General features: G+C 42.8%; 1 protein-coding gene across 3 annotated transcripts; it reads right to left on the bottom strand.

Moving 5' to 3' along the window:
* Nucleotides 1–19,163: 19,163 nt before the first annotated feature.
* Nucleotides 19,164–127,598, bottom strand: CHRNB3 (cholinergic receptor nicotinic beta 3 subunit). 3 transcript variants are annotated; one of them, XM_077476109.1, is made up of 7 exons: nt 127,368–127,598; nt 105,745–105,825; nt 72,287–72,438; nt 45,316–45,360; nt 42,189–42,298; nt 24,625–25,507; nt 19,164–19,474 (listed from the first exon to the last, which is right to left on the bottom strand). In XM_077476109.1, exons 1-7 carry the CDS (start codon nt 127,429–127,431, stop codon nt 19,331–19,333), a joined length of 1,479 nt encoding a protein of 492 aa, XP_077332235.1. In that variant the 5' UTR covers nt 127,432–127,598; the 3' UTR covers nt 19,164–19,330. The 3 variants fall into 3 exon arrangements, with proteins under 3 accessions (XP_077332235.1, XP_077332236.1, XP_077332237.1); XM_077476110.1 differs by lacking the exon at nt 105,745–105,825; XM_077476111.1 differs by lacking the exons at nt 72,287–72,438; nt 105,745–105,825.
* Between the last annotated feature and the right edge of the window lie 5,863 nt (nt 127,599–133,461).

Below are 133,461 nucleotides of genomic sequence, written 5' to 3'. Positions count from 1 at the left end.
GAAGTGTCAGGTGCGGAAGATTCTGCCAAAGGCCATAGCTCTTGAGGAGGTGTATGGTTGGTGGGATAGACCAGGGTGCTTTTTTATTGATATATTTTTTTTTTTTTTTTTCTGGATAGCAACAGAGTGACTAGGCTTTTGCATGTTATTATTTGAAGCACACTCAATTTTAAATGGCATCTAAAATGAAAACGTTATTAAAATGTACCTGTTCAAATACTAAATATCTAGATGATATTCAGTTTCTGTGGAACGTTGAATCCATTAGAATGTATATGTTACAGTAGCCCCAGGGCCTGATTAAGTTCCTGTTCCGTGGACAATTGTCCTACGGTAAAATGCATATATTTATGTAGAAATCCCAAATGGTCCTATGTGGTTCTTTTTCATCTATATAGCTGCAGCTTATAGTGTTTTTGAATAAAACAAATCACATTTTTTGCATTTATACATGCATTAAGCAGATTTATTGCAATGAATGGGAAATGCACATATATTTTAAACACCATCAAAAAGCCATGTTTTTCACCCTTCGTGAATCAAGAAATAACAAACGTGTAAAACTTCCAAAAAGGCACATGAACATATTTAGTAATGTGTTGAAACTTATATTGCAAACTCATGTGATGGGACCTTACTGCAGGGTGAATTTTTTTTTTAATAAACCAGATCTTCTCTTTCACTTCCCTTTCACACTTTAGTAAGTCTGGTCTTTGGGTTTAGAAGCACCTGCACAAAACCTCAACCTTTACAGTGGTTTACAGTTTATTCAGTCCTGCACTGCAAAAAAGTTTCGATCTGACTACTGTTAGCAACATAGTAATAAATATATAAAGCTCAGCATGAACTACTGAACACACAGGTAGGTTATAATTGACAGGGTTTGCCGCTTTTACAACTTAATAATGTACTTGAAACATTGCTTTACCTTCCATTGTGCATATAGAGACAAAAACTAGAAAAGGAAAATCGCTAATTTATATACGTATATTTGTAAAATTTTTAGTTTGGAGTTTTCTTGCAGTAGCAAAATAGACTCAACAGGACAAAATGAAAGGTTTAAATCTATTTTGTCATCTGGAAAACCATTCTGGTGCATGATTTTTATATATCTTTTAATCACTAAAGCTGCATCGGTGTAGTTTTTATCTGTTATTCCTGTTAACAATCGTTACTTACCTCAGTATCGTAATGTGATCATTGATATTGCATACAATGTATAATTTTAACTGTCATAAATTCAGTCCAGCTGTGATTTTTTTTTTTTTTTTTTCTCTCTTCTTGCTGCACAAGCATTATGGTAGCTTAACATAACATAGATACACCCATCTTTCCTTCATGTTTGCATGTAAATATTAAGAAAAGATGGGTCTTTAACATTAGAACCATTGACCTTCATGAACTGAAATGATGAGGTACTTTTATTTTTTTGTACATACCTACCTGGTACCTAGTCTGACTTCTTCTTATTCCACCATCTCTTGCAAAGGTAAAAAGTTATCGGTAGCAGAAGAGGTATTATTTGAATCCATAGAAGGCTAATCTATTGGAAATTGTGTATAGTGCTAGCTCAAGGTATAGAAGCAGGGTGATGTTGAGGCCTTGCATTAGAATTCAAAGCATTGCAAACCATCTATTTTAAGAAAATGCAATAAAATGACCCTCCTCTCAAGATACTAGACTCCTATATGTATATACTGTTAAAGGATTACTACACGTTATATGTATTGGATTATTTGACTTTTGGTTAGCAGTGTGTACATGTATACATTTTTGTAAAAAAAAATTTGTGTGTGGTCACCCACCACTTTTTTTTTTTTTTGGTTTTAACAAACTCAGAATTGATGCTTAAACATTGCTGAACTGCTTCATGCATTATAATATATATTAGTCCGGATCTGCACTGAATTTTCTTAATCAGTATCTGCAACCTAATATTGCCCATTGAGATAGCTGGACAACCCTGGTATAGGGTAAAACAGACTGCAGCCAAACTTAAATTTTTTTTAAAAAAAATTTCATTAAGAAAATAGACCATAAGCGATCCTTTTTTACTTCTGTCTGAATGTTTTTGGGGGGGGGGGCGAACTTCCAGGGGACCTTGCTGAGGTGAGGTCTCCCAGAAATGGGGACGAGTACCTCCCGCAGTGCCCACGCGCCGCGAGCTCCGTGACCATGCTCGTGGGTCCCGCAGACTCTATCGCCACGGGGATACCCACGATCGTGTCACGGAGCTCAAGAACAGGGAGATTCCGATGTAAACAGCATCTTCCCGTTCTGTCAGCACACTGATCATCTACACCCTGTCATCAGAAGCAGCGATCAGTGTGATGTCACACACAGCCATGCCCCCAGACAGTTATAAACATGCCCCTAGGATACACTTAACCCTTCCCCGCCCCCTAGTGGTTGACCCCTTCACTGCCGGTGAAATTTTTTACAGTAATCAATGCAATTTTATAGCATTGATCGCTGTATTAATGCCAATGGTCCCAAAAATGTGTCAAAATTGTCCGATGTGTCCGCAATAATGTCGCAGTCACGATAAAAATCGATCACCGCCATTACTAGTAAAAAAAAAAAATAGAAAATTAATAAAAATGCCATAAACTATCCCCTATTTTCTAGATGCTATAACGTTTGCGCAAACCAATCAAACGCTTATTGCGATTTTTTTTTTTTTTTTTTTTTTTTTTTTTTTTTACAAAAATATGTAGAAGAATACGTATCGGCCTAAACTGAGGGGAAAAAATATTTTTTTTATATATTTTTGGGAGATATTTTATTTTAGCAGAAAGTAAAAAATAATGTTTTTTTTTTTTTTTTTTTTTTCAAAATTATCGCTTTTTATATATTTTTTTTTTTTTTATAGCGCAAAAAATGAAACCCGCAGAGGTGATCAAATACCACCAAAAGAAAGCTCTATTTGTAGGGGAAAAAAAGCATGTCAAATTTTGTTTGGGAGCCACGTCGCATGACCACGCAATTGTCAGTTAAAGCAACGCAGTGCAGAATCACAAAAAACACTCTGGTCAGGAAGGGGGTAAATCCTTCCGGGGCTGAAGTGGTTAAAAAATATATAGTTCATAGGTTTTTCAATTCAAATCGCTAGCTGAAGGCTAAAGAAACATGTAATGGGAGAAATATGAAAGCTGTAATTTCTGGACTTTCGTATTTATAGTGCTGGTTAGTTACCTTACTGTCATACTCGCCCTTTTGCTTCAGTACTTTGAGCTGCTTATCTGATTTATTATGTATACTAGTTTTGTATCAGTGGCTCAAATTGAAGCAAGATGGTCAGCATAACCTCCAGGAATCTATTTTTTTATTTTTAATAGTTCAGCAATGACTGCCCTCATATCTTCTGTCCATTTTTTCACCCAATTCTGCTGTCAGAAGTGTAACAAAACTATGGGTGTATGGCCAAAGAGGGGAATTTCATTAAATAAATATAATGTACGACCTAAGAGTATTATTATTTTTGTAATATCTACGTAAAACCTTTTCTGCTTCCTCTGACATATTATTTTTATATGCATGCTGACTTGCAGATACTCCTTATAGTGACTGCCTGTATATCATAGAATTAGGCAGCATACCTGCCTAAAATATATCTAAAACCAAAACTTTATTTTTATTTTGGATAGATGGGATTTTTCCCTCTCATCTGTGTCTTGTTAGGGAGATTTTCCTGCGCTTTCTGTCCATAAAGGCTGGATTCACACCTATGCATTTTTAGTGCTTTTTGCAGATTTGCACTACAGTTCATTTAACATGATTTCCTATGGAACATGTTCTGTAGTGCAAATCTGCAAAAAGCATTAAACATGCATAGGTGTGAATCAAGCCTAAGTCGGCAAAAATCCCCACTAAGGCTGGATTCACAACTATGCAGTTTTAGTGCTTTTTGCATTTTGCAGAGTCCATTTAACATGGTTTCCTATGGAACATGTTCTTTAGGACAAACCTGCAAAATGGCAAAAGCACAAAAAATGCAGGCTGGATTCACACCTATGTTTTTTTTTTTTTTTTTGTTTTTTTTTTTCCTTCTTGCAGATTTGCACTACAGAATGTATTCCATAGGAAACCACATTAAATGGACTGTAGTGCAAATCTGAAAAATTCAAAAAAGCACAAAAACTGCATAGGTGTGAATCCAGCCTTAGACAGTTGTTATGGGAACCTGTTTCACCATTGGAAGATCTCCCCTCTGTTCATGCTCCTGTGGCAACTCAAAATGTATTTACCTTGTCACCCTGGTTAAATTGGTGATCAGGAAAATTTCCTAATGAGGACAGACAGCAGTACAAACCTGATAACGACTTTAACCCCTCACCAATCTATCCAAATTTTGCCTTCAGTTTTACTTTTTAACAAGTGCTGATGAAACCAAAATCACAAAGAGACTTGGATTTGCAATAAATCTGAGTAAAACCATAAGCTTGCATTAAAAGAAAGAACAGGTAAGAGGCATTACTGTGCAGCACTTCTATGACGTAATTATTGTTATATGCATGTTAAAAGTCCGAAGTTCTGGCACTAAAAGCATGTTTTTCATATTTGTCAACCGTGTTTCTGGCAATGCTGAAACCCTAGCTGTTAGCAAATATACATTTTTTATTTGCGCTCACAGACACCTGCAACAGAGATGGCAAATTACATGTAGATATTTAGACAAAAGCATAAAAGATTATTCAGCCTTGCATGGACTGCAGAAGAGAAGCAGCAGCAACACTGGCATGACACACATTTTGCTGCTCCTTCTCTCCTGAAGTATTTATTCCAATACTGTATCTGTTTGGTGAGCTGCAATAAACTGTCTAATTGGTCTTCCCTAGTGGTGCTGTCACTCCTCTAAAAGTCTAGATTTTGAGTGGAGCCTTGGCTGTGGCATAAAAGGGGTAACAAATACAATCTCTTCTTAACTTTGCAATCCTCCATGTTAATTGCAACAATGCAATCATCCATTTCTTGTAGGGTGGTTTAAGTAGTTACTCATAATGGAGCTTTTTACAGATGTGCAAATGTTTAATAACTGTCTAAAATATGTATTGTTTCGTGATAACATGGACTTTTTGTGGAATACATTTTCACAGCATACTTGTATCCAAAGTTCTTCAGCCTTTCATGCTGAAATGCATATTCTTCAAAACATTCTCAGGGCTATGCTAAATGACTTGGCATTCGTGAAATGTAGCTGTAGTTGATTTGTTTAACACAAAGCAATAGAGCCAAGGATTAGAAGCACACCAGTGATTTACAGGTTGACATGACAAAGGAGCACATTAAATAATGTAGTTTTATGTAATTTTGATTTATCGAGGTCAGGATATATTGGTAATCATTAGTCACATTTAACTAAATATGCTTTGTAATGTTCAAGGCATTTCATCACTATTGTGTTCTCTGGTTTAAATGAGTGCTGGAAACATATTGGATGCAACTCAGCCACCAGAATCTAATCACCATGGTGTTCTGAAATGTGTCAAGGCAGATGTTGATTGTCAAAGAACAGGACTGGAGGTATGAAAGTAATTTTTGTTTTTAATGTATTCTAATCAACACTGTGCCATTTAGAGATGGTTGTTACAGTCTGACATAGATGTGTTTCATACCTCTTGTGAACCAGTTGATCTCCCTATCCAACATGTACACCTTGCTGCCCTCAAAAAAACAAACAAAAAAAAAAAAAACATTCTCTTTAAAGTGTAGAAAGTTTCAGAATTTGCCCTCCTATTTTGGGCCATGTGTTTGAAGAGTAGTTTATTTTCTCCTCAGTACAACGGTCCTTGTGTTCCTCAACCACACTGAGCTGCACAACGTAAGTTATGCTCCTTGTGGCTGGGTGGTGGGTCTTTTGGATTTACATGTTTGTCTATGTGAGCTTCCAACACACAGAGATCTAATAATGCAAAGAAAGAAATGCCGTGCTCCTAACAAAAATTAAATCCTAACCTACAAAGTGGCAACTAATATGAAATACACATATATAATCAAAAGAGGAAAATTAATAGTTGCGCTAACACTGAACCCACCAGTGAACAACCGCTACATAAAAATTATATATATACATACATACATAATTGTGAGAAAAAATTGATGACACAAAAATGATAAAGAGATTAAAAACATATAATGACAAAACGTGAAATGTCCAAATCACAAAAGGATCACCAAAAAGTGAAAGTAACATCCAAAAGATCTCTCATTAGAGATATGAATGCTTATGGAAACTAATATAGGTGATAAACGTGCAGCCTTCCTTCACCAATAAGTGCTGAACACTAAAGATTTCACTCTTACCAGAAGGCAAGCAACAAAAGCTTGCGGCTAAACGCCCAGCCAGGGCCTTTATCCAGAGGGGTCCGGGGTAAGCAAGTAGTGTCAGACACAGGAATACACTGCAGCCAGTAAACCAGTAATGGGATATTCCAAAGACTCACGCATATACATCAGGTGTCACCCAGAAACAAAGAAAAGGGAGTTTCCCATAGTGTAAAACTGGTAAGTATGTTATTATAAAAAAAAAATTTAAAGTTGCACTTACAAAATTTTGGAGTAAAACAGCATAACATAGAAGGCCGGCTGGCATGCGAATGCCTGTTCGCTCAGAGTCTCAACACGATGACGTCAGTGCATCCTGTCCATCCGACGCAGGTTTCGTCATAAAATTGACGTCGTCTGGGGTACAGAGATCTAATGTTTGTTAAAAATACTTTTTTCGTTTTTCTGCCACTCCAGTCTTTACTATCTGCCCAATGTGACAGTAATAGAATAACCCCTAGTTTGTGTGTTGGGAGTCAAAAAGCACATACTGGTTTGTGTAAGTTTCCTATAGATTTCAATGTTTAAGTCACCACCACCCCCTTGACATATAAGTGAAAACAAGGGCAATGCTGGCCATAGACAGTTTGAATCCTGGCTGGTTAAGCAGGAACTAGCTGAGATTCGAACAGTGTATGGGCAGGCTGAATGTACCAATTTGATCAATCAGCTTGGGTAAAACCAGCCTATTGGATTTTACTTGTGATTATCGCTATCAGCTGCTATAGCTGCTAGCAATAATCAAAGTCTCCTGGTGGGGACAGCTCCCTCCCAGGAGAATACAATGTCTCCGCAGGAGGAATTCCCCAGTCAGCAAAGCCTGTGTTGACGGGGGGGGGGGGGGGGGGGTGTAAATTTTCTTTCCTGCATCCTGTGGTTGCAGGAAAGACATTTGCACATCTATTCCCTGCATAACTTTTCTTCCATGTGGGCTTGATTTTGCATGTCCACTGAACTTAAAAGCTTCAAATGCTTTGATCTTGTGCTACTCATTGTCCCCATACTCAAATCAATGACTAGGAGTGGTTCCCTTGACCGTGTTCAAGACTGTCCTCTATAGCTCCTTCATGTACAGGTTGGCTTCAATGGGAGACACTAGGGATCCCTTTGCGCAGCCATGTTTCTGTCTGTAAAAGTTATCCTCTGTACTTGAAATAGGTGTTTAGACAAGGGTATAACAAAACAGATACAGTCCTGCTTAAGTCCCATTTGGGTTTTACTTGACCTGGCCATGTAGGTATAAATGTCAGGGTATGTTCCCAACCACTCATTTGAACTGATGCCATTTGGATTCATTAAATCTAACCAATGTTTAAAAAATAAAAATAGTAATCTAACTGGATGTGACTAATCACTACTAAGTTTTTAAATCTGTCATTCTTGTTCTTAATAGTAGTATGTTAGAGCTTAAACATGTTTTTATTTGTATTTTTTTTTTTTTTTTTTTTTTACTACTATTTGTTTGATAAATGTTCTCTTTTGTGTAGTTGTTTTTTGCTGAAAATTTGCGCAACTTGATAATGTTGTGATGGAAGATTAGGTGATGTAAATTCCCTACGATTGTTTGTGAAGATAGTAGTAAGATTATTGACCCAAGTGAGGATAGGATTTTGTTGAAACTGTATATTTTGGAAGTTGGCCATAGCAACCCTGTGGATTTCCTGTACTCTGATTACCGCAAAGTTTTCCTGTAATGTGCACTGAGATATTGTTCTCTACAAAGAAAACCTTTGGGGAAAAATAAAGATTTTAATTATCTCCTGCTGTTGTGCTTTATTTCATTCATAATGGTTGACTGTAACCTTTTGAGATCTCACCCATTATCTTGCAGTTACCAGTAACATACTTTACTGTGGTAAATTTCAAAGTTGAATTTTTTGCTTCGCACAACAGTCATTGGAAGTGAACCAAGACTAAAAAACTGAGGTGAAACTGCATTGTATGTTTTTGGAATTGCATGCCTGCCAATAATATTAATGGATGGAGATGAGAGCAAAGCAATACCGATTTTAATGTGATTTTAAATTACTGTAAATATTGTATTACAAAATCACATGACAAAATAAATACGAAAAAAAAAAACATGCATCTATCCTATGGTTTTCGTACATGTGACTTAATAGTAGCGGAAAATAGAGTAGAAAAAAAAATAAGCAAGGGATGCCATAGAACTCAAACGGCATCTCTATATTTGAAAATATAGGGGTTTATTTACTAAAGGAAAATCCACTTTGCACTACAAGTGCAGTTTGACATGCACTTGGAAGTGCAGTCGCTGTAGATCGAATAACAGCATTTTTGCTTGGATGATAAAATCAGCAGAGCTTCCCCCCCTCAGATTTACAGTGAGTGCACTTGTAGTGCAAAGTGGATTTGCCTTTTAGTAAATCAAATCCACTGTATATTAGTGACAATCATAAAATGTGCTTAGATTAAAGAGAAACTGATTTCTGGAAGCTGAGCTCAAAAAAGGCAGAGCAAGGACTAGTCACCAGTTTTGTCTGTGATCTCCCAGCGGCTGGTCTTTTCTCATTCCTGACTTGTCATGCCTTGTTCTGCACTGTGTCTCTGTGTGAACTGAAGACGGCCATCTTGGTGGTCTTTTGCTTTCTTTTGCCAGAGCCTCCAACAAGAACCGCAAGCAGAACATTAGTGACATCTCCAGATTTAAATCTAAATGGTGAAACTAGCAGTCTGAAGAACAGCGCTTTAGATTCATGAGATGGATACAGCTCAGAGGTTGTAAGCTCAGTAGTGCCTATTCAAACTCGCATGCCAGGGAGTGTGTGGATATTTTTCAGGAGGAATTCCCAAAAAATAAAAAAGCTTCTTTCTCATTCATTAGTATAACTAAAAGCATAATTCCCCCCCCCCCCCCTTAGTTTTATATAGAGTAAAGAGCAATTGGATCACCTGTGAGTTTTTTTTATTGCGGTCTGTGTCCCCATTCAAAAGAGTCACCATCTGGTCTGTATTTGTTTTTTTTTTATTTTCAGCGAAAGTGAAAGTAGAACATCTTACCTTTTTTTTTTTTTTTTTTTTTTTTTTTTTTTTTTTTTTTTTTTTTTTTTTTTTTTTTTTACAAGATTAGGAATAAAGGGAAAATCTTCCAGTGGGGAAACTAGTTCTGATGATCCTGTTTGACGACCAGGAACACTCTCACTTACTGTATTGGCTATGGAACAAGTGAAGTGAAGGGAAATCTCCCCATTGGGACACAAATGGCAAAAAACCTGACAGAGCTTATAACCTTCCCCTATTATATTCTATCCAAAATAATAATGAAAATGTTTTCCCCTTAGGCTGGATTCACACCTATGCATTTTTTTTAGTGCTTTTTGCATTTTGCAGATTTGCACTACAGAACATGTTCCAGAGGAAACAATGTTAAATGGACAGTACTGCATAATGCAAAAAGCATTAAAACAGCATAGTTGTGAATCCAGCATTAGTCCTACTTTAAGAAACCGTTATTTAGATACAGTTGGGTTATACTGCCATTACTCAGGAGTAATTGGGCACTGGAAAAACAAAATTTTGCCATCTCACTCCCATCATGCTTCATTATTTATTATTATTTTATTTTTTTTAACTAGTGTTCTAGAAGGAGAAAATTTACTTTTTCAGATTACTGTAGCCTCAGCAATAGCTTTTAGACCATGCATGGATCCCACTGGACCGTAAATTGCGAGTCCTGCCTGTAATGTAACTTTTTTTTACTGTGGTGCTTTCCAGCCCTGAGTGAACTTTGTCAGTGGCAGAGTGCTCTTCAGGTCCAGAGCAATTGCACATTCTCTGGTTTGACCCAGTCTTTGAAGATTAATTTATTAGTAGGCTAGCGGGCACACTGTGTTTGTTGGTACCATTTGAGCTCAATTATTGGATTCCTTTCATTGGTTCCATGAAAAGGGTTAACAGGCTGGACAATCAAGTGCTGCATCACTAACTTGAAGGTTATGCATGCATATTCCATGCTTTACTTCTGCCTTTTCAATGTGAAGTAGTGGTTTCCTGCCACTGACTCTGCAAGAAACACAGGATTCTAACTTGGTTGGTCCTTGCTGGTACCTACAGTGGCCTGGTCACCTTGACCTATTGAACTTCTGCTCCCAGCAGCTGGTTGTGTACCCAGAGCTTATGATCCATAAACATTTTCATGGTGGCTGTAGTAACCCTCCTCAGGAGCCTGACACCGATAGTCTGCATTGTTGTACCTTGCTTAAGTCAATACACTTTTTCTGAGTTCTTTTTAGCCCCCTCCTCTGCCTTATCCAAGTAGAAGTTCTCTGCAGTTATGCTTGAGTTAATGGGCCAAGTTGTGACTGTTACTGCAGACCTGAAATTACTTCTTCCTGTGGCAGCCTCCATGTCTTCTGTTGCTCTGTCGGACAAAGAATCTCACAAATCTTTGGATGAATTTATTCCCGAGGAGCCACAGCCTTCTATAGCTCCCATTCTTAAATATACCATATTGGTTCTTGTTGATGTGGTGCACATCACCTTACAATTAGAACCTGCTCTGCATGGTGACTGGAGAACTCCCTTATAAACTATTCACTCCACCTAAACACTTACTCACTTTGAAGGAGGTGCTTATTGGTTTGTAATCAAGAGGCTGGTTATGTGATGTGGAAGGACCTTAAATTTGTTTGCTTGATCCCTGAACCTTCTGAAGACCATTCTGTAACTGACTCATTGCTTACAATGGTTAGGAAACCTTTGAGAGATGGAGAACTACCTGAACAACATGAAAGAATTCAAAGTTCACTTGGGTGTAAAACCTCTAACTATATAGTAAGGAAAAATATAATAAAAGAAATGTCATAGTAAAAATTATAATTATTTTTTGCATTTTTTAACAGCCCTGGTGGGGGTTTGGTGAAATATCAGGGGTCTTAACAGACTGCTGATGTCTAATTTTTGAGACTGAGAAAGGAGATTGAGGACTGTGTCCTCAATCTCTTTCTGCAGCCTTAGCTGCGTAGAATGAGTGAACAGGAAAAGCCCTGCGCAGTCTCCCTGTTTATCTCAGTTTACTATGTTCAGTTATGAATGATCACAGAGAGTGATGTGTACTGATCACTCGCTGTGCAGGAAGACACTGATATCTCCTCTTCCGAGGATCCTAATATAGAGGGTGTAGTCTCACAAGAAAGTGTGTTGGTACACTCCCTTACTAAATTGGTTCGCTCAACTTTTTTTCTGCCTGTAGCACAGTCTATTGATGAGTCCACCTCCTGGTTTGGGATCACTAAAGCCTCCCCCATCTGGGGATGCCTTTCCTATCCATTCATGGCTAAAAAAGCTGATGTATTCTGAATGGGAACACCCGGATAAGCAGATTTTTTTTTTTCCCCTCCAAAAAAGTTTTCTATACTTTATCCTATGGAAGAGGAATTCTATAAGAAATGGGGGGTTCCCTAATCTGCCCAAATCAATGGATGCTGCGATCTCCTCGGTAAATAAAAATCTTGCTTGTCCGGTAGACAATGCACAAATGTTAAAGGATCCAACAGATAAAAAGTTGGAATTTCTTTGGCAAGTTCAGAACATTTCTCTGGCAAGTGTCTGTCCATAAAGGTCCAGTTTGTAGAGATACTTAAGATTACTCCTGATCAGCAGGCCCAGCAATGGGCTGGCGTATCAGAAGCACTATGTTTTACAGTGAATGCTATGAAGGATTCTATCATTCAAGCTTCACGGCTTATGCCAGGACTGGTACATACACGCAGAGTCCTATGGTTGAAAAGTTGGTCAGCCGAAGCGCTGTGTAAGAAGTTCTTGGCCAGTCTCCCATTTCATGGTGAACGGTTATTTGCAGATGTTTTAGACAAATATATCCAAAGGATTTCTAATGTGAAAAGTTATTTTACCAGTAAAAAATAAGTTTAAGAACTTCTCCTTTTAAATGTGCATCTTTTCCAGTGCCAGGAGCATCTGCTTCTAGGCAATCTTAAAAGCCTCCAACGTCGAGCTCAAGAGGAAGACATCATGGGTAGTCCCAGTGCCAAAAGAGGACTTGGGTCAGAAAGCCTGCAAAACAAAATACTAAAGCCTCCTTATGAAGGAGCGCCCCTGCTCGCTCGGGTGGGGAGAAGGCTTCTGCAATTTTCAAAGATCTGGCATGAACAATGTCAAGACAGATGGATGACTTCCTCGGTTTTTTCTAGGTTACAAACTAGAGTTCCGAGAATTCCCGTCTCCTCGTTTTCTAAGATCAAACGTTCCCAGATATCCAGGGAAAAGGGAAGTCTCTCTTTCTAGCTCTGGATCAACTCTTATCCCAGAAGGTGATATCGGAGGTTCCCACAGGGGAGCAGGGTTCAAGGTTTTATTCAAACATTTTCACGGGTCCAAAACCGAATAGGGAGGTAAGACCCATTCTAGATCTCAAAGATCTGAACCGGCACTTAAATATCCGGTCCTTTCGCATGGAGTCAATACGATCAGTTGTCTCCATTTTGCAAGGAGGGGAATTTTTGGCATCGATCGATATCAAGGATGCATATCTCCAAGTGCCGATATTTCCCGCTCATCAGACATTTCTATGTTTTGAGGTAGAAAATCGTCATTTTCAGTTTGTAGGCCCTGCCATTCGGTCTAGCCACTGCACCACGTGTGTTCACAAAGATCCAGGCACCTCCTTTAGCCAGGTTAAGGTCCCAGGGTATAACTATCCTAGCCTATCTAGACGATCTGCTTATAGTAGATCAATCGGTCACCTGGTCTAAACCAAAGTTTATTCTCAGCTGTAAACTACCTGGAATATCTAGGCTGGATTCTCAACCTAGAAAAATCCTCCTTAAAACCATCAAGGAGATTACAGTACTTGGGGCTGATCATAGATACTGTTCAAAAGAAGGTATTCTTACCCCAGGCAAGAGTCGGTGCCATAAATGAACTGATTCAACTTGTCAAAACAAAGAGAAATCCTTCCATTCGGCTGTGCATGAAATTGTTAGGCCACCATCTTTCCTATTTTCGAGGCCGTCCCTTATACGCAGTTTCATTCAAAACTGCTACAAAACACCATTCTGTCAGCCTGGAACAAAAAGGTCCAGGCTTTGGACTTTCCAATGCACTTGCCCCCGAGGTGCGTCAGAGCCTCAATTGGTTTATATCCAGCAACCTCCAAAAGGGGAAATCCTTTCTATCAGTATCCTGGAAAGTGGTAAACACAGATGCTAGCCTTCAAGGCTGGGGGCAGTCCTGGAAGAAGCATCTGTCCAGGGGAAGTGGTCCAAGTCAGAAAGGACCTTGTCCATCAACATTCTAGAAATTCAGGCAGTACGTCTGGCCCTAGAGGCCTGGATGCTCAGACTTTGGAATTGTCCTGTCAGGATTCAATCCGACAATGCCATGCCTGTGGCCTACATCAATCACCAAGGGGGCACGAGAAGTCGTGCAACCTAAAAAGGTGAATAATGTTCTAGCTTGGGCAGAAAGCAACATTCCTTGCCTATCAGCGTTTTTCATTCCAGGGACAGAAAATTGGAAGGCGGACTACTTGAGGCGCCAACAATTGTTTCCGGGAGAATGGTCCCTTCACTCTGACATTTTTATGTCTATGTTAAAAATGGGGTGTTCCGGACATGGATCTGTTTGTGTCCAGATTCAGCAACAAAGACAACAACTTTGTGTCAAGGACAAGGGATCCACTAGCGTGCGGAACAGACGCCTTGGTCTTTCCATGGGATCAGTTTTCACTGATCTATGCCTTTCCTCCGGTTCTGCTGCTTCCGCGCCTTCTCTGCAGGGTCAAGCAGGATCGGAAAGAGGCGATTCTGGTGGCCCCAGCTTGGCCCAGAAGATCTTGGTTTGCCGAGATCATAAAGATGGCGGTAGGGGATCCATGGACCCTGCCGCTGTGGCCAGACCTTCTTGCTCAAGGTCCGGTATTTCATCCTATCTTACAAATGCTAAATTTAACAGTTTGGCTATTGAAACCCACATTCTAAAGGACTGTGGGTTATCTCCTTCAGTAGTGTCTACTTTGGTTAAGGCTAGGAAGCCAGCCTCCAAAGTCCTTTACTAGAGAGTTAAAAGGCATATGTCTCCTGGTGTGGATCCAGGGGTTGGCACCTCAGGAAGTATGTCATAGGTAGGATCCTTGAATTCCTGCAAATGGGATTGGAAATGAGGCTGGCTTTGAGTAATATCAAGGGCCAGATCTCGGCCTTATCAGTATTCTTTCAACTGCCTCTTGCTTCTCACTCTATGGTACGTAGTTTTATTCAGGGGTAACGCAAATTAATCCCCCCATCAGGGCACCCCTGAATCCTTGGGATTTGAATTTAGTCTTGTCGGCTTTACAGAAACGGCCTTTTGAGCCTATATGGAAAATTTCCTTGGTTCTTTTGACGAGAAAAAAAATCTTTTTGGTTGCCATATCCTCTGCCAGAAGGGTATCGGAACTGTCTTGTAAAGAGCCATATTTGATCATGGATAAGGTGGTATTGCGGTCTCATCCTGAATTCCTACCAAAGGTAGTGACAGGTTTTCATTTAAACCAGGATATTTTTCTGCCTTCTCTTCCCCAGATCGAGGCTCTGGGCAAAAAGAAGTCACTACACTCCCTTGATGTAGTGAGAGCAGTCAAGGTCTATTGAAAGGAGACTGCTCAGATTCGCAAAACAGATGTTCTGTTTGAACTGCCAGTAGGTCCTAAAAGAGGACAGGCAGCATCAAAATCTACTATTTCCAAATGGATTTGTCAATTGATTGTTCAAGCTTATGGTCTAAATAAGAAAATTGCTCCTTTTCATGTTAAAGCGCACTCCACCAGGGCTGTAAGTGCCTCTTGGGTGGTGCATCACCAGGCCTCTATGGCTCAGATCTGCAAGGCCGAAACTTGGTCTCTAGTCCAGGGGTTTAAGGAAGATGTGGGCCTCCCAGGACTTATCCTACAGACAATTTAAAAGGAGGGTGGGGGCAGAGGAAGGCATTGTTTGACCAATTTAGGTGCAAGTGCCTGTTCCATATGACATACAAACTCTCTCAGAGCTGTGGTAAAAGCGTCCATGGTCACATATTAACCTAGGTTCCTTGAGGCCTCTATTAGATACCTGGATGAAGGAAGGATGCTGGCTTGGCAAATGTGGACTAAGGCTGGATTCCCACCTATGCAGTTTTAGTGCTTTTTGCAGATTTGCACTAGAGTCCATTTAACATGGTTTCCTATGGAACACGATCTGTAGTGACCCCACACAAAGAGCACAGCAATACGTGTTGAGTCCCCAGAGGCTCCACAAAGGAGGGACTTCCAATACCTATAACAGAATCTGCATTATACCCCAGGGCACACAGTACAATATTACAGTAACTGCAGCCACAGAGGAGGAGGCAAAGGCCCCATCATACTCATCATATCCCTGGATAACAACCATGTGTGTTGTAGGAGTATGGGGAATATCTGTGTCCGCACCATGCAGCAAAGGGGGAGAGCCACAGTGCAGATGTAGCATTATCAGCCAACACCTACCCCTGAGCAGATAGCCGATGAACCTCCTCCTGCCACTGCATAAGTAGACAGACAGCCAGCCTATGTATTAGGCAGGGAGAGCTGTAATGTGAAGGTGGGAAGCAGACAAGGAAGTATGCATCCATCGGTGTGACCAGGCCCCTGCAGCCCTCTCTGTCTTTTTTTATTAAATTAGCCTTTTTTTTTCTCTTCAAACTTTCTCTCATGTGCAGGGGGGAATCAATAATGGAGTGTTTTTCATAAACTTGACTATCTGATGTAAACATGGGTTCTCTGAAAAATTTTGTAAATCAGTCTGAGTAATGCTTATTCAATCCTACTAGCAACAAACCGAGAATAAGAAATAATAGAAAATATCTCTATTAAAAGGCAACATATTTATTTTAAAATTTATACGTTTGGCGTCATAATGTGTAACTCCTGATGTGCCTAAGAGGTGCACCAGAAGCATGGAATTGGGAGGTGTCTAGCCTTTTCAACATGACATACCGTACATAGGATTGGGCATCCCACATTTTTTGCATACTGAACCAATATCTCACATCTAAAATTCTGCATAATACATTTTTTAAATCATGTATTTCGTTTTGGGCAGCTTGAAAGAGGTCCTTTCCTTAACAAGTACATATGAAAATGAAACACAGACCAGTAGATGCATGTGTACAGAGATGCACCACTGCAATCCAATCATAGGGCTGAGAATACACCTTTGGTGCTGCTTTATTCATATTTATTAAAAATATTTTGTTAGATTGTGCATGCATTTCATCAGTGCAAACACCACTAAAAGAGTTTTATTAAAGACTGTTTCCTGTGCAACTAGGGAGGAGTTCTGGACAGATTAGGGGACAAAGCAGAAGCACATTAATCTCATAAGAGGGACAGTTAGCTGCTTAGGTTTGTTGTGACCAGGAAGTACTGGGGATCCAGTTTTCACAAATCATCTGTGAGAATAGCACATAATAGATAGGCTCCACCAACAGTGACAGGAAGTACATTACCAAAAAATACCTAAAAAAAGGTCCTTCTGGGTAACTGATCAGTTATTCTCTTTTGTCCAGCCTGGGTTAACACATCTCTTGAAACCTGGTGGAAAGAGGCTCAGCCCAGGCTCTTGTCTGCAGTCCTCTACCCATATCCCTTGCTCCTCCTTGCAAGGAGGTCTCTTGGCCATATTTTGCACGAAAAGGTCTGGGACTACTTTCCTTTTGAGTACTGTGACTTACCCCCTTTGGTGGGCTGCTGAGTGTCATCCCTTTTGTTGGCAGTGCAGGGCACTCTTCCGGACAGATGACTCCTTCTTCTGGGGCTGGTACTGTGCTGGAGGTGTAAAGGGATGTCCTTGCTTAGGGACACTCTGGGATAAGTTCACTTGACCAGCAGTGTCACAAGCAAATCAAGATGGAATAACATTGCTTCCTAGTCACAGCAGCTCCTGGTTCCTAGGCTGTGAAGGTCACAGGTGGAAGATGTCTGATGGATGGTGTCTCTTACCCCCAAAGCTTCCTGGCAAAGGCAGTACGGATGCTGGAAGAAGTTTTGGGGCTTTTCCATGCTGCTTCCCTACTAAGATTTAATGTACAACAAAATGCAACCTTCATATTTTAATGAACCTTGATTAAAACACCTGAAAGTTACACAATCATAAATATATTAAATTAAATTATTATTACCCTAGCATGGAACTTCAATTGGGGTCTGTAATCCCTCCCCCACTGTTCCTCCTAAGCTGGATAATGTCAGTGATGGCGGGGGAGTTCTGGAGAGCTTGCACATCATTTCCTTCCACTGTGCTATCATCTGCATCTCCCTCAAGGATCTACAGTCCCCAGGATTCCCTATGCCTCCTATTGTGCTATATGAGTCTATTTTACATGTCACATGTCCATCTATGAATCAGAGGCTGGGGGCATAAATGGCCTGATCATCAGGGGGAGTGAGCAGAGCCTTGATGTACTTTCTACAGTATTTTGATTGACATGCCAGAGCTTTCCATGGAATGTAAGAGGCATGGCTGGCTCTATTTTACACTTGGCAGTGACTGCTGCTTTTGAGTCTTTTTGGAAGTTAGGTTTCATTTAAAGCCTGGTTGTGTACTTTGCTTCTTTCAGGCCTAGGCTTATATAAAGGCCTTTACACCCCTGTTAACCCTAAGGCAGGGGTAGGGAACTTCGGCTCTCCAGCTGTTTTTAAACAACAAATCCCATCATGCCTCTGACTCTAGGAGTCATGCCTGTGATTGTTAGGGTCTTGCAATGTCTCATTGGACTTGTAGTTTCAAAACAGCTGGAGAGCCAAGGTTCCCTACCCCTGCCCTAAGGGATAAATATGTGGTGATGCTAAGATAATCTTGTCAATTTTTTATTGATTATTAAATAATGTTAAATCTGCATGGACTTCCTTTATGGTGTAAATAGGAGCTGTTATATATTCAATCTCAATTGGCTAACCTAATACCCTCCGTTACCATTTAACATTGACCTTCTATAAGGCATGTGTTGTGTACATGTTTTCAGATGCCTAAGCCTTTACTATAGTTTCATCATTGTACTTCCTTTGAAAAATAAGATTATATAGATTTGACTGTAAAGGGTAAGTTCACCTTTATACACTTTTTTCTAAATGCCAGCTCCCCTATTCACTGATATAGCATTCCTGTACTTTTTTTGCAAAAATATCAAAGCTTTCCATTAAGTCTACAGTCACTTACTTTTCTTGTCCTAGTCCATGTTTCCAAAAGTTTCCATTAGTAATGTCTTTCTTCCTTACAGACTGTAGGTCATGGCACAGGAGGTGTGTGCTAATGAGGTCAGCTGGTCAACTCCTTCCTGTGTCATGACCTACAGTCTGTAAGGAAGAAAGACATTACTAATGGAAACTTTTGGAAACATGGATTAGGACAAAAAAAGTAAGTGACTGTAGAGTTAATGGAAAGCTTTGATATTTTTGCAAAAAAAGTACATGAATGCTATATTGGTGCATATGTTATATTTATTTAGGACTAGCCCTTTTGGAGGAGAGTCTTTTTCTGCTGTATTTGTTTAGCTTTAGATAATGTCCTTCAGTTTTTGATTATTACTGGCCAGTTCGACAGAAGGACTTCATTTTAAAAGGTTTTTGGAGAGGCATTTTCTGTTCCTGTAGGAGGAGGTGCCTATCGCTCATGTGCTGTCCTGGAAACTGAATTATCGATAACTGTAACTCTAGATTTTATTTATATACATTTTTGTATACAAGTTTTTTTTTTTACATTTTTATCAAGGATGGAACTGTACATTGTTTATTTCAAGATTTTGAGTCCACCTTAAGTTTCAGAAATGTCTTTCATTTGTGGTGGCAAAATGTTCCATAACCAAAGTGCTACATTGAAACATTTATTTAATAACTGGTCTACAATAAATTTTATAGGACTGACTGAAACATAATATATACTCAAATGTATATGCTTACAAAGTGATGTTGTTATTGGTAAACTGACTGAGAAATTATGAATAATAATTCTCTTCAATATTGTGTGATGGGTAATTAGACATAGACATTGGTACTATTTAACCACATCCTTAGTGCAGGGGTGAAGATAAGAACTGAGCCGGAGATGGAGACCGAAAGAAAGAGCCAGAGGAAGATACGATCAAGAACCTGAGCTACGAATTTCCAGTCTTGCACAACCTAGAGATAAAGAATTCAATGTTAAGTAGTTGTAGTTTTCCATGTTTTTTTTTTTATATTTACGTTTTTTTTTGCGGATTGTTATGTTTAACATTTTTCACCCATTTCTACTAACAGATTGTCCTATATTTCTTAGATATCTACATATAAGGAGATCAAATCACTAAGCTAGCGTGTTAGCAGATTAAATGGCAATGGTATGTTACAGCTTTTAGAGGACATCTATCAAAAACAAATAACTTTCTCTTTTGTTCATTGATGGACACAGCACCTTTAATCTTGACCTTAGGGTTATAATGGCACTTTCAGGAGAGGACTAGGCAGAACATGTAAAAACAGCAAAACTGCACAGTACCACTCAGGGGGCGGTCCTACTGGCTATAACCCCTCACTTTGCTTCCAGGAGCTAATTTTTTCTGCCTAGTATAAGAGAAGGACCTGGCTCCCTGTGGGGACCATTGATCCTGGGAATTTTTCATTTTTTCTGCTTTTTGATTCCCGTGATCTACAATCAACAGCCAGGCTGAGTGACAGGCTGGATAATATAGATCCTAGCAATCGAGCGTGTGAAGACTTTAGCTATGCACTGGTTCAACCACAACATGCCCAGTCGGATCCAGGAGCGGCCGGCGAGCTATATGCTCCGGGGCACACATATGACCGGGCTACTGCTGTCCGTGTCACAGTGTGCCACCCTGTACTGCTTGGGTGATGTGTCTGTCCATGGAATGCATCCAGCAGTCCCTGCAGAAGGGATAAGTATGGTTCCACCTGTCTCGGCAGGATGGAGCAGCTGGGCATTCCCTGGGAGGTCGATTAGGGGGTCTCTCCCTCTCCCTTTCTTCTCTCCCTGTTCCTTTCCCTCCTCCCCATGCTAATGGGCCGCTGTGTGACTGGGCATAGGGGGTGCAGTGCACGTACCTGGCCATGGGTCCTCTGGGGGGGCTCTGGGTCCTGGCAGGGGGTTGCGCTGGGCGGTTGGTGGTCCGCTTGTTTTTTCCCTGGTTTTAGGCAGTTTTTTGGGGTATCTGTGTGTTGCCATGTGGGGACTGGCCGCCGCACAAACCGCGGCCATTTTTTTGTAGCCACATCCAGGTTCTTAACCGCGGCTATTTTCTAGTAGCCTCAGTTTTGTTTTACTCTAGCGCTGGGTGGCTGGTTTAGTCTGGAACTGCGCGAAACTGACACAAAACACCTCGTGGCTGGCAAAGGGGAGAGTGGACGGTGGTAGCACAGTACCTGGGTCAGGGAGGTGAGTCCTGTGGGGGGCCCCCCAGTCTGTGGCAGCTAGGAGGGTGGGCATTTTGTGTGGCTTGCCTTAGGTCCCTAGTGGTGACAGGCACGAGTGGGTCAGCATGGCGTCAGAAACTGGCGCTTCTTCCCCAGACATCCCTGTTATTGCAACTGGTTCCTCTTGGGAAAGCTCTGTGGCAGGCGGCCCCTGTTCGGACATTTCAGAGGATGCGGACCAGGACCATTTGGACAGTGATAATGACTCTGTGTCCAGGTCAGTGCAGGAGAAAAGCGCTAGTAGGAGCACTTATCACGGCGGTGCGGGATACCCTAAAGATAGAGGATACAGCAGGGGCATCTGCAGAGGTGTCAGCCCCTTTTGGGTCCCACAAGCCAGCCCACACTGCTAAGGTGTTTCCCTACCGAACTTATTTTGATAAGTTCATTTACAAAGAATGGGGAAGCCCACAGCGGGCCTTTTTCGCTCCCGAAGTGTATGGCAGTGCGTTACCTCTTTAGGAGAGTTTCCTGAAAAAATGGACATCTCCTCCAGGTTGTTCACCCCCCGGTATAGTATCCAGGTTAAATAAGGTAACCACAATTCCGGTGGAAGGGACCTCTACTTTCAAGGCCCCTGCCGACAGAAGGGCCAAGGTGGTGTTAGCCACGACGTTAGTGTCAAATGCGCTTACTGAATGGGCCGTTGTTGCACCGTGAGTTGGAGAAGCAACGGTTTCCCCGGTCTGCGTGGAACTGGCAGACCAGTTGGTGCAGGGTCTGAAGTATGTCTGTGATGCGGCCTTAGATATGACCCCATTGCTTTCTAGAGCCTCAGTATCAGCTCTGGTTCTACGTCGCCTGATTTGGCTAAAATGCTGGTCTGTGGACCAGGCATCTAAGAAAGCATTGGTGGATTTGTCCTTCCAGGGGGAGAGGCTATTTGGAGCCTTGCTGGATGACATTATTAAGAATGTTACTAGGGGAAAGAGTACTTTGCTCCCACAGTCCAGGAAGGGTAAGGAGCCAGGCGGTAGGCAGGGGCCCTCTTTTTCCGCTCAGAAGCGGATTTTTCGTCCGCCCGGGTTGGCAGGTAAGTGTTCCCAGCCCAACAAGGTGCCCGCTGAGGGACAAAAGCATCCCTGGTTCCGCAAGCCAAACAAGCCTGCGAGCAAATCTGTTGCTGCATGAAGGTTTGCCCCCGCCCCACTCTCGCCCGACTGGGGCCTACTGATCCAGGGGTGGTCCTGTGCTGTCTTGCCGGCGGGGAGAAGCCGAGGAAAGCTGAAAGATCCAGGGGAGGAATTTTCCAGTGGAGGACTGAGCGCAAGGCTGGTGTCTCTGGAGGAGCCTGGAAACTCAGTTTGAGGACGCATCCCGGATCAATATCCTTACAGTATCGCAGGGTCGGCTGAAAGAATCTGGTACTGTATGGTAGTTCTTCCTAAAAACTCTCAAGAATCTCTAAGTTTCAATAACAAGTCTGTGGCAGAGACTTTGTTAGGCATATCATCGGCTGCTAGGTCAAGTGAGAGGGGCCTATCCGGTGACTGCTGGATCCAGTCTGTGGAGCTGTTTGTCTTCTGGATCTGACACCTCTAACCCCCAATTACTAGATGCCTGAACTCCCCCTTATCCTCTAACCCTCTATTGAAGGACTGTGTCTTGTGTTTTTCATTGGTGTTACCCCTAAATAAATCTTCAAAAAGGACCACGTGTCTGATATATCTTCATTTGGGCTACTTTCCACGGGACCCCCCTTGGATGAAGCGGTAACGGTAAGCCCGAATAAAACCAGCAGCTCCTTCGGGGGTTAGTGCTACACATGCTTTACTATATATAAGTTAATTTCTTCTTTTGTTGTTTTGTGCCTTGTTACCAGTGATGTAACTAATGGAGTTAAAGTAAACGGCGTTACTTAACGCCATTACTTTAGAGGGTAACGAGTAATCTAACTGATTACTCTTCCCCTCATGGTAACGCCATTCCCATTACTTGGGCGGCATTAGCGCAATTACATCTACCGCCACTAGGGGTGAACCCGCCGCGATCTGCAGAGTGGATAGGAAGGCCGCGGCTTTAGCCTAGCTCTGGAGCGGTGGCCATCTTGGTGCGCCCTCCGGCCGTTTACAGTGTGATTGCTCCGTCAAATGATGGAGCGATCACTTGTAAACAAACCGGTGTCATGATGAGGCCGGTTCCTCTCTCCCCTCTGTGTACAGATCTGTACAGTGGAGGGGAGAGATCGGATGGCAGCAGCGCTGTGGACTGGATCTGTAGTGCCCACAGCACTGCTCTGTGACAATTGCAGTCACAGCCATCCCTCCATACTCTGCAATTCCCTGCAATACTCTGCCATACCCTGCCAATACTCTGCCATACCCTGCCAATACTCTGCAATACCCTGCCAATACTCTGCCATACCCTACCAATACTCTGCCATACCCTGCAATACTCTGCAGTACCCTGCCAATACTCTGCAATACCCTGTAAAACTCTGCAATACCCTGCCAATACTCTGCTATACTCTGCAATACCCTGCCAATACTCTGCTATACTCTGCAATACCCTGCAATACTCTGCAATATCCTGCCAATACTCTGCAATACTTTGCAATACTCTGCCAATAATCTGCAATACCCTGTCATACCCTGCCAATACTCTGCAATACTCTGCAATACCCTGACAATACTCTGCAATACCCTGATAATAATCTGCAATACCCTGCCAATACTCTGCAATACCCTGACAATACTCTGCAATACCCAGCCAATACTCTGCCATTCCCAGCCAATACCCTGCCATTCCCAGCCAATACCATGCCATACCATGCCAATACCCTGCCAATACTCTGCAATACCCTGCCAATACCCTGCCATACCCTGACAACACTCTGCCATATCCTGACAATACTCTGCCATACCCTGACAATACCCTGCCATACTCTGCCATACTCGGTAATACCCAGCCATACTCTGCAATACTCGGTAATACCCAGCCATACTCTGCGATACCCAGCCTTGCTCAGCCGTACCCAGCCATATTTGGCCAATATTACAGTGGGGGAGATGACGTGGATATTACAGTGAGGGAGATGTATATTACAGTGGGGGAGATTGTGGATATTACAGTGGGGACTACATGGTGGTGGAATTTTCACAGGTTTGCAAATTCAATTATTATTTGCTAATCCGAAAAATTATTCGATCCGTGACTCTGATCCGAGGAACGATCCGATCCGTGAGTTTGGGGGGGACAGATGTATGTGTGTGGGGGGGATGACAGACGTGTAGTGGGGTACAGAGGGGGAACAGATATGTGCAGGGCAGTACAGAGGGGAAATAGACGTGCAGGGGGGGACACGCCCCTTGCTTACAGTAATACTAGACCCGCCCCTTAGAATATAAAAAAAAAGCCACAGTTACTTTGCTGAGTAACTAATTACTTTTCCAATGTAGTAACTGAGTTACTAACGCAATTACTTTTTGGGAGAAGTAATTTGTAACTTAACTAATTACTTTTTTGAAGTAAGATGACCAACACTGCTTGTTACACTTGGTATACTTAGGGGACAAATAAAGCCCCAATTTATGCCTTTACTGAAATTGTATCTGTAATTGTATCTTTGTTACCTAGTATCCTGTACAATTAATATGATCCTATAATTGTACTTACTTTAAACTTTAAGTAAATAAATAAAAAATATTAGTAAATTTAAAAAATGGAAAGTAACTGGGCATGTGCAGTGCAGGGTGAGACCTGCAAAGGAGGCCAACCGAATGTGATCAAGCAGGAAATATTTTCTGACTAAAGTTCCACTTCAAGCTGTTACCTGTTGCTCAGCTATACCACTAAAATCAGCAACACCACCATGTGATTGTATGAATAGCTTAAAGAAAACAAAGTATAATCATACTTACTTGTCTAATAAAATGTTCTTTTTTGACATGTGTCGAAATATATTTTATAGAGTCTGATGCCTTTTCCAGAAAAGCAATTAGAACCCTTTCTCCGTCACTAGCTTGAATATGTTTTCTTTTTCCTGATGGCTTTGATTTTGTTGGCTGCCCAGTATTTTCTGAGTCTAGGAAGGAAAATCGATCAACATGTCCTTTCATACACAACAACTTTGGGAGCTTCTGTAAGAAGAGGCCTTTCACCCAGGGAGCCATTGGATGATATGTTGCTGAGGAACGGTGGTGGACATTAATGACAAATACAGTCACTATTATTGACAACGTAACAAATATCATAATGAATAAAAGATATTCTCCGATCAAGGGAATTACCTTTGAAGAGGATGGTATGATTTCTTCGATGACAAGAAGGAACACTGTAAGAGAAACTAGTACAGAAGTTGACAATGATAATTTCTCTCCTTCATCAGACGGCAGATAGAAAACAAGAACGGTTAAGAAGGATAGTCCCAGACAAGGGACTATAAGGAAAAGAGTGTAAAACAAGGGAAGTCGCCTCAAAACAAAAGAATATGTGATGAATGGATATGAATATATCCCATCTTTCCTCATTCCTTTCAGACCTGTTGCATTTAAAATGTCCCATTCTCCATTATCAAAGAAGTCCTTTCTATCTACATTTGCATCAAGAAGAATGAGATCAACCATATTGCCATCATAAGTCCATGATCCAAATTTCATTGAACAGTTTTGGCGATCAAAGGGAAAATATGTGACATCCATAGTGCAGGAGCTTTTATAACTGGCTGGTGGAGTCCACGTCACTGTTCCATCATATTTTATTATTGCTTTTGTCATCAAAGAGCCTTCAAAACGTCCATCTGCACTGTAACATAACAAAGATTCCAAATATATCAACTGTTTCTAAACAACTCATATTTAGAGTCATTTTAGCGATAGTTCGGTTGATTTACTAAAAATAAAGAGCGCAAAATCTGGTGCATATAAACCAATCAGCTTCCATTTTTTTTTGTCAAAGCTTAATTGAACAAGCTGAAATTAGAAGCTGATTGGCTACCATGCACAGCTGCACCAAATTTTATACTCTTCGGTTTTAGTAAATCAAACCCAGTAATCCAACAGACTCCAGTTGTTTGCCATACTTTGGGCACCTTCATCAAGTGACATGTTTTGTTCATTTTCTATGAATAGATTTTAACACAGAGTCTGCAGGGAACTGGAACATGAGACAGCGCTGCAACTATTAACAAAAATTACTATTTCCTGAATTCAGGAAACTGGAAAAGGGGTAATTTTGCTGCTCTATGTTTGATATCCACCTAAAAAATTTTAATAACTAAGAATCACTTTTTCAAGTGGCATGCATTTATATCTGACTGCATATGTTGGGTGATATTCCCACATAGTTTACATACGTTGTAAGGCTTAAAATGATTGTTAAAGGTGTTTTCAAAAAAATAACAAACATGTCATATTACCTGCCCCGTGCAATGATTTTGCACAGAGCAGCCCCGATCCTCCTGGCTCCTCCCCCCTTCTGAGTGCCTCCATAGCAAGCCACTTCTGCCTATTCAACCACTGTATTCATTCACAAAGTTTTAACATAAGAATAAGAAGCACTACCACTGTAGGAGCTACTGGTGAATAGGGATTCCCCACCCTGCACAGCCAGGCACACCGAATTTCCACAGCACTTTTGAGTCAAGATACAGTCTAGCAGCTTTGTTTTATTAGGGGAATTCAACTTGGATGGGGTTAGGGGTATTATGGGTAGCAGGGTCGGCCCAAGACGTTGTGCTGCCGGGGACCAAGAATGAAATTCTTCCCCACTCCTGCAAAAAAATAAATAAATCATACCCACCAAAAGGCCCCCCACATCCATTAATTTTATATCATGATAACTAAAGGGGACTGGTCATGGCGGTCTACATGTATAGGAGTATAAAGAGGACCTGTCATGGCTCTATAAATGTATGTAGGAGTATACAGAGGACCTGTTATGGCTCTATACATGTATATAGGAGTATAAAGTACGGTGACCAGACGTCCCCGGTTTCCGAGGACAGTCCCCGGAGTGTGGTCCCCAGTCCACGACCGTCCCTGGATTGCAGGCAGGGGCCGCCAGGTCCAACTTTGGGCTGTGGTCACTGATTTTCTCCCCCTGCAGTGCCGAACCAGCCCAATCCCCCCAACCGGTGCACAGCTGATTGCACACAGACACACTGCTGTGCCGGCCGCTCTGCTGAATGGAAGGAAGGAGCAGGGAGGGGGTGGGGAACAGACTGACACTCATGGAGGTGCGTTCAGAGGCCACACTACACTTGACCATTGACTGCAGCCTGCAGAGAGACTACATGTGATGGACAGACAGAACCACACTGTTAAGGTACAGAGAGAAGGGGGGTGTCACAGTATACACAGAGGGGGATTACAGTATACAGAGAGGGGGAATACAGTATATGGGGGGTGTTTCAGTATACAGAGAGGGGGTTACAGTATGCAGAGAGAAAGAGGGGGGGGTACGATATATACAGAGCTGGTACAGTATATTCAGAGAGGGGGTACAGTATATACAGTGAGAGGGAGATATGGTATATACAGAGAGAGGGGGGTATGGTATATATATATAGAGAGAGAGGGAGTACAGAATATACAGATAGAGAGGGGGTACAGTATATACAGAAAGAGAGAGAGGGGGTACATTATATACAGGGAGAGGGAGATACAGTATATACAGAGTGGGGTACAGTATATACAGAGAGAGAGGGGGTACAGTATATACAGAGGGGGTACAGTATATACAGAGAGAGGGAGAGGGGGGTATAGTATATACAGAAAGAGAGGAGGGTTACAGTATATACAGAGAAAGGGGGTACAGTATATACAGAGGGAGGGATTTCAGTATATACAGAGAGGGGGTACAGTATATACAGAAAGGGGGTACAGTATATACAGAGAGAGAGGAAGGTACAGTATATAAAGAGAGAAGGGGGTTACAGTATATACAGAGAGAGAGAGAGAGAGAGGGGGTATAGTATATATATATATATATATATATATAGAGAGAGAGAGAGAGAGGGTACAGTATATACAGAGAGATAGGGAGATCCAGTATATAGAGAGAGGAGGGTACAGTATATACAGGGAGAGAGAGGGGGATAGAGTTTAAACAGAGAGAGGGGAAGATACAGTATACAGAGAGTGAGGGGGTACAGTTTATACAGAGAGAGAGAGAGAGGGGGGAGTTTCAGTATACACAGAGAGAGAGGGGAGATACAGTATACAGCGAGATGGAGATACAGTATATAGAGAAATATATTATTGTATAATTATATATAATATCAATAAATGCATTGAAAAGCATTTATAATTCTAAGAAGTATTTTTTTTCTATCTCATGGACACAGTGTAAGAAATAACGTATATGTCATACAATCATTCCATAAATACATACATACAATATTTTTAAAAATATGTCCCCAGATTTCATTTTAAAAATCTGGTCACCTTAGTATAAAGAGGACCTGTCATGGCTCTATACATGTATATAGGAGTATATAGAGGACCTGTCATGGCTCTATACATGTATATAGGAGTATAAAAAGGACCTGTTATGGCTCTATACATGTATAAAGGTGTATAAAGGGGGTCTGTTAGGGCTCTATACATGTGTATAGGAGTATAAACAGGACCTGTCATGGCACTATACATATATACAGTGCCTTGCGAAAGTATTCGGCCCCCTTGAACTTTTCAACCTTTTGCCACATTTCAGGCTTAAAATTTCAGATATAAAATTTTTATTTTTTGTGAAGAATCACCAACAAGTGGGACACAATTGTGAAGTGGAATGAAATCTATTGGATTTTTGAAACTTTTTTAACTAATAAAAAAATGAAAAGTGGGGCGTACAAAATTATTCGGCCCCCTTGCGTTAATACTTTGTAGAGCCACCTTTTGCTGCAATTACAACTGCAAGTCGCTTGGGGTATGTCTCTATCAGTTTTGCACATCGAGAGACTGAAATTCTTGCCCATTCTTCCGTGCAAAACAGCTCGAGCTCAGTGAGGTTGGATGGAGAGCGTTTGTGAACAGCAGTTTTCAGCTCTTTCCACAGATTCTCGATTGGATTCAGGTCTGGACTTTGACTTGGCCATTCTAACACCTGGATACGTTTATTTGTGAACCATTCCTTTGTAGATTTTGCTGTATGTTTGGGATCATTGTCTTGTTGGAAGATAAATCTCCGTCCCAGTTTGGCCGCGTACACACGCGCGGACTGTTCGCCCAACTTTGTCCGTCCAACAGTTTCGGCAAACAGTCCGCTCAAACTTAGCATGGACGGACATGGCCACACACGACGGACGAACAGTTTGCTGAAACCGTGCGCGATGACGTGAACGGCACGTACGACGGGACGAAAAATACGACGTCCTATACACTGCATTATAGCTTTCGGCGTGAAAATCCTTTCTGAGCATGCGCGCAACTTTGTTTGACGAACAAGCCTACACACGAGCGGACTGTTCGCTGAAACAAGGTTTCAGCGGACAGTTTTACGGAATTTCCGAAAAACCTTGTCCGTCAAACTGTCCGCTGAAACTGTCCGCTGAAAGCCCACACACGAGCGGACTGTCCGCCCAAACACTGTTCAGCGGACAAAGTTGGGCGAACAGTCCGCACGTGTGTACGCGGCCTTTCAGGTCTTTTGCAGACTCCAACAGGTTTTCATCCAGAATGGTCCTGTATTTGGCTGCATCCATCTTGCCCTCAATTTTAACCATCTTCCCTGTCCCTGCTGAAGAAAAGCAGGCCCAAACCATGATGCTGCCACCACCATGTTTGACAGTGGAGATGGTGTGTTAAGGGTGATGAGCTGTGTTGCTTTTACGCCAAACATATCGTTTTGTATTGTGGGCAAAAAGTTTGATTTTGGTTTCATCTGACCAGAGCACCTTCTTCCACATGTTTGGTGTGTCTCCCAGGTGGCTTGTGGCAAACTTTAGACGAGACTTTTTATGGATATCTTTGAGAAATGGCTTTCTTCTTGCCACTCTTCCATAAAGGCCAGATTTGTGCAGTATACGACTGATTGTTGTCCTATGGACAGACTCTCCCACCTCAGCTGTAGTTCTCTGCAGTTCATCCAGAGTGATCATGGGCCTCTTGGCTGCATCTCTGATCAGTCTTCTCCTTGTCTGAGCTGAAAGTTTAGAGGGACGGCCAGGACTTGGTAGATTTGCAGTGGTCTGATACTCCTTCCATTTCAAAATGATCGCTTGCACAGTGCTCTTTGGGATGTTTAAAGCTTGGGAAATCTTTTTGTATCCAAATCCGGCTTTAAACTTCTCCACAACAGTATTACGGACCTGCCTGGTGTGTTCCTTGGTCTTCATGATGCTCTCTGCGCTTTCAACAGAACCCTGAGACTATCACAGAGCAGGTGCATTTATACAGAGACTTGATTACACACAGGTGGATTCTATTTATCACCATCAGTCATTTAGGACAACATTGGATCATTCAGAGATCCTCGCTGAACTTCTGGAGTGAGTGAGTTTGCTGCACTGAAAGTAAAGGGGCCGAATAAATTTGCACGCACCACTTTTCAGTTTTTTATTTGCTAAAAAAGTTTAAATTATCCAATAGATTTCGTTCCACTTCACAATTGTGTCCCACTTGTTGGTGATTCTTCACAAAAAATTAAAATTTTATATCTTTATGTTTGAAGCCTGAAATGTGGCAAAAGGTTGAAAAGTTCAAGGGGGACGAATACTTTCGCAAGGCACTGTATAGGAGTATATAGAGGATCTGTCATGGCTCTATACATGTATATAGGAGTATATAGAGGACCTGTCATGGCTTTATACATGTATATAGGAGTATAAAAAGGACCTGTTATGGCTCTATACATGTATATAGGAGTATAAAGAGGACCTGTCATGGCTCTATACATGTATATAGTAGTATAAAGAGGACCTGTTATGGCTCTATACATGTATAAAGGTGTATAAAGGGGACCTGTTAGGGCTCTATACATGTATATAGGAGTATAAACAGGACCTGTCGTGGCTGTTTACATGTATAGGAGTATAAAGAGGACCTGTCATGGCACTATACATATATATAGGAGTATAAAGAGGACCTGTCATGACTTTATAGATGTATAAAAGGAGTATAAAGAGGACCAGTCATGGCACTATACATGTATATAGGAGTATAAAAAGGACCTGTCATTGCTCTATACATGTATATAGGAGTATAAAGAGGACCTGTCATGGCTCTATACATGTATATAGGAGTATAAAGAGGACCTGTCATGGCTCTATACATGTATAAAAGGAGTACAGAGGACCTGTCATGGCTCTATACATGTACAGGAGTATAAAGAGGACCTGTCATGGCTCTATACATGTAAAGTAATATAAAGGGGACCTGTCATGGCTCTACACATGTTTATAGGAGTATAAAGAGGACCTGTCCTGCTTGTTTACATGTATAGGAGAATAAAGAGGACCGGTCATGGCTTTATACATGTATGTAGGAGTATAAAGAGGACATGTCATGGCACTATACATGTGTATAGGAGTATAAAGAGGACCTGTCATGGCTCTATACATGTATGTAGAAGTAAAAAGAGGACCTGTCATGGCTCTATACATGTATGTAGGAGTATAAAGAGGCCATGTCATGGCACTATACATGTAAGTAGGAGTATAAATAGTACCTGTCTTGGCTCTATACATGTATAAAGAAGTAAAAAGAGGACCTATCATGGCTTTTTACATGTATATAGGGATAGAAAGAGAACCTGCCATGGCTCTATACATGTAGGGGAATATAAATAGGACCTGTCATGGCTCTACACATGTTTATAGAAGTATAAAGAGGACCTGTCATGGCTCTATACATGTAGGGGAATATAAATAGGACCTGTCCTTCTCTACACATGTTTATAGAAGTATAAAGAGGACCTGTCATGGCTCTATACATGTGACTAGTAGCAAAAAGTAAAAAAATATATACATTTTTTCAAAATTGTCACTCTTTTTTTGTTTATAGCGCAAAAAATAAAAACCACAGAGGTGATCAAATACCACCAAAATAAAGCTCTATTTGTGGGGAAAATAGGACATAAATTTTATTTGTGTACAGCATTGCATGACCGCGTAATTGTTAGTTAAAGTGACACAATGTCGTATTGCAATAAATGGCCTGGGGCAAATCCTTCCGATCTGTAAGTGGTTAATCAGGGCTTGGCAAGGCAAGTCCCTCTCAGGCTCTTATGTCTCATACAACTTGTGATGTGTGTTTGTTCTTACAGTTTTGATTTGGACTCCACCACCAGATGTGGATTGTCACCTGCCACACGTTGCGGATTGTCACTTGCCACACGTTGCCGATTGTCACTTGCCTCATCTCCTGCCACACATTGTGGATTATCACTTGCCACGTCACCTGCCACACATTGCGGATTATCACTTGCCACGTCACCTGCCACACGTTGCAGATTGTCACTTGCCACGTCACCTGCCACACATTGTGGATTTTCACTCGCCACGTCACCTACCACATGTTGCGGATTGTCACTTGCCACAACGTCACCTTCCACACATTGCCAATTGTCCCTTGCCCTGTCACCTGCCACATGTTGCGGATTGTCACTTGACATGACATCACCTGCCACACATTGTGTATTGTCACTTGCCACAACATCACCTGCCACACATTGCGGATTGTCACTTGCTCTGTCCCAGAGTGAAGGCAGGCAGCAGAGAGATGTTGTAATGTCTCTGCTGCCCGTGGCTGCACACTGGGGGTGGAACTGCAGTGATGGAAGGCAGGCGGTGAGAGATGATGTCATCTCTCTGCTCCCCTGCCCACTGGCTTGCTGACTGGCCAGCAAGCCCGCTCACCTGCCGACTGGCTCGCCCACTCACTCACCCGCTGACTGCTCCCCCCCTGGCAGCAAGTTTTTTGGCTGTCCGTTCCTGTCACCACGAACAGCAGCAGCACCAGGCTCCCTCACAGGCAGCGGAGCGGAACAGGCTGGCTGGTGGGCGTCAGTTTTCCACCCCCCCTGAAAGTGCCACTTGGTAATGATGGTCCCACCAGGTCCCATCATAGGGCCGACCCTGATGAGATGCCCACTTGACTTTAGCAAACTCTTCATGGACAACATTCCTATGTACAGTCTATTTACACACTTCTCAGCTTCCTCCAGCACATCACTTGCGTGTAGAACAAAATCTCAGACCCAGCTGGCACACTGTTAGATGATCTGACAAAAATGCCTCAGTCAGATAAAGTAAAGACCCATTACAGGCCGGGACTGCAGGCCCCTTTAGGTTGTGTAGCAGAGTCAGTGTTCCGCTTCCATCCCTGTGGCTACTAATCTCACCACCACCTCTTCAGGCACTGTCAGCCCACCTGGCTGCAGCTGCCCCTTTCCTAGCCCTCCTGGCTAGTTATCCCACAGTTCTTTCAGACTGCACACTCACCAGCCCTCTTGGCTGACTTCTCCTGGAGATCTCCTGGTCATGCTGACTCTCTCCCGCTGTCCTCAAACCTGCTCCCGTGCATCCAGGACAGGAATTCCTGCATGTGTTGTAAAGAATTCCTCTAGCACCCAAGCCCCAGGCCCAATGTCACACCCCCCAAAGCTAAATCAAGCACTACACATAGCCTCCATGTAAACAGCCTTATATAGTGTGGGGTGTGGACTTAGTCCCCCTGAGCCATGATTGGCCAAAGGTACCCTGCGTTTGGCCAATTATGGCTCTCTTAGCAGAGGGTGCTGTGATTGGCCAAAGCATGCAGGTCGGGTGCATGCTTTGGCCAATCATGATACAGCAATGCACTGAGATCTCGCACTGCATTGTGGGGCATTCCATGGTGCTCAAATTTGCCGCAAATGCCCCATAATGTTCGCTCTTTGGTGAATGGCGAACACCCAATGTTCGAGTCAAACTTATGTTAGACCCGAACATCAAGCTCATCCCTACCCCTCTACAGTTAGAACACACACTAGGGAACACAGTTAACCCACTGATTGTCCCTAGTGTTAACTCCTTTCTGCCAGTGACATTTACACAGTAATCAGGGCATTTTTATAACACTGATCGCTGTATATTTGTCAATGGTCCCAAAAATGTGTCAAAAGTGTCTGATCTGTCCGGCATAACGTCACAGTCCCAATAAAAATTGCTGATCACCACCATTACTAGTAAAGAAATAATAATAATAATAATAAAAATTTCATAAATCTTTCCTCTATATTGTAAATGCTATAACGTTTGCGCAAACCAATCAATATATGCTTATTGCAATTTTTATTACCAAAAATATGTAGAAGAATACACATCGGCCTAATCTGAGGAAAAAAATAGCTTTTTTTTAAAAAAATTGGGGGTATTTATTATAGCAAAAAGTACAAAATATTGTGTTTTTTTTAAAATTGTCGTTCTTTTTTTGTTTATTATGCAAAAAATAAAAATCCCAGTGATGATCACATACCTCCAAAAGAAAGCTCTATTTGGGGGAAAAAAGGACGTCAATTTTGTTTGGCTAGAGCGTCGCACGACCACGCAATTGTCAGTTAAAGCGATGCAGAGCCGTAGCGCAAAAAAATGGCCTGGTCATTGCGCAGCCAAATCTTCTGGGGCTGAAGTGGTTAACACAGACAAGTGAAAAGCATTTTTTGTCTATGTTGCTGTTGGAGAGTTACCTTTACTTCCTGTATGTTAAAACATTGTCTTATAACCACTGTTCACCTTGGACCACTTGTTCCTTTGTAATAGCTATCAGAAAAGGGTGTTTCACCAATATACACATCAAAATAAAGTGTAAAGCTGTCCTTGCTCCACACAGGAGGGGAGGAAACCAAAGTTCGTATGTAACTCATTTGAGCAAACTTGTACTGAGACAATTTAGGGTTTGAATCACTGCATTTACATAATTACAGGAATCTTTTAATTGTAATCTTGTCAACCAAACTCATGTGGCCGCTGATACACAAACAGTTTCTTCTTGCTTTATAGAAGTTTCCTTTTCTAACCTTAAAGCAGTATTAAAGTGTAACTAAACCCACAGCAGTAAAATTAGTCCGTGTATGCAATAAAGCATGCTTGTTATACTCACTGTGGAACCAAAGGGGTTAATCCTCTGCATTTTGTAAAAAGGCTGTTTGACCCTGTCTTCTCTGATCCACCCCTTCTTTTACTGTCCCCAATCCATCCACTGATAGTACAGAGCCTTGGAGGCACTCTGCACATGCTCAGTTTGATGTGTATTGCTAGAGAGTTTTTTTATTTTTTGGGAGGGTGCGTATGATTAGCACAGGGCCAATCAGCACTATCCAGACAGAGGATCAGGGGTCATGCAGTCTCATAGGACAGTCAGAGGTTAATGAAAACTACAAGCTTTACAAGCTTTAACCAGTGTACCTGATAGGAGACTGAGTTTATGAGGCCGGCCTCTCTTATATCTCCTGCCATGGACCCACTGAGGATGAGACAGAGGAAGCTGAAGCACAGGAGGGACACGAGTGTCTGATGTTGATGATTCCGGGCTGGCAGCTTATCAGGGCTCTAGAGACTGGAGCATGCAATGGTGTGCAGAGCTGAAGTAAAGTCTCAGGAATAGCCAAGGTCGTCAGCAGTATGGATGAGCCCAATGTTCGAGTCGAACGTAAGTTCGACTCGAACATCTGGTATTCGACTGTCTGCCGAACAGCGAACATTATGCGGTGTTCACAGCAAATTCGAAAGCCACGGAACACTGTTACAGTCTATGGGACACTAACATGAAAAACCAAAAGTGCTCATTCTAAAGGCTTATATGCAATTTATTGCCATAAAAGTATTTGGGGACCCGGGTCCTGCCCCAGGGGACATGTATCAATGCAAAAATATTTTTTTAAATGGTTGTTTTTTCGGGAGCAGTGATTTTAATAATACCGTATATACTCGAGTATAAGCCGAGATTTTCAGCCTCTTTTTTGAGGCTGAAAGTGCCCCCCTCGGCTTATACTCGAGTCATCGCTGTCTGCCCGCTCGATCAGCGTGTCGAGCAGACAGACAGCGGCCATTCTATGATTCAAAAGCCGCGCCTCCGGCTCCGCCTTCGCCTGTGATAGGCGGAACACTGAATTTCCCAGCAGCCTGTGTTCCGCCTATCACGGGCATCGTCTCATCCTCGTACTACGGACGAGGATGATACGACGTCTGTGATAGGCGGAACACAGGCTGCTGGGAAATTCAGTGTTCCGCCTATCACAGGCGAAGGAGGAGGCGCGGCTTTTGAATTTTACAATGGCCGCCGACGAAGAGGGCACGGGACGGAGGCAAGGCAAGGCAAGGCAAGGCACGGCACGGCACGGCACGGCACGGGACGGGACGGGACGGGACGGGACGAAGGCAAGGCACGACACGGGACGGAGGCTCGGGACAAAGGCTCGGGACACAGGTAGGCTGGACACACACACACACACACACACACACACACACACACACACACACACACACACACACACGGATGGAGACACACACACACGGATGGATGGATGGATGGAGACACACACACACACAGGGATGGATGGATACACACACACACAGGGATGGATGGATGGATGGAGACACACACACACAGGGATGGATGGATGGATGGATGGAGACACACACACACAGGGATGGATGGATGGATGGATGGAGACACACACACACAGGGATGGATGGATGGATGGACACACACACACACAGGGATGGATGGACGGACACACAGGGATGGACGGACACACAGGGATGGACGGACACACAGGGATGGACAGACACACACACAGGGAAGGACAGGCATGTCTCACCCTCGGCTTATACACGAGTCAATAAGTTTGCCAGTTTTTTTGGGGGTAAATTGGGGGCCTCGGCTTATATTCGGGTCGGCCTATACTCGAGTATATACGGTACTTAAAGTAAAACAATAAAAATTAAATATTCCTTTAAAAATCATGCCTGGAGGGTGTCTATAGTATGCCTGTAAAGTGGCGCAGTTTTCCTGTGTTTAGGACAGTACCACAGCAAAATTAAATTTCTAAAGGAAAAAGTCAAAACTGATTGTGGCTGTAATGAATTGTTCGGTCACGGCAATATATAGAAAACTCATTGAAATTTTTTTTCAAAATCCCTCCCACTCCCAGTCCATTACCAGGCCCTTTTGTCTGGTATGGATATTAAAGGGAACCCTGTGCCAAATTTAAAAAAAATGGCGTAGGGGTTCCCCCCAAAATCCATACCAGACCCTTCAGGTCCATCCATACCAGACCCTTATCCGAGCACACAACCTGGCAGGAACACGCCAGGTCAGCAACAAGGAGAGCACAAAGGATACGATCAGGATACAGGACACAGCTAATGTTCGGTCAGCAAAGAATAGCCCATCTGGTGCCAAGAGGAAGCTTGCCCACGCGCGTGGGCATGCACAGCCATGTCCATGGACTCCCGCACGCATGCGTGTGTCTGTTAGCTGTTCTTTGGCACATCTATGTGCCAGATGTCTCACAGAGATTCCCTGACAACTGCTATATACTGCTGATGAGAAAAGATATTTAGCTCTTTATATTTGCTAAAATAATTGTATTTCCATGTTCTGTGTGATGTGGGAGACCAGATATAGTGATATAGTGATATAGTGAAGGCAGGGTCCTGGGTTTAGTAACACTTTAAACCCCAAAGCAAACATTTATTATATTGCAGCTTACCAATTCTTAGATGTGGTGGCAGTATTCATTTTCTTTTCAGGCTTTTTCCTTATTTTCACCTGGGGATCTGGCCATTTAGTCTGTTGTTTTTCAAAAGAACAAGTTCTCTTGCAGATGTAGCAGTTACAGGGATGAGACAAACCATTTGCTTACAATGATCAGCTTTTATTTATTCACAAAAATAAAGAAACTATAGCTGTAACTGCCTTTGTTAGTGTATCTAAATTTTCCAGTACACTCCCCCCCCCCCCCCAGACTGGCAATGCTGTCTCCTGTGCCCCCTGTTCTCATTCATCCAGAGTGGGGGCATTCTAATTCAGGAGGCATGCTACTGGCCAGATCCGCAGGTGAAAACAGAGGGAGAAAAGGCCTATAAAAACGAAAATAATGCAGCCTCCACATCTAACAATTGGTAGGCTACAATATATTACATTTTTGGTTTTGGGTTTAATATCACTTTAAGACCCCTTTCACACTGGGGAGCTTTACAGGTGCTACAGCGCTAAAAATAGCGCCTGCATAGTGCCTGTAAAGAGCCACTCCTGTCTCTCCAGTGTGAAAGCCCGAGGGCTTTTACACTGGAGAGGTGCGCATGCAGGACGTTAAAAAAACTCCTGCAAGCAGCATCTTTGGAGCGGTGAAGGTGTATACACCGCTCCTTCACCGCTCCTGCCCATTGAAATCAATGGGGCGGCACGGCTATACCGCCGGCATAGCACTGCTGCAGCATCGCTTTGCAGTTGTTTTAACCCTTTCTTGGCCTCTAGCCTGGGGGAACAAAAGCCCCCCGCTAGCGGCTGAATAACGCTGTGAAATTGATGGTAAAAATAGCGCATTTTACCACCGACGCCCCCACCGCCACATTGTGAAAGGGGCCTAAATTAAAATATGAGTATGAATTAATCCAGGTTCTCTATGAACAGTGCCTTAGATATTAGGCCAGGATATCACACACTAATTAGAGTAATTGTTTTTGTATATCACTTGTAGGGATGAGCTTCGTGTCCGAGTCGAACGTACGTTCGACTCGAACATTGGCTGTTCGGCCGTTCGGCGAATTCCGAACGTTTGGGCCGTTTGCGTCAAAATTCGAGTGACGCGCGCGCGGACCACAATGCACTGCGGTGGCGCAGTGCATTGCTGACCCATGATTGGCCAAGCATGCACTGTGACCCCGCATGCTTGGCCAATCGCAGCGCCGGCAGCGAGGAGAGCCATGATTGGCCACAGGCATCCTGCCTGTGGCCAATCATAGCTCAGGCTGTGTAGTGCACGCCCCACACTATATAAGGCCGCCTTTGAGGCGGCCTCGTGTAGTGTGTTAGTTAGCATCTGAAGCAGTGGGTGTTCTGTGTACCTTCAACACAGTTACACACCAATCGTTTTTGGCTGATTTCCTATCTTGCTGCTGTGTAGTGGTTGTTGTCTGTGCCCTGACTGCAGTATACACCACTATATTCACCTCACCTATATAGCTAGTGATCTAGCTTTAACCACTTAACAACTGCCCATTGCCGATTAACGGCTTCAGGGCGGTTGTTTAACTCTGAGAGGCCGTTAATTAACGGCCTCCCAGAATTCTGCTCTCGCGCGCCCCCTGGGGCGCGCACTCGAGAGCATCCGTGACCGCCGGGTCCACAGGACCCGGCGCATCACGGATCACGGTAAACGGCCGCTCATAGCGGCCGTTTACCACGTGATCGCTCCGTCAAATGACGGAGTGATCACTTGTAAACAAACCGGCGTCATGTTATGACGCCGGTTCCTCCCTCCCCTCTCTGTACCGATCGGTACAGCGGAGGGGAAAGAGATCGGTGTCAGCAGCGATGTGGGCTGCATCTGCAGTGCCCACATCGCTGCTCACCGAATTTAACCCCTCAATTCCCAGCCAATACTCTGCAATACCAGTGCATACTCTGCAGTACCCTGCCATTACTCTGCAGTACCCCGCCATTACTCTGCAGTACCCCGCCATTACTCTGCAGTGCAGTACCCTGCCATTACTCTGCAGTACCCTGCCATTACTCTGCAGTACCCCCCATTACTCTGCAGTACCCTGCCATTACTCTGCAGTACCCCCCATTACTCTGCAGTAACCCCCATTACTCTGCAGTACCCCCAATACTCTGCAGTACCCGCCATTACTCTGCAGTACCCGCCATTACTCTGCAGTACCCCCAATACTCTGCAGTACCCTGCCATTACTCTGTAGTACCCCCCAATACTCTGCAGTACCCTGCTATTACTCTGTAGTACCCCGCCAATACCCCGCCAATACTCTGTAATACCCTGCCATAAATTGCCATACCCAGCCATACTCGGAGATACCCAGCCATACTCGGTGATACCCTGAAATACCCAGCCATAGACGCCCCCCACCCCTCACCGCCCTCCGGTGCTTCTACCAACTCGCCAGTACGATCAAAGCCAGAATCTTTTTTTTATTTTTTATTTCAGGCTTCCCAGCCTAGAGGTGAGATGTGGGGTCATATTGACCGCCCAGATTTCACTGTACAGAGGACCTGTCACCCCATATTCCTATTACAAGGGATGTTTACATTTCTTGTAATAGGAATAAAAGTGATCAAAAATATATTTTTGGGGAAAAAAATGTCAAACTAAAATAAATAAAGTAAAATGAACAATAAAAAAATAAAATAAAAATTAAAGCGCCCATGTCCCCATGTGCTCGCATGTGCCACACATGTGAGGTATCGCCGAGAATGTTAGAGCGAGAGCAATAATTCTAGTCCTAGACCTCCTCTGCAACTCAAAACATGTAACCAGTAAAAAAAAATTTAAAGCGTCGCCTATGGGGATTTTTTAAGTAGCGACGTTTGGCGCCATTCCACGGGCATGTGCAATTTTGAAGAGTGACATGTTTGATATCTATTTACTCAGCATACCTTCATCTTTCACTTTATGCAAACATTGGGCTAACTTTACTGTTTTTTTTTGTTTGTTTTTTAAGCACAAAACAGTTTTTTCCCCCAAAAAAACGTGTTTGAAAAATTGCTGTGCAAATACCGTGTGAGATAAAAATTTGCAACGACCACCATTGTATTCTCCAGGGTCTTTGCTAAAAAAAAAAATATATATAATGTTTTGGGGTTCTCTGTAATTTTCTAGCAAATAAATGATGATTTTTACATGTAGGAGAGAAATGTCAGAATTGGCCTGGGTGCTCCAGAACGCCTGATGGCGCTCCCTGCATGTTGGGCCTCTGTATGTGGCCACGCTGTGTAAAAGTCTCACACAAGTGGTATCGCCGTACTCGGGAGTAATAGCAGAATGTGTTTTGGGGTGTAATTTGTGGTGTGTGTGTGTGAAATAACCTGATAATATGACAATTTTGTGGAAAAAAAGGAAATAGGCCGTCAGTACTTCAGGTGTGATCAATTTTCAGATATTGGCACCATAGCTTGTGGACTCTATAACTTTCACAAAGACCAAATAATATCCACCAATTTGTACTTATTTTTACCAAAGATATGTAGTAGTATGAATTTTGGCCAAAATTTATGAAGAAAAAATGACTAATCTGCTAAATTTTATAACAGAAACGAAGAAAAATTTATTTTTTCGCAGAATTTTCGGTCTTTTTTCTTTTATAGCACAAAAAATAAAAAACTGAGAGGTGATTAAATACCACCAAAAGAAAGCTCTATTTGTGTAAAAAAAGGACAAACATTTCCTATAGGTCCAGTGTTGCATGACTGAGTAATTGTCATTCAAAATGTGAGGGCACCGAAAGCTGAAAATTGGTCTGGTTATTAAGGGTGTTTAAGTGCCCAGTGGTCAAGTGGTTAATAATAGAGCTTGAAGTCAGTAGTGTTAGGAGATAGTGCGTGCTGTCTGCGTGCTCTGTACCCAGTACATACCGCTATAATATAGGGCAGGCCCCTACTTTCAAACATCCAACTTACAAACATCTCCTACTTGCAAACGCAAGGAGACAGCAGCAAGTGAGATGAAAAAAGATGGACGACAAAACAAATTATACAGGGGTGATAACCCTTCCCTATGTTTTCCAAAAAGCTTAAAAATCGTTTTTTTGACTGGAGCTACACTTTAAAAATGTACCGGTTGAAAATGACAAACAGATTCAACTTAACACAACAAACCTACACAGTCCCTGTCTTGTTTGCACCGCCTGTATACTGCTGTTCTGAGTATATAGGGCCTGGGGGCCACACGCATTTCCTTTTTTTAATATGGGTACGGGGTTCCCCTTAATATGCGTACAAGACCCAAATAGGCTGGTAATGGGCAGGGAGGGCTACCCATGCCATGTTTCTCAATGATTTTCAACCATATTGCAGGAACCAGATATAACATTAAAACCGCAAGCAGTTTTAAATGGTGTTATTTCCGTTTAATGTCATTTTGTGCAGGGACTGTTCTAAACACGGGAAACACGTGGCACTTCACAGGCATACTACAGACACCCCCCAGGCACCATATTTAAAGGAATATTTCACCTTTTTTTTCACTTTAATCGTCATTAAAATCAGTGCTCCCGCCAAAACGGCAGTTTTTAAAACTTTTTTTTGCAGTGACCCATGTCCCCTGAGGCAGGAGGCAGGTCCCCAAACCCTTTTTAGGACACTATCTTGCATATTAGCCGTTAAAATTAGCACTTTCCATTTCGAACGTTCGAGTCCCATAGACTTCAATGGGGTTCTAACGTTCGTACCGAACGCGGGGGTCGTTCGTAAGTTCTGGTGCGAACCGAACCGGGGGGTGTTCGGCTCATCCCTAATTACTTGGTAAGAGAACAAAACATTCTTACTTTTCAAACAAGACAATGTCAGGAAGCCACAATGACTCAGAAGGCACTCTAATATAGGTAATTCCACCATAATCCTTAGGATTCCATTTTAACTTTAGGTCCACCCATTCCTAAGGAAGAAAATCACAGAAATGCAATAAATATTAATGGATTTACAGTGTGTGTGTGTGTGTGTGTGTGTGTAGAAAAAAAAGAATGCACTGCTTAAAAACAGAATTATATTGTAAAACGCTGTGTAAACTGTTGGCTGAAGGGAATGTAGATTGTCTAGAGGTGGTTTCTTTTTAACCCCTTGATGTCTGTTAAAGTGTGATGTCCAATCCCCACACAGGCCTAGAAGATTAGCCCATTGAGACAATGACACAAAACAGCAAAGTCTCTCCAAGCAAATCTAATCTTTATTCTTTGGTGTGAATATTTAAAGGGGGCTTTCAGAAAGTACCGCCCTTTGAACGTTTCATACAGATTATCCAATCATATACAAGTACAGCCTACAACAAAAGTGAAACTAGTGATTCCTCAAAATCATGTGCTTTCCAAGAAACAAAACAACTGAAAGAAGATAACAGTAACATGAGAAACCAAACTAGATTAGCAAAACTAGAGCATATATATTTGTGAAGTGGATGTTAGAGAGACACAAAATGGAAACCGAATTTCTTAAAGAATGAAAGCGGTTAAGCCAAATATCCCTTCATTGGCGCTATATAAATCCGGTATAATAATAAAAATAATATGCATGATATTGGATTAGCAAGTTGTGGGACTTTAAAAGACAGCTAGAGGTGCAACCATCTTCCAACCATTGAAAGTGATCCTGTTTACCATGTCTGGGTCACCCAAGCATGCATATTTAGGCCCGGTTCACACCGCTGCGGGGGGAGATCCGGATGTGATTCGCACAGCAAATCACATCCGATCTCCGTAGCGATGCGAGTTCAGCCATACAGATAGTATGGCTAAATTCGCAGCGCTCCCGCAGCAAACTCGCACGGGACCCTTTTTTGGGTCCGCAACAGAATCGGATTGCATGGGGGTTCACACCATGCGATCCGATTCCTGTGCGAGTCGGCAGATCGCACTGCGATATGCTGACGGATCTGGGGGTGTCATTAACATAACATTGACACTCCCAGCCGTCCGCATAGGGCAGTGTGAACTGCCGGCGGGAGGTGTGCGATGCGGGTAAACGCCGCGGATTCGCGGCGTTCCCGCATCGCTATAGTGTGAACCCGGCCTTATGCATATGCACCAGGGGGAATAAGTGCAGCTAGAAATGTTGTGAGTTCAATGGACTTTTTTTTTCTTGATTTGTAAAATTAGCCAATATTGCTTGATATGTTCTGCGGTAATTAGCTTATACATTATGTCAGGTCAGAGTTTTCATTTCCAATCATTTTTATTGCAAAATGTATATGGTATATAAAACCATAAACATTGTCAAATAAATGTCAAAGAGCCGAAAACGTCCTTCTATACCATTATACACCATAATGTAGTGACCGAGGAACAGGAAAATCGAGAATAACTTGGCCTAATGTTCAGGCTCTGCCTAATAGAGCAACCACATATTTAAAGCTGTGACCCTAGAAATATCAGCAACTGGTTACTAAGATGAGATAAAAAAATATAAATGAAATAATTGTGAAGTAACATTTCAATAAACTATAGTGCAATCATAGCAATGTAGGTCTATATTTTAAAGAACATCTCTGAAATACAAACTGTACTGCTGTACTGAGAATCCTCTTGACTTAGAGGCGCAGAAGGCATTATGATATCCATGTAGAGGTGTGTGGGGTTCCACCCTTACATCTGGGAATTAAGTGGCTGAGAGGGTGGGCTTTGGCTGTGGAAGAAACACTGTCTTCCAATTGATTCCATTCATTGGAATATCTTGAAGCTTGTGGGCCCCGATGCAAAAGTTGACCTGGCTCCCCCCCCCCCACTACCACCTGCCGCTTCCATTATATGCCAAGATGTTCCTGCTGCTGGTTGCCTGTGCACACAAGGTGGGGCCAGACAGGCCACACCATAAGCTGCCAAGCGAAAGTGGTAGGCTTGTATGTAAAAGAGGAAATGGGGCCTGGCTTGGCATGGAAAAGGGTGGGCGGGCCGTGGGCGGGCCGTGGGCGGGCCGTGGGCGGGCCGCCCCCCCTGATTTCAAAATTCACATACCAGCCCACCTCTTTCACCCAGCAGCTCAGAGTGTGGCCTGCCTGGCCTCACTTTGTGTGCATGACATGTTGTACTGGGATGGGCAGGGGAGGGAGGATGAAGGGCCTGCATGTCAGCCTGTGTAGGTGAAATTCGGAAACTCAAAAGGCTGGACCTGGACCCTGGCATGGGCATCTGTGTTTACTAAATTACCTATGCAGGGTGATATGGAAAGTGTTTTCTCCAGTGACACAGTGTAAGGGCTGGTTCACTATAGTTACAGGCGCTTTGAAGTTACTCATGTTCAACGCTTACTGTAGAAGATACTTTCCTTTTCTCTCAGTATCTGATTTTGCTCCCCCACTACCAGCTGTGAATTGACAGCTTGTCCCCGTCTAATCTGTAGCGTAAATGTAGAGCAGGTGTACAGGAAGAGGGGAGACATCAGAGTGCTGAAGCCTGAATTGAATGACATTACTGCTTCTCTTTGAGGATGGATTGTTCCAAAGTGCTTGCAGATGCAGAAGTCAGTAAGAGTTTCTTTAAAGCAGATTTGCGGCTCATAGAAAATATGTAAATATGTAAATCTGTAAATGTCCACAGCCTGACCACAGTTCTGCTTTAAAGTTATTGAAAGTTGTACTGTATTCCACAGTTGTCTGCAGTTGAGAGTGTAAAGGGTACTATAACAATAAGCCTGAACATATTTAATGATTGTGGGCATGGGTCTTCTTTAGATATTAGAATCATTATTTTGGATGCTTTGCCCAGTGTGTAATTGTACTATATGTACTTATATAGCTTACTGTTTTCCCAAAATAACACACAGCTAAGAATGTAAATAATAAGTATTTACATATTATAATATCAATCTTCTAGATCCACTTAGCTGTAGTGGAACAGTAGTATATGCAAGTAGTATATACAATATGTATGTGCTTTAAAGGTCAAGAGGCATAAATTATATTACCTGTCTCAGCCAAACATTCGTTGTCATCAGCTGTTTCTTTTCATCCTGTCAAGAATATAAAAGGAAATGAGATATATATTTTTGGAGAGAGAAAATAATAGGAGAATACAGAAGTACAGTGCCTTGTAAAAGTATTCATACCCCTTGAAATTTTCCACATTTTCTAATGTTACAACCAAAAACGTTGATGTATTTTATTGGGATTTTATGTGATAGACCAACACAAAGTGGCACATAATTGTGAAGTGGAAGAAAAATGATAAATGGTTTACCAAATTTTTTCCAAATAAATATCTGAAAAATGTGGCACGCATTTGTATTCAGCCCCCGAGTCAATACTTCGTAGAACCACCTTTCGCTGCAATTGTATCTGCAAGTTTTTTTTGGAGATGTCTCTACCAGCTTTGCACATCTAGAGGGGTGACATTTTTACCCGTTCTTCTTTACAAAATAGCTCAAGCTCTGTCAGATTGGATGGAGAGCGTCTGTGAACAGCAATTTTCAAATCTTGCCACATATTCTCAATTAGATTTAGGTCTGGACTTTGACTGGGCCATTCTAACACATGAATATGCTTTGATCTAAAACATTCCATTGTAGCTCTGGCTGTATGTTTAGGGCCGTTAACCTGCTGGAAGGTGAACCTGTGCCGCAGTCTCAAGTCTTTTACAGACTCCAACAAGTTTTCTTCTAAGATTGCCCTGAATTTGGCTCCATCCATCTTCCCATCAACTCTGACCAACTTCCCTGTCCCTGCTGAAGAAAAGCATCCCCATAACATGATGCTGCCACTGCCATGTTTCACAGTGGGGAAGGTATGTTCATGGTGATGTGTAATGTTAGTTTTCTGCCACACATAACCTTCTGCTTTTAGGCCCAAAAGTTAAATTTTGGTCTCATCTGACCAGAACACCTTCTTCCACATGTTTGCTGTGTCCCCCACATGGCTTCTTGCAAACTGTAAACGGGACTTCTTATGGCTTTCTTTTAACAATCTTTCTTCTTGCCACTCTTCCATAAAGGCCAGATGGTGGAGTGAACAACTATTTGTTGTCCTGAGGACAGATTCCCCCACCTGAGTTGTGGATCTCTTCAGCTCCTCCAGAGCTATCATGGGCCTCTTTACTTCTTCTCTTATTAAATATCTCCTTGCCTGGCCTGTCAGTTTAGGTGGACGGCTATGTATTGGTAGGTATTCAGTTATGCCATCCTCCTTCCATTTTCAGATGATGGATTGAACAGTGCTCCATGAGATGTTCAAAGCTTGGGATATTTTTTTATAACCTAACCTTGCCTTAAACTTCTTCACAACTTTATCCCTGACCTGTCTGGTGTGTTCAATGGCCTTCATGATGCTGTTTGTTCACTAAGGTTCTCTAACAAATCTCTGATGGCTTCACAGAACAGCTGTATATATACTGAGATTAAATTACACACAGGTGGACTCTATTTACAAATTGGGTGACTTTTGAAGGCAATCGGTTCACCTAATTTTAGTTAGGGGTATTAGAGTAAAGAGGGTTGAATACAAATGTACACCACACTTTTCGGATATTCATTTGTAAAAAATTTTGAAAACCATTTATCATTTTCCTTCCACTTCACAATTACGTGCCACTTGGTGTTGGTCTATCACATAAAATCCCAATAAAATACATTCACATTTTTGGTTGTAATATGACAAAATGTGGAAAATCTCAAGGGGTATGAATACTTTTTCAAGACACTGTATGTGCAGAACTGACATTTTCATTGTGTCAGTTATTTTAAATAATTTCCCATCAGATTTTATATGTCAAAACTTTGATCTTAAATAGACCAGGGTCTGTAGGAAGGACTCTTCTTGTGGGTTATAGGGAGTTCTTCCTTCCATGTTTCAGTTTGGGATGGAGGAACTTGACTGGCCTGCACAGAGTCCTGACTTCAACCCGATAGAACACCTTTGGGATGAATTAGAGCGGAGACTGTGAGCTAGGCCTTCTCATCCACATCAGTGCCTGACCTCACAAATGCATTTCTGGAAGAATGGTCAAACATTCCCATAGACACTCCTAAACCTTGTGGGCAGCCTTCCCAGAAGAGTTGAAGCTATTATAGCTGCAAAGGATGAGCCAACTCAATATTGAACCCTACGGACTAATGACATTAAAGTTCATGTGTGTGTAAAAGCAGGAGTCCCAAAGCTTTTGGTATTATAGTGTATATTTATATATTTTCGTCTATCTACTCATGTGATTTCTCTTGCTATCTGTTGTGATTAAAAAAGACCAGCTTGGTATAATTACGGCAATTACCACACTTACTAAACCCGGTCAGCACTGCAGCACTGATGAGACAGCTTATTACTGAATACAAGAAAAGAATGAGTCAAAGTTGATGTTCAAAGCTTATCTGGTTTAATTCTGGGCGGGTCTACAACTTATATACGCTATTATTAGCCAATCATTGCATAGAATAGGGTGTGGTTAATACAGAGGTGTACATTACATATCATTACATATCATTAATTATGCCATCTGCTTTCATGACTCATAGTCATGAGTCCTGTGGCCCAGACATATTGAGACACAATTTCTTTATTTAGACAGTACAGAATAAAACTGCTTATGCACGCTATATTTTCTTATATGTATGCTTTATAGTAAACTGCTACTAATTAGCAGGTTAACCCGAGTTAATCTTATATGAACTTAAAAAGATGGAATCACTCCGGTTCAGCCATATCACAACAATCCCCTCTTTAAGTCCTGAAATCGAATAATGAACATGACTTATCTTTTCTCATTGTGACATACTCATCCCGGTGACCATAGTAAAAGTTAAAATATATTCTATTAGCTGCAGCTGGGTCGGAAGGTCAAGTACCTCAGGAAATCATGCACATAATGAACTTGAAACAGGCATATAAAAGTAATACCATAAGCAAAATCAGTACAACAAACATAGCAATATCCCTAATCGAGGATTAATCCAGGATCCAGCATTGAAAACAAACTCCCATGTTACCCAGGGGTCTCCCAAGCAATTAAATATTTATCTTTCTATAGTTATTCATTAAGAAACATGTAAAAATACAGCAACAGAAAGAACAAATGGCACCAAGAATTATATACTGTATATACTGATAAGGAGTATATGTTATACTGATATATATATATATATATATATATATATATATATATATATATATATATATATATACAGTGGATATAGAAAAGAACCCCCCACCCTTTTTTAAATATGATTTGGACCAGTGCATAAAACAAGGTCTATAAAGACATGGATGAGCAAGTCTGGGGTGGAGGGACTTGAATTTCCTGACCTCAACCCGATGGAACACCTTTGAGATGAATTAGAATGGAAACTGTGAGTCAGGCCTTCTCGTCTACATCAGTGACTGACCTCACCAATGCGCTTCGTGAAGAACAGTCAAACATTCCCATAGACATACTCCTAAACCTTGTGGACAGCCTTCCCAGAGGAGTTGAAGCTGTTATAGCTGCAAAGGGTGGGCCAACTCAATATTGAACCCTACAGACTAAGACTGGGATGCCATTAAAGTTAATGTGTGTGTAAAGGCAGGCGTCCCAATACTTTTGTTAATATAGCGTATTTTAGGTAGCATTTTAATAATCGAAAGAAGTGATATTTCTTCCCCTCCACCTTCCACGCTGCTTCAGTAAAATAGGTCTGTTGTTTTGAACCGTCAGCTGTTTTTTTTGACCTATTTAATTTCATCTGTTTAATTAATTTTCCCTGCCAGCTCTTTGCAGTTACTGTACCAGTCTCATGCAGGAGCAGAGTACTACTAATGCAAACATATGTTCTATTGCTAGTTAAACTAAACACAAGTACTGTATATATTTTTGGCAGTCTTTCAGGCTCAACAACATTTGGCATACATCTTTTATTATGGGGGTGAGATTATGCTGTCCACAGCAGATTTCCTGTTATGTAAACTCATTTTGTGACACTTCAATTGGAAGCGCTTCAAACTTTACAAGCCTAAAATGGGTACAGTATATGCATCAAAAAGTAGGTTACAGCTTACATGACTGTGACGTGTGGTGATAGACTCATTGTTTGCCCAGGTAAAACATATATTTTTTTAAATTTTGCATAGAGGGAGAAAGAGAATTAAACCACTGCCAGGTTTTTATCTTTTTAAATAGACTTTCCCTCACTTCCTGTTCTGTCAGATGTTTATTACTTTCTTTCTCTCTGTCAGATTCTCCCTTACTTCCTGTCTGGTGAAACCATTGATAATAGCAGAGCAATTAAGGGTAAACCTCTTTAACGGAGTCCTGTGTAGCAGTAAAAACCTGAGCGGGGGTTCTAATCCTTCCCCACTTTATCCATAACTATATAAGAACAGTTTTTGACTTGATGTAAATGGATATATTAAACTATAACAATGAGCATTTGAATATTTAATTTGTATAACAAAACCTGTATTTAAGTCTATTCTCCTTGTGCTTTACACTTCTGTATTCATGTTTCAACAAGAAAGCCTTACTGAATAAGTACATTGATACTGTGTTGTGGATCCTGTGGGACAGTCCCAGGAATCTGGACACCTCCCATAGTGTCCATGTCCCACAGGGCTCCCCAGCCAGGCATTATGGCCACCACAAGGGCAAATTGCCACCAGGCTATTTCATCCCTGGTCCTTGCCTACCCCTGTTTAAAGGGGTCGTAAAGGTTCATTTTTTATTTTCTAAATAGGTTCCTTTAAGCTAGTGCATTGTTGGTTCACTTACCTTTTCCTTCGATTTCCCTTCTAAATGTTTTTTTTCTTTGTCTGAATTTCTCACTTCCTGTTACTTCTCAGTAAGCTGTTCAGTAAGCTGTTCTGGCTGACTAAACACCGCTCGGATGATGGTGTAAAGTTTACTGAGGAGAAACAGGAAGTGAGAAATTCAGACAAAGAAAAAAAACATTTAGACGGGAAATCGAAGGAAAAATTAAGTGAACCAACAATGCACAAGCTTAAAGGAACCTATTTAGAAAATAAAAAACAAAGCTTTACAACCCCTTTAAAGGCTTGTAGAGCCTATTTCAACACAATTACTACCCTATGAGCAGTTTTAGTGGAACGCCACAGCTAAAATTTCCCACACACACACGGTGCCAATAGAAGGAGCTGTGCTCAGGTCAGCGGGCTCCTCTCCCTTCTCTCACACTACATGATGAGGCGGGTGGGGGCGATGCCCAGGGTCAGTATTCTCCTTCCTCTTTCTCTGTCTACACAATGTGTGGAGGTTTATTTCTTGGGAAGGCACCTTCCAATTGGAAATGTGGAGCCTTTATCCACAGCCACCATTGGGTTAATGAAAGAAGGAAAAGATTGTTACAGGCAAAGGCTACATGGTTACATTGACTTTACTTGCTTATTCTCTCTTATTCTCTCTTTGCATACCAACTTAAGAGCACATTCAGATTTGTGCATTACAAAATGTGCAATAAAATTCCTTGACATGTGGTGTGTTGCAATGCCATTTATTTAAAATAGCATCCTAACCCACCTGCACTGCCGCACACCACAATATACATTCCATGCTTTATGGTGCATTAAAAAAGGTTTTAGGTAAAGATTTTCTACATAAATGGATTACATAATGCAAGGAAAGGGTGCAGGAATAAGTTTTAATATTTACCTTATTATGAGTTCAAGCAGGTTCCTCCAACAGTTCAACAGCCCCCCCTTCAGCCCTTCTCTAAGCTACTCCCAGCCATGCTCACATGTTTACCCCCACCATTTACAGTGCAGGGTTACTGCATTGTGCATGATGGCAACATGGCACTGCCCACAGACTGGCGCCTCAGGGAGAAGAGGGCAGCTGTCTCTATAACCCTGACAAAGCATTTCCAAAATGTGTATGAAAAACCCTGCAATTTTATTTTGTAGAGATTATGTTTCTTTACAAGCATCTATCCAAATAGACATACATTTTTCTAATTTCACGTTGTAGCTGGTTAATATATTCATCTTTTATTTTGCATTGTTACTTTAAGGTTGTTATAAAAAAAAAAGTCAGGCCTTTGTTTTGGGTCAGCATAAAACACAAATTATTGTCCAGAATAAAAGGGCTAGAAAGGCCTGGTGTAGTCTCTAGATACGTGATGAGCATGAGAACGAGGAGGTTTATTGCAGAGCTGCTGACACAGGTAACAGGATTTTCAGACAGGACGATTTTGGATCCTTCAGAGTGTCAAGTGAATCACACACATGGATTACTGTGCTGTATAGTATTAGCACTGCAAACAATATGTTCTCTGTAAGTTTAGGAATGTCTTCTGTTCCATGTTAATTCGTGAATAGGATATATTTTTTTTTTAAATGATTACATTTCTTGATATGTTCTTTAGATAGTTGCTACAAAACACGCTGGCTTTGGTGAAGTGTCTGTATTGCTTAAATATTCCAAATAACCCCTTGCTTTCCCTATTATTGCACTACAAATGACATCCAGAGTCTGGCCGTGCAGAAAAACTATTATGTTTTAATTTTGCTCGCTTATATGGTGCTTTGCAGTTATTCAGCAGTGCTCTACAGAGAATATTTACACATCTGTTATGCTTCCTTTTCCTGCAGCGATTACACATGTTCAGTTGGAACAGAGTGGAAAGTACGAGTTTACTAAATGCTGACCATTTAGGATATGCCTGAAATTTAATTTGGCAACATTCTCTCTTCTATTACTAGTGTTCTGGTCAACTAACTCAAATATGCAGTGGATGAATTGGTAAACGGTAATTGCCTACCAGCTGCACTCAAAAATCTCTGCAAGAAACGCTTTCAGAATAGGACCATAAAATGACACAAGAATAGCAACAAATTCTGCAGGTGAAATGTCACCATGTTGTAGGTGGGGTGCAGCAAGGTGCGGCGGCAACAATTCACACAATCAGGTATAATATAAAACTTGTATCGAAGTAATGCAGAAATCATTCACAATAGACCCAGTAGGACAACTAGACAGCCAGGCACTCTCATAATTTCCAGTAATTTGAAGAAGCAGGTTCCAGCCGAACCAACAGCTTCTGTTGAGAGCGGATAAAATGCAGCTCGGCCAACCTATGTCCAATCAGGAAGATATCCAGAGAAATGCGACCCTATGCATTCCCTCCTTGTTAGGAACCTTTCCCTATCTCTAGTACTGTCACTAAAAGATGGAGTACCTTTTCCTACACTTCCCATTGGCATAAAGCAGGCCAAATCCAGAGGCCATGGTTTTACATAGACTCTGCCACACCTAAGATGGGCACGAGAGTCACATGGACAGCATCCGGCCCCAGTGAATCAGGAAACCATGGAGGTTTCATTACTGATTACTTTCCCTCTCTCTACATTGCAGTTTAGCACCACCTGCATTGGAGATAGCAGAACACACCTGTCTACTCTCCCTCCCTCTTTAACAGATGCTGTCATTGGCATCACAACAACATGGAGACACAATAACACAACAGAGTATAGTTAAGCAGAGTACTAAACAACTTTAAATAACATAGTCCAAATATCATGCAGGGAGTTGCCCACGGTTAGACCGCAAAGGCCTCTGGTGCTCTTGACTTTCAGTTGAGCCACTTGGCAAAGGCTCATCTTCGGGTAGTGGCACAGTGACCACAGGTGGTAAGGGGTCATACATGTCCTCCGCTTGCCCCTCACCTGGGCCCCAAGTTGCATCCTCAGACATGTCAGTAGAATCAGTTGTGCTGGATGGGTTTGCTGGGTCTTCTGCACTCCCTGCATCACAGCTGTCAGTGGAGCCTGGTGGCTAGAGTACAAGAGGAAGCAGGAATCAGTCAGTTAGGGCTTCATACACCGGGGGGAAGATCCACTGCATCAAACCTCCCAGTCATCGGTAGTCATCCTGGGGCAGTTACTGCCCAACACACAAGGTCTCAGCATGTTTCGATAGTCTCTTTTTCATGGGGTCGGGCCCCTCCGAGACCAGGTCATAGACTGGGGTAAGTGGGAAAGGCTGCCCCAGCATCTGGTACCCGGTGCGTTCCCACTTGGGCTGCAGCTTGTTTCCTTTGGTTTGCTTGCTGTTCTTTACCAACACCTTGGAGAATAGCATCAAGATAAACAAGCACAGTCTGTAGTCCCCAAGGCATCTCTCCATTAGGTGCTGGAAAATGTTGGGGGTGTTTCTGAGGCTGAAGGGCAGACGATTGAACTCAAACAGGCCCAGGGGGGTCTTCTCCCAGTCTTGATCCCTTACCGAGGCTTACCAGTAGCCCCTAGCCAGGTCTAGGGTACAAAAGAACTCGTCTTATCCAAGGATTATTAGGGATTCCTCCACCCGAGGAAGGGGATAAGCGTTCCTGTAGGTGCAGGCGTTAAGCTTGCGATAGTCCACACTGAACCGTAGACTGCCGTCTTTCTTACGCACCAGTACAACAGGAGCGGTCCATGAACTGCGGCTTTTCTGGATCACTCCACCTTGTAGCATATTTGCAAAGTAATTCCTTAAAGTGGTTGTAAAGTCAGTGTTCACAATTACTGCCAGCGTCTCTGTTATAACAAGCTATGCTACACAGTGTATGTTTTTAAAAAAAATTCTGCTCCTAAATACCTTTTTTTACATCGCCAATGTGCGGTCATGTGACTGCCTGTCGCTCTCCTTCCCCGATCTAAGGACTACAGTGGGGGGGGGGGGGGGGGTGACCGGATGGAGAAGGAGGAGGCTGCAAACGTGTGAGTTTCGCTCTCCCCTCCATGCCCGCAGTATACCGCAACGTGCGGCGTCTCACCCTGCTGACCTGCCGGTCTACATGCCTCTATCCGGACAGGGGATGGCCAGGAAAAATGGCGTTTAGCCGACCGGACGATTGGACATCCCCCCTGTGTATCACCACGCCGTGCTGCAGTGACTGGGATTCGTAAAAGCGCTGACGGCGGTGGGTGGTATAATGAAGGAGATGGCTCCCTTTCTGACTGCCACGGAAACGCTGGACTGGGTCCCGGAGGAATGAGACTAGCAAGGGGAGGTGGAGAGCAACTCCTGGTATATGCAGTGGAGAGGTACAAGGGGAGAAGCATACAGGCAAACCCAAGGAACTGGTGAGAGGGAACTGCCAAGCAGGGTGGTGAGTGCGAATCATCTATGTGAACTGTGATTAAGATTACATACAGGAGAAGGAAGATGGATAAGATCTATTAACTTCCACAGTATATACTTACCTGCTGGACGCTTTCCCACTGTTCTAATCCTGTAATTTAAGAACTCTCCGCTTATAGAAGTATTGAGAACTGTAAACTCTCTCTTTGGAGGGATTTTAATTTGATTTAAAGTTCCTGTTTATATTCTCAAATATATCGGTTGGTGCAGGAGCTATCTGGATCTATTTGGAACTATAGAAGTCCCGGTATAGCTTAACCACTTTCAGACCGGACCATTTTGCTGGTCAATGACCAGAGGTCTTTTTACAATTTGGCACTGCGCTGCTTTAACTGGTAATTGCGCGGTCATGCAATGTTGTACCCAAACAAAATTTGCGTCCTTTTCTTCCCACAAATAGAGCTTTCTGTTGATGGTATTTGATTGCCTCTGCGATTTTTATTTTTTGCGATATAAACGTAAAAAGACCGCAAATTTTGAAAAAAAATGATATTTTCTACTTTTTGTTATTAGAAAAATCCAATAAACTCAATTTTAGTCATACATTTAGGCCAAAATGTATTCAGCCACATGTCTTTGGTAAAAAAAAAGTCAATAACTGTATATTTATTGGTTTGCGCAAAAGTTGTCACATCTACAAACTAAGGTACGTTTTCTGGAATTTACGCAGCTTTAAGTTTTTTACGACTGCATATCTCATTTCTTGAGGTGCTAAAATGGCAGGGCAGTACAAAACCCCCCCAAATGACCCCATTTTGGAAAGTAGACCCCCTAAGGAAATTGATAAGTGGCATGTTGAGCCCATTGAATATTTTATTTTTTTGCCTCAAGCGATTGAATAATGACAAAAAAATATATATATTTTTTTTTTACACAAAGTTGTCACTAAATGATATATTGCTCACACATGCTATGGGCATATGTGAAATGACACCCCAAAATAAATTCTGCTGCTTCTCCTGAGTACGGGAATACCACATATGTGGGACTTTTTGGGAGCCTAGCCGCGTACGGGGCCCCGAAAACCAAGCACCGCCTTCAGGCTTTCCAAGGGCGTAAATTTTTGATTTCACTTCTCACTACCTGTTACAGTTTTGAAGGCCATAAAATGCCAAGATGGCACAAAACCCCCACAAATGACCCCATTTTAGAAAGTAGACACCCCAAGCTATTTGCTGAGAGGCATGTTGAGTCCATGGAATATTTTATATTTTGTCACAAGTTGCGGGAAAATTACAAACTTTAATTTTTTTAAATTTTTTTTTCACAAAGTTGTCACTAAATGATATATTGCTCACACATGCCATGGGCATATGTGAAATGACACCCCAAAATAAATTCTGCTGCTTCTCCTGAGTATGGGGATACCACATGTGTGGGATTTTTTGGGAGCCTAGCTGCGTACGGGGCCCCGAAAGCCAAGAACCGCCTTCAGGTTTTCTAAGGGCGTAAATATTTGACTTCACTCCTCACTACCTATTACAGTTTTGAAGGCCATAAAACGCCAAGATGGCACAAAACCCCCACAAATGACCCCATTTTAAAAAGTAGACACCCCAAGCTATTTGCTGAGAGGCATGTTGAGTCCATGGAATATTTTATATTTTGCCACAAGTTGCGGGAAAATTACAAACTTTTTTTTTTTTTTTCACAAAGTTGTCACTAAATGATATATTGCTCACGCATGCCATGGGCATATGTGAAATGACACCCCAAAATAAATTCTGCTGCTTCTCCTGAGTACGGGGATACCACATATGTGGGACTTTTTGGGAGCCTAGCCGCGTACGGGGCCCCGAAAACCAAGCACCGCCTTCAGGCTTTCTAAGGGCGTTACAGTTTTGAAGGCCATAAAATGCCAAGATGGCACAAACCCCCCCCCAAATGACCCCATTTTGGAAAGTAGACACCCCTAAATTTAGGGGTACACTAGTGAGACTAGGTAATAAATGGCGGGTGCCCTGAAACTATAAAAAAATAACTAACCAACCAGCGTCACCTGTAACAGTTATATGGTGATCACTGGTGAAAGGGTTAACTAGGGGGCAATCAGGGGGCTTTATGCGGTAGTATATGGGGGTCCCTGGCGCTATAAAAAGCTGCGGCGAACCTAAATACCTTCCTGCCTAACTAGCGTCACCTGTGACACTAATACAGCGATCAGAAAAACGATCGCTTATTAGGCTGGGTTCACACTGGAGCGATGCAGGAATGCCACGAATCCGCGGCGGGTTCCCGCATCGCATGCCTCCCGGCGGCAGTTCACACTGCCCTATGCGAACTGCTGGGAGTGTCAGTGAAATGTTAATGACACCCCCAGATCAGTTCGCATATCGCAGTGCGATCTGCAAACTCGGATCGCATGGTGTGAACACCCATGCGATCCGATTCTGCTGCGGACCAAAAAAAGGGTCCCGTGCGAGTTTGCGGCAGGTGCGACGCGAATTCAGCCATACTATCTGTATGGCTGAACTCGAATCGCACAGAGATCGGATGTGATTTGCACTGCAGTGCGGTGCGAATCACATCCGTTCTCATAAACCGCTGCAATGTGAACCCAGCCTTAGTGACACTGGCGACGGGGGGTGATCACGGGGTTAAACATTTATTGGGGGGGTTAGGGGGGTACATTAGAACTAAAGGGGGCTAACCCTAACTGCCCTAACAGTTATTACAGTCACAAATGACACCAATGCAAAAAAAATAAAAAAATATGCAATTGGTGTCACTGTGACTGGGGGGGCAGGGGTAATTGGGGGGGTGATCGGGGGGTGAAGGGGGGGTGTGAGTGTGCCTGGCATGTTCTACTGTGTAGTGTCGTGTTGGTGCAACTCACCGATCCTCTCTCCTCTGTGCCGGAACGAAAAATACCGACACGGAGGAGAGATTACATCACTTCCTCTGCCTGTGTTTACATTACAGGAGAGGAAGTGATGTCACGGAGCATTTCCATTCGTCGGGAGCGATCGCGAGGGGGTGGCCATGAATGAATGGCCGCCCCCTCATCCGGGATCGCTCCCGAACGAATACCGACCGCCCCCACCCGCGGGAAGGCAGGGACGTACAGGTACGCCCATATGCCTGCCCGTGCCATTCTGTCTACGTATATCGTCGTGCGGCGGTCGGCAAGTGGTTAAAGTGTACCGTATAGAGTGCAAACCACGTTGTGTGTGCTTTCCCACCCCCTGGTCTGGGTTTTTTTCTTTTTTTTTTTTTTTTTCTCCTGCCCCCTGGCGTGAAAGCCTGGGTAATGTTCTTCCACTGCCTTAATCTTGAAACCTAAGAACCCTCTGCACATAAGAGTATTGAGAACTGTAAATCGTTTCTTTAAAGGGACTGTAACCTGTTTTAAAGTGCTTGTTTATACACCTAAACATACTGATTGGAGTCGGAGCTATTTGGATCCATTTGGAACTAGAGAGGTCTTGGTATAGCCCAGAACGTGCCTTATAAAGTCCAAATTACGTTGTGTGTGTTCCTTTATTTTTTGGCCCTTGCTTTTTTTCCACCTCCTGGTGAGAGAGAAATTAAGTATACATATATAGTTTGGGAATATTATCTTGGAGCAAAAGTAAAGCTAGCATGCCATCACATCGTGCGACCAAAGCAAGTCAAGCAGCCGCGGCTGCAAAACTAGAAAAGTATGCTCATAATCCGGGTCAGGGGCCTAGTCAGACCTCCCCAAAGGGTCCGCAACAAGGACAGCAAGCCCAAACTAATAGGCTATCAGGTGCTAAAGGCACCAGGAAAAGTCATGGGTCAAGCCTCCCCCCAACGGTTGTGGAGGAAAATGACGAGAGAGTAAACTCCCAGGGCCAGGTCAAAGATATGAGTCTAGAAGGGGCAACTGGGCCACTAGAGGAGGGACTACAGGGAAGTCTTGAACCAGATCCAGAGCCCGAGCCAACATTGAAAGAGGTTCTGGTGGCAGTCAACCTTTGTAGAGAGTCCCTGGGAGGAATGAGTACTCAACTTATCTCCATCCAGGAGGAATTATCGTACGCCAGACAGGATATTCAAGGGATCCAGGAAAGGACCACAGCCCTAGAGGATCGGGTGGGCCGGGTTGAAGATGACTTGGCCCCTTTGATACGGGAACTCAGATTAATGCAAGAACAGTTAACTAAACAATAAAACAAATTAGATGAAATGGAAAATAGGATGAGGAGGAAGAACATCTGGATCGTAGGTTTGCCAGAACTGTGCGAGGGATCAGACCCTATAGCTTTCCTGGAGAAATGGTTTAGGGATATGTTTGGCCAGGATATTTTTTCATCACCGTTTACCATTGAAAGGGCACACAGGGTTCCCTCAAGACCCCCACAGATGGGCGCCCCCCCAAGACCATTTTTGGCCAAGTTACTGTTTTCTAAAGATAAAGAGACTATCACCCGTAAAGCTAGGGAGAGGGGTAAGATTGTATATAATGGCTCTCGAGTATCGATTTTTCCGGACTTCTCTCCAGACCTTCAAAGAAAAAGTGCCAAATTTGGGGAAGTTAAAAGGAAACTCCGCCAAATAAACATGACTTATGCGTTACTATATCCAGCAAGATTACGGATAAAAGCTCCGGAAGGGACTATAATATTTGACAACCCTGGGGGTGTGGAGGAGTGGTTGGAGACCCATCCCAGGAGACTTTAGTAGTGATGGACTATTGGGTTTGATTTGTCTTCTGCTCCCCCCCCCCCTCCTCCTTGTTTTGGAGGGGGGGGGAGAGGAATGTGGGTTCATAAGTATTTTTTTCTTTGCCTGTTTATAAGTTTTTCTTTTAGAGTTTTTTTTGTGGTGGAGGTGGGAAGAGGGGGATAATTGGTGAGATGCTATTTGGAGTATGGGGGGGAGGGGGGAGGGGAGGGCGAGCTGAGGGAGGAGAGCTCCACGCATGCTATCCCTTGGGTTGGAGGAGTTGGCGTGGTGCTCCCCTCCTACATCAGCTGCATGGGGTAATTTTTTTTTTTGGAGGTGTTTGGGGGGAGGGGAGTAGTGGGGAGGGGGTGTGGGAAGGAAAAGATGCGGAGTGATTTACAGGCAAGGTGTGTATGGGAAGGTCACAGAAGGAGGCCCCAGGAGAAGCCTAAAGAGGCGATGGGAGAAGTGTGTGAGAAGGGGGAGGGGTATGGTGGGAGAGTAAGGGGACTAGGGTGTTTAAGGTATGGTTGGCAGGTGGGAGAAGTGTGGAAGAAGCATATTCGAGTGAGAAGAGCACTATATAGAGCACATTTATTTATAATGAAACAATGGGTAAAAGTTTATCACATAAAATGGAACAACAAGGATGGGTTGCAAGCACATATATTTATGAGGAAACAAAGGGTAAAAGTCTATCACATAAAATGGAATAACAAAGATGAGTTACACAAACTAGTTTTCAGGTATGGGTATTATAATTATTATTGAGTGAACGTACAGTGTTTAGGGGGAGAAGTCTTACCCTATATTCCTGGAATGTTAGAGGGATGGGTGACCCGAAGAAGAGGACTGCAGTCAAGTTGACGGCTAGGTCTCATGGAGCAATGCTTCTTTTCCTCCAGGAGACACATTTTACAAAAGCTACTACTACACAGCTGGGGTGGGAGGAATATCATATTCAATATCACTCGTGTTATACCTCCTTTTCCAGGGGGGTTAGTATTCTTATTAAAAGGGGGGTTTCATTTAATTGCTCTCAGGTGAAGATTGATGAGCAAGGGAGGTATATTTTTTTATATGGTAAATTAGAGGGAAAGTCCCCGATTTTGGCCAATGTTTACATACCACCACCTTCCACTATGGATATTCTGTATGACTTGGTTGAGTTTGTGCTGGACAAGCCAGAAGTCCCATTGATATTAATGGGGGATTTTAATATGGTTATTGACAAAATAATGGATAGATTTCCCAGTGGGAGGATTCAGCAAGGAGGCTTATCGCAGTTCATGGGAGAAATGGGTCTGAAGGACCTTTGGAGAATTCAGAACCCAAAATCTCGCTCTTTCTCGTGCTTTTCCGCCATGTATTCAACCTTGTCAAGGATAGACATGATCATGGGGAACGATGAGGCAGTGGCACTAGTAAACAAAATAAACGACATGCCAAGAAGCTTATCGGATCACTCAGCAATGAAGGCCCTCTTAGATATAGGGGAGAGAAACCAGCAAAGAGGATGGAGATTTAGCCCCGTATGGTTGGAGCTTATGAGAGAGCCAAAGGAAGTGTTAAGCCTACTTAAAGAATATGTAAATTTGAATACAGGTTCGGCTTCGCCGGGGATAGTATGGGATGCATTAAAAGCCTACCTTCGAGGTCTTTTGATACAACAGATGTCTAAAATTAAAAAACAGTTTGGGGAAAGGGAAGATTCTGCTTCAGAGAGAGTGGTAAACTCAGAAATCCAGTATATAAAAAACCCAACACCGGAGAACAGGGACAATGGCTAAAAGCGCAGCAGGAGTATCGCCATATAATGCTAGAGAAGGCTGAAAATAAATTCATATTTCAGAAGCAACTAGCATTTGGGGAAGGAGAAAGGGTAGGTCGGATGCTAGCATGCTTGGTGAAAACAAATTCAACCCCGTCCATGGTATCAAGGATTAGTATGGCAGATGGTAGGATATCCACAAATAAAACTGATATTTTAGAGAGATTCAGAGCTTATTATGAGGATCTATATCAATCCAGCCAGGCCGAGATGAGGGAGAGAAATGGACATATTTTTTAGTCCACTGGTAATACCTCACCTCTCTAAAGAAGACGGGGAAATGCTAGATGGCCCTATAACGGTGGAAGAGATTCAGTGTATAGTGCGGGAAATGGCAGGCCAGAAGGCTCCAGGCCCAGACGGCCTCCCGGTGGAGGTGTATCGCCATTTTGGCGAGGTGCTAATCCCGGAGCTCCTAAAAACTCTTAACTGGGCGATAGAAGTAGGAGAACTCCCGGCCTCAATGAGAGAATCAAATATAATAGTGCTACCAAAGGAAAACAAGGACCCCCTGGCTCCCTCATCATATAGACCTATCTCTCTGTTGAACCTGGATGTAAAGATCCTAGCCAAGGTTTTGGCAAGGAGATTGAACGAAGTGATAGGAAAAATTATACACCCTGATGAATCAGGATTTATTCCTGGGAGATCCACGAGTATAAATATAAGACGGGTTTTTTTGAATCTCCAGATACCAGTGGACGGGGATGGCCAGAGAGCTGTCTTTACTTAGACGCTGCTAAGGCTTTTGACTCGCTAGAGTGGAGCTATCTGTGGAGAGTCTTGAGGGAATATAAGGTGGGCCCGGTATTTATAAAATGGGTTAAAATGCTATATACAGTGGTGTGAAAAAGTGTTTGCCCCCTTCCTCATTTCCTGTTCCTTTGCATGTTTGTCACACTTAAGTGTTTCGGAACATCAAACCAATTTAAACAATAGTCAAGGACAACACAAGTAAACACAAAATGCAATTTGTAAATGAAGGTGTTTATTATTAAAGGTGAAAAAAAATCCAAACCATCATGGCCCTGTGTGAAAAAGTGATTGCCCCCTAAACCTAATAACTGGTTGGGCCACCCTTAGCAGCAACAACTGCAACCAAGCGTTTGCAATAACGTGCAATGAGGCTTTTACAGCGTCCTGGAGGAATTTTGGCCCACTCATCTTTGCAGAATTGTCCTAATTCAGTTACATTAGAGGGTTTTCGAGCATGAACGGCCTTTTTAAGGTCATACCACAACATCTCAATAGGATTGAGGTCAGGACTTTGGCTAGGCCACTCCAAAGTCTTCATTTTGTTTTTCTTCAGCCATTCGGTGGTGGACTTGCTGGTGTGTTTAGGATCATTGTCCTGCTGCAGAACCCAAGTTCGTTTCAGCTTGAGTACACGAACAGATGGTCGGACATTCTCCTTCAGGATCTCTTGGTAGACAGCAGAATTCATAGTTCTTTTTATCACGGCAAGTCTTCCAGGTCCTGAAGCAACAAAACAGCCCCAGACCATCACACTACCACCACCATATTTAACTGTTGGTATAATGTTCTTTTTATGAAATGCAGTGTTCCTTCTACGCCAGATATACTTGGACACACACCTTCCAAAGTGTTCCACTTTTGTCTCATCGGTCCACAGAATGTTGTCCCAAAAGTCTTGGGGATCATCAAGATGTGTTGTGGAGAAATTGAGACGAGCTTTGATGTTCTTTTGCTCAGCAGTGATTTTCTCCTTGGAACTCTGCCATGCAGGCCATTTTTGCCCAGTCTTTTCCTGATGGTGGAGGCATGAACGCTGACCTTAACTGAGGCAAGTGAGGCCTGCAGTTCCTTGGACGTTGTTGTGGGGTCTTTTGTGACCTCTTGGATGAGTCGTCGCTGCGCTCTTGGGGTAATTTTGGGCGGCCGGCCACTCCTGGGAAGGTTCACCACTGTTCCATGTCTTCGCCATTTGTGGATAATGGCTCTCACTGTGGTTCGCTGGATTCCCAAAGCTTTGGAAATGGCTTTATAACCCTTTCCAGACTGATAGATCTCAATTACTTTCTTTCTCAATTGTTCCTGAATTTCTTTGGGTCTCGGCATGATGTGTAGCTTTTAAGGATCTTCTGGTGGACCTTACTGTGTCAAGCAGCTCCTATTTAAGTGATGCCTTGATTGTGAACAGGTGTGGCAATAATCAGGCCTGGGTGTGGCTAGAGAAATTGAACTCAGGTGTGGACAACCACAGTTATAGTATGTTTTAACAAGGGGGGCAATCACTTTTTCACACAGGGCCATGATGGTTTGGATTTTTTTTCACCTTTAATAATAAACACCTTCATTTACAAATTGCATTTTGTGTTTACTTGTGTTGTCCTTGACTATTGTTTAAATTGGTTTGATGTTCCGAAACACTTAAGTGTGACAAACATGCAAAGGAACAGGAAATGAGGAAGGGGGCAAACACTTTTTCACACCACTGTAGATCCCCGGAAGCAAGGATTAGAATAAATAATGAGAGTTCGGCCGGGATTCGACTGAAGAGAGGTACGAGGCAGGGGTGCCCCCTGTCTCCCCTCTTGTTTGCTATGGCGATCGAACCCCTGGCTATATCCCTGAGATCAAATATGAGGATAAAAGGCTTTAAGAGAGGGGAGGAAGAAGAAAAAGTAGTTTTATTTGCAGATGACCTCCTTCTGCTTCTCGGTGATGTCCAGCACTCAATAGGGGAAGTGATGTACAGAATAACTAATTTTGGACATCTTGCGGCCTAAAAATAAACTGGGATAAATCCGGCATACTGCCTATAGACCCAATGGATAGCCCCCTACCGTGTGAAGCTGCACATATCCAGATAGTGAGTGAGATGAAATATCTGGGTATTTGCATTACTAAAGATCCTAAACAATATGTGGTAAACAACCTGGCCCCATTGCTATCTAAATTTAAACAAAAAACTAATATATGGAAGAAACTACCTCTATCAGCAGCAGGTCGTTGTAACATTATTAAAATGATACTTCTGCCGCAACTTTTGTATGTTTTACACAATTCGCCGGTATGGATACACAAGGACTGGTTCTATAAGATGGACTCCATATTTAGAGAACTGATGTGGAAGGGGGGACAAGCACGCATTGGGTTAAAGACTCTGCAACTTCCAAGTAAAGGGGGGGGGAGTTGCACTCCCACACCCATTTAACTACTTCCTAGCAGCTCAGTTACAGCAATTGGCAGGAGAGGAGGTAGAGGGGGGAGGGGGGGTTGGAAAAAGGGAACTGAACTCCCCTTGAACAACTGCTTGGAAGACCACTGGTAGTGGCGTTAGAGGCAGGGATTGTGGTACGAGAGGTCCCTACTCTAGGGTTAATGATAAAGGTGTGGGAGATAATTAAAAGAATATTGGGATATAGGGGATTTACAGAATACTCCCCCCTATGGGCAAATAATAAGCTAGATGAGGTTCTAAAAATAGGACAAGTAAGGGAATGGGAAAGAAGGGGTATACATTTTGTTCATCAAATTTATCAGAATGGCAAAATGAAGCAATTCCAAGAATTAAGGAATCAGTTTCTAATTCCGAAAAAGTCCTTTTTTAGATATTTGCAGATTAGGCATGCCCTGGAAAAGCAGTTTGAGGGGGCAGCAATAGTATGGAGCGAGATGCCAGTAATCAAGGACCTACTCCGAGCAGAATCGGGGAAAGGATTAATATCTAAAGTGTATGCAGAGTTGTGTAAGGAATCCCAGGGGAAAAAACAGGGTCAAATAAATAGGAAAAAATGGGAGACGGATGTGGGTAACATTTCGGAAGATCAATGGGAGAGGATTCTTGAGGTGGCACCTTGGGTGTCCATTTCCCCATCTCAAATGTTCTCACATTTACTCTTATTGTATAGAGCATATTATACCCCTAAGAGGATGGCCCAGTTTGGCAGAAGGAGTGATGCAGCTTGCCCTAGATGTGGAAGGATAGAAGGAGACATGATCCACATGTTCTGGAGATGTCCTAAGTTACATCGGTACTGGAGGGAGGTGGTGAGGATAGTTAGTCATGTCTTTGAGACGGTAGTAGAAATAGAGCCGGTGGGATGCGTACTGGGATGGATCAAGGGGAGTAGTGAACCTAAAGATGGCAACCTAGCAAAATTAAGGTGCTTTTTTCAAGCTAGAAAACTTATAGCCCAGAAATGGCAATCCTCTACACCTCCAACGAGTGGAGAGTGGGTGCAAAATATGAACAGAGTTATCCTTAAAGAAAGAGTAGCATATATAAGACAAGGAGGAATTAAAAAATTTGACAGGATATGGAAGGTATGGTGGTAGAAAATGAATGATGGTACTTTTTAATAAGAAGGAAGTATGAGGAGTGGGTGTGTATGAGTGGGGAGGTGACGAATGTAGGAAATGTAAGGATGGGATAGGGATATGTAAAAATGGTATTGTGTTCTTACTTTTCTTTTTTATGGAAAGGTTGTTTGTGATGTTTGTAATGAAAAAGAAATTAATAAAGATATAAAGTTTAAAAAAAAAAGCACTACAGTGGGGGGGGGGGGTGAGATTTCCCTCTGGCGTCAGCCAGGCGATCACATGACCGCACATCACAATGGCAATGTGGAGAAAGATATTTAGCTGTAGAATAAAAAAAGGCATACACTGCGTATTGCGTACTGGGAGCCAGCAATAATTGTGAACACTAACTTTACTGCCATTCGGAAAAGCGACAGGAGGGAAGAGGCAGCTTACACACAGGAGCTGACAGGCAGGGAGGGTCAGAGGGGGAGAGGAAGAGACTGCGGGCTTACGGAGGCATGTAAACTAACCACAGTATCATGGATCAGCAGCCATGATTACAATGGTCAGTATACCTAGGGGGACACATGAACAGGCGGAATCAAACAAGTTTTTTACAGCATACAAAGGGACACCGCACAAGCATTATGCGGTTTAATATGTTTTAAAGCAACAGGATCTTTTTATTCTTTTTTTTTAAGAGTTACAACCTCTTTAACCTCTTGGCACAGTGCTGGGGGAATGTGGCAATAGCGCTCCCAGATAAGCGACGTATCCCCCATATAGATGGGGTGGTTAATGGCTTTGGTGAATCTACAGTCTTCAGGGCTGGTGGCGAACCAATAAGTGCTTTTCCCATAGCTGATCAATCTCTTTTGAGGTAAGGATAGGTCTTCAAAGGTAATGTCCAGCTGTTCTAAGAGGGATAGCAGAAAACAAATACTCTAGTGCACAAGTGAGCCAACCAGGTGGGCTAGAGTTCATAGTAGACATATGCATTCGTTTTCATCCAAATGCATTTTCGTCCAAATTTCAGGTATTTTAGTTATCGTTTTAACAAACGATAACGAACGTGCAGAATCCGAAAACTGAAAGATCCGACATAAATAAATGCTTTATTTTAGTTTTCGTTGTGACAACAGTTTGATATAGATAGGAGATTCGATGACACTTATGACTTATGACACGTATTACTTGACAATAGCAATCTGTGTCCATTGAACCTGTGGTCGAATGTGCCTAACCTTAGCTCTATTAGTCCAAGATTATTCTACATAGAGAGAAAAGATTCAACATTATAGAGACAATAGCAAAAAAGGTCAAATGTGCCTAACCTAACTCTATTAGTCCAAGATTATTCGAAATAGAGAGAAAAGATTCGACATGAAGATTTGACGAAGCAGTCCCCGCGAGTGGTCATATGCTCCACCCATAGGCTATAGAAGAATTCTAATGTTGGTTGACTAGTAATAATAATTAATAAATATAATTATTACTAGTGTCATACAACATTAGAATTCTACTATAGCTTGTAGGAGGAACATTAGACCGAAAATGTACGATTGCTGCATCGTACAGTTCAGCTGCTCCGTCAAATCTTCTTAGAACATTCGACAGACACCATAAGCCTTCAATGACAGATTCGACCTTCCTTATTTCGGATTTTAAGACGAATGAATTTTTTAACAAAACAAAATAAATAAAAATGGATTTTGGTAGTAACTAAATACATTTATTTTTCGGACAAAAACGAAATTCCCGAAATTAAATATTTCAGTGTGCACATGTCTAGTTCATAGTGGACAATGCCTCAGGCCTTGCTGCCCTCAAGGATAGGGGTATCCTAGCAGTCAAAAGAGAAATGGAAAAAAGAGGGCTCACCAACCTTGTGGATTATGCTTAGATATATTTTATTTAAAAGAGTAAATTAAAAACGACTCTGAAACGTGTGAAAGAAAACCACATTATAAATAGCCTTCAGATGATGGCAATTGGACCCAGTGTCGATCACACATGAGACCTCTTGCCCATTGACTAGGGTGGACACCACTGGACTCGGAACGTCCATGAGTTCAGACCTGTTGGAACTTTGGGTTGACTGTCCTGGGGTCGTCTCCCTGCCCCGGGAGTTATTAGTTTAATAACAGTCTAGAAGGGTTCCTTGGTCCAGAATGCCCAGAGTTCTTGAATATGTGTCCATAGCGACAGGGCCGCTGATAGAAATCATGGGGCCCCGTACAGCCTACCTGACGGGGCCCCCTTCAGCTCCACCCTGGCCCCGCCCCTAGTCCCACCTCCAGCCCCACCCCTGGCCCCACCCATTGCCCCTCCCCTGGCCCCACCCATTGCCCCTCCCCAGACACGTGACACTGACAACAGATGGCACGTGACACTGACAGGTGGCACTGATGACAAATGGCACTGATACGTGGCACTGATGACAGATGGCACTATGTGGCACTGATGACACGTGGCACTGATGACACGTGGCACTGACGACAGGTGGCACTGACGACAGGTGGCACTGGGGGCAGGTAGCACTGGGGTGGATGGCACTGGGGGCAGGTAGCACTGGGGTGGATGGCACTGGGGGCAGGTAGCACTGGGGTGGATGGCACTGGGGCAGGCAGGGCCGCTGATAGAAATCATGGGGCCCCGTACAGCCTACCTGACGGGGCCCCCTTCAGCTCCACCCTGGCCCCGCCCCTAGTCCCACCTCCAGCCCCACCCCTGGCCCCACCCATTGCCCCTCCCCTGGCCCCACCCATTGCCCCTCCCCAGACACGTGACACTGACAACAGATGGCACGTGACACTGACAGGTGGTGTGATGACAGTTGCGGATGTGCTGGAGGTAGAGGGGATTATGGCTGGATGTTCCATGATCGTGGAGGAACTTTTTTTTTTTTTTATACATACAATTTTTGGCAGTTAGGTTGCCCGGGCCCCCCTGCTGGTCAGGCCCGGTACAGCAGGGCCAGATGTACTGGCCTATCAGCGGCCCTGCATAGCGACCACACTGCCAACATTTCCTGTCTTCTTCCAGTCCTTGTGCAATGGGTTCTCGACACTATGAGGTTGGGGTGAGTCCTTTTTAGAGGAGGCTACCTTCTGCTTCAAGGTGGCCAGGTCCTGAGCTAGCTTTGTCAGTGTTGGTTGCATGGCCGACAAGGGTGATGGTGCTGACAGGCTCAAACTTCTTGGTGAGTGCTACTGTTGCATTTGCCTCTTCTTGTTCCCACGCTACTACATGCACCAGCACATTGTAAAAGGAAATAATGGGTTGTGCTTTAACTTTCTACTGCAGGGCTCTCTGGACCTACGTGGCCTGCGTTCAGACCAGTCATGAATTGATCACTGTGGATGTGATCTGAATCAGTGATGTTACCACAGCTGCAAACATCCCTCTTTTTCAGGCATCACCAGAGATTCTGCATGGCCACTGCATAGTGGGTGAGGCTCTCGTCTTCCTGCTGTTTCCTTAAGAAAAATATTTGCCGCAGCTCCAGCATCGATAGCTACTCCCCAAACTTCTCTGCCTCTACCCTCACCGCATTACTTTTTATGTAGTTGTTGGGGGGCATAGCGAAGTGGAATACTTGAGTGATACTGCTGTGGCTGCTGACCCAAAATGGTAGTGCTCAAAAACAGTCTCAGACTGTTTTGGATATCTACACAGGGGAGGCTTTTACAGGTAAATAATATGCATATAATCTTATAGGAAGTGTTTTGTAGAAAAGAATAATAATATTTCAATGTCAAGCAAACTTTATTCAAACTTATTCATTAAACCAAAGTAAAAGTACAATGACATGTATATGTTTTGCATTGCTCATGGCTGACTCTGATGCCTTGTACCTTAATAAAAGTTTCTCTGTTAAAAAAAAAAAAAAAAAAAAGGAACCAACCAGATTTCAGTTTACTGAAGTCAGAAAACCAAAGGATGAATTCAGTTAGTTGCCATACAAAAAAAAAAGGCACATTTATAAAGCACAGCCATGTGCTCTACTACACCCTGTTCCAAATTATTATGCCAATGATATTTTTCTCATTTACCTAAATAATTAATGTAAACAACAGTCAGCATAATTCTCATGTTATCAACTATTAAGAGTACAATTCAAATTTTATTGAACCTCCCAGTGATAAGTATTTTTTTTTTCAAAATAAAAAACTTACAATGTACTGTTCCAAATTATTACGCACAGTAAGTTTCAAAACACTTTATAGGTTGTAAAGAACTGGAAATTGTCATTTGTTGTATTTGCAGCATATTTACTGAAATCAAAAGCTATCTATTTCAATCAAACTTTGAACAACATCTTAACTTTTTAAACATTTTAACAGGTCACGTTACATTTTAACATAGGATCCCTTATTTGATAGCAGCTTCACAAGTCTTGCATTGAACATGTGAGTTTTTGGACAGTTTCTGCTTGAATTTGTTTGCAAGATGTCAGAATAGCCTCCCAGAGCTGCTGTTTGGATGTAAACTGCCTCCCACCCTCATAGATCTTTTGCTTGAGGATGCGCCAAAGGTTCTCAATAGGATTGAGGTCAGGGGAGGATGGAGGCCTTTTATCCCCATAGCAGCCATTGATGCAGAGGTATTCTTTGCAGCACAAGATGGTACATTGTCATGCATGAAAATCAGTGGCGGCATGTCCATAGGAGGCGCATGGGCGCCGGCCCCCCTCCAGGCAGCCACAAAAAATATTTTTTTTTTTAAACTGGCCCATTAAAAATAAAAAAAAAGTTCCTTAAGTGCACTGTGTTCGGACAGCGGACACAGTGCACTGTGAGCAGCGCCACGTCTATGCAATCACAAGATTGCAGACGCGGCGCTTCATTTGCAGGCTTTTATCCCACCTGGTGGCTCTTTCCGAAAATCCGAAGCGCCCGGCGCTTGTAGTATCTATTACTACAGCCGGGTGGTTTGATTGACATCTGAGTTAGATGTCACTTGCTGTTTTCTCTCTCCCTTTGCACCCAAGAGAGAGAGAAAACCGTAAGTATGAGGAGCGGACTCCTCCATCGCTGCTGCCTGTGGAAGTAGACACCCCAGGAGAGGACAACAGCAAGGTAAGTACCGCTGTGCTCCCGTGAAGAACGGGGGGGGGGAGGGTTTGACGTGACACAGGCTGAATTTGGTGGGACACAGGCTGCATTTAATGGGACACAGGCATGCTGCATTAGGTGGGACACATTGCTGCATTTGGTGGGACACAGGCTGCATTTGGTGGAACACAGGCTGGACAAAAGCAAGGTAAGTACCGCTGTGCTCCTGTGGAGAATGGGGGGTTTGAAGTGACACAGGCTGCATTTAATGGGACACAGGCAGGCTGCATTTGGTGGGACATAGGCTGCATTTGGTGGGACACAGGCTGCATTTTATGTGACACATGCTGCATTTGGTGGGACACAGTCAGCATTTGGTGGAACACAGGCTGCATTTAATGGGACACAGGCAGGCTGCATTTGGTGGGACAGAGGCTGCATTTGGTGGGATACAGGCTGAATTTTATGTGACACAGGCTGCTTTTAATGTGACGCAGGCTGCATTTGATGTGACACAGGCTGCATTTGGTGGGACACAGGCTGCATTTTATGTGACACAGGCTGCATTTGATGGGACACAGGTTGCATGTAAGGAGGGACTCTGCTGAGGGCACCTGATGTAAGGACAGACTCTGCTGGGGACACCTGATGGCATCTTCTGGCAGGCGACCTGACTTGTGACACGCTCAGGGCTCCCACAGATTCTGCATTATGGTGAGTTGAATGATTTCATTTTATATTACAATGTAATAATAGAAATAATGCGCTTCAATCATCCTGACACCATAACAACCATGGTGCTGGGATGATTGAAGTGCTAACACCATGTGTTTGGAGTATCTTTATCTGCTGATTGTTAAACCTTCTAGAATACACATTTCTGTTATTGTGTAGGATCTGGGCCTGCTGTCCCTCCATCCCTCTCCCTCCATCCCTCGTTCATCTCAGACGCTAACCACTCCCACTATTTCACCAAAATCACGCCCTTTTTCACCAAGTGGGAGAGATTAAAAAGGAAGGTCGGGGTCTGGTGCCCCCCATCCTAAAACTTCACCACTGATGAAGATGATTTTATTACGGAAAGCATAGTTCTCCTTCTGTACCAGGGAAGGAAGTGGTCAGTCAGGAACTCCACATACTTTGCAGACGTCATCTTTACACCTTCTGGGACCCTAAAGGGGCTGACTTCCCATGATTCTGACCCAGAACATGACTCCACCACCGCCTTGCTGATGTTGCAGCCTTGTTGGAACAGGGTGGCCCTTCACCAACCATCCACTACTCTATCCATCTGGACCATCCAGGGTTGCACGGCACTCATCAGTGAACAGGACTGTTTGAAAATTAGTCTTCATGTATTTTTCTGCCCAATGCAGCCATTTCTGTTTGTGAGCATTGGTTAGTGGTGGCCGAATGGAAGGTTTATGCACAGTTGCAAGACTCTGGAGGACTCTACACCTTGATGTCCGTGGGACCCCAGAGGCACCAGCAGCTTCAAATATCTGTTTTCTGCTATGTAATTGTGTTTTAGCAGCTGCTCTCTTGATCCAATGCATGAATCTGGCAGAAATCTTCCTCAATGTGCCTTTATCTGCACGAAACCTGTCTGTGCTCTGACTCAACCACAAATCTCTCAATAGTATGATGATCCCGCTTAAGTTTAACAATGCATAACAAAGCATTAAACTATTTCACTCTTTTCGGCAGCAGATAGATCCTTTTTCTTCCCCTTATTGCTTGAAAATGGTGCTCTGCGTAATAATGTGGGACACCCGCCTTTAGTATTTTTTCCTTTAATTAGGCTCACCTGGCAATCTAATTATTACAGGTGTTCGAGATTGTTTTCAGTGAGCAAAAGAGCCCTGAGACACAATGCCATCCATGAGTTAAACTGAAAAACAAAATATTTAATCTTTGTGACACTGAAATAGAATTTGCATAATAATTTGGAACAGGTTGTAATATGAATTGCGCTCCTCTGGCTTTGAGTAATATAAATGAGTTGTAATGTGGTTGTTAAACAACTATATGATAAAAAAACGAAAATGCCTTCTTACCACATCAACGAGCTGTGATATCTTCAAGCCAAAATTCACTTTTATTGTTTTATTGGGGTTTATAACAGGTCTAACCCATTTCTGATAACCTGTAAAAAGGTTCCGCAGGAGCACATCTTCTATTTCTGCCAAAGGATGGATGCTGCAAAAGACTTAAACAAAAAAAAAAGACCTCTGATAAGTTTTAGCATGCTTCCATTGCAATAATGATGTAGAGGATAATATTTATCAATATACATAGGCACCTAAATGCATACTTTAATGCCTTGATATTGATGCAGTTCCACTGAGAAGCTGATTGGTTAGTATGCACAGATGCACCTGGTTCTGTTTACACCAGCTCTAGTAAATCTCCCCCATATTCATTATGTCCTATGAGTAGGCACTACTGTGTCACATATTACACAGAGCCTGCCTTCTGAACCTCAAGAGGCACAATCAGTATATGAAACACAGAAAGATCAATTTTTTGGTTTGTATTGCTATTACAATGCTGATGTTATAAAATGAAAGTGCATGCTGTGATTTTAGATCTCCTTTAACCACTTCAGTCCCGGAAGAATTTACCCCCTTCCTGATTGGGCCATTTTTTGCGATATGGCACTGTTTCGCTTTAACTGACAATTGCGCGGTCGTGCAACACTATACCCAAACAAAATTGATGTCCTTTTTTTCCCCAGAAATAGAGCTTTCTTTTGGTGGTATTTGATCACCTCTGGGATTTTTGTTTTTTGTGCTATAGCCAAAAATACACAGACAATTTTGAAAAAACCCCAATATTTCTTACTTTTTGCTATAATAAATATCCCCAATAAAAAAAATAAAACAATTTCTTCCTCAGTTTAGGCCGATATATATTCTTCTACATATTTTGGTAAAAAAAAATGAAATAAGTGTATATTGATTGATTTGCACAAAAGTTATAACGTCTACAAAATAGAGGATAGATTTATGGCATTTTTTTTAATTTTACTTTTTTTTACTAGTAATGACAATTGCAATCTGGGACTTTTATTGGGACTGTGCCGGACAGATCGGACACTTTTGACACTTTTTTGGGACCAATGACATTTATACAGCGATCAGAGCTAAACAGCCACTGATTACTGTATAAATATGACTGGCAGGGAAGGGACTAACACTAGGGAGCGATCAAGGGGTTAAATGTGTTCCTTCAGCGTGTTTTAACTGTAGGGGGATGGGACTGTGTGGGGGAGGAAACCGATTTTTGTTCCTTTATAATAGGAACACACGATCTGTCTCCTCTTCCCTGCCAGAACGTGGATATGTGTGTTTACACACATACATCCCCATTCTAGCTCTGTCAGGAGCAATCACGGGTGCCTCCTATAGCCCCCTATACCCCTTAAAGCAGCCGCCGTACAGTTTTGGCGATTCGTGCAGGGGAGACATTCCTTTTGACGGCAGGCAGGTGGCAAGAGGTTAAAGAGGCAAGAAATACATCATACTTAGGAGCAGAGTTGGTCTGATGACCTGGCTTTACTCTGCTGCAGTTAGGCAACACAGATCACCTTATGTACCCTACCTGTTACTAGTCATCTTCTTGCTTCCAGCAACAGACTGATGCATTAATCTCTCTGTTCTATTTTTTTCAGCATGCTCCTTGTTATGGTATGCAGGACATCTGATTATTCCCAAGCAATATCCCTCTTTCTCCCATTATAAGTACTGCTGAACAAGGAATTACATGAGATGGAAATCAGGTCAAATGTATTTATTTATGCTAGCTTTATTGTCAATATACAGTATTTCACAAAAGTGAGTACACCCCTCACATTTTTGTAAATATTTTATTATCTCTTTTCATGTGACAACACTGAAGAAATTACACTTTGCTAAAATGTAAAGTAATGAATGTACTTTTGTGAGATACTGTAAATGTAAGCCAGCCTTTGTCAACCTTTTTACCCCATATGAACCATAAAATAACTTTCAGGCTCACAGGAATACCTTCTAAAACCAATTAATCATGTTTCAGTGGGATAAATGTCTCTTACATTGGTGGTCAGTGGGAAAAATGCTCCCCTTACAGTGGTTGCCAGTATGCCATTCCTACAGATATCTAAAAACATACCATTGACTCTGCTAAGTAGCACCATTAGGAGGGGGACCGGTTGTCCGTTTACACCCGATTGTCCTTAGGCTAATTTCACACTGGGGCAGTGGGTACGTCGGCGGTAAAGCACCGCTATTTTTAGCGGTGCTTTACCGTCAATTTTTTGCGCCGCTATTCGCCATTCAGACACAGAGCCCCTCGGCCCCACTTCCTCTATCTCCTGATTGGCTAACTGACTCTGACAGCAGTGGGAGTCAATGGCACCGCTGCCGTGTCTCAGCCAATCGGAAGGGAGAGTTCTGGATAGCTGAGGGACTCGTGGACATCTCTGGATAGTGATGGGGCTCAGATCAGTATTAGGGGGGCTGAGGGGAGCTGCTGCACACAGAAGGTCTTTTATCTTAATGCAAAGAATGTGTTAAAATGAAAAACCTTCAGACTTACTTTAAACCCATCTATTTCACAGTTGATCCAGAGGAGGCAAAACAACAGCATCAAAGCATGATCCAATTTGCTCCAGCAGGGGAAACAATTCCTTCTTGATCCCCCCAAGAGGCAATCAGATATTCCCTGGATTCATTTTACATATAAATGTTAGTATCCAGTTATATTAGGCATATTTAGGAAAGTATCCAGGCCTTTTTTAAAGCAATCTACTGAGCTGGACAGAACTTGCTCTCGAGGGAGACTATTCCACATTGTCACAGCCCTTACTGTGAAGAAACCTTTCCATATTTGGAGATTAAATCTCTTTTTCTCCAGACATAAAGAGTGCCCCCTTGTCCTCTGCGATGACCTTAAAGTAAATAACTCAACACCAAATTCACTATATGAACCACTTATCTATGTTTATACATGTTGATCATGTCCCTCCTTAATCTCCTCTTTTTAAGAGAGAATAAATGCACTTCCTCTAATCTCTCCTCATAGCTGAGCTCCTCCATGCCTCTTATCAGTTTGGTTGCCCTTCTCTGCACTTTCTCCAGTTCCCCAATATCTTTTTTGCCAACTGGTGCCTGAAACTGAACTGCATATTTCAGATGAGGTCTTACTTATTTGGGCAAAATTATATCTTTCTGTCTGGAGTCCATACCTCTCTTAATACAAGAAATAATTTTGCTTGCTTTGGAAACTGCAGCTTGGCATTGCATGCCATTATTAAGCTTATGATCTACCTGAACACCCAGGTCCTTCTCCACCATTTATTTCCCCTGTTGTACTCCCCCTAGTATGTATGATGCATGCATATTCTTAGCCCCCAAGTGCCTAACTTTACATTTATTAACATTAATCCTTATTGACCACACCGTTTCCCAATTAAACAGTGAATTGTGGCTGGCATGTAAGTTGGAGATATCCTGCAAGGATTTTACTCCACTGCATAGCTTGGTGTCAATTGCAAACACTGAATGGTACTTTTGATCTCAGACTCTATATCATTTATAAATGTATTAAAAAGCTATGGTCCCAACACTGAGCCTTGGGGTAAACTACTAACAACCCCAGACCATTCAGAGTAAGAAGCATTAACCACTACTCTCTGAATTATATCTTTTAGACAGTTGTCTATATATTAAAGATACTTTCACATTGAGGTGCTCTGAAAATAGCACCTGCATAGCGCCTATAAAGAGCCTCTCCTGTCTCTCCAGTGTGAAAGCCAGAATGCTTTCACACTGGAGAAGTGTGCTTGCAGGACGGTAAAAAAAGTCCTGCAAGCAGCATCTTTGCAGTGCTGTCCGCTCCTAAAGTGCCCCTGCCCATTGAAATCAATGGGGCAGTGGCGCCACTGCAGCGGCTCTTTGTGGGTGGTTTTTAACCCTCTTTTGGCCACTAGCGGGGTTAAAAGTGCCCTGCTAGCTCCCGAATAGCTCTGCTAAAACGATGGTAAAGCACCGCTAACCTCACCCTTATGGATGCAGATTGAAACATACTCCTGTCCATCTACATCTATTTCACAGATGATGTGGATACCATTTAAAAACAGACCTACTATACTCTATCCTTTTAGCTTGGTTTATGGGACAGACTCGCCAGGACCTATCTTTTTAAATCTCCCCCCATACTCCTTTAGCACCTTTGTTTCTAAATCCCAAATATACGCCAGGCCTCAATCTTCACACCTTTGATTCGTGAATTAATAAAGGATATACGCGAATAGCAGATTTTTATGACCATAGGGGAATGTTAACTAAACAATTTCTGATTGAAAAACATCAGACTCCGGAATCTGAATTCTCTCGATATTATCAGATAGTGAATTTTCTTAACTCTTTAAAGTGTAACTCAGATATCAAATCTATGATGCCCATGGAATATTTATGTAATCATTTTGATAGGCTTAAAAGTCATATTTTGTCTCTTTACTCTATCCTAACATCTACTACAATCAAACAAGGTTATATGGAAAAATGGGAAAATTATTTGAATGATACTTCAGAATTGAAGCAATGGTATAGACTAGACACAATGCTTCCGAATCTCTTGTTAACACTTTGATCATCAAAGCCAAGTATAAAGTATTAGTAAGATGCTATATGGTTCCAAAGAGAATAGCTTTCTATGTCCCGGATGCTTTACCATTGTGTTTTAGGGGATGTGGTCAAGAGGGGATGATGTAACACATATAGTGGCAATGCCCAAAAGTAAAACGTTATTATCTTATTTACTCCCTCACTCAAATCAATCTAAAAAAATCCCCTAAACAAGCATTACTATGTAGTACGGTAGAAAGAATACCAAGACACCTGGGAAGATTGATTCAGTTTCTCTATATAGCAACAAAAATTACCATAGCTAGATCCTGGATCCTTTAATATATTCAAAGCTAAACTGTCTTGGATTATGGTCAATGAGCTTCTTTCAGCCATTTTAAATTATAGGTTAGACTTGTTTGAGAAATCCTGGAAACCCTGCATTGATTATCTGGATTATGAATCCTAAGATGTACCAGCTTAAATAACTCTCATACACAGATAAGTTGGCATGCAGTACTTTCGTTATGGACTAATAGGGTCCCAGTTGGACCCGATGAGACACCTAATTTTAATATTAGGATGACATATAACATTCAATCCATATTTTATTGGATAATTTTAGAGACTCTATATATATATATTGGGTAAGAATTTCAAATAATACTTACATATACATATTCTCATAATTTAAACATCTATACTCATAAATTTTTTTAAGATCTTGAGTTGATTTGACTTATAGTCACCCTAACCATTTATTACAATGTATTTCTGCATAATAATTGTTAATCTAATTGAATTATTATTTTTTCCTGTGCTTTATTATATGTTAGATTTTTCATTGAAATTCTGAATAAAAACAATGAAACAGAAGTTAAACTAACAGGTCTATAGTTACTTGGTAAAGACTTTGATCCCTTTTTAAATCTAGGCACCACATTGGCATTACGCCAATCCAATGATATTATACCAGTCAAAAGAATCCCTAAAAATTAGAAACAATGGCTGTGAAATGACAGAGCTCAATTCTTTTAGGATCCGTGGGTGGATGCCATCTGCTCTGGGTGCTTTATCCATCTTTATTTTGTCTAAATATTTCTGGACCATATTACTTTTGTGGATCATTTGGGGCTGTGCCAATACCATCCCCATTATGGGAATGAGCTTCCCCATGCTCTCTTGTACACACAGAGCTGAAGAAGAATATCCTCATATTGCTCCCATAAACTAGGTCTGAAAACCAGTGAGAAAAGCACATCTATAGGTAATGCCTTTTCCTCCATAAAGTGTAGGAGGACTTCTATGAGGGTAGAAGATCTATATTTGCACAGTATGTGCAGGAAGGATTCCATTATACATATGAAGATCATTCTAATATATACTGTACCTTGCATTAAGCTCCAAAGTGCATTAACTATGGCTATAACTACTGTTTTGTAAGTTGTCTTCAGATAAAAATTGTGTTTTTGCAAAGTAAGCTGATGTAAGGGTGGCTTTTTTAGCTAATTATTACAATCCTTAACCATTTAAAATCTTCTGTAAGATTTAGATTTAATTACAACATTTTTGCCAATTTAAATTTTTTCCAGAAGCTAAAACACAAATATAATTAGATCAATAACAATTTAAATATAATTTTTAAAACTACAGTATAAAGTTATAAAGTAAAAAGGAGGTATATATCTTATTTAGCAAAACACTACTAGCATGAAAAAAATTAATAAAAATATATACATTTATATTCAGTGCTGGTTTAAGGATTTTCACACCCTAGACTAATCTTTATTTTGCCACCCCCACCATGGCTCTGCCCCTGACACTACCCCTTTGCCCTGCCCATGTATGCAGTGGAGGTGGCGACCTGACATCATGCAGCGCATGTTAACGAGCAAAAAAGAACGCATATCAATGCGGATAGGTTACGGCAGTACACAGATTGAAGAAAAGAGCTCCCAGGGCTACAGATCCCAGCATGCCCGGGCTGCTATGACATTGTCAGTCATAGTCATCCCAGGATGGTGCTGGAAACAAATGGAAGGAAGGTTTCCCAGCTGTCATGTACTGTACAGGGAGGGGGAGGCTCACCTTGTCCCATTCCTCAGCAGCCTGGTACAGCCCCGCGTCCTCCTGCTCCGCACTGTCCTCCTTCCGCCTCCCTCTGTCAACACTGGCCACCACAGCCAGGGAGGCATTAGAGGACTGGCGATATGTGAAGGGCTCACCTCTGTCTACCTCTGCACAGTGTTGCCGCCTGCTGGTGTATTAGGAGAACTGGAGGGTGCAGTGATAGTGAGGAAGTTCTATCACAAAACAGTGCAATGACCAAACATCCTGTACATTACAACGTCCGGGTGCTGCGACTGTACGGGACATCGCTGTGTCAGGCAGTACACTTTCACTGTGCCTGCACTCGTGTGGGTTGCACCATACTGTTTACAGGTGGTGCCGTGGCGGCGCCCTTGACTGATGTGCGCTTGAGGCCAGAGCCTACCTCGCCTATTGGTAGCGACCTGTTTATATTCAGTAATAGGTTAAATATCAGTTTTAAAACTAAAGTATACAATTATAAAGCATAAATTTGGTATTTTATCAAAACACTACTAGCATGAAAAAAATTAATAAAAATATATACATTTATATTCAGTGCTAATATGAAAAGAAAAATATATATAAAATTACATTCTGATGAGGTTGCTTTACCAAATGAGCAAATACATTTTAAAAGTAATTTAGTATATTGATCATACATGGATCTAAACATATGAAACCCTGCTGCTGTAAAATACAAATTTCTACCAATTTTTCCAAGACCAAATGCCACTTTAAACAAATCAAAAATGCACTAACTGCAATAAAAGAGGTAATATACTCTCTGGTGGTCCATGTCTCCTGCCTCCCCTCCATTTCAGCACTACAGCATTCAGCCTTCCGAATCCAACACTTGGAGTATTGGATTCCTGTGCTGGTGTATAGTCTAGGGAGAAGGTGGTGATTGCTGAAGAGGTCCGGAAGTGGTGTTGCATACACACGGTCGGACTAAGTTGTGGGAAGTTCCGGTTGCAAAGAACGCGGTGACGTAGGCCGCGTACGACGGGACTAGAAAAAGGGAAGTTCCTTTGGGCTCCTTCTGCTGATCGCGTATTAGTAGAAGTTTGGTGAGAGACGATTCACGCTTTTCAGATTTGTGCTTCAGTTCATTACTGCTCTTCAGTTTGTGCTTGTCAGTGCGTATCTGATTATCAGTGCATGTAGTCAGTAAGCATTTGTTTCTCATTGTGGACTATATCTTGGTATAGTACGCTTTGATTTGCATTGCTTATTGTCTGCTTGTTTCTGCTTTTCAGGTCGTTCTTTCAGGCTTATCGGTGCTTTCTGTTGTCCGTTCTGACCAGCCGACCGTTTTGAAACCATGTTTCGTGTACGTACTCGTTGTAGAGTTTGTGCTGTGCAAGGGCTTGGTGTTGGGCTTTTAGCTTTCACACAAGCCCGGTCCATGAACAGGGCGAGGAGGCGTTTGTGAATTGGTTGCTCCAGCGTGACCAGTTCTCGCACATGCCTTTGCTCCGTGAGATCCGGGAGAATAATCCTGATGATTTCAGGAATTATCTCCGGATGACGGACCCCATTTTTCACCGTCTGCTGGCTTTGCTGTCCCCTTATATCAGCAGGCAGGATACCTGCATGCTGCAAGCCATCACTCCGGAGCAGAGGCTCATCACCACGTTACGCTACTTGGCGACAGGGAGAAGCCTTCAGGACCTAAAGTTCTCCACAAGCATCTCCCCCCAGGCTCTGGGGATCATTATTCCAGAGACCTGTTCTGCCATCATTCAGGTCCTGCAGAAGGTTTTCTCCTTTAACATCATATTCTATGTATTTAATGATTGCTAATGTCTTGGATTTCTTTCCTCATTCCCTAATTACCATGATTGCAATATGCTCTAATTGATATGCTCTGCCCCTTTGTCCTCATGCATGCTGGAAGCTTTTCAAGTTCCTTTTTTGTCCTTCATGCATATTTGCCTTCACAAACTTCCCCACCATGCTCTTCTGGACCCATAAACCTATAGTCTAGTCACTTAGCAATGTTTTTTGTCAGCTCCATACTATTGCTTTCCTCTAAACACACCCTAAAATGTCTACAAATGTTATGTGTGTGCTTAAATTCATGCAGAGTGCCATTTGTTTTTGGTTGGGCCAAACTACTTAGGAACCACCCTCCCCCAAACTGCTAGGTCAGCTGATAGCAATCCATCTGCTGACTTTGCCAAACCCAATACACACTCTACCTACCTTTTGATGGTCAGATTTATGGACGAATTCACCAAAGCATGTAGTGCAAGGGCCTGCCTCAATACTTTCAAATGCTAAATTTTCTTGTTTTTTTCTCCTATTATTATCTTGATATGTAATAGCAGAATGTCAAAATGTGCTTCCATTTTTTTTTCTTTGGTATTATGAGACACTTCTTACCTGTCCGGTGTGCTGCCAATAGGGGCTGGCCAATAGGGGCTGGCCAAAGTATCACACACTATTTATGCATTCAGCTCTCAATGAAGTGGAGAGGGTTACCTGTCCAAAACATCCCCCCCCTCATTTTTTGCAAGGGCCCATCAAATGGGGGGGATGAAGGGGTGATGACTCTGATAAGGGGACCTTTTACTTTAGGCTTCAAATACTCATTTCCCAAAATGTTATACTGATCTTGGCCAAAAATGTGTGTGTCTAATCTGCTTGCAATGTTGATGTGCCAAATTACAAATTTTTTGTCTTGTTTCACTCCACAGTTTCCTTCAATGCCACAGGAATGGCAGACTGTGGCCTCCCACTTTGCCAGCTGTTGGGACTTTCCCAATTGTGGAGGTTCAATTGATGGGAAACACGTCCGCATCTTCCCACCCCCCAACTCGGGGTCCTACTATTATAATTACAAGGAGTTTAATAGTATCGTGATGTTGGCGGTGGTGTCAGCGACCTATGACTTCCTTTATGTGGACATGGGGCAAAATGGCCGGATGTCAGATGGTGGAGTGTTCTCACGGACGGAATTCTACTGGCGTCTCCAGAGTGGCAGTCTGGGCTTGCCACCCCCAGAGGAGAATGTCGAAGAACTCCCGTTCGTATTCGTCGCGGATGAGGCTTTTGCCCTGGCAAGCCACCTGATTCGGCCTTTCCCAATGAGGACCCTCACCCCGGATCAGAGGATCTTTAATTTCCGGCTGTCCAGAGACAGAAGAGTCGTGTAGAACACTTTTGGCATACTGGCCAGCCAGTTCCGCCAATCCACATGGTGGAATATAAACTCAATCACATAGTGCTTGCCTGCTGTGTTCTGCACAATTTCTTGAAAAGACATTCAGCTAACTATGCGGTCTCAGTTGGCCCAGATGCAGACTTGCCTGAAAATGAGAATCTCACGGCCCTTGAAGCTGCTCATCTTGGCTCCCCCCCCCCCCCCCCAAAGCGCCCACGAGGTCCGAACCCAATACATGGAGTACTTTGTGTGTAGAGGGGCCTTTGATATGCCAGACAATGTCTGAGAGGCATTTTTTTAATACATTTTTCTTTGAAACTACAATAATCTTTGTTTTCATTTACTGCTTGGCTTGGTTTTAGGTGTCTCCTAGGTATTTTTGCTTTTTTAAGTTGGGCCTTTTTCTACAACAGTGCAAACCCAAGTTCTGAGTGAGATGAGGTGACAGTCTCTTCTTCAGATATTCTTATTATGTTGTGGGTCTGCTACACACACACACCTTGTTTTTATTGCTAATGTATGTAGTGCATTACTGACAAAAATATTGCTAATTTTCAGCATCATGGCAGAAATATGTGGGGTCATAAAAATGGTGTGATTGGGGAAATTTACACATCACTGTGGGTGTTATTTACTAAAGGCACATCCACTATGCACTACAAGTGCACTGCAAAAGTGCACCTGAAACTGCACTTGGAGTGCAAAGTGGATTTGCCTTTAGTTAATAACACCCATTGCTACAGAAAACAACAATTTTACTACAAATACTGCTTTTACGCATTGAAAAAGGAAGACACATTGTTGATAATTTAACTTTTTAGTCAAAGCACATTCACATGTGCGTTTAGTAAAGGGTTTTACAACAAACCAACATATTGGGTGTATCGAAAACATTATTTTCGGTTACTTTTTTGTAACTTGGCATTTTTGTGTAAACAGGCATGTATCAAAGCATAACATACAGAACACAGGAACTTACAAAGTTCAACTTTGAAAAGTGAAGACAATATCAGACATGAGTATGTACAAACTGGGCTGATATTGCCTTCATCACATGTGGTGTCACCCCTGGAAAATCCAAATTTGGAAGATGCACACAGTGTGTCAACATGTGCTATCTCCCATCATGGGGGATCAATGGACATGTTTTGGGGGTGCAACCCCTTCATCTGAGCCACTTTCCACAAAACACGTACATTGATCCCCCATGATGGGAGATAGCACATGTTGACACACGGTGTGCATCTTCCAAATTTGGTTTTTAGTAAAATACAAAAGTTGTTTGTTTGAAAAAAAAAAACCTGAGCTAGTTTGGGGTGTTTCAATCTCTCCCCAAAACATCAGTGATGTTCTTCATTTTATGTTGAACATCATTGATGTTTTTCTGTATAATTTCTAAATCGTGATTGCACCCCATTATCTCCCCAATCAGGATCTGGGCACTTTCACTGGTAAAATGTGATTCTTCTTCCACATCACCTAAAAAAACAAAAATATACACCGTGTATTATAAATATGACAACATACATTTATTAGCTTACCGTAAGCTGTGGTCTCCGACACTCACCTGTTGTGGGGACAATTTGTCCAACTTCAACAATCTCTCCTTCCTCCTCCTCCTCTGCTTCTGGTATTGGAATTTCGCCTTCTTTGGGAGGTGTGGGGTCCCTGGTGAATTCCCTGAGTTTAGGAGATCCAGATGCCATTTATTACCCCAGGATGTTGTACTACGAGAGGCTGCATTTTATGGCAGACCAGGGGGAACCCAGGCCACCACTCGACCGTCTTCCTTCAAGGCTTCCTTCACCCCCAGCTGAGGCTTCTGATGTCCAACCTGGGCCTTCCAGGCAGCAACATGTGGAGGGGCCCAGCTTGAGACAGGTATAGCATTGTTGAACATATTTCTTGTTCTACATTTAATGATGTTAACTAGATGTTATTGATCAGTAAGTTGTGATTTAACAAAGTGGTTTACATCTCAATAGACAGTAGTGACCAAAAATGATTGGGAATGAAAAATGCTGGGCTCAGAATGATAATCTGTTCTATTTGATAATATTCAATTTGCAACAGTCATGAGCACAAAATTGTGTGATTGATGAGCAAAAAACTAAACCTATGTCCCATTTTCATACACAGGAAGACCTCAGCCGGGGGGAGGCTGTGGCAAGTGGCAGCCAGGAGGTCGACAATCGCCCTCCTTCTCCTCCTCCTGCCACAACTACAGGAGCTGAGCCAAAGCCTGGAAGGAAGCCTGGAGGGAAGTGCCCAAGGAAGACCAGAGAGTGATGGCCTGGGTTCAGTCTGGTCTGACAGAAGATTCAGCCTCTTGTAGAACCACAGCCTGGGGACATAGATGGCATCTGCTCTTCCTGATATCTTGGACTTCTGGACCAGACTGCTCTCCCTGAGATATGCACTTCTCATGCCACCAATTTTGCATTTTCGAATTAGTTCATGTCTGCCCCAGGGGCCAAGGCTTCGCCAAATTGACCAGTTTCTCCAGCGTTGCCTTCCTGTTTATTTGTTTGACACCTAAATAAAGTTTTTTTTTGGTTGAAGAAATATTTGCGTATGTGTTTTACTTCAGAAAGGACAGTTTATTTGTGAGCAGGCAGGTACATTTCAAAAATACAAAGTCAAATGAATAACAAGGGGCACCAACACTAAACAACCTCCTGTAGATTAAAAAAGAAAACAATAAAATAAAAAGATAAACATGGTGTTGTGGTAAGTTGACACAAAACACACCCAAAAAAATGCAAAGATGAGCAAACTGTCAAAAAAGGAGATGCTGATTCAAAAAACCAACCACAAAAAAAAAAAAAAAAAAAGATTGGGTAGATGTGACAATTTAAAATATTGTAAGCATGCGTGGCACCTTGTCTGTCAGACTAGGCTACACAAGATCGGACTATGTCCGATCGGAGCATGTTGTCGGAAAATTTTATAGCCAAGTTGGGAAACTTGGTCCGTCGGATACTCCGACGGAAACAGTCCAATGGAGCCCACACACAGTCGGATTATCCGACAACACGGTCCTATCGGACATTGTCCATTGGAATGTCCGACCGTGTGTACAAGGGCTAAGACTATCTATGGAGGCGAGTTTACCCTCTGAATAAAAGTGGGGGATAAGGACATCGTCAAAAGGCCATTCCCGTCTGAGGAAATTAGGTGAGTCACCTGGAGAAAAATCGGGATTGCCTCTGTGGTTAATGGGCCCAGAGTCGGTGCGAGAATTCTGCTGGCTGGGGCTTTCCTGAATAGCATTAATGAAGTGTGGATGAATGGATGTGTGGCAAGTGTTTGCGGCCATTGTTTCGGGAGCAGCCAAGGAAGAAGGTGTAGAGGAGTGGGGGAGAAGGAATTTTCAAGAGAGACCCATACTTTTTGGAGGGGTGGATGTTCCAATCCGCAATTCTTGTGAGGTGGCAGGCGACATAATATTTATGTAAATCCAGGAGCGCAATGCCTCCTTTGGATTTGGGTAAAGTGAGTCAGGAGTATTTAATCCTTGGAGGGGAGTCCTTCCAGAGGAAGGAAGAACAAGCCCTCCGGTAGGAGGAGAAGAAGCATGCAGGTATGGCAATAGGAATGGTTTGGATCAGATACAGCAATCAAGGTAGGATAATCATTTTGATCAGGGCTGAGCGGCCAAACCAAGATACATTTAAGTTCGACCACTCCTCAAGGTAGTTTTGGGCCTGGAGCAAAGCATTATGAAAGTTGAGTGAGTAAAGGTCCAAGAGGCGGGGTGGGATCTGAATCCCTAGGTAGGAGATTGCGGTCTGTTCCCAGTGAAACGGGAAGGACTCTTGGCAGTGGGACACTTCCTGGGGGGGGGGGTTACGTTTAAAGTGTGCGATTTTGTATAATTGATTTTAAGATTCAAGATTTTCCCGAAGGCCTCCAAGTCCCGGAGGAGTGATGGCAAGGAGGTGCGTGGAGACGTCAAAGAGAGCAAAATGTCATCCGCAAAGGCTAAGACTTTGAAGTCTCTGCCCTGCACCGACACTCCCTCGATATCCGGGTTCACTCTGAGTTTGTTCAAGAGGGGCTCTAAAGTTAGGATGTAGATCAGAGGGGAAAGGGGGCAGCCTTGGCGTGTACCATTGCTGATGGGGAAGGCGTTCGACAGGTGGCCATTAATTCTCACAGCCGCAGTGGGGCCGGAGTATATCGCCATTATAGAAGCGAGCATGCGATCTTTCAGTCCTATCACCTCTAGTCCCAGGCCACCCTGTCGAACGCCTTCTCAGCATCGAGTGAAAGGAGGAAGCCTTGGGTTTTGGATGAGGTGAGCCAATGGTGTAAGTTCAGCGTACAAATGGTGTTGTCCCGGGCCTCCCTGCCTGGGACAAAGCCCACCTGGTCATTGGAGATAAGGCCTGGAGATCAGGGGCAACAGTCTATTAGCAAGGATCTTGGCGTAAATTTTTATGTCCACGTTTAGCAGAATATTGGCCTATAATTTGCCACTAGAAGGGGGTCCTTGCCTTCCTTAGGGATTACAGTGATGTGTGCCGCTAACATCCTAACTAGTTGCACTTGTGGGTCAGCCAGGGTGTTGAAAGTGTGTAAAAGGTTTGGGGAAAGAACATCTAAGAAGGTCTTGTAATACTGGAGGGTGTAACCGTCGGGCCCTGGGCTTTTGCCAATTTTCATTTGTTTCAAGGCAGTTTCCAACTTAAAGGGTGAAAAATGTCTTTATAGGGACTGCTCCTGTTGTGGAGATGGATTTGGGACTGTGTAGGGAGAGGAAGTCTGTGATAAGAGTCTTGCGTGCTTCGCGGGTGGCTTGGGATGGTTGGTTTGGGTGAAGGTTATAGAGCTTAGAGTAAAAGTTTTCGAACTCCTTTGCAATGTCCTCATTCTCGGCTAGTAAGGACCCTCTGGGGTTGCGTAAGTTATGGACAATGGATGGCAATTTGGCAGATTGAACTGATCGCGCTAGGAGATGTCCACACTTGTTGCCATGTTCGTAAAAGATCCTTTGGCCAAGAATGTATTGTCTTCTAGCGCATTTGCATTTGCCCAGTTCTTCTTCAAGTAGGGTGCGAGTACAGATCAGTTCTTGTAGGGTGGTTTGTGCTTGTGTTCATTTATGAGACAGTTCTAGTGTTCTCAACATCTTCAGGAAGGTATTAACACGTTCCTGATGAAGTTTTTTGGCCTGTGAGTTCAGGGCTAACAGTTCTCCTCGGATCATACACTTGTGCGCTTCCCAGAGGGAAACAGGTAAAACATCTGGGCTGGTGTTCTCCTTGAAGTATAACTGGATGCGGGAGCGTATGTGTTCTAGGGTGATTGGGTCCTTTAATAGAGATGGGTTAAAGCTCCAAACCTTAGTTTTAGGGCAGGTTTCGGGGAAGGACAACCTAACTGTAATGGGGTGGTGGTCAGAGAGGAACATGGGTTCGATGGTGGAGTGTTGTAAGAGGGGGAGGTCAGTCTGAGATAGAAAAAAGAAGTCAATTCTAGAATATTTTTGGTGAGGGGCTGAAAAGTAGGTGTAGTCTTTGGTAGAGGGATAGAGAGTGCGCCAAGCATCATGGAGAGTGATCAGCGATTTTTATTAGGACTGCAACATTATGGCAGACAGATCGGACACTTTTGACACATTTTTGGACCATTGGCTTTAAAAATGCACTGATTACTCTGTAAATGTCGCTGGCAGGAAAGGGGTTAACACTAGGGGGCGATCAAAGGGGTTAACTGTGTTCCTTAGTGATTCTAACTGTGGGGGGAGGGGACTGACTGGGTGAAGAGACTGATCGTTGTTCATACTTAGTATGATAACAGATTGCTCTCTTCACCCTTGACAGCACAGAGATCTGTCTGTTTACAATGACAGATCTCCGTTCTGTCTCTGTGTGGAGTGATCGCGGGTGCCTGGCAGTCATCACGACTGATGGGCACGCGCATCAGCTCCAGTGTCCCATCTAGTGGTCAAAAGGTGAACTGAAGTACAGTTACATCGGTTCGCCCAAAGTTCGCCCAAACTGTCGCGGCTGGTCGGGAAAGGGTTAAAAAGGGATCAAAGTCTTTATCAAGTAGCTTTAGACCTGTTACTGTGTACGGACCTGCAACACTGCCCCCAGGTGGCCAATTTCAACCCACTGATCAGAGTAACCCTAAATTAATTAACCCTAAATGTGACCACTCCCCTCCATTCCGCCACATCCCTGTCCCCAGCCTCTCCACTGAGCGCCACTCCCTTCCACCTAAAACTACTCCCCCACTCTCCTTTCCTATCAGCTTCACCCCCTTCTTCACCCCCAGAACTCAGTACCCCCTCCACCCGATCCGACCAACCCCTGCTAATTCGATCCCCTGCAGCTACCATCATAAGCTGGCATCCCTCCTATACTGCTCCTGCCAGCTTCAGGTGCTGCATAGGGATAGGGGGACACATCTGGACCCCCCAATCACTCAGATCACCCCCCATACCGGCCACCACACCCAAGATCCATCCATGCTGGGAGTAGCATCCCTCCTTTCTTGCCTGCAGCTTCTTCTCTGGCACTTTGACAGGCTGGGGATCGCAGCGGGGGGAGGGATGTCTTAACCCCCCCCCCCCCTTTGTGCAGCACCCTGGGTGCAGGCAGCGATCACTATGGTCGCTCCTAAATGTCCACTGACAGCTGATAATAGCAACCGTGATTGTAACTATGTATCAGACTGTCAGTTTATGAATGAGTGAGGAATCTCTATACATATCTCTTATTCATTCAAGTAAAGTGCTGCAAAGAAAAGGACTATCTTTAGTCCCTTTCTTTGTCTGAAAAAAAAGAGATATGGGGGGTCTGTTTAGACCTCTGATATTTCACTAAAGAGACCCCCCCAAAAAAAAAACAATGCAAGAAAAAAATATAAAAGAAAAAAAATGCAAGAAAAAAAATATTTTAAGCAACAGACAGCATGGATTCATGAAAGAGAGAAGTTGTCAAACAAACCTGATTTCTTTTTATGAGGAGGTAATTAAAACCTTGGACAGAGGGGTGGCTGTGGACGTTGTATACTTGGATTAGGCAAAAGCGTTTGACACAGTTCCCCACACATGGCTCATGTGTAAGGTAAAGTCTTAGGCCGCGTACACACGGGCGGACTGTTCGCCCAACCTTGTCCGCTGAACAGTGTTTGGGCGGACAGTCCGCTCGTGTGTGGGCTTTCAGCGGACAGTTTCAGCGGACAGTTGGACGGACAAAGTCTTTCGGAAATTCCGAAAAACTGTCCGCTGAAACTGTGTTTGAGCGAACAGTCCGCCCGTGTGTGGGCTTGTCCGCTGTACTTTCGAAATGAGCGGACTGTTCCCGCTCGGAAAGTCCGCCCATTTCGAGCGCGTGTACAGGTAGGCGGGGCCCGCGAAGGAGACGTCGCGGGCTCCGCCGCCTGGAATGGGCTTAAAGGGGAACCCCAACGCCGAAAAAAATCGGCGTGGGGGTTCCCCCAAAGTCCACACCAGACCCTTGTCCGAGCACGCTACCCGGCCGGCCAGGAAAGGGGGGCGAGCGAGCGCGCCCCCCCTCCTGAGCCGTACCAGGCCGCGTGCCCTCAACATGGGGGGGTGCCTTGGGGAAGGGGGGGCCGCGCGGCCCCCCCACCCCAAAGCACCTTGTCCCCATGTTGATGAGGACAAGGGCCTCTTCCCGACAACCCTGGCCGTTGGTTGTCGGGGTCTGCGGGCGGGGGGCTTATCGGAATCCGGGAGCCCCCTTTAAGAAGGGGGCCCCCGGATACCGGCCCCCCACCCTATGTGAATGAGTATGGGGTACAATGTACCCCTACCCATTCACCTGTGAAATAAAGTACAAAAAAAAACACAACACACGAGAAAAAATATTTTATTGCACAGCTCCGGGGGTCTTCCGTCTTCGGGGGTCTTCTCGCCGGACTCCTCCGCTATCTGTGTGTAGCTCTTTTACTAGCGGAGGAGTCCGGCTTTCTTCCTCCCCGCCGCCGGCCTCTTCTCCCGACTTCGGGGGTCTTGTCCCCCTCTTCGGTTCTTCTGCCGGGCCACCGCGCCTTCTTGTAGCTCTTTTACAGGCGGTGGCCCGGTCTTCTGTCGCCGCTGTCACCGCCGCCGCCGCCGCCTTCCGTTCTTGTTCTTCTTCTTGTTCTTCTTCTTCTTCTCCTGGAGATGTTGACTCGACGATCTCTCCGGCCGGAATGCCAGAGCCGCGCTGTGCGGTCACTTATATAGTGACAATGGGGCGGTGTCACATGGTATATGTCACATGGGTTGGTGACATGGGTTGATGTCACATGGGGACTATGACATCGTAAGGGGGCGGGGTCACCATGTGACCAACCCATGTGACATATACCATGTGACACCGCCCCATTGTCACTATATAAGTGACCGCACAGCGCGGCTCTGGCATTCCGGCCGGAGAGCTCGTCGAGTCAACATCTCCAGGAGAAGAAGAAGAAGAACAAGAAGAAGAACAAGAACGGAAGGCGGCGGCGGCGGCGACGACAGCGGCGACAGAAGACCGGGCCACCGCCTGTAAAAGAGCTACAAGAAGGCGCGGTGGCCCGGCAGAAGAACCGAAGAGGGGGACAAGACCCCCGAAGTCGGGAGAAGAGGCCGGCGGCGGGGAGGAAGAAAGCCGGACTCCTCCGCTAGTAAAAGAGCTACACACAGATAGCGGAGGAGTCCAGCGAGAAGACCCCCGAAGACGGAAGACCCCCGGAGCTGTGCAATAAAATATTTTTTCTCGTGTGTTGTGTTTTTTTTTGTACTTTATTTCACAGGTGAATGGGTAGGGGTACATTGTACCCCATACTCATTCACATAGGGTGGGGGGCCGGTATCCGGGGGCCCCCTTCTTAAAGGGGGCTCCCGGATTCCGATAAGCCCCCCGCCCGCAGACCCCGACAACCAACGGCCAGGGTTGTCGGGAAGAGGCCCTTGTCCTCATCAACATGGGGACAAGGTGCTTTGGGGTGGGGGGGCCGCGCGGCCCCCCCTTCCCCAAGGCACCCCCCCATGTTGAGGGCACGCGGCCTGGTACGGCTCAGGAGGGGGGGCGCGCTCGCTCGCCCCCCTTTCCTGGCCGGCCGGGTAGCGTGCTCGGACAAGGGTCTGGTGTGGACTTTGGGGGAACCCCCACGCCGATTTTTTTCGGCGTTGGGGTTCCCCTTTAAGCCCATTCCAGGCGGCGGAGCCCGCGACGTCTCCTTCGCGGGCCCCGCCTACCTGTACACGCGCTCGAAATGGGCGGATTTGCCTCCTCCTTACGTGGGCGAGTCCGTTCATTTCAAAAGTTGAGCGAACTGTTTGCCCAACCTTGTTCGTCAAACAGTCCGCTCGTGTGTGGGCAAGTCCGCTCATGCAAATTTTGAGCGGACTGTTTGCCGAAACTGTTTGACGAACAAGGTTGGGCAAACAGTCCGCGCGTGTGTACGCGGCCTTACAGGCTTGGAAAGATCAATTTGTAAATGGATAGAAAACTGGCTAAAAGACAGAATTCAGAGTAGTGGTTAATGACTCTTAGCCCTTGTACACACGGTCGGAGATTCCGTCGGAATTTGTGCGATTGGAGCGTTTTGTTGGATATTCCGACTGTATGTGGTATGCATCGGATTGTTTCCGTCGGAATATCCGTCGGACCAAATTTTCCAACTTGCCGGAAATATTTTCAGACAAACTGCTCCTATCGGACATACTCCGATCATGTGTAGCCTACTCCGACGGACAAGGTGCCACGCATGCTCACATTCAAATTCCGACACGGAAACGCTCGTTCAGGTAAAACTACTGCTCGTAATCGATATAGCACATTCGTCACGCTGCAATGTTAAAAATTCTTTCATGAAGCGCATTCTCTTGTTCTTTACAATGCTGCGAGAAGGAACTTCTTTTGATGCTCATAGTCACACACACTTCTCCCGAACGTATTTCCTGACTCTTTTTTAACCATTTCGGCAATACAATTTTGGATTTCGTCACATCTACACAATTTTAGATTTTGTTTATTCTTTTTTGGATGCATTTTTTTTTGTTTTTTCCTAAACATCTCTTTTTTTGACAGTTTGCTAATTTCTCCATTTTTTAGGGTGTTTTTTGTGTGTAAACTTACCACAACAACATTATTATATTTTTGATATTTTGTTTTTCTTTTTTAATCTACAGGAGGTTGTTTAGTGTTGGTAACCCTTGTTATTCATGTCACTTTGTTTTTTTGAAAATTACCTGCCTGCTCACAAATAAACTGTCCTTTTGGAAGTAAAACACATAAGCAAGTATTTCTTCAAACAAAAAATACCTTTATTTCGGTGTCAGTAACAGATAAAGAGGGAGGCAGCGATGTCGAAACTGGGGAGATTAGCGAAGCCTTTGGCCCCCAGGGCACACATCAACTATTTAAACGCAAAACTTGGTGGCCTGAGGAGTACATGTCTGAGGAAGAGAAGTCTGGTCCTTAAGTCCATGAAACCCGGAACAGCAGCAGATGACATCTATGTTCCCAGGCTGTGGTACTACAACAGGCTGCATCTTCTGTCAGACCAGACTGAACCCAGGTCATCACTCTCTGGTCTTCCTTCCATGCTTCCTTCCAGGTTGTGGCTGTGGTGCTGGAGGTGTGGCAGAAGGAGGAGGAGGAGCAGGGGCATGGGCCAAACCACACAAGTGTGTTTCTTGTGTCATTTGGCCCAACAGACCCTTGTTGAGGGTGTGTATAATAACCTCCTCACACAAGAGCTGTTGCCCCTGCTCCATTTTATCAAGCTTGCACGCAACCAAGGCGGCAAAGGCCTCTTGGTAGGTGGGTTTTGCTTGGAGGGCCGCAGAAGCCTCACCAATCAGCCTCAGGGCCGACTCCTCAACATTCCCCCCCTTTCACGCCCTTTTGGTTTTTGGTTTATCAAACACACACAATTTTCACATCAACACTGTTGCAAATTGTTAACCAATAGAAAAGACTATCATTCTGTGCCCATTTTTCTTTTTTGTCCCAAAGGTTTTGGCCACTACTGTCTATTGATATGTAAAACACTTTCTAAACTCAGCAATTAGTGAGCAAAAATCAAGTTAACATCATTCATTTATACTCCAAAAATATGTACAACAATACTATACCTGGCTCAAGCTGGGCTCCCCCAGTTCTTCCTGTGTGGAAGGCCCAGGTTGGGCGTCGGAAGACTCATCGGGTGTGGAAGGAAGAGTAGAGAGGGATTCTCTGACCTCAGCCTGGTCTGACAGAAAATGCATCCTGTCATAATACCACAGGGTGGGGACATAAACGTAATCTGCTGAAGCTCCAGATTGCATGGACTTCAGCACCTTGGTCCTCTCCCTCAGATATGTACTCCTGAGGCCACCAATTTTCTTTTTTAAATAGGTGACGTCTGCCCTGGGGACCACCGGCTTCACAAACTCAACCAGTTTCAACATTTCTGCCTGCCTCTTTTGTCTGTTACTATATTGTGGGTGTGTTGGTTTCCACAGGCAGGGCATGTCTCTGTATTTATCGATGAACAGAGGGAGGAAGCTATGATCGTTGAACCCATCCATAATGTCTGCAAAACACAACACAAGACAAACCCTAATGTCAGGCTAAACTCCACTAATGCAGGCCTCAATCTAGAAGCAGTTTAGCCTAGTGATGTACCAAGTTCAAAATTTTACCTTCGTTTGCATGTTCGTCGCGTCAGCTTCTCTCTCTGTTCACCGATCGTACGGACGACACACACGTGTTGCGGTTTATATACAGTGCACATGTGTGAAACACTGCCTGCCCCTGACGTTCTTTCTAGACTATTCCCCGCCCCTTCGCTTTCGGCGCAGTGGGGAGAGCACATGGCGGAGAGAACGCAGGTGCGCACTAATAATAGTTCCACTTACGAGGAGGAGGGTGAGGAAAGCCCAGAGCCTGAAACGTCCCAATACAGGAAGAGAAGATTTAAGGCCTCAAATATGTCTTTTGGAGATGGTGGACATATTGAACAGGACCGACTATGATGGGAAGTATGGACCTTACCCAAACTCAAATTTCAGAAAGGCCAAGATCATGACTAAAGTTGTGAAGAGTCCTCATAAGAATTTTGGGGTACGCCGATCCATGGATCAACTGAGAAAATGCTGGTCAGACCTGAAACTGAGGGAGCACGAGCAGTACATAAGGATCAAGCCTGTTCTTGAAAAAAGTAAGTAGTTGTCGTGTGTTCATATGATTATTCTTGCTTGCATACTGCTCCATGTGCTTTGATTTCATGTTGTGCAGTTTAAAATTGCCACTTTCAAGTTCATGGTTTCATTCGTTCGTAAGAAACATCGTTCTGCAGGTAAGTATTCCAGATTAACCAAGTGTCCACAATAATGTTCTGACCTTGAAGCTCCGCCAAAATCAACAATTGTACAACACTTCTAAACAATGTTTCATATTCTTAATTCTGCCCTCTGTGTGCTAATTATTCTTTTTTTTCATTCTCATAGGGAAGAGAAGACTCGGCAAGTATGAGGACACCAGGGACCACACCCCTCCCAAAGAAGGCCAAATTCCAAAACCAGAAGCAGAGGAGCAGGAGGAGGAGGAGGAAGGAGAGATCGTTGAGGTTGGACAAATTGTCACCACAACAGGTGAGTGTTGGAGAACACAGCTTCCGGTAAGCTCATCAATGTATCTCACCATATTTTTATTACATGGTGTGTTTTTTTGCTTTGTTTTGTAGGTGATGTGGAAGAAGATTCCCGTTTTTCCAGTGAAAGTGCCCAGATTCTGATTGGGGAGATAATGGGGTGCAATCGGGATTTGGAAAATATACAGCAAAACATCAATGATGTTAAAAATAAAATGAAGAACATCATTGATGTTTTGGGGAGAGTGTGAAACACCAAAAACTAGCTAGGGTTTTAGTTTTGCTATTTTAAAACACAACTTTTGTATTTTTATAAAATCCAAATTTGTAAGATGCACAGAGTGTGTAAACATGCGCTATCTCATCATGGGTGATCAATGTACGCGTTTTGTGTAAAGTGGCTGAGATGAAGGGGTTGCAGCCCCAAAGCATGTAAATTGATCCCCCATGATGGGAGATAGCACATGTTGACACACTGTGTGCATCTTCCAAATTTGGATTTTCCAGGGGTGACACCCCATGTGATGAAGGCAATATCAGCCCAGTTTGTACATACTCATGTCTGATATTGTCTTCATTTTTCAAAGTTGAACTTTGTAAGTTCCTGTGTTCTGTATTTTACGCTTTGATACATGCCTGTTTACACCAAAACACCAAGTAAACAAAAATTAGCTGAAAGTCTGTTTTTGATACACACAATTTCTTGGTTTGTTGTAAAAACCATTTCTAAACGCACATGTGAATGTGCTTGGATTAAAAAGTTAAATTATCAACAATGTGTGGCTTCCTTTTTCATTGCGCCAAAAATGTATTTGGAGTCAAATTTTAGTTTGCGCTGAGAATGGGTGTTATTTACTAAAGGAAACTCCACTTTGCACTCCAAGTGCAGTTTCAGGTGTACTTTTGCAGTGCACTTGTAGTGCGTAGTGGATGTGCCTTTAGTAAAAAACACCTACAGTGATGCGTAAATTTGGACAATCATGCCATTTTCCTGCCATGGTGCTGAAAAAAAGCACAATTTTGGTCAGTAATGCACTACATACATTAGTTACCAAAAAACAGGTGTGTGTGTAGCAGACCCACAACATAATAAGATTATCTGAAGAAGAGACTGTCCCCTCATCTCGCTCTGAAATTGGGTTTGCACTGATGGAGAAAAAGGCACAACAAGAAAAAACATAAATATACCTAGGAGACCCCTTAAACCAAGCCAAGCAGTAAATGAAGGAGTTTTAAAGAAAAATGTATTGTGAAAATGCCTCTCAGACATTGTCTGGCATATCAATGGCCCCCCTACCCACAAAGTAGTCCATGTATTGGGTTCTAACCTCACGGGCGCTTTGGGGGGGCAAGCCAGGATGAGTTTGGCACAACCAAAAATAAATAAAAAAAGCACTCTGCAAGAATTGAAGCATACACATCACATTTGTAGACATTTTAGGGGGTGTTTAGGGGAAAGCAATACTATGGAGCTGACAAAAGACATTGGTAAGTGACTAGACTATAGTTTTATGGGCCAAGAAGAGCATGGTGGGGAAGTTAGTGAGGCAAATATGCCTGAGGACAAAGGGGCAGAGTATATGAATTAGAGCATATTGCAATGATGGTAATTAGGGAAGGAGGAAAGAAATGCAAGACATTAGCAATCATGAAATACATAGAATGTGATGTTAAAGGATAAAACTTACCTTCATATAGTCCTTCTGCAGGACATGAATGATGGCAGAACAGGACTCTGGAATAATGATCCCCAGAGCCTGGGGGGAGATGCCTGTAGAGAACTTGAGGTCCTGAAGGCTTCTCCCTGTCTCCAAGTAGCGCAACGTGGTGATGAGCCTCTGCTCCGGAGTGATGGCTTGCCGCATGCAGGTATCCTGCCTGCTGATATAGGGGGTCAGCAAAGCCAGCAGACAGGGAAAAACAGGGTCTGTTATCCAGAGATAATTCCTGAAATCATCCGGATTATTCTCCCGGATCTCACGGAGCAAATGCATGTGCGAGAACTGGTCATGCTGGCGCAACCAATTCTTGGTCCACAAACGCCTCCCCTCCCTGTTCATGGACCGGGCTTGTGTCAAAGTAACAACCCCAACACGAAGCCCCTGCACAGCACAAACTCTACGACGAGTACGTAGACGAAACATAGTTTCAAAAAAGTCGACTCATCAGAACCGAGAACAGAAAGCACTGATAAACAGCAAGGCCTGAAAGAACGACTTGAAAAGCAGAAGCAAGCAGACAATAAGAAATGCAAATCAAAGTGTACTATACCAAGATATAGTCCACAATGAGAAACAAATACTTACTGACTGCACGCACTGATTATCAGATACGCAAAGACAAGCACAAATCAAAGAGCAGTAGCGATCTGAATCACAAATCTGAAAAGCGCGAATCGTCTCTCACCAAACTTCTACTAACACACGTTAGACACGAGATCAGCAGAAGGAGCCCAAAGGGTGCCGGACGTGGTGCTGAACTTCCCTTTTGTAGGCCCGCCGTACACGACTTACGTCACCGCGTTCTTGGCAACCGGAAATTCCGACAACTTAGTCCGACCGTGTGTATGCAACATCACTTCCGGACCTGGTCCGGAATGAATCCGTCAGAATAACTCCGACGGATTTGGTCGTCGGAATCTCCGATCGTGTGTACAATGGCTTACTCTGACTGGTCTAAGGCTATCAGTGGTGTACCCCAAAGTTAAGAGCTGGGACCCTTGCTTTTTAATATCTTTATAAATTATATAATAGGGTCTGGGATTAAAAGTAAAATTTCTGTCTTTGCAGATGACACTAAGCTATGCAGTGAAATAACGTCCTTACAGGATGTCTCCAATTTACAAGCCAACCTCAATCCACTGTCTAATTGAGCAAATAAGTGGCAAATAAGAGTTTAATGTTGATAAATGTAAAGTTATGCACTTGGGGGCTAAGAATATGCATGCATCATACATACTAGAGGGGTAAAACTAGGGGAATCAATTGTGGAGAAGGATCTGGGGGTTTTGGTAGATCATAAGCTTAATAATAGCATGCAATGCCAAGCTGCGACTCCAGCTGCGACTCCAGAGAGAGAGATATTTTGCCCCAGTACAAATCAATAATAAGACCTCATCTGGAATATGCAGTTCAGTTTTGGGCACCACTTCTAAAAAGGATATGGGAGAACTGGAGAAAGTGCAGAGAAGGGCAACCAAACTCATAAAAGGCATGGAGGAGCTCAACTATGAACAAAGATTACAGGAACTGAATCTACTCCCTCTTGAGAAGAAGAGATTAAGGAGGGATATGATCAACATGTACAAATACATGAGTGGTCCATATAGTGAACTTGGTGTTGAGTTATTCACTTTAAATTCATCACAGAGGACAAGAGGGAACTCCAAATATGAAAAGGTTTCTTCACAGTAATAGCTATGAAAATGTGGAATAGACTCCCCCCAGAGGTGGCTCTGGCAAGCTCAGTAGATTGCTTTAGAATAGGCCTGGATTCTTTCCTAAATGTACATAATATAACTGGGTACTAACATTTATAGGTAAAGTTTATCCTGGGAAAATCTGATTGCCTCTCGGGGGATCAGCCTTCTATGAGGAGGTGAGCTGCCATCTAGATAAAGGAATGTCTTGGTGTATCTGGACTTTGCAAAAGCATTTGACACAGTTCCCCATAAACATTTACTGAACAAAGTAAGATCCATTGGCATGGACCATAGGGTGAGTACATGGATTGAAAACTGGCTACAAAGGTGAGTTCAGAGGGTGGTGATAAATGGAGAATACTCGGAATGGTCAGGGGTGGGAAGTGGGGGTCCCCCAGGGTTCTGTGCTGGGACCAATCCTGTTTAATTTCTTCATAAACAACCAGGAGGTTGGGGTACAGCTCAATCTCTGTATTTGCAGATGACACTAAGCTAAGCAGGGCAATAACTTCTGTGGAAACCTTGGAAGAAGGTCTTAACAAATTAATGGGGAGGGCAACTACATGGCAAATAAGGTTAAATGTAGAAAAATGTAAAATAATGCATATGGGTGGCAAAAATATGAATGCAATCTACTCACTAGGGGGTGAAACTCTGGGGGAATCTAGAATGTAAAAGGCCCTGGGGGCCCTAGTAGATGATAGGCTCAGCAATAGCATGCAATGCTCAGCTGCTGCTAACAAAGCAAACAGAATATTGACATGCTTTAAAAAGGAGATTAACTCCAGGGATAAAGCTATAATCCATCTCACTCTACAAGACTCTAGTTTGGCCGCACCTGCAGTATGCTGTCCAATTCTGGGCACCTGTCCTCTGGAAATGGAGCGAGTACAAAGAAGGGCAACAAAGCTAATAAAGGGTCTGGAGGATATTAGTTATGAAGAAAGGTTGCGAGCACTGAACTTATTCTCTCAGGATAATAGAGACCCTTGAGAGGGGATATCATTTCAATTTACAAATACCATACTGGTGACCCCACAATAGGAATAAAACTTTTTTTGTGGAAGGGAGTGCTCACTAATATTGGAAGAAATTAGGTTTAACCTTAAACTGCGTAGAGGGTTCTGTAAGAGCGGCAAGGATGTGGAATTCCCTTCCACAGGTGGTGGTTTCAGCAGGGGGCATCGATAGTTTCAAAAAATTATTAGATAAGCACCTGAACAACTGCAACATACAGGGATATACAATGTAATACTGACCTATAATCATACACATAGGTTGGACTTGATAGACTTGTGTCTTTTTTTTCAACCTCACCTACTATGTAACTATGATCAGGAAGGAATGTTTTGCCCTGCTGTAGCAAATCTCTGGGGTTTTTCACCTTCCTCTGCATCAACGGGTGAAGGATTGTGTATATGGGATTGTATTATTTTTTTTTGGTTGAACTAGATGGACTTGTCTTGTTTTTTTTCAACCTGACTAATTATGTAACTATGTAACTATCCACTAGTAACTCAAATCAATTACCTGTTCTGAGTTCTCCCTATTACAGGAAGGTCCACACATGGATTCAGAATTAAGGACTCTCAAAGTTCAAGTGGTTGTGTCAAGTTAAACCACTTGATGGATCATTTGACAAAAGTGGTTTTGAAAAATTGACATCCAAGAAAGGAGGTTTTCTGAAGTGGGATCTCACCTTGTCACTAGATTTCCTTTTGAAGCCTCCTTTTCAAAACCCCAATCTGTGTCCACAATTGGACTCGTAAAACTTTTTCTGCTAGCTGTTACCTAGCTGAGAAGGTTATCAGAGATTCAATCTTTGAGGAATCTTTGAGGAATCTTTTATTTATTTATTTTTACCAGACAGGATGGTGCTATATGCAGTGCAGGAATTGTTTCTGAAGGTTACATATTCATTTTACCCAAATCAAGAGTGAGTGCTACCAGCTTTTTGAAGGGACCTGAAAGCCCTCAGCTTCACAATCTCAATATGTCTAGGTCTCTGTCAGCCTATCTGGCAGCACCAAGATCATTAAGGTCCTCCAAGAGGCTATTCCTCATCCCAGAAGCTTTACCTTGAATCATTTCACCTTGGCTTGTAAAAATTATATACAGACTATATAGGACTAGTGGACAGTAGTCTCCAGAGGCCATAAAGGTGTACTCAACTAGGAGCATCTCTTCTTCTTTAGGCAGCAAGATCACTACTAGGTCATCTTATCATATTTTTTTAGCCACCTACCAAGTGGATCTTGGTATGCTGACTATTGTGGATTTTAGTAGATGTACTCTTCCTCTTATCTCAGCACCCATCCTTGGCATTAAACAAACCTCTCTTGTCTGTTCTTTAGCTATTTACAAGAATGACGGGGGACTGGGAGTCTTATAATTATTAGTCCTGTGAGTTGGAGAGGCAGAACTAGTAACCATAATTATGCTGTTATGGATGGGGAGCTGACAGCATAGTATTTCAAGGTCTGTAATGATTTTCTTAGTTTTGTAAGGTAATGTAAAACCAAAAAAGAATTGTGTGTGTGTAGGCTTAGAATGTCTACAAAATATATAACAGAATAAAAAGAAAGAACTTTAGTTGGTCAGTATTTGTAACGTGTCTTGAAAAATAACATGTGTCTACTTTGGAATTCAGAATTGGGGGAAAGAAGTTTTTCATCAGAGTGATGATTCCTTTATGGTTTTACGGTTTTAAGATCTCCTGTAGTGTCGTTTTTAGAAAGAAATTTAAGCTGGGAAGAAAAAGAAAGAAATCGAACTACTGCAAGGAGATAACATCAGGAGGGGGTTTGTAGCAATCAATGAAAGCTTCTCTTCTTTTTTAATTCTCTTGTGCTATGTGATATCACATTGCACATGGTCAGTCTTAGATGTTTGTAGACCCTAACAATGAACTTCTTTTATTTTTTAAATAACTATACTCTAGAAAAAAGAATATAGTGCAGCTTAGCAATCTGTATATTTAAGGGTGGCTTTGGTTTAAATTTTTCAGACTAAGACACTTTCAACAAGTACAAAAAATACATGTAGATTTTACTAAAAATGCATTGTCCTTGCCGCTACCTGTGAAGATAAAATAAATCTTACCTTAAGGGGCATGACTGTAAAAGGTCTGCCGACTGGCTCCTGATCAGTGGCTGAGAGCTCTGACCAAAGTGTTCTGGCTGAGGGCTGTCCCCCTGTCAGATCACAATAGAACAACAGGGGGGATCACTGTACTAACATTGGATTGCTAGTACAGCGGCTCACACAGAGCTGTGAGTTTATTTTTGTTAAGCCTGCTGGATTGAACAAAAAAAAAAACTAGTAGTGTGTACTACGCTTTAGTTTTTGTTCAGTTGTGGGCTGAAAAAAGTGATGTGGATGCAGGAACCCCCAGGACACTGTATTCTAATAGCGGCAACCCCACTGTCAGAATACGTTGATCAGAGCTGTAGTTGTTTGGCTGCAAAATGCTGACTGAATGAGGTTTTCCAGTAGTCCCCTTCATCAGAAGCCAATCTAACGAATCTAACGATTGGCTTCTGTCTAAAAGGGAGGGCTAAACACAGATCGAAATTCAGCTGGTCCCTACTGAACCAGTTGAATTTTGATTTGTGTGTACCCAGCTTTAGTGTGTTGTTCACAGGAAATCCAGGTTAGAACAATACTGGAAAAAATCCTGAACAATATAAAGTAATACAGCCACCGCATCTAAGAAATGGGAGGCTGCAATATATGAAATTGATGTTTTGGGGTTGAGATTAACATTAACTTTGTGCAGCTAACTGTTATCAGATATCATTGTTCCCATCTCCCACTGTGGACTACAGATCACCTCACCTATATGTTATGGGTAGATAACACTTTCTGCCCTGGGATGGCAATGGTGCTCCTTTATAGATACAGTACAGTGAGTAAGTGGCAGTATGACCAGGTTAAAATAAAGGATAAAAAGAAAATGAATGCAGCCACCACACAAGGCCTGCTAAGCTGCTCTTGCCAGTGTAATACATGTTAAGTTAACTGGGCGGGGGTTAGATTACTTTGTAATATGACTGACAAGATAACATTACCCTTGGCATCCGCATCAAAAATGAAAAATCGGAAAGAAATGAAGATCTTCATTAGTGTAGTAACTCCTTTATGTTATTTTTTTTTTTTTTTACAGCACTGTGCAGATTAAAAATCTCCTGTATTCTTTAGGAAGAAATTGATAAAATGCAACCCCTGCACACAGTTAATGTAAGGAGGGTGTTTGTAGTAATCAGTGATAGCGTCTCTTCCTACTTTCAATGAAAATGTATCTTCTTTAAGAGAGCTTAAAGTGTTACTAAACCCACAACAGTAAAAATCTGTCTGTATATGCAGTATGGCATGCTTGATATACTCACTGTGGAACATAAGGGTTAATCCTCTGCATTGTGTAAAAAAGCTGTTTTTATTCTGTATGCACAGATCCTTTCCCTCCTGCACTGTCTATCTGGGAAAGGCCAGCTAACACAGGCAGAGTAGCCGACCTGCACATGCTCAGTTGTGTCTTTTATGCTGCAGAAAACATTTACTTGTTCTCAGAAATAGCCAGGTCACATGATATTGACATCACACATGTGGGCGTGTATACAGGCTGCAGTAGAAATCCCATCCTTCCTGAACTCAGTTTATCATGTAACCGTGGCATACAGATTATCCAAAAAGGTATATAGTCATATAGGGGCTGATTTACAAAGGGTTCGCGCCATGAGTTGGCGCAGCGGCCATTTTCGCATTCACAAAGCATTTGCGCCTGTAACACGGGTGGCCACGATCTGTGTGCCGCTATAGACCTGGTGCAGGGCATCTTCAACTCTTAATTAAAAGAAGCTGGAAGTGCCAATATTATGAGGGTGATGTGAGGAAGTATAGATATAACTGTCCAAGTAACAAATATGCCCAAAATAGAAAGGAAAAGTAACTTTTTCTGAGCAAGCTTGCTGCACCTGCAAATTCACTTGGAATTGCGCTAGGTTAATTTATGCATTGCGCATGCGCAAGTGGCATTTGCACCCGTTCAAGGGCTCTGGTTCACTGCGCCGGCAAAATCTTAGTAAATGTCAAGCCACGTAGATTAATTTGCATAAGTTAAACAGGCGCACCTCTCAACTTGAGTTTTTTTTTTTTTTTTTTTTTTTACGCTGGTTCACTTCTATGGGTTTTTTTAAGGCTATTTGCACACAGGTCATGTTAATGTTGAAAAAAAAAAATGAAGAAAAAAAAAATGCGTGGGTGTATCCCTAAATTCCATACCAGGCCCTTCAGGTCTGGTGTGGATATTAACCACTTAAGCCCCGGACCAATTTGCAGCCAAAGGACCAGGCCCCTTTTTGCAATTCGCCACTGCGTCGCTTTAACTGACAATTGCGCGGCCGTGACTCCCAAAAAAAATTAGCGTCCTTTTTTCCCCACAAATAGAGCTTTCTTTTGGTGGTATTTGATCACCTCTGCAGTTTTTATTTTTTGCGCTATAAACAAAAATAGAGCGACAATTTTTGAAAAATTTTTTTTTTACTTTTTGCTATAATAAATATCCCCAAAAAATATATAAAACATTTTTTTTCCTCAGTTTAGGCCGATACATATTCTTCTACATATTTTTGGTAAAAAAAAATTGCGATTATTTATTGGTTTGCGCAAAAGTTATAGCATTTACAAAATAGGGGATAGTTTTATAGCATTTTTATTAATATTTTTTTTTATTACTAGTAATGGCGACGATCAGCGATTTTTTATTTTTATTTTGACTGCAACATTATGGGGGACACATCGGACATTTTTGACACATTTTTGGGACCATTTTCATTTATACAGCAATCAGTGCTATTTAAATGCACTGGCAGTGAAGGAGTTAACCACTAGGGGGCGGGGAGGGGTTAAGTGTGTGTGTGTGTTTTTTGTGGCTTGGCGTCTGACGTCACTGATCGCCTTTCGCTATAACAGGGAACAGACCATCAGTGACAGGCTCAGTAGGAAGCACGGGGAGAGGTTTGTTTACACAGATCTCTCCTCATTCTTCAGTTCTGTGACCCGATTGCGGGACACCAGCGGCAACCTGGTCCGCTGGTCCCACGGTCACGGAGCTCAGGACCACGTCTGGGCACTTAAAGAGCAACATACAGGTACGTGCTTGTGCCCAGACATGCCATTCTGCTGACGTATATGCGCAGGAGGTGGTCCTTAAGCGGTTAAGGGGAACCCTCAAAATCCATACCAGGCCCTTCAGGTCTGGCATGGATTTTAAGGGGAACCCCGCACCAAAAAAAATATGGCGTGGGGGTCCCCCTCAAAATCCATACCAGACCCTTATCCAAGCATGCAACCTGGCAGGCCGTAGGAAAAGAGGGGGGACGAGAGTGCCCCCACCTCCTGAACCATACCAGGCCACATGCCCTCAACATTGGGAGGATGCTTTGGGGTCCCCCTCATCCCCACAACCGTGGCCGGTGGTTGTGGGGGTCTGTGGGTGGGGGGCTTATTGGAAACTGGAAGCCCCATTTAACAAGAGAACCCCCAGATCCCGGCCTCCCCCCCATGTGAAATGGTAAGGGGGTACAAAAGTACCCTTACCATTTCACCAAAAGAGTGACAAAGTGTTAAAAATGACAAGAGACAGTTTTTGACAATTCCTTTATTAAAGTCTTCTTTCATCTTCTTTCTTCTGGTCTTCTTCCTTTCTTCATCCTTCGGTTTCTGCCTCCATCTTCTTCTTCCTCCATCTTCTTCTTCCTCCGATCCTCTTCTTCTTGCTCCGGTGTTCTCGTTCGGGATCTTCCTCCACGGCGTCTCTTCTTCGTTCTTGGGCCGCTCCACGCAATGGGAGGCTCCCGCTGTGTGACGCTTTTCTTCTTCTGACAGGTATTATATAACCGAACCATGCATCAGAGGGGGCGGGGTCACCGGGCGGCCTGCCAGGTTGCGTGCTTGGATAAGGGTCTGGTATAGATTTTGAGGGGGGCCCCCACTGCATTTTTTTTTTTGGCGCGGGGTTCCCCTTAATATCCATACCAGACCTGAAGGGCCTGGTATGCTCTTGGAGGGGAACCCATGCCGTTTTTTTTTAAATTAAAGTCGCCTGGCCTGGGGGTGACTTAAAGTCGTGTTGTAAGTCGCCCCCAAGTCGCACTGTGATTCAAACTCAAGTCGTGTCCAAGTTGCCTCCCAAAGTTACGCTGGAAGTAGTGTTGCCCCTGTGTGAATGGACTGTTAATGATACGGCGTGCGCTATTATCAATTGTGCCGGCATATTATGTTATTATGTATTGCGCTTATGCGTGCGCCGGATCATACACTCACTTGATAATTTATCTGGTGCACAAATTGAGGTATGAACCGGCGCAGCGCATTCATCTTAGTAAATCAGTCCCATAGTGTCAATATTTTAATGTAAAAAGAAAATGTATAAGCTGTGGGGGGTGAACTATTTTCATATTACTGGGTTTAGTAACACTTTAATACCATTATACATCTTGTGCAAATAATACTGTATTACAACAACTCAATACAAATACAATACAAACTTAGGATCTTCAGAACAGTTTTTTCCAAATGTAACACAACAAGGTTTTGACAAAGTGGAAAGTAGAGTGTATTTTAGTGAGTATATATTCATACCTCCCAACGCATTTGGGACCAAATCTCTCTGTCCCTCTTTCTTCCTCAGTTGTTCCTCTTTTTGGTCTGATATAAGGATCTCTATAAAAAAATGTGTTATTTAAATATCAAAATTGTTTAGCACTGAACTTTTTATATAATGTTTAAATTAGTCAATGCGTTGCTTTGAAAAGCCAAAATAAAAGAAAACTAGTGTTAAATAAACCAATCATATTTTGCACATGAATTCTCATTGTCTGTGTTACTGAAGGCACGTCAGGGGTGCGACGCTTGCCTATATTCTTTGTGTGTGTCCCTCTTTCCCATCTCAAAAAGTTGACAGTGGCGGCTGGTGCTCAAAATTTTTGGGGAGGCACAAACAAACAACAAACAAAACCCCATCAATTGCAGCCTCACTGTACCATCAATAGCAGCCACTGTGCCCATCAATTGCCGCCACTGCACCATCAAACTTAGCATCTGTGCCATCAAACACAGCCACTGTGCCATCAAATGCAGCCACTGTGCCCATCAGATACCGCCACTGTACTATCAAACACAGCCACTGTGCCATCAAACTCAGCCACTCTGCCCATCAATTGCCCCCACTGTGCCCATCAAACGCAGCCACTGTGCCCATCAAACGCAGCCACTGTGCCCATCAAATGCAGCCACTGTACCCATCAAATGCTGCCACTGTGCCATAACATGCTGCCACTGTGCCCCATCAAATACAGCTACTGTGCCCATCTTATGCAGCCACTGTGCAGCATCAAATGCAGCCACTGTGACATCATATGCAGCCTCTGTGACCATCAAATGCAGCCACTGTGCCCATCAAATGCAGCCTCACTGTGCCCCATCAAATGCAGCCTCACTGTACCCCATCAAATGCAGGCTCACTGTGCCCTATCAAATGCAGCCTCACTGTGTCCCATCAAATGCAGCCTCACTGTGCCCCATCAAATGCAGCCCCACAGTGCCCCACCAAATGCAGCCTCACTGTGCCCCATCAAATTCAGCCTCACTGTGCCCATCAAACGCAGCCACTGTGCCCATCAAACACAGCCACTGTGCCCATCAAATGCTGTCACTGTGCCATAAAATGCTGCCACTGTGCCCCATCAAATATAGCTACTGTGCCCATCTTATGCAGCCACTGTGCCCATCTTATGCAGCCACTGTGCCCCATCAAATGCAGCCACTGTGCCCCATCAAATGCAGCCAATGTGCAGCATCAAATGCAGCCACTGTGCCCATCATATGCAGCCACTGTGACATCATATGCAGCCACTGTGCCCATCAAATGCAGCCACTGTGCCCATCAAATGCAGCCTCACTGTGCCCCATCAAATGCAGCCTCACTATGATCCATCAAATGCAGCCTCACTGTGCCCTATCAAATGCAGCCTCACTGTGCCCAATCAAATGCAGCCTCACTGTGCCCTATCAAATGCAGCCTCACTGTGCCCCATCAAATGCAGACCCACAGTGCCCCATCAAATACAGCCTCACTGTGTCCCATCAAATTCAGCCTCACTGTTCCCCATCAAATTCAGCCTCACTGTTCCCCATCAAATATAGCCTCACTGTGCCTCATCAAATGCAGCCTCACTGTGCCCCATCAACTGCAGCCTCACTGTGCCCCATCAACTGCAGCCTCACTGTGCCCCATCAAATGCAGCCTCACTGTGCCCCATCAAATGCAGCCTCACTGTGCCCCATCAAATGCTCCCACTGTGCCCCATTAAATGCAGCCACTGTGCCATATCAGATGCTGCCAGTGTGCCTCCCTCCCACCGTCTGCACTTACCCTGTCTCGGTGGCGGCGGTACAGCTCCTCAAAGTCTTCTCCCATCCTCTCTTCCCGTCCTCTGCTATGATTGGACGCCTGATAGCGCCTGTCATTTCCGCCAATCAGGGGACGGGTAACAGATCCAAGCCCTGATTGGCGGAGAGGCGGTTTAGTGTTAGCAAAGAGAATATTCATTTGTTTTTCTAGCGCAGCTGAGTGACCTGCAAGCGCCCAGTTCGCAGGTCAACTTTTTTGACGCCTATTAGAGCCTATGGCTCTAATCAGGTGCTTAAAAAAAACAAAAACCTGCCGCTGTAATTACAGATGCCCAGAACTCCAAAAGGGGCCAGACGCCTAAATAGGGGGTGGCAGCGGTGGCCATAGAGGGGTTAGAGGGGTGGCTGAAGAGAGGAGGTGGCGCCTGTTTGCCCTTATGGATGCACCGCCACTGTATTTTGAGCTAATTTTGCAGTTTACAGTTTTTATTATTTGTTTTGACCTTCACATTTTTTACCTGCCTACTTTATTTATTTTTTTCCTGTTAATTTATTGAATAAAGGGGTTTGTAGATTAGCTACTAGAGGCAGGGTAGATTAGCTACTACAAGGACTATGCTTAACTTCAAAAGAATTGTTGAGATAGAATATCAGTCACACAGGAAGTCCATTGTCAGAAGAAGCAGAAAAGCACAATGGCTGTGTAGCTGTGTAGCAAAGAAGGAAGCAGAACCTGCATACGTAATGAGCCTATGTGGCTGCCGCCATTTACATATAACTTCAAATTACAATGTAGCACCCTCTACTTAGGTTAGAGTTAGAGTACTTAGGTCTAGAGTTAGGATTTTTGTGAGAGCAGGTAAATTTAGGCAAGCCTAGCTGTGTGGTCTGTGTTCTGTAGTCTGTGATCTGTGTGGGCTGAGAGGGGCTCAGAGTAGGCTGGTGACTCACATATAGCATCACTTCTCAGTTACCTCCCTCTGGCTTCTAGTGGATTCTAGAAGAGAGGAGGGGAAGAGAGGTGGAGCTGCCTGGGGAGTTCTAAGGAGCCCTGACCAATCCCCAATTAGGATTGGCAGGGGGCAGGCTTCCTTAAATACCTAGAGTCAGTCCAGCTGAGGAGGAGTTGTCGGGTGGAAGAACTGATGATGGGGTATTAGGCTGTCAGGGCCTGTGAGGGAGCGATCCCCATCCCGGGGGGGTGGGGGTGATCTTAGGCCTGAGACTCGGGTGCAGGAAGGATCCTTTCAAGTCCGCATGAAGGATCTGGACAGGAGGCACAGAGAGGACAGTAGGAGCTAGTGCTGCCGGGCAAGCCTTCACTTCAGGAGGGAACCACCGGTGTGTGTGTGTATTTAGGAGGGCTGGTGAGTGACATGTGCTATCGGGAGTACTGGAGAGGCATGCCAGAGATGACTGAGAGGCGACAGTCAGAGCTGGGTGTACGCCAGTGAGGATTGCAATGTCACAGGAAATGGAGTCAGGCAGCTGCAACCAAGAGGGCGAGTTTTGCCTGAAGAGGGATTGATGAGAGCAGTAGTCACCCATAGGACAGCTAGCACTAAAGACTTTCTATTCTATTTTGCTACACAAAAAGGGACCTGCAGTCCCTGCCTACAAATGGCATTTCCTAAAGCCTGGCTGAGTCAATGTTGGGCCTAACCGGGTGCTAGCTGTGCCTGAAGTCTAGTATTGTGCAGGAGAGAGGGAGTGATATATATAAAAAAAATGGTTTGTCCCTGTCAAGACTGACAAGAAACAGAAGGCCAAATGAGTGACACAGCGTACAATGTGAAGATAATTAAAAAAGGTATTTAAATGTATTATTAAATAGAAAAATACATTAAACTCCTCAATGGGAGGTAATAGTTAGGACACAAGCAACGAGATATCATCCAGAGATTACTGCATTATGTAGTCTCCAGATGTGGCAACATGTAGACAAAAGACAAAACACACTACAAATAAAACAAATAAACAATCGTCCGGACGCCAAGGAGAGGGAGTGATAGTCTGCAAGCAAGTGTTGTGCAGGAGGAGTTTGAAGAAATGTTGTGTACAAGGAGTGTACATAGTTCTGTCTCAAATTGACTGTTCTAAAATTCTACTGGGTATCCCATATATTCCCATCCCTATCCAAGTTCAAATCCCTCAATAAAAATACAAAAACAAACACATGGACTGTTCATTGACTCAAGGTGATTGGGAAGTGAATGCCAGGCTGGGCAGGGAGACAGGTGGACCCCAACTTTCAGCAGCCTTACGGGGGGTAGTATTGCATGTCAACCAGAATATTTACATTAAGATAATCCCATTTACACATTTATGTAAAGTAAAAAAAAAATAAAAAAAACATTGAAAAGAATGCATATTTCCTGTAAGGTAAGACTAGGTCCCAAATGGCTATACTGTATATTCTTGGTCAACCATAAAACCCATAAAATTCATAGGGCAGCATTATACTGTATATTCATATAGGAAAACACTTTGTACCTTCATCTGCCAACCTGAGATGCATCTATAGTATATACAGAATGGAGGCTAGCTGTTCACATTATTTGAGGTAGAGTTTTTTCACCTTATCTATCTCTATGATGGATGACCTTATCTGAGTAAAATTGAAGACAGATTAAGTTGTTGCCTCTATAAAGGTTCTCAAAAATTGAGTATTTTGCTTGTCCTGCTATAACATCAGTCAGAAAAAGAGGACATATCTGCATTAGGGACACAGGGACACTGCAAAGCTGATATAGGTTCTATCCTTCCCCTACTGTACTAAAGAGAACATTGCCATTGCAGATTTAGCTTTATTTCCAGTCAGGTGAAACTATTGTCAGCAGGACAGAAAGAGGCAATCTTTCTAAAAGAGCCCCAGATAGCAGCAAATCTCAACAGGGATCCAATGGTATGACAATAGCCATAGAAGCCTACCCACCTGCAATGAGGCCTTGGATGGGAAGGGGCTCCATTAGAGAGAATAATAACAAAAACTAAACTGTGATGTGGTCAGTATAGAAAAGCTCAGACTTCAGGATCACTAGTTACAGATCCCGGTCAGTGCAGTAAAAAGCAGTGTAGATGTATTGCCCTTTGAACTTCTACCATAGACTAAAGTGAACCCTGTATGCCTAATGCAGTCAAAAAGATTTAAAGAACAGTTGTGTTTCTACACAAGAGTTTAAAGAAGCTAGAATTTCAGAAAATTTGTATTGGGCTTCTTCAGTAATTGTGTACAAGAGCATTCATAATTTTGTCATAATATAATCCATCTGCCTTTCCCTAATTTAGGTATAGTGTTAAGATCAACAACATGCACTCTAATGCCCCATACACACAAGCAGAATTTCCGTCTGAAAAATCTTGGATGCTTTTTCCGATGGAATTCCGCTCAAGCTTGGCTTGCATACACACGGTCACACAATGTTCTCTGAACTTTCGACCGTCAAGAACACGGTGATGTACAACACAACGACAAGCCGAGAAAATGAAGTTCAATGCTTCAGAGCATGCGTCAAATTGTTTCCGAGCATGCGTAGGAATTTTGCGCATTGGAATTGGTACAGACGTTAGGCGTTTCCGATCTGAACTTTTTCCTACCGAAAAATTGAGAACCTGCTCTAAACCTTTTGCTGGTGGGAATTCTGCCAATAAATGTCCAATGGAGCATACACACAATTGGAATTTCTGACCAAAAGCTCACATTGGACTTTTGCTGGCGGAATTTCCGATCGTGTGTACGGGGCATAACAGTTGACACACTGACAGTTGCTACAGAGAGAGCTCTCTTGGGGTCAAAATTAGCTATGATGCTCCATGATTAATAGTTATGCCCTTACAGGGATCCTAACCCTTCCCCAACTCTAATTAAAACAACAACAACAAAAAACAACATTTTGGCTGAACATACAATTTAAATAAGGGGAAAACACATTTCTAGGCTATGGCTTAACCGTACAACCCACCCTGTAGGTGGAGAGTGAGGGTCTCCCATACTTAAGTTATAGATGGGACTTAGAGGAGTGGAGTTGGCCTGCAATAAGCTGACAATGTGGCAGAGGAGCTGTGTGCTTTCCCCTTTGGGAAGAAGCATGGCTGTGACCCTTGAATGAGGACTAAGTGAGAACATGTGAGTACTGCAATTCTCCCTCCTTCCATCTTGCTGGACATTGTTGAAGGTTTACCTTGTTATGTGACTGTTCACCATCCAAATGGACTGTCTGTAACCATTTACTAAATGTATGGAACTGCACTATTCCCAATCTACTTTTTTTTTCCAGTAAAAAGCCTAACAAGCAACAAGCAGCTGTTACATAATTACATAGTCAGGTTGAAAATAGACACAAGTCCATCTAGTTCATACAATCCCATATACACAATCCTTCACCCATAGTTGATCCATAGGAAGGCAAAAAATCCCAGCAAAGCATGCTCCAATTTGCTACAGCAGGGGAAAAAACCTTCCCGATCCCCTGAAGGCAATCAGATTTTCCCTGGATCAACTTTACCAATAAATGTTAGTACCCAGTTATAATATGTACATTTAGCCGGTAGACTGAAAGGATAAGTTCTCTTTTACAAAAAATAATTCACTCAGGCCTATTCTAAAGCAATCTACTGAGCTTGCCAGAGCCACCTCTGGGGGGAGTCTATTCCACATTTTCATAGCTATTACTGTGAAGAAACCTTTTCAGGAAGATGAGGTCAGCCAATCTCACACCAGCATATATGCACATATTGGCAGGCAAGTTGGTTTGTGTGGGTTTGGGTAGCTACAAAGCAAGGAATATGCCCTGGGTACCCCTTTCTAATGGTAGGGCCCCAGCTACAGAGTATGACTATATAAAGTAAGGATGGGATACCATCTACAAATTTAAGCCTAGACTGCAGCCGGTAGACTGAAAGGATAAGTTCACTTTTACAAAAAATAAAAAATAAATGTAAATTTTTTTGCAGGTAAAAATATATGCATTTTTTTTGTTAGGAGTCTGTAAAGCATTTCGCCCATCAGCACATAGTGAGCGTAATGCAACAGTCCTGCAGACTGTCTGTGTATCTGTCTGGCCATACCCCCGATACAGAGATACAAGAACTACTTTGACATGAACTACTAGAGTGCTCAACAGCACCCTGGTATTTCATTAAGAACTACAAGTCGACAGCTGCAAATGCTGACAGTACTTGTAGTTTTCACATTCACAGAACACTAAATGAATAAATGAAATGGCTGGGTGGGCATTCATTCAGAAGATCTCCTGCTCAATGTCAAAGCAGGGGGGTTGTGGAGGCTGGTGCATTTGTAACATGTTACACCTTGAGGCTGGAATCACACTTATGCGAATTGAATGCAGGTTTCCCCGCATCCAATTCACATGACAGGAGAGTGTGACCAGCTCTCAATGGAGCCAGTTCACACAGCTCCAGGGCGGCCATGGAGTGCGCAGCAGAAGGGTCCTGTGCATCTTTGGCTTCATTTCAGATCCAAATTCAGGCAAAAATTCAGACCTAATTCGGACCTTAAATGGTGAAGGGGGACACACCGGACCTCCTTCTGTGCCCTGTGGCACACATATTGTGAACCCAACCTTAATTTGGATGTAACATGTTACAAAAGGTGCGCTTATCCTTAAAAAAGTAAGATTTCTGCGTTATTGTTGTTGACTGCCATTTTTTATTTTAACCATAATTATACTTTAATGGTGTTTTTTTTTTTTTATTTGTTAGATTTTACATGAAAATAAATTATGTTTAATAAAATGTGTATTTCTTGTCTTGTCCATATAAAAGCATTTACTAAGATTTATTGTAAATCTTTTGATTCCTAACATTTTTGCTGTTTAGCATCCCGTCTTTTGTCTTGCAGAACCAGACTGTTAAGTAGCTTACTTCATATTATTTATTTATGCTGTTTAGCAACAGATGAAAAGTGAATGAACATCAAGTGCTGTCAAGCTAAGGCTTTCTGCTATCAGATGTACTGTAAGTGGATTTCTAGGGCGAGCTAAGTCGAGCAGCAATTATTTTATCTTGAGGGGCATAAAGAATGAGTGGTTATGTTCATGGACTTTTTTGAGTCAAGATTGGTCTGTCCAGCTATTAAAAATAAATTTAAAAATAAGTATATCCCCATAAGGCTTTGGGTGGAGGAAATATTGCCTGCATACAGTTCAAGCTTTTTAAATTGTTTTGATTTTCAGGAATAAAAAGGAATGAAATATTTGCGACCATAAATGTGGTCTGAATGGATCTGGGTTTCAATTTACTATGTGAAACAGAAAAAAAGACCAAATGGTCCATTGAATCCATTTTCTTAAATCTATATGTGTTTTTTAAATTTTTGTAAAAAAAATGTTGTCTGAGTTTAGATCTCTGTTTGTCCCAAGCATGTTTAAATCCACTTACTGTTGTCTGACTCCCTATAACTGCTGGAAGTCCATGCCAAGCTTCAACCATTTGAGCTCTGGAAGATTTTACCTCCTTCATGACCAGGCCATTTTTTTAATATTCGGTGCTGCGCTATTTTAACTGTTAATTGCGTGGTCATGCAACATTGTATCCAAACAAAGTTTATATCATTCTTTTTCACACAAATAGAGCTTTGTTTGGCTGGTGTTTGACCATTATTTTTTTTTTTTTTTTTTTCGATAAGCGAAAAAAGACTGAAAATTTTGAAAAAACTAATCTTTTAATGTAATTTCTGCTATAAAACATATCCAATATAAAAAAATCGAATTTCTTCATAAATTGTGGCTAAAATGTATTTTGCTACGTTTTTGATAAAAAAAAAAAAAAATCCCTATAAGTGTGTGTTGATTGGTTTGCGTGAAAGTTATAGCACCTACAAACTATGGTATATATTCTATAATCTTTATTTTTACATTTTTTTTATACTACTAAGAGTAGTAATGAGCAGCGATCTATAATGTGACTGTGATAGTGTGGTGAGCATTCTGACACTAACTGATGCTGGGGGGACTGACTAACTGTCACTGACCTCACCAGTGACACTAATACAGCAATCAGTGGTAATACTATACACTCTCATTGTACCAATGACACTGGGCAGGGCTGGGAAGGATTTACATCCAGGGCGATCAAGGGGTTAAATGTGTGCCTAACTATGTGTAATGTGTGTACAGTGTGCTGATTTTACTAAGAAATCTCTCAGTTTCTCATCTCTGCTTTGCATAAATGCCAACATGTACTGTGACATACTGAAGCAGAGCATGATCCCTTCCCTTCGGAGACTGGGCCGCAGAGCAGTATTTCAACATAATAACGACCCCAAACACACCTCCAAGATGACCACTGCCTTGCTAAAGAAGCTGAGGGTAAAGGTGATGGACTGGCCAAGCATGTCTCTAGACCTAAACCCTATTGAGCATCTGTGGGACATTCTCAAACAGAAGGTGGAGGAGCACAAGGTCTCTAACATTTACTAGCTCCGTGATGTCATCATGGAGGAGTGTAAGAAGACTCCAGTGGCAACCTGTGAAGCTCTGGTGAACTCCATGCCCAAGAGGGTTAAGGAGGTGCTGGAAAATAATGGTGGTCACACAAAATATTGACAGTTTGGGCCCAATTTGGACATTTTCACTTAGGGGTGCACTCACTTTTGTTGCCAGGGATTTAGATATTAATGGCTGTGTGTTGCGTTATTTTGAGGGGACAGCAAATTTACACTGTTATACAAGCTCTAAACTCACTACTTTACATTGTAGGAAAGTGTAATTTCTTCAGTGTTGTCACATAAAAAGATATAACAAAATATTTACAAAAATGTGAGGGGTGTAGTCACTTTTGTGAGATACTGTTTGTGTTTATTGTTAAATATATCTCTCCCATTGTGTGCCTCCTAGGTATGCATTTCCATTGTTAATTGAGTTCCCTCCAAAAGCCCCTGTCCTGGTTGGGTCTGTCACACCAACACAGAGCTCTGGGCTGTGACTGCACACAGCCGATCAGCAGGTCCCAGCTGTGAATTATTGTCCGGGACTTGCTGACAGGCTCCTGCTATGTACAATCACAGTGGGTGCTGGGCAGGGGGCACACATGCATGTGCACTAAACCCGGAATTAGGCAGCAAGACACGGGTACGTCACTTTGCCTACAGCAGCAAACTGTTCACTGTACATTGCAAGTGATCGCCAAGTATTTAAGATTCGTTTTGAACTTTCCTCCTGTTAGTTTGAGGTCATGTCCTAGTGTTCTTCATCTTGGCTTCAGAATATTTGTTTAGGATTGTTATTAGTGTGAAGCTATCAATTCAGAAACAGCCAGCATATATGCACAATTTGGCTTGTAATCAACCCACTGGTACATGATCAGTAAACAAAAACCCTGTCCCCAGACACCTAGTTAGCACCACCATTTTTTGCCTTTCAAACAGTAGGTGAATCCAGGTTGTCAACCACAGCGTGTGTTTTAAAGATACCTCTGCTCTTCCTATGACAGTCAGATGCCACAAATATAAAGGTAAATTATCTATTAAAGCGGAGTTCCTCACCCGAAGTCGATCTGTCCCCTCAGCTCCAGGTGCAGGTGCCAGCATTGCTAGTAAGGGAATCAGGAAGTGAAGCTTTGCGGCATCACAGCCTGGTTCCCTACTGCGCATTTGCGAGTCACGCTGCGCATTCTGAGTGGTCCCTGCTGTCTTCTGTGTGTCTCCCAGAAGGCAGCAGAGGGGACAGAGGAGTCAGACCTGGCCTAGATCGCCACTGATCCTGCAGCAATCTTGCACCGGAAGTGGGAGCAAATACCTGTATTAGACAGGTATCTGCTCCTCCCTCCCCCAAGAAAGGTGCCGAATGTGACACCGGAGGGAGGGGGGGGATTCAGACGGTGGAAGTTCCATTTTTGGGTGGAGCTCCGCTTTAAAGGCAAATAGGCTGTTCAGTTTGCAATGGAAGTATCACTCTCCAATGGAAATTTCCCCAGAGCTTAGTGAATGAAGTGAAGTTCTGTGGTCTTCCATCATTCAATCATGTGCAAGCAAAACAATTTTAGTTTTACTTTCTTTGAACATGATTGGGTATTGTTTGCAAACTGAAACCTCATCTCATTTGTTAAGCTCTGGGGCATATCCCCTTGCAAAATTAACAGCCTATTTGTCTTTAGTAAATCAAACCCTAAATACCAATAGCTAGAGGAGTGGTTAGAGGTGGGGATCAAGACTTGGCTGTTGATTTTTTTAGAAAAAGCTCTACAGACATGTGATATGTGATTTTCAGTCTGCTTCGACTGCACTTTTTAGGGAAAGTTTTAATGCTTTTAAAACAGCAGATGATGAAGTTAATTTAGGACACCACATACATAGAATGAAAGCACTTTAAAGTATACCCAGTGGCTAAATGTTTTTGGGGTTAGAACACCTACCAAACCAGGTTTTCATCGCTCTCTGTGCTGCCATTAAGGAGATTCACCCTCTCTCTTTTGTCCCGGTGACCGTTATTGAAAGAGGAAAAATTTTGAATGGTCACTAGAACAGGACTAAAGGTTCTGGTGACCCTCACTTCCAGTTGTGGCTATGGGACAGGTAGTCCAAGTCCCCAGTGGGGCACAGATGGCAAAAATCCTGATAGAAGTTATAACCCTCCGTCATTCTATAAAAAAGTTTCTTAGAAGTGTAGCGCCGGCTCCTGAAGGGCATGCGCTATGTTTTTGAAATTTAAGGTTACACCTGAACTGCAGTTTGGCTTGGGTATAATTATTCCAAATTTTGACCTCAGCATTAGTCTGACTGGACTATAGGGTGTTCAACCTGGCCACCGGGGGCACTGTCTCTTCTGACAGGCATGGAACCACAGTCTGGTTGGGTGCTTTAAGGTTACTTTCGCTCAGAGCCCACCAGTGGCAGTGTCACTCTTGCTGTGCTTTCTGGGAGAGGGTACTTAAGATGCGGATGTCCCGTGGTTCGGGGTTCTGGTCCAGAAGTATGTTCTGACTCAATGGTCCTGGTCTTCCTTACCAGCCCCCAGGAAGGCTATGGCCCAGGGTGCGGACTTTATGTCTCGGGCTGGCTAGCCCGAGGCAAGGAAACTAAGGAAAGGATTCGGAGGTGGTCTGGTGCTGTCTCTGGTCGTGGAGAGGCCCAGCAACTTCGTAGCTATCCAGGGGAGGACTCTTCAGAAGAAGGCCATGCACGGGTTGGCTTCTTAGCAAGAGCCTGGTGAGGCTGAGGGACCTAAGTGAATCCAATCACCAAACCAGCTGAAAGATCCAGGTATCACACGACTGTTCTACAAGTTCTAGTTTCCTACATGTTCTACAACAACGTCTGTGGCAGAGACTTATTCCTACAATGTCTGTGGCAGAGACTTGTTCCTGATTTAAGCACCTTGTTGGTTGCTAGGCCTTGTGAGAGAGAGACTATTCAACTTGAGTGAACATCCAGCTGTGAATGGCTATTCTCTGAGTTCTTTATTATTGACTTTGACACTAAGAGTACCTGAACTTTTCCTCCTAACCCTCTGATCCTATACTAAGAGACTGTTCGTTAACTACATTTTTTGCAAATAAAAATCCCTTTAAGCGGATCTGTCGTCAGTCTCTAAAGTTTCTGGGCCATCTACCATGGGAACCCCTAGACGCAAATCGAGGTGAAGAAGGTAACGGTAAGCCCAATCAAACCAGCAGCTCCTTCGGAGTTTAGTGTTACAGGAGCAACATAACTACTAGAAAAATATATTTTTCCACCTTGCAGGGTGTCCAGGTAGTGCTATTTCATGCAAAGACAAATGTATCCTAAGCAGGTATTCCAGAATGTCATACAACATACAGAATCCATCTTCTTCTGAACAAATATATTAATGGAGAGTGTTTGACACAAGCATACTCCCTCTGCTCCTGAAAATACATACTCTCTATATGAGTAGCTAAAATCTATATTGTGTGAAAAGCAGGCACTATGGCAAGAACATAGCTAAAGGGAACAATTGATATTCATTATACACTCTGTCGTATGTGCACCACATGCCTCTGTATAGCATATACAATACTCTGCCACTGTCTGTTGTTGTTTGGACTAGAGGATTAGTTGCAAATAATGATATGAATAATGTATTTTTCTAATCAGTCTTGTCTGTAAGATAAGGGTGGCATAAAAAGGAACAATTGAAAATGCATCTGGTTTTGTCTATTAGCATTTGCGTTTTGGCTTTAAATTACCAAATAAAGACAAAGCTGCTGTCAGGTATAAAGTGCAGGCACCTAGTGGTGCCAACACATACCTCAAACAGACTGCTGTCTTGGTAAAGACATGCCCTTGTAATGTTGAAGCTGCATGTATCTTGACACCTACTACATCTTACATTGGCCCATTATTATGATGGACTACCTCATTACCATTTTTTTTGTTTGTGAAGTTACAGAAATTTGCACCACACCTGCCTAAACAGGATGCATGAAAAGAAGGCTAGAGCCAGCTGTATACATTCCTAAATGTACCATATTTTTTGCTTTATAAGACGCACCTAGGTTTTAGAGGAGGAAAACAAGAAAAAAAATATTCCGAACCAAATAACCAGCTCCCAGCAGGACCTACAGGCTAGTGGCCAGTAGGCCACACAGGCCAGCAGGACCCACAGACCTTGCCAGCTCCCAGCCGGACCCACAGTGTTGAGGGCTATTTTGAGTGGACACTGGGACAGAGTAAATGGGGTGTATGGGGGGAAGATAGATGGGATGTGGGAGTCCTCTTGCCCTGGGGGTGTCAGGGTCTCTCACGTCAGTGGTAGCAGCTGATAGTGCCAGCGCAGTGGCGTGCCCTGCCTCCAATATCCTGGGAGTTGTAGTTCTCTGGCTGTGCTGCGCTGATTCTCCACCCACCGGGAGCTTGAGCGTGCATGGAGTGTACTACAAATCCCAGAATGCGACAGCTTTAGCATGCATCAGCTAGTTGGCTGGTGGCCGGCTGGTCAATATTCACTCCATAAGACACACAGACATTTCCCCCCATTTTTTTGTGGGGAAAAAAGTGCGTCTTATGGAGCGGAAAATATGGTAATTGGCCAGTCAGTTTGCTAATACTATTCCTTGTTGTAGTTTCTCTTTCTGCTCTCTTCTGTGGTAATGAATTTCTTTATTTGTATCAGGCTAGACTAGGGTAAGAAAAGCGGAGGTGTACCTGAGCAATATGGAAGAGATCAAAGATCATCAGGGTGCAGTGCTTATTTTAAAAGGGGATATTCTATGAAGCCCAAGGTTTCGGGTCAATAGTCAGTAACACAGGATTTAGGGGTTAGTAAATAATGCAGAGGCCAGTATGATTTAAAGCAGAGTTCAGAGGTCAGTGGTAAGTAACACACAGTGCAGGGATCAGTAAGTAGCACCAGGGAAGATTTACTAAAACTGGTGCACACAGCATTTGGTGCATTTGTGTAGAGTAACCAATTAGCTTCTAACTTCAGCTCGTTTAATTAAAGTGATACTAAAGTTTTTTTTTTCTTTAAATAACAAACATACCTGCTCTGTGTAGTGGTTTTGCACAGAGCAGCCCTGATACTCCTCTTTTTTTGGTTCCCCTCCAGCTCCTCCCTCACGAGCAGTGCCCCCAGATAAAGCCGCCTGGGGGCACCGGTGTGGATTTGTTCCTGAGCCGCTGCTCTATGAATCCATAAGACATAGAGCTGCGGTTCAGCCCAGCCCTCAATCTCCCCTCATTGGCTCACTGGCTGTGATGGCCAATATGGAGCGAGAGTTCCCATACAGCCCACGCTATCGTGGACATTGCTTAACTGGAGGGGGCTCAGGTAAGGATTGAGGGGGCTTGGGGGAGGGGCACTGCACACAGAAGTTTTTTTTAACTTCATGCATGTGCATGAAGGTAAAAAACCTTCAGCCTTTAGAATCACTTTACAATAAAACACAAAAGCTGATTAGTTACTATGCACAGCGGCACCAGATTCAGTGTGTACCAGTTTTAGAAAATCACCACCACAGAGTATCAGGGTTAGGATTAAGAATTGCAGGGTTCAGAGGACAGTAAGGCTGGGTTGACATATACACAAATTGAATGTGTTTTTGTGACCAACTTTCAATGGAGCCAGTTCACACATGTGCGGGGCGACTGTGGTGCGGTTTTGAAAAGTGTCCTGTGCATTTTAGGGTCACATCTGATCCAGTGAACAGGGCTCCGGGCTCCGGACTGCAAACCGCAGCCACAAATATGTGAACCCAGCCTTATATGTAACATAGAGTGCAGAGATCAGAAGTATGTAAGTGCAGAGATCAGTTGCACTTGCATACAACACACAGTTCCAAGGCCCGGAGTAAATAAACAGGGTGTGCAGAGATAAGTAGTATTTAATGCAGAGTTTAGAGGTCAGGAGTAGCATAAAGTGCAGAGGCCAGTAGTATATAAGGCACCAGTGCAAGAGTCAAGCGTAAGTAACACAGAGCTACGTTCAGGGGTCAATAGTAAGTATTGCAGAGCTTAGAGGTCAGTAATAAGTAACACGGGGTAAAAGGGTCAAGAGTAAGTGACTCAGAAGTCAGCAGTAAGCAGCACAAAGTGCAGGATCTAGAGTATGTAATGCACAGTGCAGGAGTAAGTAACGCAGAGAGCAGGGTTTTGAAGTAAGTAAGGCAGAGTTCAGAAGTCAGTAGTATATAACACACAGTGCTGGGGTCAGAAGCAGGCAATGCAGAGTTCAGGAGTCAGGAGCAAGTAATGTATAGTGCAGGATTCAGTAGTCAGCAACAGAGTCCAGAGGTCAGTAGCATTCAATGCAGAGTACAGAGGTCAGTTGTATGTAATGCACAGTGTAGCATTCAGGAGCAAGTAACACAGAGTTCAGGGGTCAGCAATTAATGCAGAGTGGGGGCAGGGGGGTCAGGACTATGTAACACAGAGGCAAGGGGTCAGGAATAAGTAATGTAAACTGCAGAGGTCTGTATTATGTAACAAACAGTGAATGGGTCAGTTGTATGTAAGGCAGAGTTCAGAGGTCAATACTATGTATCGCATAGTGCAAATGCTAGTAGTGTGTGAAGCAAGTGACCAGCATTACATAACACACAGAGGTCAGGAGTAACTAACACACCTTCCAATACAAACTCCTCCCCCCCCCCAAAGCAAAATAGCTCTAAGCCCAAATTTTTCCCTCCCTCTCCCTCTTGTAGAATCACTCACCAGACATCAGATGCAGTAACAGTCAGTAGAGTGAAGGAAGTTTCCTCAGACCTCCCATAGGATATGACATATGACACGTTAGAGTTAGAGGTAGAACTTCCCTTGGCTTTGCAATTTCCTATTGTCCCTCTAATCTGAGGTCTGAAGCCCCATACACACTATCAGTTTTTCTGCTGAGTTTTTCCCTCAGATTTACCAAAACCATATAATATGAGGTCAAGGATTAGGAGTTTCAATGTGTATGCAATCAGGCAGGCCCTTCCACTACATGGTTTTGGTAAACCTGAAGGAAAAAATCAGCAGAAAATCTGATAGTGTGTATGGGGCATACGAGGTGGCAACCACTTCTGATAGAGGGGCATCACAGCAGGGTTGATCATGATTGATGTGTAAGTTGCGATTGACCTATTGCCGACTCCCGGGTTAGCCTCCCCTCACAAAACTTTTTAAAAACAAAGGTTGACTACCATACCTGTCTTATAAGGTCACAGTGATAGGATGGTACTGAGAAATGCATCTGCTATGACACTGATCAGTTATAAGAACCTTGTTTGTGCAGCCTCTGAAATACAGCGAGGAAACCTTCTTTCATTATCATTCCCTTGGTTATAGAATTCTGTTCCGCCGTGTCACACTGTCACATTCACTTCCATTGCAGACTATAAATGACTGTGCCAATGCAGTTTACATAGCTCCCAACTGTCCCTGATTTTGAGAGACTGTCTCTGATTTGGAAAAAAAATCCTCTGTCCCTCTTTCAAATGTCAGAATAAAGGAACGGTAGTGGTAAAAAAAGCACTTATTGGCTTAACTAAAAAAAATGTTTGTATAATTTTTCCTTTAAGGGGGCATAGCTGGGGGCATGGCTGGTTGTGTGTGTCCTATGCCTACTTTTTATAATAGGCGTCCCTAGTTAACATCTCAAAAAGTTGGGAGGTATGAGTTTACACAAGCATATTCAGCTGTTGGCAACGTCAGGTATCCTAAGCAATGATATCCAACCCCAAAGTGCATATACACAGGAAGTGGCTACCAAAGGGCTCCAGGTGATCAGCAGCACTGAGATAAAAAATATATAAAAAAAAGTGGAAATTTGCATTTTTAAAAGCATGTTATGTTGTTGCAGTTTATAATAAAGTAACAACGCTGCTCAGCTTAAAACCAGACAATGCATGTTATAACTGACAATAAATAACAAATTAAATCAACGTGACCATTTTAAGTAGGTATTTCCTCACTAATGCTGGATAATTTAACATACTTTAGTAGCAAATTACATATTTAATATCAAAAGCGAGCTGTTTGATTTAGGTAGACGCTGTTAAAGCAAATTCTTTGCTGCCGTACAAAATGTACAAAAATGATTTCTCTTCACCACAAAGCATAAGTATGAACTGCTGGAAGTATAAATTGCATAATGCCCTCTAAAGCCTTCCTCTCTGCAGCTGAGTTTTCTAAAAGGATAAAAATTGTGCGTGAAGAAGACACAATAATCCTAGGGCATAAGTAATCTTAGGGCATAATTCAACATCAGCAAGGCATTTCCACAAGAAACCACTGAATTACTCATCGTAACGACATTATACGTTATTCATGTTGCAGTTTGCATAATTCCCAAGATGTGGGACACAAATTGTAAATGGTGTATTCCTATCTGTAAATGAAAGTCAGTTAGAGACAAAAAGGAAACTTGTTCTGAAAGAAATGTGGAGACTACTTTTTCTAAGCTTTTTTTAGTTAGGCTAATTGCTTGGTTGTTGTACAGATCTAGTGACATCAATGTTCTCTAAGTCAGATCTCTTAATCTGCATGCAAGTATGGAAGATATTAGAAGGTCATGATGAACACACAGTATTTTTAGATAGGGTCATCACTAGTGGCCTCCACGTTTTTAGACAAGTAGTGATTAATACTGCCCCGGTTGGTAAGGGCAAGCTTAATTGCGTTTCCTGGAACTTTCTTGGTGATTTTTTTTTGGGTCTGACCCCCAGTCCTATGTGCTATAAAAGGGACTGAGGCCTGGACCCTAGGGGTTCTTACTAAGAGGAGAGACTGGGCTTTGCTTACTTGTCTTAGACCCGCTCACTGCCATTGCCAGAGTCTGGATTCCCAGGGCCATGTCGAGGTCGGAGTTTCCTCAACCAAGGAGGATTGTTGGAATTTACAGACCTCCTTGAAGAATCTAAGCATAGACATGCCAAGAATGAACTCTTTCTTATGCAGGTATGCTGGGGCAGCCACAAGCCTGACGTTAGGGACTAGGGATGTTGGAGAAAAGACCACACTTTAGCTCGGACTGTTGTTTGTATATGTCATATGTTAATAGAAAGCATTTGGAACTTTGGCTTTGCCTGGTCTGAAGTTACTAAAGGGATGTAATGCCAATAAACAACATACATAGTTACAGCTCGGATCACAAAACACCTTGGGGTATGAAGTTAAAGGCACACGAGTTTATACAGAGTTAACGATAAATTGGTTACCAAGGGTCACAAAGGTATCTCTAGCGGTCTGTCGAAAGTGTGTACATGTGACAGGTGAGACAGCTTCTTGCAGTGAGGGAGATGTTATCGGCATTCCTTCTGCCTTGATCCATCTCCCATAGGAACAGGAAAAGTCCATCAGGGCCCTCAGCCTGTACACAGATATGCTAAGTGCATGGCGGGGCTCCATACAATTACTGGGAATGAGATAGTGGAGAGGGCAAAGGCTCTGCGTACGCCCAGAAGAACCTACCCCTGGGTAGGACTCTCATGTGACCCTTACTTGACCCTTACTTGGCACTTAACGAGGAAGAAAACATAAGGGATATGACGACCACCCTGTCAACCCATCACCCGGCCCTTGCCCTACACATTTCTTTGAACATGGGTTTCTTTTATAGGACCAAACATTTTTTTAATATCTAATGGTGATCTCGGTGATTGACCAGCCATGTTCACACACAAGTAAAGACAATTACAAGCTTGACCCACTCAGTTTGTTAGATTGTGTGCTGTGTGGGAACAGAGTCAGGAATTATGGCTGGAAGATCTCGTTCTTAAATCTACAAGAGATGTAAGAACTCAGTAGGCAACTCAACCATCTAAACGTCTGGGTAAACTGTCCCTTTAAGAAACAGAGGCATAAATAATGTGTTCTGCCATTGCATTTACTATAAAAAGGCCAATGGGCATTGAGCTGGCCTAACTTTTTTGAAATTAGTAAAAAGTGCACCACATTTAATATAAGTCTGCAATTATTACAATTTACACATATACAGTATATATTCAATTGTAAAGTGCTGCGCAAAATGTTAGCACTGCTGCACAAAATGTTGGTGCTATATAAATAGAGTGTTATAATAATATGTAAAGGTTTCTGAAGCTTTTTACAAATACATAAAATGCCTGGGATTTAGGGTAGAGATATTTCCCATACACAGATGAACTACAAACCTCAGCAGCTGCAGGCAATGCAGGAGATTTGAGTGTTGCCTGTAGTGGTTGAAAACTATTGGGCTTGCCCAGGAGTCCTTTAGGGAGATAAATATGGGGGCTTACAATGTTGTTCTCTGATAATGCTAATTGCTTTGCTATTAGGCTTCATGCACACTGGGGATTTTATGAATGCTTTTCTCCTGGCAGGGGAAAGGCAACTTCAAAAACGCGCCTAAGCCTTTTTTTGCAAGTGCGTTTAGGCATGTCAAGCATTTGGGCATTTATTTATTTCATTGGCCAGAAAAATTATTTATGCAGACCATTGAACTAAAAAAAACTCAAGCGCTGAATGCATCTAACGCTTAGGCGTGTTTAAACACGTTTATATATTTTTACCCACATTTTGGCGCATGAGGCATTTTTTTATGCTCAAAAGCTCCTCTCCTGAACACTATTTGGTGTTTTTTTTTCTGCCTCTAAACACTCCTACCTAAATAAACACCTATAGTGTGAATGGACACATAGGCTAAAATGGAGGCAGAGGGAAAAAAAGCTCAAGCGCCTGTAAAAAGCAGTGTTTTTGAGCTGAAGCGTGCATGAGGGCTTTATACTGACCCTATGGTTGAATTATGCAAATCAGAAAATCATGGCAAAATCAAATATCCCTATCTGCATACTTGTACCAGGTTATAGGTTCAAGGTGCCAAGGCCAAAAAGTAGAATGACAGCCCAGCAACTAGCATTTTTAGTATGAGACATTGGCATAGGCAGCATCCATGTTTATCTCAAGAAAGGTTTACTTTAATTATAAAAAAAAAAATCACTTCTGAATACACATTGAGATTTGAAGAACTCTGTAAAATGGTACCATACTTGTTCCCTTTTGTATCTAGAAACTAAAACAAATCTCTGACAATGCGTTCATTATAATTATATTTTGGCTGAGTTGGGATGAGCACCATAGCAGATCCTGTCCCTCTACTGATGCAAGTAAGACTAGACAGATGTCTTCGTTTCCATCAGACCTTTACCTTTCTATAACTAGTAATCTCATAGCCTACTTAGACTAACATGGCTGAAAACAAAAGTCTATACTAACATTTGTGACATTAAAAAATACAAATTTTTTTTTTAAAATATAATACCTATGAGAAGAAATATATGGCATTGATGATAGTTATTTTTCATATTAGTATCCTGAGGTTTATTGATCCTTAACTTTTATATACCCTCTTTTTTCTTAATAAAAGAAAGAAATAATAATAATAATAATAAAAAAAGAAAAAAAAAGAATCAGCATGACCTGAATTTTTTTTTTCGACATGATAAAGCCACCCTTTTTTAATATCTTTTTTTGTGTTTGCAGCTAACATGAAGATGGCTAAGCACAAGGAACGCAAGACAATATTTAAGGTTGAAGCAAGTCCATCCTTCTAACAGCACGAGGTCTATGACTATTCTTTATCTTATCTATTTTACTAATCGTTTATTATATTTTCCAGTCACATTTTATTATCATTACATGTATACTTCCAAAATCTAGTTAGTACTATAAATGTTATCTTTTTTAACAGTAGTTAAAAAACACTAATAGTTAATAGTAGTTAAAAAAACACTAAACCCATAGTATAACTTTAAAGCCCCATACACACTATCAGATCTTCTGCTGATTTTTTCCTTCAGATTTACCAAAACCATATAATATGAGGTCAAACCTTAGGAGTTTCAATGTGTATGCAATCAGGCAGGCCCTTGTACTACATGGTTTTGATAAATCTGAAGCCAAAAATCAGCATAAAATCTGATAGTGTGTATGGGGCTTAAGGCACAATTAGAGATGTAAACCCAAATCGAACAACATTTAGTTTAACACCTTCACATCACAGTTATTACAATGAACGCTGCAGATTTAACATTTTTGAAAAAGACTTTAAAAATCACATTACTATATTAGTGCTTATATGAGATTCTAGCGATTGGGCTTTATATACGTTTAAAGATGAATATTTCAACGTTAATTTTCATTGTCAGCGTCCAATCAGGAGCAATTATAATTTTGCAGTACTGTACAATATATACTAACTATGCATTGTATATTTTGCCCATACTTGTGATATACTAACAATATCTCTTTATCTTACAATTACACTCCTTCCGCACTACACACTACTTCAAGGCAGGGGATCAATATACAGCTTGAGCTGTGAAAAGTGAAAAGTTATAGCTAAACAGACGTAGATACAGAAGAAAAGCCATATTAACTTGAAAACATTCTAAACACATGTATAATGAAATAATGCACTCACCAGAATTGATGGAGCAAGCAATAATGAGTACAAAGGGTAGATGAGTCCACTGGATCATGTTCATCTAGAGTACCTTCTGTGTCAGTTTTAGTGATGTACTGTCATAGAGCAGATTTATATGGCACTGCAAATTAATCCTTGAAAAGACAGAGAAAGGATTTATCGCAATTCCATCAGCATGAGAAATCATCGAAGCATACTTTACTGTTTCAGCTGCCTGCTTCTAGTGCTGTGGATCCTAAGCTCTGCCCTTTTTAACCCTCCTCATGCCCACTGTCTTCTAAGGAGATATGATGGTGACAAATATTAACACAGGAAATCTACTAAACACTAGCTGTTGGTGGCATCCTAATAGTTATTATATTTCTATTGTCACATTATTGTATTGGTATGTTATTTATAATAAAATGCTATATTTTTTTATGACATTTTTAAAATGTTATGCTTTGCTTAGAATTTTTCTTTTTTTTCTACCCTAATAAATTAGAATAAAAAAAAGATAAAAAAATGGATGAATATTTATTGAAGATTTCTGTGTTTAGTGGAAACGTTCACCCTATCTGATTAAAGTGGTTCTAAAAGCGCAAGGTTTTTTTTTTTTTTTACCCAAATACATTAAGGTAAACAACCTTCTCTGTGCAGCTCCCCTTCACCCCTATACTTACCTGAGCCCGAACCAGCATTGTGCATGAGAGGCTCTCTCCCTCCTCGTTGACTCATAGACAGCAGAGGGAGCCACTGACTCCCGCTGCTGTCAATCAAAGCAAGTGAGGAGGGAGTGGGGTGGTAGAGCGAGCCACGCTCTGTGTGTCTATGAGCCGGTTAAGAAGCGAGCCCAAGTGAATGCCCCTGTAGCAAGCGGTTTGCTATGGTGGGCACTCAGCGGGTGGGGGGCGGGAGCCAGGAATGCCAGTGGGAGACCCCAGAATTGGAGGATCGGAGCTACTCTGTGTCAAACCATTGCACAGTGCAGGCAAGTGTTATGCCCCATACACAATGGTCGTATTTTTTCCGACGGATTTTGGCTGAAACTAGTCTTGCATACACATGGTCGCACAAAGTTGTGGGAAAATCCGAGGTGACGTACAAAACGTACGACGGGACTACGTAGAGTCCAGTAGCCAATAGCTTTCGTCTCCAAATTTTTTCTAAGCATGCTTGGCACTTTGTGCGTCGGAATTCTCTACACACGATAGGAAAAATTCAGATCGGATTTTGCTGTCGGAAAATTTTAGATCCAGCTCTCAAACTTTTTCCTTTGGAGATTCCGACAGAAAAAGTCCGAGCCCACACAGGATCGGATTTTCCGACAACGTAATCCGATCCGACTTTTTCCATTGGAATTTCCGACCTTGGGAATGGGGCATAACATGTTTGTTATATAAAAAAAAAAAGAAATCTTGATTCTTTACAATCCCTTTATGAAGAATTAATCAGCTTTAAAATACCCCCAATAACCTGACTGGGTGTTTGCAGCAAGCACAGGTTATCTGGTTTTGTGGACATCGTTTAGTACATTTCCCCACTGTAAAGCTAACAAAGCAAGATTAATTAATTCATCTATTTTCTAGAAATAGTATTCAGATAACTGTTATCCACAGGATCCTATAAGACTGATGCACAATCAGAATGTACTTGTGAAAAGCCTTGCTAAGCAATATATCAAAGCTGGTTCCAGAAAGTTATAAAAACACCAGCTAATTTATTTATGAATTATTTAAAGGAAACTAGTAATAGATACAGTGGAGGAGTAAATGTAGCCACCCTGAGACAGGAGGTGTGATACTGACTACCCACCAGATGAAAATAAAGTAGTAAAAGCTTGGAAAAAAACGAATGCAGCCACCACATCCAATGATTGTAAGCTACAATATATCTTTTTTTTTCTTCTGTTTTTGGGTTTAGTTATGCTTTTGTCTTTTTAAATGCACCTAGTGTATGCTCTTGCCTTTATAGCCTCCTGCTTAGGTTATAGACTAGGACAGGGGTAGGGAACCTTGGCTCTCCAGCTGTTTTGAAACTACAAATCCCATCATGCCTCTGCCTCCAGGAGTCATGCCTGTGAAACTACAAATCCCATCATGCCTCTGCCTCTAGGAGTCATGCCTGTGATTGATAGGGTCTTGCAATGTCTCATGGGACTTGTAGTTTCAAAACAGCTGTAGAGTTGAGGTTCCCTACCCCTGGACTAGGAGAAGGAGGAGCAACAGTGCTAACAGTGAACATGCTGACAGGAGGAGACAGCAGAGTGAGCAAAGAGATGACCTCACCACTGTGATGCTGCTGTTTCCTTGTCCAACAAACAGGCTTTGGGTGTGTGTCTGACCAAGCTGCATTTGCAGCAGGGGGTCAAATATATGGCTATCCAGCCTGGCAGGGGAGTATGGATGAAAGAACTGGACTGAGTTATAAATAAGTTAAAAGGTATGAAAGTTCAGTATGACCCCTTTCACACTGGTGGGCTTTTGCGACAATACACCTTTCCAGGGTAAAAAAAAGTACATGAAAATGTTTCCCCTTTAAGTACTATGTAACCGTTCATATTGCTGTGCTATGTTTGCAATTTTCAATAGCACACCAAAAATGCACCTTCTATTGTTAGTCAAGGGGAATGCATCAAAAGCATATCATAAGCGCATCACATGTGTGTTTTTGGTGTGTTTTTTAAGTAACATGTCCGTATTTTACAGGTGCACACTGGGAATCATGAAACCAGAAAGTGCACCAAAAGCGTGTTAAAAAAAAAAAAATACATTTTTCGGTGCACCAATGTGAAAGGGCTCTGTATGTATTTCAGCTGCACATTTCAATTTTTTTTAAGTCACTTGCCTCAGGAGATACACAGATTCTCCTAAAAAAGGTTGTACTTGTTTATCTGCTGCCTTCTCTTCTCTACAGCCATTCAAAGTCCGGAATATATAAAGCGTGTCTGAACTTTGAGAAAGCAGGGGGCGGGGAGCTGTATTTACACTCATTGAGGAGAGTTGATTGGACTTAAGGGACACACCCCCTTCACGCAGCACACCAGAACAGAGCCGAGGCTGTCAATAAGCTGGGGATCCCTCCCCTGTCACCATTTTTCTCTTGGTGTCAGGAAAACTTGTCAGAAGTGACTTGTGCTGATAGCAGAGGATTGAAGCAGCAAACATAAATTACACTTATAGCTCTGGATTGAGGCAAGTACACACTATAGAGGGATATGCTTTCTTCATCTTTCATATCTGAGGTTTACAACCACTTTAGGTAAATTAATGTGAGGAACAGTATTGGGAAGTAATTCAAAGGAAACCTGTCATCAGGTAACTACATATACTGACATTGCTGACCTATTTTTGAAAAATGCTAATTGCTTTGCTTTAATACTTTCTAAATCACTGACCCAGAACACATATAAATCAGGATAATAAGAGGAAACCCAGAAGTCCTTATAGGCAAACATGTCCCGGATCATTGACTCAAAGAATTGCAGCAAGAGGATCAGTATAAAAAGCAGGCAACTAGTATTTTAATAAGGACGACATGGCAGCTTTTATGTCTCTCTCCTGACATTTTTCCATATATTTAGAAATATGCCTTATATTTATTTATTAAAGTGGAACTGTGCTGCTGCCGGTCCCCAGAGCTCCTGCCATAATGTGCAAGAATACGCAGCATACTGCATTTGCAAGTAAGGAATTATTGCCCAAGGCTACTTAATTGTAACCCTTGAAAATATCTGTACACAATTAACTACTAATAAAAATAATGACATACATATCTGCAAATATATTTAACGTCCACTAGATGTCCCTATTCCTTATCTGATTTTTAGGAAATACAGTAAGAGCAACTGGAAGTGAATAATTCCTGGTTATATATCAAATAGTATTTAAATATCAAATCTATCCCCCCAGAGGGCTATTTGTTCTACATTTGGTACATACTGAAGAAGGGCATCCTAGAGGGTAAAGAAAAGGTGTGAGTGAGAAAGGCCACAAAGTAGCTAATAAAAAAATAAACAGTAATTAATATGTTGTACTTTGTTAACATAATTTTTTTATGATTGTATGCATTAAATACACATATTTTATAAAAATAATAGGGAATATGACATGTATGACATTTAATACTAAAATCTGCCATTAGGGGGTGCCTTCAGTCTATTATGAATGCTGCTGCTAGACTAATACACCACACTCTATCCGTGACTGCCGCCCCTCTCTGCCAATCCCTTCACTGGCTTCTCCTACCCCACCGTGTAAAATTCAAAATGCTAACCATAACATACAAGGCCATTCACAACATCGTCTTCATCTACATCACCAACCTCATATGCAGATATCGCCCAAATCGTCCCCTCCACTCCTCCCAGGACCTCCTGCTCTCTAACTCCCTTGTTTCCTCCTCCCATGCTCGCCTTCAGGACTTCTCCAGAGCCTCTCCCATCCTCTGGAACTCCCTGCCCCAGTATGTCCAATAAGCCCCTACCCTGTCCACCTTTAGGGGATCCCTGAAAACTCATTTATTCAGAGAAGCCTATCCCACACCCACCTAACTGTCCCCGAGCCACCCCCATTAAATCATTCTCTGCAGCTATTACCTTTTGTACCACCTCCCCCTCCCTTTAGAATGTGAGTAGGGCCCTCCTGTCCCTTCTGTATTGAACTGTACTGTAATTGTGTCCCCCCCCCCATACTTTGTAAAACTCTGCATAAACTGTTGGCGCTATATAAATCGTATATAATAATAATAATTCTTTAACTCTGTTAGCACTGAAGATTATTATTGACCTATCCTGCTATGTCTTCTGAGATGGTTAAACTCCTCCAAGACCCTCATCATATTGTGTTCTTTACATATAGAAATCAGTTTTTATCACTCTAGAGATAGCTGAAAACAACATTCCCATCTAAAATAGCCTCACGTTCTCTGGTAAAATGAATAGATTAAGTTTCAAATTCATGTTCCTACTCTGATAAGTAAAAATGTCAATTTAAATATACTGTATATTTAATATACTGTATAATGCAATGGGGTTGATTTACTAAAGGCAGATAGGCTGTTTACTTTGCAAGTGAAGTTGTACTTTGCCAAGGAATTTTCTTCAGAACTTACTGAATGTGGTGAAATTTCACTTTGCAAAGAATATCTAATCACATGCAAGGGAAATGCAAGGGAAATGTAACAACTTAAGCCCCGGACCATTTGGCTGGCCAAAGACCAGACCACTTTTTGCGATTCGGCACTGTGTCCCTTTAACTGACAATTGCGCGGTCGTGCGACGTGGCTCCCAAACAAAATTGACGTCTTTTTTTCCCACAAGTAGAGCTTTCTTTTGGTGGTATTCGATCACCTCTGCGTTTTTTCTTTTTTTGTGCTATAAACCAAAAAAAGGGCCAATTTTGAAAAAAAGCATTATTTTTTAACTTTTTGCTATAATAAATATCCCCCAAAAATATATAAAAAAAACATTTTTTTTTCCTCAGTTTAGGCCAATACGTATTCTTCTACATATTTTTGGTAAAAAGAAAATGCAATAAGCGTATATTGATTGGTTTGTAAAAAAAGTTATAGCGTCTACAAAATAGGGGATATATTTATGGTATTTTTATTAATATTTTTTTTTACTAGTAATGGCGGCAATCAGCTATTTTTATCGTGACTGCAACATTATGGCGGACACGTTGGACAATTTTGACAATGACATTTTTGGGACCATTGGCATTAATACAGTGATCAGTGCGATTAAGATTGCATTGATTACTGTAAAAATGTCACTGGCAGTGAAGGTGTTAACACTAGGGGGTAGGGGAGGGGTTAATATGTATCCTATTTTGTGTTCTAACTGAAGGGGGGATGATACTGTGCAGGATACTAACAGATCATTGTCCATACTCTGTATGGACAGGCAATCTGTCAGTTCCCTGCTCAGAGAACAGGAAACTGTGTGTTTACACACACAGCTGCCGGTTCTCCGTGTGCCCCAAGCGATCACGGGAGCCCGGCAGTGATCGGGCACTCTCACCAGGACCGGACTGCGAATAAAATCCAGCCCTGGAAAAAATTTCATACCAGCCCCACAGCATAACGTCATTATTTTCTTGTTCATAAAAGG

This window comes from Lithobates pipiens, unplaced genomic scaffold (assembly GCF_037356315.1).
Source record: "Lithobates pipiens isolate NorthernLeopardFrog02 unplaced genomic scaffold, aLitPip1_a1.2 Scaffold_13, whole genome shotgun sequence".
In the NCBI taxonomy this organism is placed as follows: domain Eukaryota; kingdom Metazoa; phylum Chordata; class Amphibia; order Anura; family Ranidae; genus Lithobates; species Lithobates pipiens.
Note: the sequence above shows the minus strand (reverse complement) of the source record. Positions and strands in the feature narration are given on the sequence as shown.

Excerpts from the sequence above, each read along its gene's own strand:
- CHRNB3 (XM_077476109.1), bottom strand. The coding sequence starts at position 127,431 with ATGAACATGATCCAGTGGACTCATCTACCCTTTGTACTCATTATTGCT. Across the intron at positions 42,299-45,315 it reads CGAATGTTTGGCTGAGACAG|GAATGGGTGGACCTAAAGTT; the intron begins GTAATATAATTT and ends TTTCTTCCTTAG. Across the intron at positions 25,508-42,188 it reads GACATTGTCTTGTTTGAAAA|TGCAGATGGACGTTTTGAAG; the intron begins GTAAGAATGTTT and ends GTTATGTTACAG.